At 44.4% G+C, this 144,179-nt stretch overlaps 1 protein-coding gene across 6 annotated transcripts; it reads right to left on the reverse strand.

Annotated features, from left to right (window-relative positions):
• Nucleotides 1-2,219: 2,219 nt before the first annotated feature.
• On the reverse strand, nucleotides 2,220-94,087 carry SPIN1 (spindlin 1). 6 transcript variants are annotated; one of them, XR_004316422.1, is made up of 7 exons: nucleotides 93,886-94,036; nucleotides 73,866-74,083; nucleotides 52,718-52,766; nucleotides 40,413-40,666; nucleotides 34,759-34,992; nucleotides 25,302-25,408; nucleotides 2,220-3,902 (listed from the first exon to the last, which is right to left on the reverse strand). XR_004316422.1 is itself a non-coding variant. In XM_032471021.1 (6 exons), the coding sequence occupies exons 2-6, from the start codon at nucleotides 73,915-73,917 to the stop codon at nucleotides 25,365-25,367; spliced, it is 633 nt and encodes a 210-aa protein (XP_032326912.1). In that variant the 5' UTR covers nucleotides 73,918-74,083; nucleotides 93,886-94,036; the 3' UTR covers nucleotides 24,941-25,364. The 6 variants fall into 6 exon arrangements, 4 of the variants coding, with proteins under 4 accessions (XP_032326912.1, XP_032326909.1, XP_032326910.1 ...); XR_004316421.1 differs by having other exon boundaries at nucleotides 24,966-25,408; XM_032471021.1 differs by lacking the exon at nucleotides 2,220-3,902 and having other exon boundaries at nucleotides 24,941-25,408.
• Nucleotides 94,088-144,179: the final 50,092 nt, after the last annotated feature.

Here is a 144,179-nt window from a genome sequence, read left to right on the forward strand (position 1 = left end):
TTCCCACTGTGTCCACACGTGGCAGAGAGTGAGGGCGAGATCTCCCTTCCTGTCTTCCGCCATCTTGTTTCTAACCAGTTTATGTCCTGTCCTCAGTTGCTGTGTCATTCCTCCAGTGGTTGTGCCCTGCCCCCTTCCCGCCTGTCTCAATTGTTTGAGTGACTGACGATCTGAAAATTGTATTTGAGCTATTTCACTAAGGACTGGGAGCTCTAAGGGGCCCAGGTGCACTTCCTAGGCAGGGACCTAGAGGGACCTGGGCGGGACACCTAGGGAAACGTAAGTGGCTGGGTTTGTGTTAAACTTGGCTTAAACAAGTTGATATATGGTCTGAATAAAACTTTTGCTAGTGAAATGAGAGGCTGAATTATTCAGCTCTGAAGAACGAGAGAGACCCATTACAACCATTAAGTAATACTGCTCGTCCAGGGGACTGGGGGCAGTGGGGGCGCAGGCACGAGACAGGGACTGATAACCTAGCATTTTGATGTTAGGCTGTCACGGGGAGAAACCGAGACACGTAAGAAAGCTGAACTGCTCAGCCAGACTCAGAAGCAGCACACATTCAGTCCGCCACACTGTCCTCGGACACGTGTTCAGGTCACATACCCTATCTGAATTAGGCCACCAAACTAATAACGAGAAACTGTGCCTCAAAGGCCCAGCAGCTCCCTTGCAGATGGCCACCTGTAAGAACACCAGCCGGGTTTGTGTGCTTACAAGTGCTTGACTGGGAAGTAAAGGAACTCGATTTGATGACCTCTGTTTACAGCTGACGTGGGGAAGTAAGAGGCCTCCCTCGAACGGATCTCAACCACGAGCATCCCAGCCCCATGGAATGCACCAAGGGCCTTTCTCCTATTTGTCTCAAGAACAACTGTATAACATAGCAACAATCCGTTCCCTGGAGGTTTGGTAGCATGTTCCTGACAAAACCATCTTGGCTTTCTTTTTTTTGTTGTGTTTCTGTGGACAGATCATTGGCTGTTAACTCAGTTTTTTTAATAGTTGTAGATCTATTCAGATTTCCTATTTTAGTCAATGAGTTTGAATCACTTATTTTTCTAGAAAACTGTCCAATTTGTCTAAGAGTTTGGTTGAAAGGCATCAAATTGTTCATAATATTATAACGTTAAAAATCTTTGTCCATAATTCGATCCTTTTTCAAAAAATTATTTGTTGCTTCTTTTTCCCTTATCAGCCTTGCCTGAATTTGTCTTCTGTTAACCAAGACCTGCCCTCACTCATACTTTTTAGTTCATTATTATTTGCTCATACATCTATACCCATATCTATGTCCACCTTCCTCCTTCCTTTGGGTTTATTTTCTTGGGTTGAATATTTAAGTTACTGATTTCCAACCACTTTTCTCTAATGTATAAATTTAAGGCTGTGTGCATGTCCATTGAAATACGGCCTGAAGACCATCACATAAATCTTGATGGGGAATTTTTGTTAAATTAAAAATACACCATAATTTTTATTAAGGAGTTTCCTTTTATTTGTCTTATTTAGAAAGATATTAAATCCAAGGCTGGGTTTGGATACTTCTGTTATTAATTTCTGATTTTACCACTGTATGGTCAGAGCATGGTGTCTGTATGATATCACTCAGGTAAGGTTTATTGAGATAAACTTGGAGACCTGATAACCAGGTCAGTGTTTGGAACTGTTCTGAGTATATTTGAATTAAAAAAAAAAAAAAGGATGTTCTGTCTACCCCTTTTGGTGCAGGAATCCAAGCTCATTGATTGTATTGCTCAAATCTTCTATGCCCTCACTATTTTCTGTCTGATGCATCTCCCAGTTTCTCACAGAACCATGCTCTCCGTATTTCCACTGTGATAGCTGATCTGTCGATCACGTTGTAAGCCTGCCCACTTTGTTTTCTGCATTTTGAGGGTGAGCCCCTATCTACACATTAAGATCATGATACATTCTTTATAAGGTTCTCCTTTGTATCACCGATTAACAAAGCCATTACCTTATTCACTATTTTATTCCTGTTGATGCATTTGACCTTGAGGAATATAATTATGTTCACACAGCCATGCCATCTTTTTCTGGATAGTATTAGTCTATTTTATCATTTTATTTTAAATTCCTTTGCATTTAGCATTTGTGTGTGTATGTGTGTGTGTGTGACATTATGTTTTAGCTGTTGGTTTTGCAGATTGGAAATTGGAGTTCTTTCTTTTATGTATTTTTTTGGCTCCAAATTTTTTTTCTTTCCTTTTTTTTTTTTTTTGTATTAATTGAGTAATAGTCAGTTTACAATGTTGTGGAGCTTGGATTTCTTAATCCAGCCTTAGAATCTGCCTCTTGTACATGATGAGCTTAATCTCTTCATATAAATCATCACGACTATACACTTAGGTTTATTTCTGTCATCTTACTTTGTGCAAACGCTGTTTACCACCTGTTGGTAAGCGTCTCTTAGCCGGTAACAAGAGGTTTCAACAAGGGCTCTCTGTGTGTGAGAGGAAATACTCTTACTTTCATTTTTCTGAAAATGTCTTTTCTTCCTCCTTCTTGAATAGTTCAGGTAGGTAAGTATCTGCTTTTTCTTGCTCCCCTCACCTTAAATCACTTCTGTCTTAATGCTCTGTGGTTTTGTAACAGAAAAGAACAAATCTGACTCCGTACTAGATCTGTTCCTTTGGCTCTAACCTTGTGCCCTGTTTTCTAAGCTTAGTCCTACTCACTCTGCACCTTTTGTAAAACCTTTTGTTGCCTTTAGCCTGAAATACCCAGGAGAGCCTATTCTCAAGGCTCTGACCTTTAAGGATATTAACACTTTTGCACTTACATAAAGACAACAAGTCGCAGAATAGAAAACAACATTTGTCTTGCTGGAGATTTACAGGGACACAGTGACCTGACCCACGAGGACAGCTGCAAGAACAAAGAATTCCTATAGCAAGAAGTTTGCAACAACCAACCATACCCTCATTCCCTTTTTTCAGTATAGAAGGAGCCTGTATTCTGACTGTGGTAGGATGGTTCTCCAAGACATTATTCTGCCATCCTCTCGGTCTGCTGTCTTTCCAAAAAAGCCACCATTCCTTGCCCCAGCACCTCGTCTCCCGATTTACTGGCCTGTCGTGCAGCGAGCAGAACCAGTCTGGATTCAGTAACAGTTTTACCACAGTATGTCTCGATGCTGGTTTATCTATCTGCTTACTTCATTTGGATCTAATGATTTCTCTTTTGCCAGTTCTAGAAAATTCTCAGCCATTGACTGAGGCTATTACCTCACTAACCATGCTTTACGCAGGGTTAGGATGTACTGGGCACTGCTCCAAGCACTTTATGTCAAAGTGTGTTTTAAGTGATTCAACAGGCAGGACAAGACGCCATGAAAAAAATTAGTGGGCAGATTTAAGGGGAGAAAAAATAGCACTTCTGGAAGTGAAAAATACAGTTATTGAAATAAAAAGTCAAATGCTTTCTTTTCTCTTGGGCTGGGTCATCCAGACGGTTCCCTGCTCAACGTCAGCCTCACACCGATTCCTCACACGGCGCCGCTGGTGTAAGCTCGAGCCCCTCAGTCGCTGAGGGCACAGACGGGGGCTGGGACTCACCCCCGCCTCAGGCTCGCGCTGGTGGACTGGATTATTTTAATCTATCTTTTGCTGAGAGAAAAGCCTGCCCAGCGCCCCGGCTTCGCAGAGGGCCCTTCCTTCTGACGTCGGCAGACGGGGGCCAAGGCCCCACCCCGGGCCCCGTGAACGTTTCTGAACGCGGGGCTGGCTGCTCGCCGCTCCGAAGTCAGTGCATGAGAGAGGCACTGCTGATAGGGAGGAAAGCTGCTCTTCAACAGGATGCCGGCAGTCCGGGGAGACGGCGGACCCCTGTTGCCCAGAGACCGTCTCCGAAGATGCGGCTCAGCCACGGAAGTCCTGAAGGGAAACGGGGCAGTTAATCACCGAGACGGGGGCCAGAGTCACCGCCCGCCCCTGCCTGCAGGCGGGCAGTTCCTTGTGAATCTTCCTTAGATGCTGTCTTGTTCACACAGTTTGCTCACGAGGGGACTGAAGGGGGAGGCAGGGAAGAGCTCTGCTCATCTCTTACCCTCTCACCCCCATTTCTACTTCTGTGATCTATGGAGGAGCCACCAGGTTAGGCAAGTGTAGTGCCGTCAAAAGATCTGAAAGCTGTGCTAAGGCCTGAGATGAACGGAGCGTGGGGGGCCTGGTTTAAGGTCAGTGACAAGAAAAAAGGCAGGCCATGACCAAGGGGCCTCCGGCAGGGAGCTCTTCCTGCCAAAAGCTGCCTGCACGAGTGCTGACCGGTCCCCAGGCCGCCCACCACCCCTCCCCCCAGGCCACCGCAGGTCCAGGCCACACGCGCACACCCACAGCCCCGCCGCCCTGGCCGTCAGGCGGTTGTTTCTGGCACGCAGGGAACTGGGACCTCCCCTCCTTCCTTCCACGCTCAGCAGTGCACCTTCAACTGTTCTGTTTTATCCAGTATCTTTGCACGTCCTGTAGTAAAGAGGGAAACCCCCTGTGCCATTGGGACCGACACCCCTTCATTTTGAAAGTTTGTCACTTTGTTTTTAGTAAGTTTACTGAGACTCTTGGGAAGAGCCCACCGTCATAGCTGGATTCTGTGCTGGATTCTGAGGCACTGAGCTCATCCCAGTTTATTGTAAGTGATGTACCCGGTCTGACTCTTCAGGTATCAGCGAGCGGTTTGTTGTCCACGCTGCTTCCTCCTGCTCCACCTGCCTGCCCCCGCCAGCTTCATCGCCAGCTTCATCGGGTCCTCACTCTCCTCCCCCACCCCTCACACACAAGCGCGCCGCCTGAAAACTGTCAACTTCCCACATAGAACAGAAACTGGAGACGTCGTTTATTTAAATATGCCCCTCTGCCCTAAAGTGTTCCTGTTAACACAGAGGTGTCACGTGCCCCACATTCCAAAGAGCCCCCGAGTCACCGGGGGGCAGGCCCCCCTGGGGCTGCTAAGATGCGGCTCGGTCCACCCTGCTTCTCTCACCACCACACCATCCACCGCCGACCCCAGGGAAACACAAGCAGGGGACAGGCCACAACCAAAGGGAGGCACGCTGTCCATCTTGGCCTTGCCTCCTCTCATTGCTGCTCTGGTCCCTGTCTTCAGCTGCTCCAAAGCCAGGTTCACAGCCTAAGCTCCTGCCCTACCAGAGGACAATGCCACTCCCCACCCACTCCTTTGCAAGATTTTTTAAATTACTGTTTCATTTTGAAATAATTGTAGATTCACAGTAAATTTAAAAAGAAGCACAAAGAGGTCGTGCGTACTCTTCGCCCAGGTTCCCCCAGTGGGAACATCTTAGTAACTGTAAACAGGAAATTGACATCGGTACGACTCACAAATCTTACATTCGGCCAGGTTTTACACGCACTTGGGTGTGTCCAGAGGTCTGTGCAATTTTACCAGGTGTAGATTTGTGCATCGGCTCCACCACCCAGGTACAGACCTGCTCCATCACCACAAACACCCCTCCCCTCCTCTCTCCACGCCCCCCCCGCCCAGTTCCTAACCCCTGGCAACCGCTAATCTCTTCTCCATCTCTGAACCAGCAATTGTTTCGAAGACTCTGCAGTTGTCTCCGCGAGTTTGGGGCAGAGGACAGATGCCCGTCCCCATCCTGCTGGCTCCTTACTGTGAGAGAGAACGGCCCCCTTCCCTGTCCCTGAAGTGACCCCAGCCCCGAGGGAGGGAGAAGCCCCCTGGCCACCCCCACACCAGGCCAGAGGAGGACTCGGGGCGGGAGGAGGCAGATGTCAGAATCATCATGGACTGAAGTTGTAGACAGTTGTAGACTGAGCTGGAAGACTTCACAATCGAGACGTTCCAGACGGACGTTGTTGAGGAACAGGAAAGAAGAATTCAGCATAAAAAAAAAAATTTCTGGACAACAACCTGGAATAATCTATCCAATTAAAAATTTTCATTCTCTTCGAGGCAAGAAGTCCAATTCTAATAATTTCTTCACTAGAAAAATTATGTGACAACATTTGAATTGAGATAAAGCCACCACAGAGATTTCTACCAAAAAAAAAAAAAAAAAAAAAGAGAGAGAGAGAGAAGAGAGAATTCAGCACATGCTGACACCAGTGATTGGAACAAAAATTAACGCATTTCCCCCCTGTTCCTGCCGAGTTTGCCTGGCTCATTATGAGTGGATGTGCCTCTCCAGTCCTCTCGTGACTATCTTCCCTCCCCGAGGTCAGAAGGACATGTATTCCTCTGCAGCCAGGGCGGAAAATTAGGTAACACTGCCCCCGTCACGCTGTGGTCACGCCCCTGCCCACCTGCCTGGAGACATGCTCCTGTATCACCTCTGCTGAACACCAGCACCACTCCTGGATTTTATTGAAAGCATTTACAGTATCTACTTCCACATTATTACATTTTCTCTTGAAGTTTGTTCACTTTTAAGTATCACTGTTTAACACGATTATTAGAATTTCTTGAACATTATCATCATTCTGGAAGAGTTACGAATTCATTTAGCCTGATTCTTTGTCCATGACTTTTGCCTGTTCTTTCACAATCTTGAGGTCTTGTTTTCCAACTCTGTTCTGGTCCTTCTTTGAGATGTTCTCCAGTCAGGTACGCAGTGAGTCTTTGCAGGTCTGGAAACACCCTTCCTTTGCCCTGACACCCAGGTATTCAGGTTGGAGCGGGGACTCTTGGACTCACAGGCAATGGCATTCGGAGATAAGTGAGTGCTTGGTCTATCATGTAGTGGAGGAGATGAAGAAGGCAAACTTCATGCAGCCAGACAGCTGCTCTGCAGACGCCAGGGAGGCACAGAGCCAGCCACGCAGGAGGAATGTGGTGTGCACCCCAGCCACGCGCGACCTCATGCTGGGCTGCTCCGCACCGTAGGGTGTGATGCCCCACGAGTCACCTGTGTCCTCGGTCCTTCCCATGTCCTGTGTCCTCATCCTCTTCCCCAGGGTCCTACGTCCCTCAGAGAGACGTGAGTCCTTGGGACAGGACCCAGAGTGGACATGATGCCTGGGGCTGCAACACCCAACGTGCTACAGACACAAAGTCAATTGCAGAGGAAGGCAGAGGTGGCCCTGGTGACCATCCCCTCATCTCCTTGCCTCTTCTAAGAACCTTCAGTTATGGGAGATGATCCATTCTTGTCTGAGCCGGTCTTTTCTGTCATTGTTGCGGAAAACATCCCATGTGGTACTTTAATTGTCTAAAACTCCCGTCATGTACAAGGTCTAACGGCAGACACTCTTCCTGTTGAATGTGATGGCATCGCAGGGAGACGTGTATGGAGACGATGTAGCTCAGAGTCAGGATGCGACGGGGGGTCTAGTCAGACCTGCCGTGCCCCCTCCCCATCCTGGGTTTGCTCTGGTGGGGACCCACCACTCCCTCAACGTCCCGTGACAGCCCCTTTAAGGGGCCCCTAAAGGGGTCATCAGCCCATTTGAAAGGCGGAGATCTGAAGCCTGGCCCCCCCGCCCTGAATGGCAGGTGGGTGTCTGGAGGAGCTCAGCCCACAGCAGGGCATGAAGGCAGAGATGAGTCCTCCATTAGGACGTGGGGAGCCAATCGTTCAACGATTTCTTGTTAAGAGACTAGTTTCCAGTGAGAGATCTGGGGCTCCTCGCGTACGTTACGGTAACTGTGGGCTCGGGGTGCCCTGTCCGCTCTCTCCAGAGTCTCCAGCTGCAGGGTCCTTCAAGCCTCTAAGAGCGCGCGCACACACACACACACAGAGGGGCCCGCACCGCCCTGCACCGCCACACCGATCGCCACTTGTTTGGCCAGGACAGAACAAATACTCTTATGCGATCATTTTGCTTACAGAGCATCGCAAACACAGTTTCCTTCATCCTGGGGGGAAACTTGGGCCTCAGGCAATGGTCCTGTCAGCTGGGACCACTGTTTGCAGAAGAAGCCCATGGGCAGCCAGACGGACCTCGTTTGTAACTACAAATGGAAATCCCGCGATAGCGTTGACTGAAGTAACAAAGTGCACGGAGGGCTCTCCGGCAGATGGCGGATGCAGGCACGGGCAGGTGGAGAGCCTTTATCAGCAAGAGCGGACATCACAAAAAAGTCCGCAAGAGAATCAAAACAGAAACACAAAGTGTGTGTGTGTGTGTTAGAGGAGACAGGATTCAAGCAGGTGTGGCTCTCGCTGGCCCCTCCGGCCTGGCCTGAGTACGTGGGAAGTGACCATTAATTACCCTGCCTCAGATGGTTGTTGAGACCAAACTTCAGCCTGCCCGTCTCTCCCGTCTCCCATTCTTTGCCAGCCTCACTGCCCGCCCTCCAGTATCTCTAACAAAACAAGCCATGTGCTCTCTCACCCCAGGGCCTTTGCACATGCAGTTTGCTCTGCCTCTCTTGAATTCACTGACCCTATTCCCTGTTCAGGCCTCTGCTTAATGCTCTGTCCCAGCAAGTCCACTTTCAACCCCTGGACCCCGTCAGCCCAGGTTAACTCAGGTTGGGGATTTTCCCACAGTACCAGCTGGCATAGTTACACGTGTGGCTGATCTTCGACAGTATATATTCCCATACAGAGTCGCAGGATAGTTAGTGCTACTTACTAGCTAGTTTCAGTCCATCTTCCCCTGCGGGCGTGAGCCTTGTGAGAAGGGGGCTGTGGCTCTCCTGCTCAGAGCTGGGCACCCAGAGGCTGGCATGAGCCTTCTGAAGAGGAAGAGCAAAAACCCGCCCTGCAGCCCCACACGACCAGCTGCAGAATTCACAAGAAAAGCATTTCTCACAGGACAGCCGTGCCCTGTCATGACGACCCCCCTCTGGGAGGGACTGTGGCCGTCACCCACTGAGAAGCTTGATTCTCTAAAATCCTAGACTGCCAGACACTCGCTGTTTGGCATGAAAGCTGTGAGAACGAAGTGGCCCACGGTCCCCAGGGGACTTGGGTCGTGGACTCAGGGATGCAACCCAGACGTACAGCCCAGGTGCCCAGCATCAGACCATGGGGCCCTGGACACACCTTCTCTCCTCTCTTACCTTCGCAGGGCAGACTTGCGTGGCCCTTTCCTCCTGGGCTCGAGCCTGTCAACCCATAGCTTCCTTCCAGTTTCACCTGAACTCTGCCCTGTCCAGATCCTACACAGACTCTCTTTCCTGGTAAGATGCCCAAACATCCCTCTGGTGAGCAATCAGCTCACTGCAACAGGTCAGAGCACCGGAGGCCGGGTCTGCCCCCGGAGGTCCTGGGTGAGAGGACACCACAACTGATCTGAGACAGAGCCTGTGCATTGCCCGTGTGCCCAGCAGACAGGCAGCACTCGGGCCAGCAGGCTCCACAAAGTGACCAGGGCTGCAGCCTCTGTCTGTCTTCTACAGGTTTAATTGTAGACATTTTTTAAATTGAGACATAACTCATATACTATAAAGTTCACCCTTTGTGAACTTTTAACTCAGTGAGGTTTTGTTTTAGTACATTTACAAGACTGTACAACCACCGCCACCACCTAGTTCCACACCGTGTTCATAATCCAGACAAGAACCCCCGACCCACTGGACAGCACCCCCAGTCCCACCTAGCTCCTGGCCACCTCCAGTCTGCTCTCCGTCTCTGCAGATTCCCTGTCCTGAACATGTCCCAGACATGGAAACTTAAAACCCGTGGCCTTGGGGTCTGGGCTCTGTCACTCAGCATAATGTTCCCAAGGTTCATCCAAGGTGTAGCTCGTTCCAGTGTTTCACTCCCTTTGTGGCTGCATAATCGTCCACTGAATGGATAGACAGTATTTTCTTTATCTAGACATCACCAACTAATGGACATCTGGGTTCTGTCTTCTTCTTGGCTGTCATGAATAATGCAGCTGTGAACATTCGTGTACAAACTTCCACGTGGACACACTTTCATTTCTCTTGGGTTTAAACCCCAGGAGCGGAGATCTGGGATCGTGTGGTTACTGTTTACAATGTGAGGAACCGCCAGGCTGCTTTCCAAAGCGGCTGCACCACTTGGCATTCCCACCAGAAGTAAATGATGGTTCCAGTTTTCCACACCCTCACCAACACTTGTCTTTCTGCTTAGAGCCATCTTAAGTGAGTGTGAATACATTTATTTTTTTTTTAGTAAGTTTCCCCTCTCTCATTATGACACTGAAATGCAAACATCCCTCTAAGGACACAGTCACAGGCGTGTCCAAGTGTCCTCTGTGCTGTGGCCTCAGAGCTGTGTACGGAGCAACCCCCTTCCTGTGCGACCTTGGACAAGCTGTTTATCAGCTCTCAGCCTCAGTTTCCACATCTGTAAAATGGAGATGGTAATGTCTGTTGTGAGGATTTAATGAGATAATATATGTAAAATCTCTAGAAAACTGCCTGGCAAATAGTAAGCGATTGTGTTTCTTCTTGTCACGTCAATGTAAGCTGATGCCACTGAGCTCCTGTTAGCAAGAGAAAGACTCCCATCTGTCAGAGCAAACTAGACAGGCCATAGTGATCCAGCTACTGTCACTCAATCTGACCAAGTGCCCACCACCCAGAGACAGTCCCTAACGACAGCCACCAGGGTGGGTCCTGACCTCAGGTGTCTGCGCTTGACCTCAGAGTGCGGTGTTACAGGCCCGCGGGCTGGGCAAGACAGGCCCTGATCGCTGAGGATGAAGCCCAAAGGATAAACTCAGGCCGCTGCGCTCCCAGTGGTTCCCTGTGCCTCTCGGTGACATCCTGCCTGGGGCCTCCCTGGGAACCCCTAGACTGGCCTGGAGGGCTGTGCAGGAAACACCCAGGCAAGCCCGCTGCTCCCTCTCAGCCCTCAGTCTCCCCCAGGTCCCCTCCGGGCCTGGGGACCCGTTTCTCCGACGCTGCAACTGCTCAGCCCCCTCGGGGCCAGTGCAGTGCCCGTCATGGCGACGGCAGCAGCTTTTACCCTGGAGGTGCAACCAGCCAGCCCCAGGGGTGTCACGGTGTTACAGTCCCCTCGGCCTTGGACACCTCGCGTCCTTCGCCCAGGTCGCTGGGGCCCGTGGCTTACTCACCTGGCCTGACTAGAGCACCTGGAGGCCGGGCGAGCCCTCCTGGGGCCCGGGGCAGCTCCGGGGGCCCAGCCAGGTTTCTTTCCTTCCCATCTGTGCTCTCAGAGTTAGGCGGCTGCCACCTGTGTGCCTGCACACTCACCGCACACGCATATGTAACATGCCCACAGGTTCACGTGCTCGTGCACACGCACGTTTTACATGTGGATGTAAAAGCAGACACACGCACGCACATTTAAACACATGCTCGTGCACTCGCACGTGCAGACACACACGCGCACTCACACACCGGTGAGCACCACACCAGCCCTGTTCTCAATCTCTGGGACCCGCAGAGAGGGGAAATGTGACAAATAAGAACGATTCGAACGTACGTCAAGCCTCTCCGTAAAACCGTGGGTGAGACACACGCTCCTCTCCCCAGAGCGAGAGCCGGGCCTCCCGTGGTGCGAGCCAGCAGCGGGCGGGGGCGGGGGCCGGTGACGACCGCGGTGCCAGCCCTGCGCGCCGCGCGCCACGGCGTCTCTCCACCGACTCCCCTCCGAGCTGTAGGTTGCAAGCTGCTCCTTCTAGGTCCCCCATCCCCAAATCCAAGCCACCTTTTATTCCTGAGAGACTTTTACTCAAAGACGCGCTGGTCGGTCCCACTTAGTAGCGACCATATTTCTAAGGACTTTTTAGGAGTGATTATCAGATGTGGACTTTAAAAGGTGACCTCCAGCTCCTCGCCGAGTCCCTGGGACCCGCTCTCGGAGGAGGCCTTCCAGCCCACCACGGCCGGCCCGGAGGCTGAGAGGGGTGGAGACGGTGCGATTTACTCATTAACCATCAACTCTTCAGTGCGGTGACCAGTTTCTCCGGAATGAAGAGGAAGAGCTTACTGCCTAGGACACACATTTGGCTTTATTCTCTTGCAGGTAATTCAGACAAGAGGAGCACTGATGTTCACAGGGACAAACAGGTCCTGCAGACACGAGCAAGCAAAGCACTTCTGAGACGGCCGCCACCCCGAGGCTTCTGAGGCCGGGGCGTAAAGCAAGCACCGGCCACGCACCCCGCGGTGGGCGGCGCCTGGCCGCCTCTCCCCTTTGCCTCAAACCTTACGTTCTCACGCTGTGCAGAGTAGCCAGCTCCTAAGCGTGAGCGCTCCGTCTTCGTGACAGCGCGGGCTTTTAGGGCTGGGATTTTCATGGAACATACAGAGTCTCAAATACCCAGAGCACGCTGGGCGAACAAAGCGCTCTTGGCAGAACGCGGAGCTGGCATGACCTTGAGTTGTCCCCCCGAGTGAACGTGGCCAGGGTAAGGACGGAGAGCCAGTCCCATTGGAGCCTGGAAGGTACCTCTCTTCCCTTTGTATCTGGACCCTGCTGCCTGGATCTTAAAGGAGCCAGCACGTCCACACCTCAGAGGAGACGGCGCCCTGTGGTCGCTGCCCACAGGGTCAAGGCTGGGGCTGGCGACGGCTGCCCACCCGCTCAGGCCACAGGACACCAGGACGGCCGGACCAGCTCGCAAAGGACACGCGAAATGTCCGGGGGAACGGGGTGTTCTCAGGTACGACCGTGGAGAGGGACTCCCCTGGCAGTGACGGCCTCTGGACCCCCACCAGCAGGAGCGCACGTGGAAGTCGTCAGGCAACAAAACGCAACAAAAGACGATCTCTCCAGCCAGGAACTCCAGCAGAAGACACCTGAAATCCTTACGGATTCTCATCCCCAGCGGCTTCCGTAACGTCTTGCCTCCATCCGGACCTGCTCCTTCAGCTCCCACTCCCAGCCTGGCACTCTGGGCCCCAAATGACCTTCCCCCCTGGAACGTTTTATCCGTTCTCCCCCGAAGCGCAGGCGCTCACGCAGGAGAGGTCAGACCGCCGGCTGCCCTCTTCTCCCCGTGTCTGTGTGTCCGCCTTTGCCAGGGGCGGGGCAGCGGCGAGGAACACGCCGGGCCGCACGCACGTCCCAGCGAGGAAAGAGGAAAGACACGCTGCACGCCCGCCCACCGCGCCCCGGGGACTTGGGCGCAACGTCCCCACGTGAATCTGCCCTGGGGCTGGGCTGACTTGCAGGACAGCCTCCATAGCTAATTTTTCCAAAAGACGCTTTCGCAAAACCCCACCGGACCACAAATGTACGCGTGACCGGCACTCTCCGGTCCCTCGCACCTGTGAGCTCTGGCACCTGCTCCAGCCAACACAGCGTCTCCAAGCTCGTGCACACAGGCGCGCACAAGTCTGCATCCCGCCCGAGATGGGCTCGGGAAGGGTCCTCACTGCAGGGGGCTGAGCTGTGATGGGGCCACGGTGGCGGGCTCCCCAGTGACACGGGCGGGTTCTCAGCCCAGCCTGCGTGACCTGGGAGGTCACCTATCCACTTCCTTCACTTTCGGAGGGTGCGTTCAGCCCCCTCAGCATGGCAGATGCGTTATTTCCCAGCGAAACTAAACTAACACCCAAAATTTCAGGTTAATGAGTCACTGGGAGTGAAAAAGTGTGTAAGGTTTCATTCTCAGCTGTGTTTGCTCTTTGCGTCCTTTTTTGTTTCTCGCTTTGTTTTGGTTTTGGTTTTGGCTTTTCATACTCCCTTCCGTGCTGACCTTCTCATGGGCCTGTCCCCTCTCCCAGATTGAGCCCGCTCTTGGTCTCCGGCGGGACCACACTGTCAGCATCAGAAGGGCCACCTGGGGCCAAGGTGCTTCCTTCAGCTTCTGGTCAACCTCCAGGCCTCGCCCACCAGCTCGCTCACCCACCACTGCCGCCCCCTGCAAGCCGTCCCCCAGGGCGCGTCTCAGCTGGGGCCCAAGCCGCCCAGCTCTGCAAGTACTTGTAGCTTGTTTCCCGGTTTTCTCGCCTTCCTCTCAGCCACCTGACAAAAGGGTCCACTTGTGAAGATGACCTTCTGGTTCCCATCAGTTATTTTCCTAAACAGAGAAACCTTTAGTTTTTCACGACTTTTGCTCTGACGCTATTCCCCAGCACCTGACCCAGAGGACAAAGGTGCGTGGCCCTCGGGGAGGTGACCAGTCCCTCGGCAATTCACTTCGTCCCTATGACGGCACGTCCTCAGACACCACACTTCTGGTCTAGCCCTGACTCTGGGGCTGAACACCAGAGCATCACGCAGGAGGGGGTCATAAATACAAACTCTCCGGGAGCAGCTTGAACTAAAACTGGCAAACGCTCCCGCCCACCTTTCCTTCTTGGCAGAATTCAGGTCTCATCTTGGGAGTCTTCCAAAAGCTTTACTTAAGGTATAAATTACAAATGTGTCATAAAATCACTTATTTTAAGTGAATAATTTTTTAAGTAGATTTAGGTTGTGTAACCATCACCACAATGTTCTTCAACAGTTCCCTCAACACAAAGACTCCTGTGTCCACTGGCAGGTGGTCTCCAGCCCCGGCCCCAGCAACCAGTGACCCACTTCCTATCTGTAGTTTCCCCACTTCATGAAATGTCCTCCAAGTGGAATCATACGATGTGTGGTGCTTTCCACCTGGCTGCTTCTACTTCACGCATTTTTGAGGCTCATCCATGCTGTAGCAGGTACCAGATCCCCCCTTTTCCTGTCTGAGTACTGTTCCACTGTATGGACATACCATATTGTGTTTATCCATCCACCAGCTGAAACTTGGGGTATTTCCATTTGGAGGCTATTATGAATGGTGCTGCCACAAACATTACTTTACAAGTTTTCTGTATTTTCTCGGTTCTCATGTGTATTTTCCCAGGAACCTAGGGTCTTCTGGTATATTTATATTTAACTTTTTAAGAAACTGCTAAATTGTCACCCAAAGGGGCCGTACCAGTTTTTTCACATCATAACCAGCATTTGTCATTGTCTGTCCTTCTGGTTTTTATTTGCTGCAGTTATTCTGGGTAGGAAGCAGCACCTCAGTTTCCACTTGTTTCCTTAATGACTAAAGATGTTAAGCACATTTTCTGTGTTTATTGGCAATCTGTGCATCTTCCTTGGAGAGATGTCTACTCCAATCCTTTGTAACTTTACTTGGACTGTCTTGTTAGAGTTCTTCATATACTCTGAATACAAATCTTTTATCAACATGATTTACAACTTTTCTTCCCAGTCTTTGGCTTTGTTTCTTATTTCCTTAACAGTGGCTTGTGACACATAAGTTTTTAATTTTGATGACGTCTAATGTACCAACTTTACCTTTTCTAGACTACCTTTTCTTTGACAAACCTGGGGTCATGAAGATTCTTGCCTATAATTTCTTCTAAATCTAACAGTTTTTGCTCTTACATTTAGGTGTATGGTCATTTTTAAGTTAACCTTTGTATATTACAAACGGTCTAAATTCATCTTTTTGCACATGCATATATATCCAATCCTTCCATCCTCATCTGCTCAAAGGGCAGTACTTTCTCCACTGAATTGCCTCAGTACTGCTAAGGAAAACCAGTTGGCCATAAATTTAAGAATTAATTTCAAGACTGTCAATTGTTTCACTGAGATGGCTAACTATCCAGATGTATCTCCATTCCAAAACCACACTATCTTGATTATTGTTGATTCATAGTAAGTTTTGATATCTGGAGTAGAAATTCTCCAAATTTGTTTTTACTTTTCAAAATTCTTTTGGCTATTCTGAATCCTTTTACATTTCCATAAAAATTTTAGGGTCAGCTGGTTAATTTCTGCAACATAGCCTGAGGGACTTTTGACAGGTATTTCCATATTAACAATGGATCTTCCAATCCATGAACATGGAATGTCTCTCCATTTACTTAGTTTTTTTATGTATAATCTCACACTTTTATTAAATTTATTAAGTATTTTATCCTTTTTGATGGAATTAAAGTTGGATAGTGCACTGCTATATTGTATATAGAAATGCAACTAATTTTTGTATCTAGATCTTCTATTTCACAACCTTGCTGAATTCCTTAACTCTAATGTTTTATGTGTGTATCCTCTAGGATTTTCAACACAGAATCATGCCATCTGCAAATAAAGATAATGTTATTTCTTCGTTTCCCATCTGTATGCTTTTTTTTTCCTTGCTTGATTGCAGGGCTAGAACCTACAGTATAATGTTGAATAGAAGGAATGATGGACACCTCTGACATTTCCTGACCTTAGGAGAGTTATCCTTTCACTATGAAGCATGATGTTAGCTGTTGTTTTTTAACGAATGCTCTTCATTAGGTTGAGAAAATTCCCTTCCAATCCACGTTTTTTGAGTTTTGTCATGAACGGTGTTAACATTTTGTCAAGTCCTTTCCCCCTGCATTTTGAAATGACTTGTGCCTCTTGTCCTTCCAACTAGCTAACACAGTGGAATACGTTCATTGGCTTTCTGATATTTAATCTCACTTGGTCACGTACCTAAACCTTTCTAAATGTCACTGCATTTGTTGAAGATTTTTGTGTCTACATCCGTAAGGGATATTGGACCGTAGTATTCTTGCCATGTTTTTGTCTGCTTTGGTATCAGGATAACGGGGGTCCACAGCACAGACCTGGTGAGTATTTCTTCCTCTTCTATCTTCTGAGTCTGTGGAAGACTGGCATTATTTCCTCTTTAAACGTGTGTAAGCATTCACCCGTGAAGCTATCTGGCCCTGAGTTTTATTTTGTGGGAGAAGTCTGGTTTCTAGTTTAATCTCTCCACTTGTTATAGATAGATCTAATGACTTTTTCTGTTTCCTCTTGACAGTTTCAGTAATTTGTGTTTTTCCAGGATTTGTCCATCTCACTTGAGTTGTCCATGTGTTGGCATAACGTTGTTCATAGTATCCTTACAATTCTTTAAGTTCGGTAAGATTGGTAGTAATGTGACATCCTTCATTCCTGATGTGGGTAGCTGCCGTCTTCTCTTTCTCGGTCAGTGTGACTGAAGGTTTGTCAAACTCGATCCTTTCAAAGACTCAACAACTGGTTTCACTGATTTTTTCTCGTCTATTTTTGTTTTCTACTTCACTGATTTCCATACTAATCTTTATTATGTCTTTCCTTCTGTTAGCTTTGGTTTTATTTTGCTCTTCTTTTTCTAGTTTTTTGTAAGTGGAAGCTTAGACTCTTGATTTGAGATCTTTTTAATATAAGCATTTACAGCTATACATTTCCTTCTGAGCACTGTTTAGCTGCATCCCATAAATTTTGATATTATGTTGTAATTAACATTTATTAGCAAGTGATTCCAATTTTTTTTTTACAAACACTCTTTAATGATCATTTATTATAGTTTTTGCAAAATCCAACTCCCTTCCAGGAAGATAACAAGTAATTTAATATAAAACACAGGTTGTTAGTTAACTAATTCAAGCTCTGTATCTCAGATTCTGAAAAGTGTATGGAGATCTCTCTCTCCTCTATCTACTCATACAGACCAGTAATGAGGCCAATGTGAGTTCTCTGGAAAGCAAACATGGATGCATTTTAAGCCACTGCACACACACACCCACGTCATAATTCAAATGGTTTGAAGACAGAGTTCCAGCCTCTTAAAGACAAGAATTCAGTGAGAAACACATACCTAGGTTATTCAGAGAAACTCCAAGGGTACATAGCAAATGAACTGTTATGAAATGCTATTTTTTTTTGTTCCTAAGATAGTTTCTTTTAATTAATAAGCATCTTCCAAAGTTACAAAATGACATCAATTCATTTTCCAAAGTTAAATCGATGTGTGTGAGGACCAGAGTGCATCCTGCAGGCGAAAATCATCTTGGCACAAGGTATTTTTCCCTGTCCTGCAAATTTTTTGTTTTGTTTGAAAACTATTACTGGGTATCCTTCCTTTCAGGAATAGAAGAGGCATAATCTAAAGTGACTTGAGTTTTATTTCTGATGAAGCTATAAACATCATTTGAATACCGAAGCCTGAGGGCTGTTTTCCATCAGCTAACGGCCAACAGCAGACAAGGGTCACCTGGCTGACATCTGAGGTAGGACTCACAGCCTACTTCCTGAATGGGTGAAACACAGTGCCACGTGCTGATGATCTGAGCACCCTGGAAAACACAATCACAGCCCTCCAAACAGAACTTTAATCATTTCCACAGTTCCAAAGTCTTTTAAGAATAAGATTCTTATATTGATATAAAACTTAATCTGGAGGTTTAAAAACAGGAAGATTCTGGTCAAGGTCATTAGAAACATAAAAGCATCTTCTCACCATCCCTGAGATACAGCCTTGCAGATATTAACAAAAAAGTCCATGATTTTTAACTACCCACTAAGATCTAAGATGTCAGGTCTCAAACCTGAGAGCACAAAAGCACCAAGTTGCTTAGGGGAGAGAAGGGGTGCTTCTAGGATCAGTGTTTCCGAGCACAGACGTTAGACTGTGTGAAGCCCAGGGCTCTGCATTTTTAATGACCCCACACGGATGATCCTGGAGCTGTTTCTCACACTCCACTCAAAGACACTAGCCTAAGATGGCTCACAATGGCTAATTCTTACTGAACATTCCAAAAGACCACCCATTTCTGATTAACAAAACAAGTGTGCAATAAATTCCTTTTTTTTTTTTTTTAGCTCTTTAACCCCCTTCTGCTCCATAAAAGCAATAACTTAATGGTGAGTTCCAAGTACAACGTCAGACGAGGAAAAAAGCTACAAAAACCCACCTTTTAAAAATATTAGGTAGTAACTGAATCTTCTGGAAAAGTTTGTTTGGGCTCATGTCAGACCATTAACAATGTGTGAACTGTTGATAGGGCGAGGGAAGTAAAGGCATGAAAAAGACTGGGACAAACGTAAGAGAAAATGGCCACGTCGGCCAACTGTCTCATTACAGTACCTGGTGTCTGCTTTGCCACCAACTCCGACAGGCAACCTGGGGCTGGAGCTGCTCTCTTCTCTGCAATCCTGGCCACCAGCGTAAGGAGATAAGGTCACAGGCACCACTCAAAGAATTCCCACTCTGGAAAATGAGAAGTGCTCCTAGCTGCCATGGCAAACCCCACAGTCAGACACGCTCTTCCTCGACAGTCATGCAGGACCAGCTCCCAAGGCTATGAAGCCAGCCTGGTCATTCGGGATTCAGATCTGATACTTCCCTGTGCATTTCCCTCAGAGGCCTCCTCGCCACCCGCAGTAGGAGTGTAACTGAGATAGCAGTTACACTACAGATCTTTGTGCAAAAAAAAAGCAGTTTCCCTGCTGCGCCTCTTTCCAGGAAGCAGACTGAGCGGGAAGGGGGTAGCGCTGGGTCAGGTGCCTGGGCGGCAGGGTCCTTGGGGTCAGGTGGATATCCTGACTTCTGAGGTTTGAGTGTCTTCTTAGTGTCCGGCAGACAGGATGCAATCACGTGCACCATCAGGCCTGGGCCGCTCCCTGGATGACGGATGCCTTGAGTGGTGACGAGTGACAGCATCACTACTTGGGTGGTCCGTGACACCAATCGCAATGCGATGCACATGCCGTGCAGGCAGGCAGAGAGGCTCTGGTGGAGGTCGGAACAGTGGAGATGCCTCCTGACTCCAGCGTGGGCCAGCACTCAGCTTCACAGACGGCCTGCAGGCACTCAGAAGCTGGCAGACAGCAGGACGTGGAGAGCCACTTAAAGGTGGACTCTCAGGTGAACCTGAGATGGATACGCTCAGAGCGTTTCTTCTAGTGCTTAAAGGTACCGTAGGCACTGTATGAATTTGCTTACTCCTTTTTTCAATAATGTACCTTCATGTATTTCCCTTTTCGGGGGATTTTCGGCTCAAAGTCGCTCAAACCAGAACTTTTCAAAAGGATACTCTAGAGAGTACTTCCCAGTGAACTAGGAAGGTCACCTGAAGAAATTCATGACACAAGATTCTTAAAATCTTGCCTTTAAAGATCATAAAAAGTAACTTTAAAAAGGAAATAAACCAAGCACAAAATTGTATTAACATGATCCTTAAATAAGATACTTAATAAAGGTACGACTGTTTTAATTTACAGACATTACGGTTTCCACAAAGTGAGAAGGAGTTTTGGTAATATGGTTAGTTATAAAACGAATTTCATCTTCTTGGAAAAATTAACAATCAGCCTCAGATAAAGGCCTCTCAAATCAATTCTGAAAAATTTCTAATTTACCTTCAGTTCAGGGCTGAATGAGCATATGAAGTATCAAGTCAAACCGAGGGTGCGTCCCACAGTATCAAGAAGACATTAAAATACCCTGGTGTCCAGCACCTCGTGGAGCTCACAGTGGAAGAGTACGAAGATGACCATGTGCATGTCCATGTGTGACTGAAGACCTGTGCTGTGCACCAGAAATTGGCACAACATTGTAAACTGACTACAACTCGATTAAAAAAAGATTAAAGTATACAAAGAAAAACCTTGGTATACAAAAGTCCCATTTTAACAGTTTCTTTTCTCAAAATATTTAAAATGTTCTGAAATCCACTAAATCCTACAATATCCACATCAGGAAAGTAATGCTGGCAAAGCTGGTCTTTTTTCCGAAGGAGATAATACAGGGCTACCATTAAGACAGGTGTCTAGCCAAAAATCATGCCCAGCACCTCCCCCGTTCCAGCCTGGGCTGTAACTAGCACCATTTTTAGGGCGGAGGGTACAGCTCAAGCGGTAGAGCACGTGCTTAGCAGGCATGAGGTCCTGGGTTCCATTCCCAGTACCTCCTCTAAAAATAAATTAATAAACCTAATTACCCCCCACCAAAAAAAAAACCCCAAAACAAACAAAGAACTGTTTTTAAACAGTTAAGAAAACACATGACAAACAATTTTCAAGTATTGTAAATTATGAAGATAGAAACTGAGAAAAAAGGTTTTGGATTTTTCTGATAGTAACAGGAACAACTGGAAACTTAACAGTTCATGATAAAACTTAAAGGACAAGGTGCACGCAGAGCCCGAGAAGCAGCAGGGGTAACACCCCAGCAGGCAGGCCCTGCTCACAGCCAAGCGGGTCCTGCTCCAACGTGGAGCTTGAGTTTGTGCTGCTGCCTCCTGGAAGCCCCTCTCTGGGGCAGGCCGGGACGAAGCAGCCCTGGAGGACGGCAGCGTATGGACGCTGCGTTGGCCAGCAGTCGGCGGGAGAACTGTGACCGTAAACTGAGAATATGCTGCAACTTACATTTTGCTTTGTTTTCTCCCTCAAAAAGCTACACCACCGCTCTGGTGTCACAGGGAACTAAGATGTTTACATGGCAGTGACCAGACATGAGCTCCTCCAGGGAGCACGGCACGGCAGGGGGACACCGGTTAGCGGCAAGTCCGCCCGCCAAAGCCCAGGTGTGACCGTGGGTATGAGGCGGCACCTCGCTGAACCAGGCGAGCAGCGCGAAGCCTGTGATGCAGTAACACTTGGACACGAGCTTGCGGCTACCCGAATCACCCTGCCAGTTTAAACGCAGCAGAGCCTGTCACTTATTCTGAGGCATTTTTGCAAAAACAAGTCAATCCTTCCTAAGTGCTTTAAAGAAACAGGAAATTATACTACTATTCGGAATAAACAAGTAAGAAGCTCAAAGATGTTTAAAAAAAAATAATCATGCAAAGAAAGAAGCTGAGCACAGAAGCTGAGCACAGAGAACGGAGACCAGACTGCAAAATCCCTGCCCAGTGCTAAATCTCAGGCCTTGTGAACCTACCTTGCAAATTGTAGCTGCCGCACCCCCCCCAAGTCGTAACCACCGTGCAACTTCACGTACTGGCCAATTTTAACCACATTTTAACAGTGACCAAAAGTTTCAGGAGCTATTTCAGTGAACAGCCTCTCCAAGGTGGCAGAACACCTTTATCAACTTACGTTATCTGGGAAGAAAGAGAAATCTTCCACAGAACACCTTCAAAATGTACTATTTAAGGATGGAGGATTTTCAAGGACAAAGTAACTATTTATGCCCATTTTGTTCCATAAAAGATTTTAGATAGCTTATGAAATTACTTGTATATATTCACATTTACAAAATATACTAGTGCAAATGTACATTTTTCCTACTATCTGAATAGCATTAAAGCTGAATTAGGTTAGAAATGGCTTGTTTACAAGTTACAATAAAGACTTGCAAGATATCAACATTTGATTTCCACTCTTAAAAATTTTAACTTAACCCTCAATTCCAGTTATAATTTCTAGACTGGAGGTCTAGAAGTTCCCCTAAATGTTATCCTTTTAGAGAAAGGCAGCCTGTCTTTGCTTTCTCAGAAGGACAAAAGCATGCTCTGGGTGCCCACACTGTCTACACCTCCCCAGGTGCCCCGTGGAACAACACAGGCGATGGTCTGGTCACCAGCAGCTTCCAACTACCATTCCCTGACAAAGATGATGGTTATTTCTCTTGAGCACAAGCTAAAATAAAATGAGATAATGCTGCAATTTAAATAAAGCAGCAGTCTTTACTTAAGAGCTGTGGGATCAATGTTAAATATCCATACCAGAAATTTAATGAATGATGGGATGTCAAATACTAAGGTGAATTTTATCACCTGAAAAATTTTTCCCTCCAGAAACAGAATCAACTTTTGAAACTTCTCCGAAGAGGGGCCAATCTCAGATTATATTAGAGAGAAAAAGAAACGGCAGTGATTGAAGACACGGTGTGTCAAGGCCTCACTTGGGGTGGGAACGAGGACAGTGGTCCTCCTCACTCTCCTGTTCACACAGTGGCTGCATTTCATCGGGCATAGCCGTCCCGCTTCAAAGACACAACTTCCCACTTCGGCAGTAATACGTTCTGAAAGTGGACCTGCTATTTACATGACTCTGAACCACGGTCATTGGCCGACACTGCAACTCCAGCACCATGCTTCACAAAAGCACTGAGGGGGCACTTCAGTTCCGACCCCTACGGCAAGGTGAGAACACACAGCAAGCGCAGGTGTGGGTCTTCATTCATGAAGGTCAGCTGCACAGTCTTCTCAGTCACAGTAAAATGGAACACGTGGAACATCCCACTAACCTTTCAGCAGCGCTTTTTGTAACAACTTTCACATATGCTGGGAAATCCCAGTATGCTAGTGTTCTGAAAAAACCTAAGAATGGAAATTTTCCCGACTGACATTACATGACAAACAAAACTGACACTTTGGAACTAAAAGCATGATCTTGCTACAGAAAAGGACAAATCTGATGCCACATTAGATCCGCTCCTTTGGCCGCTGTGCCCTGTTTCCTAGGCTTAGTCTTGCTCGCTCTGCACTCACGTGAAGATAACAAAGTTGCAGAACAGAGAGCAACGTTTGTTTTGCTGGAGGTTTTGCAGGAGCACCATCACCCGGCCCACGTGGACTGGCTGCAGGAACAAAGGACTCCTGCAGCAAGAAGTTTGCAACAACCAATCACACCCCATCCCGTTTTTTTTTTTTTTTGGAAAAAAAGGAGCCTGTGTTCTGACTGGAGCAGGATGGTTCGCCAACACATTAGTCTGCCATCCTCTCAGTCTGCTGGCTTTCCAAATAAAGTAGCTATTCCTTGCCCCAACACCTCGTCTCCCGATTTACTGGCCTGTTGTGTGGCGAGCAGAACAAATTTGGACTCGGTAACTATCTCAAACATCAAAAAATCAAAGCGAAACATGGCAAGGCCTTAAATGACAGCTGCTGTCTGTCTGTACAAGGCCCTGCCGCCCAAGGAAATGCCAGGAAGAAGGTGACTCGGCCCCTCCGTATCCAGCTCAGGTCTGCACCGTGCGCAGCTGCAGCACCACTGGAAACTCACAGGCACCACTGGAGGGAGCAGGGCAGGATACTCTCCCCACTTCAGACAAAGAAAGTAAGTTAGAAAGGCTGAATAATTTGTCTGAGAGCACACGCACAGGAAGTGGGCAATGCACCCAGAAAGCTGGCTTTTCCCAGAGCGCTTTTTTAAAACACTAAATTTATCCCTCCCTTTCATATAAAAATAATCAGTATTATCTTTAAAATGATTAGTCTCTGTAAAAATAATGCCCTGCCAATAAGATTTCTTTTCCATTTCAAGCCTAACCATAAAAAAGCACAGCTCAATTTTAGTATGTTGGTGTGGACTGAATTACATTCCCCCAAATCCATCTGTTGGTCCTAAGCCCCGGCACCTCAGCATGTGCGTTTTGGGAGGCAGGGTCTTTAAAGAAATGATTCAGGTAAAATGAGGTAGTTATAGAGGGGCCTAATCCCATGTGACCGGTGTTCTTACCAGAAGAGACTGGGTCAGACACAGAAAGGAAGAGAAGACGGCCGTCTGCAAGCCAAGGAGAGGCCTCAGGAGAAACCAACCCGCTGACACCTTGACTGTGGACTTCTAGCTTCTAGAATTGAGAGAGAATAAATGTCTGCTGTTTAAGCCTCCCAGTACGTGGTGTTTGTTATGCAGGCTGAGCTGACCGGTACATATAGTATGTAGAGTATTATCAGAAAACACTTCTCAGTGACCTACCACATGTGATTTGATCAAAGCATGACCTTTTTTATATTAAAAATATAATTACCAAATTTTAAAAAGGGCCAATGACGACGGCTGATCTATTTTTTTTTTTTTTAAGTGTGAATTCAACAGACATCTGGTAATGGGTGTTAGTTTCCTAGGCACTGACATGCTCTCCTCCACAAACTGCTCAGAGGCAGTAATCCTACTTGCAGGACAGTGCAGACTGTGGACTCCACCCCTTCAGACATGTTTTTCAGCCTGTAACAGACTGCTCCCCTGCAGGACTGCTCTGAAAATGATGACCAGAGTCCCAGAATCTTGTCCTTCTAGTGTGAAAAATCAGACTTGGGATAAATTAAGACAAACCCTGTGGTTAAAACTACTTGGCTACGGTAACACAGGACAACTCGAAGTAACATTTTGCTCAAAGCAGGTCCCTAGTACTTAAGAGACACACACACAGAGTAAACATAACAAAGTTGCCTCTCGGGAAGGCAGCCACAGCCACCAGGGACCGTCTCCTCTTGTTTTTCTAGTGGGAAGGCGCATAGCTCCTCACACACACATGCGCACAGTGCTCAGGGGGTCACTCCCAGGTCCCTTACAAATCCTCTGGGAGACAAATTCAAGGCAAGAGTTTTAAAGCTACCTGCACAATCCACAGTTGAAGACAATTCAGACAATTCAGCTGGATTTCAGTCTCCAGTTGTTAACTCTTCATGGTAACATCGAGGTTTTTAAATGGCCTTCCTTCTGTCCTTTTCACATCATTATCTGCTTCAGCGGTTCCAACATGAAGACACAGAGTTTAAAAGTTACATGTAATGTGCCAATTCTATAACTTCTAGGTAGTTCACATGTACTTCAAGCTCTTACGTTCCCCGCCGAGTGTGAATTTTCAAAGCATAAACTGAAAGTAATGGAGGACGAAGATAAAAGAGGGAAGCAGGACTGGTGCTTACAATGCAGACGGCAGCCTACTCACCTATCGTTAACGGCCAACGTAAAAAAGAAATGCATGGAAAGGGCCCACACTTCTGTGTCACCATCACCAGAGCTGACAGGGATCAATGTGCCACCTGGTCCAGCGCCCTCACGGGAAAATCAAGAAGAATGCAATGTCATTTTTAGGCAAAGTTACATGCCAACACAATATCCCCAGATCGTCTGCCACCGAGTTACCAAACCTAGTAAGAGTTTTAAGGCCAATATAAAGGCAGATGGAGACTGTCTGGAGAAAGTTTAGACTCACCTACTTCTCTGAAACTCAGCAGCCTAAAAACCTAAAAATACATATGACATAGGACAAGTTAATTACGGTAAAAATTAGGTAGGAGACTGCACTATGGGTATAAAAAGTCCAGGTTTTGTAAGAATTATTAACTTAATGACATGTTTAAAGTGTCTTTAGAATACAAAATAGTATCTACAGTCTTGTGAAAATCAAATTTTTCCAGTATAATTTCTCTTCAAAATAAAAGATTTTTCGAGGGGAAAAAAAGAAAACTTTGGGTTGTAATTCTCACTATAAAGAGACATTGATTCCTATATTCCAGTGACTTAATATAAAACTTTTTATTATGCAATTTGGAAATAAGAAAACACTTTTTGCCATCAACTTATGAAATAAGATTATAAAAAATTATCCATAGAAATTAGACTACAGACTATTCAAATCAAATCACTCCACTGAAGTAATTTAATTCAGAGGCGTTACCACGGCAGCTGGGAGCCGAGGCACAGCACTGAGGGCCTGAGTCCTCATGGTCTCTGTAATCCTGGAACAGGTACTCGACCCTCACCCCCTTCTTCAACTGCACAATGGGGAGAAATGTCGTGCTTTCCACACAGGATTAAGAATTAAATAAAATAATGGGTGGAAAGTGCTCGGCAAGGTACTTACTAAACCTTTTTCCCAGTGTTTCATTAGTGTCAAACGCATTTATTATCACAGAGCTATGGCTGTACCAGGAAAACAAACGGTGGCCAGCAAGCCCATCCCTGCAACTCTCCAACACTGACGACGGCTGCAGACTCAGTTCTTCAGGTTACAAACAGCAGTCTGGAACTGCCAACCTTTACACTAAACTTGCTTTGTTATTTTTTTGCGGAAAATACTACCTGAGTTGTACCTTCGATACCATGACGAGTGATTTACCTTCCGGGAGAAGACTGTAGGATCTAGCCCCGCGTGAACACCTGTGCTTCCAGGTGCGTTCATCTCCTCCCCACACCTGTCTGCCGGTTCCTCCCACCAGAGCCTGAGAAGTGGCCCTGCATGCCCACGGCCACTGCCTGGCAGAGGCCACCGCAGCTGCGATGCGGAGACAAGCCTCCCACGGCCACTCTGGCAAACAGGAACAGCGACATGTCCCACCCTAGCTTCAACCACGGTATCCTCGGGCCAAATAGGGAAACAAGAAAAAGGAACCTAGTTAAAGGCAGGCACATCCTAAACTCTTTTTCTCTCACTGAGAAAACCACCCAGGAAGATAAACCCTAGAGCACATACAGTTCACAGTGTGACCCACACTACTTTGTCCTTAATACTGAAATACGGAGATTCTTCGCTGTAGAATTTCACTAATTGGTATTTAAGTATTAATAAAAAGCAATATATAAAGTAAGAATAGATGTGAAAGTATAAAATATACATTATTTAACTCAAACAATTATTTAAAGTTTATAGTTTTATGATAAATTAAAATTTCTCATTAATGGATAAGCACAAACTTTAATATTTTGGACTACATAATATATTGGGGCTATTGACTACTGCCCCCTTTTCAGGTATTATTCACAATCATTCAAATAAAAATTGTTTCCTTCTGTTTCTATGTAAATCTGACATTTACATGTAGTGAAAAGGGGGGAAAAGTTTACTTAAAATTTTCAAGTAAAACTTTTAAAAACTCTCAGAAGTTTAACAACACATCACATTTTGCTCATAAGCACAAAATTTACAGGCAAAAGTTGCACATAAAGGGTTTATTTTAAATGTTTTAAGGATAGGATAGAGTTACATCATAATTATAAAAATTACTTACAGAATTAACAGATTTATATTGTTTATACTTCTAAATGCAGAGAACAGGGAACTGTCTACACATTGTATAAAATAAAATTAAAATTAAAAATGAATTCAAGCTTGAAAGATGAGGTCATTTACCTAATTTTAAAATGCAAACACGAAGACCTCTGAACTATACACATTCGTTCGAACTGCACTAATGATGGAGAATACAGAGAGCGCAGCATTTCCAAGGAACCACAGACATTTTGACTGTAATTATTTTCTGTTATAATAATTGTTCCTGTTTTGTCTTTGGAGAACTTTCTTTCTTTTTTTTTTTAAGACAATCAGCTGAAGAATGTTTTCAGGCACTACAATTTGTGACAATCAAAAACAGTCTTCTAATGGGTCCGCAGCGTTCAGAGAGTCGAGCCCAATGCACTTCGGGGTTTGGCACATAAAACAACAGAAATGAAATCTGGTTTAGAAGCAACTGCGATTGTTTCAAGAACGCACAGTCCCTTCAAATGCTGCATGACATATACAACTGGAAAAATCACCTTCTGTTGGCACTACATTTGCTTCACCAGTGCATTTTTATCCTACAACCACTAAAACAGCACAGTAAGCAAATATACAGAAACTGAAAACAAATAAAAAACAAAGATAGAAAACAAAAAACCTAAATATATTTAACATGCAGTTTTAGTTAGTTACACTGAACACTCTACTTAGAATAGGGCATGCAAAAAAGGATGGTCTGCTTTTAGTTTTCCTTTGAAGCTTTACATGGCAGCCGGACTTCACACACGCACACACACGACACGGTAATACTATAGCAGGTCAATGAGAAAGGCCAATATATTTTATACACAGATTCATGTCTTGTGTTGTCACAAGTCCCATGGTAATTTTGGAAATTGATGTTGTATTCCTATAACAAGGAACCAACATTCAGATACCAGGAAAACGCAAGCAACGCATGCAGATCTGCAACATGAGCCTAAACGCAGCCTGAAGTACTCGGCTAGGGAGCAGTTAGTCACGGCGTTAGGAAGTGTGGTTGAAGCCACCAAAAGAAAAAACAATGGGAAAAAAATGGAAAAACAACAAAAACCCCTTCCCCTTCCTTCAACCCTAAAGGCAATAAATGCAACAATGATCAAAATAATGATAACAGTCATCACATGTCACATTCACCTGGAGTGGCAGATCATGTGGAATTCAAAGTTGCTAAAGGTACTTGCAGAAAAACCACAATGCAAGTCATCAATGAGAGAAATGTTTCAGCTGACCCAACCCTCAGGGTACCTCCAAATGACTTTGTTTTTAGTCTGAAGTCACCGGGCCCTCCCTGTTCACGCAGTGCACACTGGGTACACTCACTCTCTGGGCCACACGTGGCCACTTGGGCTTGGGGAGCTGGGCTCGGCCTTGAGATTCATATGCAGGGACTCTTACCAGAGCCACCAGGAGAACAGGTGACAGGCAACACTTGTTTCAAGCACAGGAGAAACATCTAAGACTTGGGTACTCACTGAATGGAGAAGCTGGCCTCTGGCTGCCCTCAGTGAGGCACTGGGCACACTGCACAGAACGGGGGTGCTGGATTTACATGGTGCGCAAGGTTCCTGTCCCCCAGCACAAGGCACAGCCTTCCTGCAGGCGACAACAGGCAGCACGCGAACCACGCACTGCGTGGCCCTGAAACTGCAGAACCTCTAACAGCACGAACAGCCATGGAGGACACACAGAACTCTGCTGTTTGACAGTGAATGCACTGAGCTTTCTGCCAAAGTTCTAAGTAAGATTTTCAATCTCCACAAAACTGATCTCACACACTGCCTTTCTCCTAGCTTCCAAGATGCCAGGGCTCACTCAAAGTGACAGACGGACACTTTGCCACGAAACAAACCACGTTTTGCAGTATTTTGGTTAGAACAACCTTGCAGGAGTAAAGCAGGAAAGAACTCTATGGCTAAGGGCTGTTGTCAGTCACACCTGCAAGCCAGCGCAGGTGGCTGACCCTGATGTGGCAGGACCCACCAAATGGAATGAACCCCCATCAACAGCAGACCACGGGCAGGAACACGCAGCACCACGGAAGGTGTCATGAGATGCAAGCTGTTACTTGTCTAGACAGTCTTTGCGGGAAAAAGTCGAGGGGAAAAAGCCTTCTGATCATAATCATGTATCAACAATAATAGTAATAAAAATAAAGGTGCCCCAGAGAACTTGTTAGGAGACAGTAACACCGTTCTCAAACTTACATTTCTAATATAGAAGCACTGTGCCCTTCCAGGAACTTACCAAGTACACATAAACCACTGACGTACTGGTGCCTTTTAAATCCGTGTACTAAAACCCAGATTACTAATTTGTACAAATGATGGACCAAATGTGCTGTCCAAAATACGCCTGCATTACACTATGTGGACCAAGTTCCTGGGCTTTTCTTAAAAAAAAAAAAAAAAAAAAAAAAGTATTTATAATAAAAAAATGTAAACAAAAAATGTAAAAAACTTAGAATTAAAGGCAGCCTTTTACCCAGATTCCTAACTGTTTTCTAAAATTCTAGTATGGGTCATTAACCGTTCATAAGGACTTATGGTTCAAAGCCTCCAGATTCAAATGGTGCTCCGAACTTCTGACTTCCAAGATGAGCTGGATGTCCCTATGTGCTTCCTGTGCCCAATTTTAAATAAACAGCAGTAATATACTAAATATGAATGACCTGGGTCAAGTACTCCTGTTAAACTGGAGAAAATTATTTAATCCCCACCCAAACCACAAAGAAAGGACTGCCGATGAAGTGTGTGTGTGTGTGTGTGTGTGTGTGTGTGTGTGTGTACACAGATCTATGTGTATGTGTATATATATATTTATATTATATATGTATACACACAGATATAGATAGGTAGGTAGATATAGATACATATATTCAAAAAAGGCAATTAACAAAAATACCAAACTATGCTTGCATTGTGGCAGCAGAATAAGAGTTAAGAGTGAGGGGAGAGTGGGTGAGATCTGTTACAGGTTTAAATGACTATGACACTAGCTTAACTTTTACCAGACTTGCCTGTAACTCCCTTCCAAACAGACAGACTTCCTTGAAGAGGAAGGAGTTCCTTACACAAAATGCTTTGTGTTCACATAAATCTGTACTGTTCAGAACAAAACCAGTTCTGCTGGCAGAGATTGTGGGTTCGCAGGGACATTTAAGCTTTCATTAAACTGGAAAGCAATCAAGTCTTTATGTCTACAAATTATACATTTAATAGTTCCACAAGTTTGGCAAAGTTCATGGTGACATCTAAGACGTTTTCACCAAATCGTAGACATAAATGTGGAAGTCATCATCAAACTTGATAAAATAGACAGACGGTTTGGCCTCTACTTGGTGAATGACCATGCCAGTCCTCTTGGAGCCGTCCTCTTTGGCATATTCCACTTGCTTGCCTACCAGGCTGTCCACAACTTCTCCTGGCTCCCTTTCTGCTGGAGGTGAATCGTCTGTATTTAAAGGGTGGGGGAGAAGAATTGAGTCAATTTTTAGATTATACACTAACTTACATGACTATTTTAATTTTTAAATGTTTCTAATATCCTGAATTCACCTGGACTTTTGACACCAAGGGTCAGCAAACTTTTCCTTCTACGGCCAGACAATAAATGTTCGGCTCGAGGGCGTATGGTCTCCATATCAACTACTCAGCTCTGTTGCTGTCACATGACAGCAGCCAGAGGTGACACAAAAATACACGGGGCTGTGTGCCAATAAAACTTAATTTACAAAAAGCGTGCTGACCTCTAAGGTCTAGACGTGTAAACAATTTTGAAAACCACAACCAGAAATTACTTTTGCTCATATTTAATTACAGCGATAATTATGTGACGAGGTTAACGAAAAGGAAAGGGCCAAGAAAACACTAAACACAGTCAACCTTTGAATAACCAGAGGCTTGAACTGCGTGGGTCCACTCGTGCACGGATGTTTCTCCACAGTGAGCGCTGCCGCACGGCACGCCCTGCAGCTGGTTGAATCCACAGACGCAGAGGAGCCACAGACACGAAGGGCTGACCACGGGTTCTAACAGGCAGATTTTCAGCCGCACAGAGGGTCAGCATGCCTAACCCCCGCATTGTTCAAGTCAACTGTAATTACATTGACTTCTTAAAAATAAGTTTCCGTTACTCTGAAATATAATTTCAAAGCAGACAACACCTGCTGGGATCACTGAGCGTGTGCGACACACTTAAAACACCTAAGTATTCCGGCCTTACCCTGCGAATCCTTAAAGCTGCTTTTTCCTCGACTTCATTTCATTACACATGGTCTTTCTGAACAACCCAGTTTCCAAATAAAGAGATTTCCCATTCTATAGAAATAGGTGCTGAACAAACTCCACCCCAGATTCATTACAACCGAGCCTGAGTGGACGGCGGGCGCACCTGTACTTTTCAGAAGGCCCCCGGGGAAATCTGAGCGCTAGAAAGCATGCTCACACCCTGCGACCTGCTGCGAGTTCCGTAAGTTCCAGGAACACACATAAAATGAGAGCAAATCACCACCACCAATAAAACAGAAACACAAGTTCAAAAAGGGGGGGGAGGGTGGAGCTGGGGAGTTACAACGCTATTTAAGAAACCCCTTATAGGTCCCGAGCAACTCAAGCTCCTCCACATGGCAGCAGAGCGCCTTCAAGTGGGCCGACCAGCTGAGCCGGTTTGCCTTTGCGTGTCCAGGACAGGCCACGCTGACGCCAGTCATCCTGGCACACACGTTAACAGGGCCTCTTTTGATCTTCACACGTATCCTGGTTTGGACCACATCACGTGTCTGTGTTAACAGGAGACGGCCTCTCTGATTACAACACACCGTCTCACTGAATGACACAATCTGAAACCTGCTGTTCTGATGCCTGGTACTAGTAAATCGCAAACACAGTAACAGGACACCTGAACACTGTTACCAGTCCTTCCATAAAGGGAAGTAAAGAGGAAAGCTAAGGTCCATTCTTCTTCAAACCTTCTCCTCCCTCAAGCAGCAGCATCGCACCACCACACCTTCATGGCCCCACATTTATACAAAGGAACTCCAAATACACGATCGCCATTCGTTTTCAGGAGCCGTGAGTGATGAAGCAAGGGACTCACAGGCTGCTGCAGAGCTCTCTGTATCAGATCGCCACTACTGCTTCCAACAGCAAACAAAGATCCATACCACTTGAAGGAAGGAGTGAGAGGACACAGACGTGACTGGGAGAGGCAACAGGTAACGCGCGGATGACCTCATACTTTCTAGTATCAAGTCAACAGTACCTACTTTGAATATTTGTTAAAAAACAACATCGTACAGGCTGGAGAAATGCTTTTAAGAAATGTTCTCAAAATTAAATTCCTGCCTTTTAAAACACTTTCCATTACATATTTAATAACAAGCATATACAAACTTCAAGAAAAAAAAATCTAAAAAGGTAGAAAGTCAGGGCCAGGGGAGCCCATGAGTAAGTTCATCAACTGGCTTGTTCACTAGAACTGGGAGAAAATAGAAAAGGAATAAAGAGATGATGTCGCATTGCTAATATATACAGTGTCTGTCAGCCATATCTGTCCAAGCCCAAGGATTTATGTGCTTGAGGAAAAGCTACTGAGTAATTTAAAAAACAAACAAAAAACCCCAAAAATAGGTTTACCCAGAAATGAAATTAAGAAAATAATTCTATTCACAAGAGCATCAAAAATAATAAAATACTCAGGAATATATTTAAGTGCAAAACTTACACTCTGAAAACTACAAAACGTTGTTGACAGAAAAAATATCTCAATAAATGGAAAAACATCCCAAGCTCATAGGTCAATGGCTTAACATCATTAAGATGGCAAAGCTACCCCGTAAACTGATCTACAGATGCGCCAAAATCCCTGTCAGAATCCCAGCTGACTTCTTTGCAGAATTTGACAAGCTGATTCCAAAATTCATATGAAATTGCAAAGGACCCAGAACAGCCAAAACAATTCCGAAAAAGAAAAAAGTAGAAGGATTCACACTTCTTGATTTCAAAGCTTCCTACAAAGCAATGCAATCAAGCGTGGCACTGGCATAACCACAGATCTACGGACAAATGGAACAGAACTTCAAGTCCAGAGATACCCTCATACATCTACAGTCAACTGAGTTTTACCAAGGGTGCAAAAATCATTCAACAGGAGAAAGAATAGTCTTTCCAAAAAATGGTGATCAGACAACTGATTGCCACATGAAAAAGAGAGAAGTTGGACTCTGACACCACAACAGAAACAAAAATTAACTCAAAATGTATCAAAGATTCAAATGTAAAAGCTAAAGACCTACATGTAAGAGCTAAAACTTTAAGACTCTTAGAAGAAAACACAGGGGTAAATCTTCATAACTTGGGTTTGACAAGGGCTTATTATATACGACAACAAAAGCATGAGCAATGAAAGAAAAAACAGGTAAGTTGGACTTCACCAAAATTAAAAACTTCAGTGCTTCAAAGAATACCATCGAGAAGGTGAAAAGACCACCCACAAAATAAGAGGAAGTGTCAGCAAGTCACGTCTCTGGCAAGACTTGTCCCTAGAATGTCGACTCTTAACAACTCAGCAGAAAGACAACCCAACTGAAAAACGGGCAAAGGAGATGAGCAGACATTTCTCCAACGATGCATAAATGGCCACAAACACGAAGATACCTGGCATCTTCAGTCATCAAAAAACTGAAAGCCAAAACCACAGTGAGACAGCACTTCACCACCACTAGGACGGCTCGCATCAAAAAGTCAAGTAACAGTAAGCGCTGTGAAGACGCAGAGCTCAGAACCCTCAGACACTGCTGCTGAGAACGTATAATGGTGCAGTGACTTTGCAGCTCCGTCTGGCAGGTCCCTAGCTTCAACACAGAGCGACCGCCATGCCCCATCATCTCCACTCCCAGGCATGTACCTGAGAGAACTGGAAACAAGCGTCCACTCGGAAACGTCCACACAAATGTTTATGGCAGCATTTTTTGTAAGAACCAAAAGGTGGAGGAAAAGCGAAAGTCCATCAAAAGAGGAATGAGTAGGTACCAGTGAAACTATACAAGAAAGCGATGAACAAGCTACAATGTGGGTGGGCCCTGAAAACACCGCGCTGAACGAAAGACGCTGGTCGCAAAGGGCCTCACGTCACATACTCCATTCTTATGTCCCAAGTCCAGACCGGGCAAAGTAAATTATTCTTAGCAAAGGGGTAAAAAATCTCACAACCTATGCTTGGTGCCTGACTAAAAGAATAATCACTCACTTATCCCCAATAATTAAAAATTTTAAATGTACCTGCATAAGAGTTAATCAAATATCTTATTCTAAAATTCAAATTCCTCTTGAATTACCAAAAATTAAAGTTGTCAATCTATACTTACTAGAATCCGGCATAATGCGAAGGTCGCCTTCTTTATAATCATCTAAGAGCTGGTACATGTACAAGACAGGATCTTTCTCGTAGGTGATGTAAAACCACGTGTTCATTATAGGGGCGCGTGCTAAGACCATCCCCCGCCATTCGTCTTTAGAGCCATCCTCGGTTTCAAACATGTGCTCCACTGCTTTGCCAATCATTGTGTCGGCTAGGTGTGCATCACTGATTCGAGACGTTGCTGGGGACAAAAAAGCAAACAGTGGTTTACAAAGGGTTTTACTAAGCATGTACTGTGAAGACTCACTTGTTTACTCAAGCAAACAATTCTGAAAAGCATTAGCAGGCGTCAGAGTCACCTGGAGGGCTGTGAGAAGCACAGCCGCCGAACCCACTAATGTCAGTCCAGCCCAGACTAGACTCCATACAGCTCTCCTGTCCCAAGTCAGTTACAGAGAGCGCCTGCTTTCTTTATATTTCTCTGAACTCGTCTGCTTTTGATACTGTATCTGTTAAAACTTTCATCTATTCAAGGTATAAAGTGGGCTGTTGCCGTTTAACAGTTAATTACTCTAAATTTTGAGATAATTATAGACTAACACAAGAGTTCCAAAACAGTATTGTTCCCATATACCCTTTACCCACGTACCCTTTATAATAGTATCTTATATTAGCCATAACCACAGACCATTTTTAAAAACTAAGATACTAACCTATTTAAGGCACAGGTTTTTCCTCTTGCCCCTACAGTCTACTTTCCACAGTAATCAGAGTGATCTTTGTGGCACTTATACCAGATTGTGTGGTCATTTGCTTAAAATACTCCAGGCACCTTCCTTTCATAATCCGAGTGAAAAGCTGCTTCTCCCAACCCACAGCGTCTGAGCCGCCATGTCCTGCTGGCCCTCTGCCCCATCCTGTCACCTTCCTCCTGACCGCTACACCTCAGCAACACGGACATGTCCTCCTGGGATGCGCTCAGGCTGAGCACAGCCCCCACATCCTCAGGGGCTGGCTCCTCCTGGGCAGGAGCCCTCCCAGAGGCTCTCCAGGACCACCCCGTGAAAACGGCTCCACCAATCACAGTCACCTCACCCAGTTTTATTTCCTAATAACATCAACCATTGTCTGCAGTTATCTTGTTTTACGTGTTTGTTTTTGCTTTTAGCCTGCACAAAGTAATGAAGGCTGAGGTCTTTCCCATCTTGTGGCCAATACTGTGATCACAGGGGTTCAGTATTTGTTGTATAAATTAATTATTTCAGAGGAGAGCAGGATGTTCTAGACGGCCTGTGTGGTTAGGAGCGTAGGCTGCCCCACTGGTCTATCAATAGCCTTCTGCAGTCCTCTAGTGAGCTAGGTGAAAAATTACATGCTTCATTAAAAAAAATACTAGGAAAACTACAGAGGGTCCTACCGATTTTAAGGTTCCTCTAGTCATCATGTTTTAGACAATTATCTTAAAAAAGCTTAATGCTTCCATCTTACTTATTCATGAGTACTTTCTATTTTTGTCAAACTTAAAAGGAACAAAGATTAGAATTTCTTGATAAAGATACTGCTATCCAATTTTATCAGATGACTCTGAACACATACGGTGGTTTTCTTCGCTGAAGTACACAACAATTACCAAAAACAACACAGAATTCCCCACTGTGCACGACCCTAAAGCAAAATCCCACTAGTTTCTTCATACCAGAAGTTCTCAAACTTTTTGATCTCAGGACTCTTTTACATCCTCAAATTTTTTTCAGGATCTAAAAGGGCGCTTGTTTGTATGAATGATAAATGTCAGTATTAACTATTTTAGAAACTATAAATGACAAATCCAAAAATACATAAACATTTAAAGATATACCTACATAAACATTTTTAATGAAAACTAAGTATATTTTCCAACAAAAATTTAGTGAAAAGAGTGGCATAATTTTACATCTTTTTAAACCTTTAAATATCTAGATTTAAAAAAAGACAGCGAGATCCTCAGTTCTGTTTCAGCACTTCAATCTGCTGTAAGTACTTCTGGCTGATGTATACAATCACTAAGACCTGCTGCTGAAAAGAGGACTATTTTATTATTAGTCTTCTCAGGTAAACTTAGATTTTCTTCTCTGGTACCGTACCAAAACTCAACAGTGGAAGCTTTCCTTAAAGGTTAATTGCAATGGAGAATGTGAAATGGTTATCAATAAACTTCTATCATACTATTAAATTAAAACTCATTTGTCTCCAGAATACGTTAAGAACTCCTACAACTCTACAACAAAACGAAACAAAAACAATCACATAACCCAATCAAAAGAGTGGGCAAAGGACCTGAATAGGTATGTCTCTGCAAAGATGACACCAATGGCCAAAAAGATGTGTAACATCACTAATCAATCAGAGAAATGCAAATCAAAACAAACACAAAATAACAAATGTTGGTAAGGATGTGGAGAGGTTGGAACATTTGTGCACTACTGGTGGGACGTGAAACGTTACAAACACCACGGAAAACAATATGGGCTCCTCAGAAAACTAAACACAAAACTACCATGTGACCCAGCAATTCCACTGCTGGGTACAGACCCAAAAGAGCTGAAAGCAGGGTCTAAAGAGACATCTGTACACCCAGCGTCCACAGCGGCGCTATTCACAAGAGCCAAAAGGTGGAAGGAACCCCTGTGCCCAACCACACACAACTGGGTAAACAAGATGTGGTGCACACATGCAGTGAAGTATCAGGCAGCCTTAGAAAGGGAAGAAATCCTGTCACATGCTGCAACATGGGTGAACCTTGAGGACACTATGCTAAGGGAAAGAGACTAGTCACCAAAAGACACATACTCCATGGCTCTACTTATGAGGCACCTGAAGGAACCCAATTCCTAAACACAGAACTCTGGGTGCCAGGAGCTGAAGGCGGGAAGGGGCAGTTGTTCAATGGGGACGGAATTACAGATTTTCACGATGGAAAAAGGTATGGAAATTGATTCCATAACAATGTGAATATACTTAACACTACTGAACTGTACACTTAAAAATAATTATGGTAGCAAATTTAGTGTTTTGTGTTTTTACCACAACAAAACAAAACAATCTGTTGATCATTGAATGGATCTTTTACCAACACGTAATCTGGCAATATCATGCATTATTCATACAGAGAATATTGTGTTCATTGAGTTCTGCTGATCTTCCAAATAGTGGGAACTCCACTCTTTAACTGAGAAAGAATGAAGGTGAAAAGGGCAGATTATATCTTAACATTATTATGGAAATTAATTTTGATCTCACAAGCCTCCTGAAGGGGCTTCAGCGAACCTAAAGGGTCCGCAGACTCCACTCTGGGAATCAGCACTCTGTGCCATCACAGGCTTTTGACTTCGTTTTTCTCTCTACCTTTAGCTTAAGGAAAACAAAACTGTAACTTTAGTCTAAGGTACTGCCTGAAGCAAATTAAGAAAAGACTGTTTTCTTCCTACATGGAACATAAATGAAAGTCAAATAATTTTTCAGACCAGGTTTCTTTGGGAATACTACAGTTAACTGTTAATTAAGTTAGGCGTGTGACGTACTGCTGGTCTGCACAGAGGCGTTTGGATTTTTTTTAAATTGCTCTTTGTTTCACAAAAGCAATCCATGTCTCATGCTGGAAACTGAGATGGCCCAGGACTTGAGAGAAAAACCCTTCAATCCCGTCACCAGAGATACGTGCGTATTTTTGGATATTTTGTTTGGTCAAGTCACTTTTTTATCAAAAACAAAAAACAAAAAAACTTCTGTTCTATGATTACAAAACAGCGGACTAACACAGGTCATGCAGCAAGACGCAGAACGTTTCAAATGAGCCGGGGTCTGGCCCTTGAAGGGTGAGAACCGAAACTCTGGGTCAGAAGAGAACGCACGAAAATGACTGCGTACAAATAACTGATATAAAGGTGTGGGTAATATTTTTTAAGTCCTGAAGGTATCACCAAGGACAAACTCGTTCTGCTCGCCGCACGGCAGGCAGGCCAATAAATCGGGAGACGAGGTGCTGGGGGGCAAGGAACAGCGACTTTAACAGAGGATGGCAGACTAACGTCTTGGAGAACCATCCTCCTCAAGTCAGAATACAGGGTCCTTGTATAATGAAAAAAGGGGGGAGGGGGTGTGGTTGGTTGGTGCAAACTTCTTGGTGCAGGAATCCTTTGTTCCTGCGCCAGGTCATGGTGCTCCCGTAAAACCGCCAACCAAACAAAGGCTACCCTCTATTCTGCAACTTGGTATCTTTATGTGAGTGCAGAAGTGTTAATATCCTTAAGGGTCAGAGCCCTGAGAAAAGGCTCTCCTGTTTACCAGACAGGCTGAAGGCAGCATTCCTTTACAAAAGGTGCAGAGCCGGCAAGCATAAACCCAGAAAAAGGGCCCAGTGGTTAAAACCAAGGCAACAGATCCAGCATGGAGTCAGGTCTGCTCTCCTCTGTGACAAAGGTTAAGACTCTTCAGTGTTGGTCTCTTGTGTGGGAAACGGACTGGTATCAAGACTGAGAGGAAAGAAGATGCGACTCGTGAGGAAGGATGAGGTGTTCAGTTGCACTTAAAATAGACAGAAATGTTTAAAATGCCCAAAATTTACTATTACACAATTAGTTACCTTTGGTAAAATTAAAGATTTAATTAAAAACAAGAGTCCTGTGAAAACTGAACTACATACACACAGGACGAAGACAGACAGCATTTGCTATTTAAAGGGAAGATTAAAAAATAACTTGCTGCTCTGGCAAAGAATTACTGTGCCGGGGAAGTGTGTTCCAAGAACACAACTGCAAACGCAAAGGGGCAGAAGAGGAGGGGTAAGCTGCTTCCTTTTGGAATTTGGTCCTAAACTTCTATCTTCCAAGTCTGGATTTGCTGAGGCTGTATTTGCAAACATATAGGCTTTTAAGAACAATTCCAGAAGCATAAACCAGTATTCAAGCAACAGTAGCATTAATAATAATAATAATAATAATGATAAATAATAATAATAAAAACATTTCAAAGTAAATACTCAGAAGAAAGTAACATTAAATCTTAAAAGTAAAAAATCTTATTCTTAAAATAGAATCAGCCATTATTACTTAACTGATACCTTATGCTTTAAGGAAACTAAGTTATGCAAAACTGATTTGTATGACATTTAAAAAGCCATTCATTTCCCACAAACCTTGTATAAACAAATCCTTAAAAACGTAGTATAATAAAGCTCACGTTTTGGTTGCTTAAACTTTGGCTGAAATAATTATGTTATAATACACGATGAAAGATATACTTCATATAGAGATTCTAAAATAAATGCATGGAATTTCTCTTAGCTATTATAATGCATTGAATATCTGAGCTAATGAGAAATAGTCTTACCCATCAGAGTCCAGAAAAATAGTGAGCACAATGTGGGAAATAATCACGTTAGAAATTATCAGATTGTAAACTTCTGGGGAACGATTTTGTCCATCTTTGTACTCCTCCTAGTTCCTTGAGCTGCAGTTTTAAAACACCTGCTGATCAGTTTTTGTGGGTTTAGGTGACAGATTTAAATGTGTATCAGAAGCGCTAGTGCTCCAATAAAAATAAAAATGCCAGTAATGCAAAAGCATAATCAAAAAGCATCCATTTCAACAGTCACTGTAGAAGCATATAGCGAAGAGAACTTACCAACTCTGTCAGGGAGGACTTCAAGCGCAGAGACTCTTTCATCCTTATTAAGTTCTAGTCCATAAACACAGTCAAATCCATCGTATTTTATAAGATACAAAGAAGGGTTTACAGGCACCTGGTCCAGAACGGTTCCTTTCCACTGGGTGACAGGGCCATTCCCCTCTTTCCACCCATGCTGAATCCTGCAGCCTACGATGTTCCTCCGGGGCTGGGAAACAGGTTTGCTCGGCCCCACACTGCTCCGATGTTTTCTGTATTCACACATATACACACGTAAGGTATCATCTCAAAAGCATGCACTCCTAGACCCAATACAACTACTGCTGGCGCGCATGCTCCCGCCACAGATGACCCCGTCCTGCGCTGGCTGAGGCCGCCGCGCTCTGGGCTTAGCGCGCTCCAGGGGCCACCTCCCAGTCCCACAGCCGGGTGGTGGGGGCGCATGGGGGGCCTTCTCTAGCAATAGGGGCTTTCCTGTGCACCCTAACTGTGGATAGGTAGGAAAAAACTAGGCAGTAGCAACTTAGGCTCTAAAATTAAGCAACATTTTTTCAGCTTTCTGAGTTTCCTTTAATTTGAATCAACTCACAATTATCCAAATTAACCCCAAAAAAGACAAGGACTGGCTACATCATTACACACGCACATGGCTCTATAAAATACGGATCCATTTCTCATCAAAAGAAATGGGTAACTGTGTGAGTTGACCCATTCTAATATGCACGTAATTCTGCCCCCACTGGCTTAAATAATAAGAATAAACTAGACATTTAACTTTTTCTTAACCTGGACTCCAGGTTGGCTTATACCCACACATTCATTATACCATCATTACTTCTTTAGAAAACATATAATCTTAAACACTTAAATTTGCGATATGTATACTTAATGTAATTTTTACTGGAGCAACACCAAACTAGAATTCTTTCTCAATTACAAACAACTGAAAAACCTACACACAATGTTTACAAATAATACCCCTGGCCCTTGAAATCAGGAAAGCAAATCTTCATTTCATGCAGAAACCCAAAGACGAAGGGCAAGACTTGGCTTGAGCGCGGGCTGAAGGCCAAAGCCACACTGGCATGGGTCATGGACGCCGCTATACGCCAAGAAGGAAGAAACTTAGGAAGCAGACAAGAACCCACGCTCGCACGTCTGTGGACGGGAAGCTCTCACCTGGGGCACCCCGAGTAAAAGCGGGGCACCAACAGCACAAACACAGATAAAGTCACAAGAACAAAACAAGCCATTTACTGCAGGCTGTGATACTTACAACCACAAGTGCGTGTATTTTAAACAGACCAGCTCAGTAAACGTAGTGGATCTGCGAAACAGAGAAACAGGCTGCAAGAGGTTAAAGCTGCTCAGTGAGGCCTAGAGTCAGCTGGTAAAGCCCACTGCCTAAGCAGGACAGGGAACGTAACTTGGAGAACAGCCCAGAAGGAAAACCTCCCCAGCCAGACCGGAAGAGGGTCCATGAGGTTATACGAGGACTGCCAGACCAGAAAACTCCGGGTCTGCCCCAGCCCTTGAGGCTCTGCAAACACCCACCCAAACGGTCTTCCAGGAGGGCAAAGCCTCGCACTGAGGACACGCGCTGAGAATGACACCATGAGCAGGGCGGGGCCACAGGTTCAGGAAGGATGAGGTTCAGGTGCTTACGGGGCAGGGCCCAAAGAGAGCAGACCTCAGAACGAATCACAGAGGAGCCCACGCAGAAAAGCTGTTACTGTTAAGCGCGCCACGGGAAGACAGGACGGCTTCGAGCCTGGCCGTCCTGGAACAGGCTCACTGTCCTCACGAGCTGGAGTCTCAGGAGAGACTCGGGGTAGCACTGTGGGCAGTGGAGGCAGACCCCAAAAACATACCCAAGAGGTAGATGGAAACTATCACCTAACGCTACATACACAGCAGGGGCCGTGAGAGAGAGGCTTACACCAGAAAGAGAAGAGCCCAGACATGAGAGGACAGCAGCAGCAGCAGACAGCCGGGAGCAAGCAACTTCAAACCTCTCAGAAGTGAAGACTACACTAGAGGAACGTTTAAGAAACTGACCCTGTGGGGCATGTAAGGAAAACGGACGATGAAGCAAGGAGACAGATGGGGAAAGAGGAAATTCCAACTTCTGTGTAACAGAATAACCCAAAAATTAAAGTCAAAGGAACAGAAAGAATACTAAAATAATTCAGGAAAACCACACTGAAATAAAAGACTTAAAGGTACAATCGCACCCCTGGGAAAATGACCCAGAACTACTGACACTGAGACATTCTGGTGAAACAAACGGGCTTTAAAGAAAACAGCATCTCCTGGGCATCCAAGCGGAAGACCACACCACGCGGAAGCAGAAGAAAGTCACAGTGTGACAGTGCCACCGTGCCACCAGGCAACGGAGCGCCCACCGAGGTTCTCAGGGAAGAGGGTGTGAGCCGAGGGTCATCATCAGCCAAGAATTCTATCCTGACCTCCAAGAGAAAGGACACAGACGGAACTGCAAACATGTAAGAACTCGGGGGTACTGTTCTCACACGTGCTTTCTGAAGGTGACAGTCAGCATCCACACCCACAGGTTCCACATCTTCCGACTGAACCGACCAACAGTGGATAGAAATATTTCAGAAAGTTCCAAAAAGCAAAATCTGAATTTGCGGCAGGCAGGCAACCACTTACGTATCATTTACACTGTATTTACAACTGTACATAGTAACTAGACTGTATAAGGTATTACGACTAATCTACAGATGCTTTAAAGCGTATGGGAGGATGCACTGGGGTGATGCACAAATGCTACGCCATTTTATAGAAGGGACTTGAGCATCCTCAGATTTTGGTCTTGGGGGGGGGGGTCCTGGAACCAGCCCCCCTCAGATACCAAGGGATGACTGTACAGGATAATTTCAGATAATCAAGGAACACTTGGAGAAATTTCAGCACAGGACCGATAGTAAGAAATGAGGATTTCTTGGTGCAGAACAAACACGGGGACAAGAGAAATAGAACAGTGTGCATCTGCTATCTGCTCTGGCAACGGAGTTCTACCACCACTCTGAAAAGGGCGAGGAAAGAATACGTGAAGTACAAGAACTCACTGAACAAACAGTATTACTTGGAACCACCTTACATCAGACAGAAAGAGAAAGGGGAGAACAAGAGCTGAATTCCATCCTGTTCACAGCAAGGAACTAACTCCTAACAACAGAAAACAAGTAAATTAGAATCAATTAATTTAAAAAGACTGCAATGTAAAACTCAGTGGAGAGCAAAAAGACTGTCAACTTGAAAACTATTAATGATACTCAAATCCGAAAGGAAGTGAAGCTCACGACCGCTCCGTAACTCCTGAGAACATGCCCATTACGCTGACTGGCCTCTGTGTGGAACGACTGAGACGGTGGTTACGTTTCTCCTTCAGCATCTGGGAGTCTTCCCCAGCATTACGTTTTCCTTCAACCAGACAACTGCCCATCTTCCTTTGATCTTTACACAGAAGTCCCTGTGACTCACCCTGCGTACAGGACTAGGCGTTCTTCACAGCAAAGGCAGAGAGGTTGGTTCCCAAAACTCACTGAAGGGAGAATTCAGTCAGATGCACCACTCTGTGATTCACACAGACATTCCATCATCACTACCAAAACTATAAGCAAATACAGCATCTCACCAGCGTGGTGGTGAATTTTGATGCGCCAACCTGGCTGGGCCTCAGTGCTCGGGCAGCCAGTCAGACATCAGGTGTTTTCTGTGGTGGCATTTTCCTACGTGAAGTTAACATGTAAGTCAACGGTCTGCCCTCAGTGGTGCAGCTGGGCCTCATCCAACCAGCCGAAGGTGTCGGAGAACGCGCTCTCCTCCCAGCGAAAGGGAGCTCCACCTCCCTCTGTGCACACTCCACTGGTGCTGCTTCTCTGGAAACCACCGACTACAAACATAAGCGGTCCTAAATCTAGGTTCAGAGGCACGGCATTTTCCGCTGCCGTGATTCTCAACAAAACCAATATACACTTAGCCAAAACAGAAACAAGGGCACCTGGCAGCCTCAGGGCAGCGGTTCTGCAGTTCAGTCACATCCCTCACACTCAGCAGTGGCATTCCCCGTGACCAGCAGTCGCTTCTGAAGGAGATGCGCAATGCTCCCTTTACTCACCACCTTTGAAAACTAGCAGTTTTCATCCTGGTCACCTCCAGCGGTAGCGCCCGAGGCTCTCCTTCCTCTCCTGAACTTTACAAGGGACTCAAACCTGTCCAGCAAGCATCCATTTTCAAAGTGGCTCCTGTATCCTTTAGTTCTAAGGAAACATGATCCTTCTTTTTTGCATGAATTTTAACTCCCTATTTTCTTTAAGGGAATTTTAATCATTAACCCTTGCTGTGGTAAATGATATGCCTGGTCTGTTGTAACATTCTGCTATGTGTTTGCAGTGCTTCGTTTTCTTCACCCCTTTCTTTTACTTAAACAGCTCGGATGAGTGAGGTTTCTTTGCATCAAACAAATCTTCTAATGGAAGCTATAGGTCTTACTTCTAGTCTTAGAGCAGTTACCCCTAGCTTTCTAAATATTCTACCTAAACTTACATTTTCCTATTAAAGTCTACAATTAATCAAAACCTATACTTTCTCTTCCCCAGCCCAAGCAAGGCTAAAAATAAACAAAAGTTCTTAGTAAAAGAAGAAAAACATTTTTAAAAACAAACACCTTAGCACACTGAGTAGCCCCTGCCTCCTTCCCGGCCACTTTTCATCACACTGATGAAATTTAAATTTAGTCTTTGCTCCAAATTGTTAGTTTTCATCTTGCTACTATCCTAAAAATAATTTTTTTCAGCAGTGCTTATTTAGAAGTAAGCAAGGAAGGATTTTTGTTGTTTTCTGCAACATTTTCATTTTTATTTTCCTCACGTGTATTTGGTCTTTCCAGATGTATCCTCTGGTGAGTCAGAGAGGGTTCATAAACGCAAACTCTAAATTCTGCAAGTCTCAGATTTTTAAAATTTTGTTTTCATCCTTGAACTGCCTAGCTATACTAGGCAGGCTCAGAACCTCTTCTCTCCTCAGTACTTTTATTAGAAAAGGTATTTTCACTGTCTTCTTTCTATCTTCCAGGGAAACATACCAGACGTCAGTCTGATCCTTGCTCCTGGAGGGCACCTGTCTTCCTCTTCATGTTGCTTTTAGAATGTTCTTTGTTCTTGGACTCTGAAATGTCACCAGGACTTGTGGCACGTGTTTCTAGCACTTGGTCAATCTAAAGAACGCTGCGTAAAATTATCTTCCATATTTACTCTTGATCATCTTCACCCTCCATCCCCTTTCTGAAGCTTAGGTCAGTGCAGCACCTCCAGATCCGCCCTCCATGACTCACCTCCCCTCTCATGCTGTCCATCCATCTCCAAGAGCTCCTCTGACCAATTTCTCTTGAATTAGGTAAAACACATAGGCTTGAATTTCAACCTATATATTGAATATCTTCTATAATATTTTTAATTTCCATAAACTGATATCTTTATCTTGTCTTGAATGGTCTTTCTTTTTAACGGACATGTCTTCTGGTATCTGAAGGTAATTTCTGCTTCCTTGCCTGATTCCTTATGAACCCCATGGGCTCAGCCTTGTCTTTGCTGAGTCTGCTGCCATCTGAGTGGCAGTTTCCTTCACGCTGGCTGGTCCTGGTTGGCTCTCCTGTTCTGTGTGTGACTTTCTTTGGTACTGTCAGTGTTCCTTGGGTGCTTGATGGTTCTTGGTGTCCATGTTTTAGATGCAAGAGAGGACTAAATGGTATCTGTAGCTGAAATTTATTTCTTCAGGCCAAGTCGGGGTCCCTGGCGTCTGAGCATTAAGCACAGGTTCTGATGAAGCAGCCAGGACCCAAGGAACTGCAGGGCAGCTGAGAGTAAGCAGCAACCTCAAGGCAGGGGAGGTGAGGCGAGCGCCTACTGACCAATGGAGCTGGTTTCTCACCTGGAACGATTCAGGTGTCCGCAGCCAGCCTCTGCCGTCTCCAACCTGGACAGACTCTAGGGGTCTAGTCTGAATATTCTTTTTCGACGTCTTCCTTTTCATCTAAAAGTGGATGAGCATTCCTCAGTTCAGCTTAGTTTTTATGTAAATCTATTCCCATCTGCTGTGTATCTTTTTTTTTTAAAAGATGTCTCTACTTAAGAATTGTTCTTTTTCCATTTGCTATGTATCCTGCAGAGATGTCTCAGTGTTCTGGTTTGCTGACAGGATGATCTTTCTATATCAGTAACAAAAACTGCAAATTTAATGTAAATTATGGTGAGGTGTTATTTTCTGTCTGCTTACAGAATAAATACAATCCCCGTAGTGAATAGTTTGGCAATCCGTTGTCCCAGTGATCCCACGTCTAGGAATTTATCAGAAAAAAGCAACGGACATGCACAAAGCTACAGCTACAATGATGTTCTGAGCAGTGTTCATACCAAGGGAAACTGAAAATAAAAAAATGTTCAACAGGTCCCAATGATTCAATAATTAACAGTATATCTATATGATGAAATAACTATATAGCTATTAAAATCACAGAAAAAAGACATTTTAATAACAAATGTAGAAAATACGATGCAAAAAATTCTAAACACACAACTATCCATACAGATATGTACTAAAAGAATTTTAAAAATGTACACTGAATTATTAACAGCTGTAATCTCTGGATGATGGCACTAGAAATAATTAAGCTGTCTTCTTATGAATTTACCTGAGCTTTCAAGTTTCTATGACTTAAGTATTTTACTTTTATAGGCAGATAAAACACAATTTTTAATTACTCTTAAATTAATAAAATGGATGTCCTAATTCTATAAGAAATTACACATAAAAACAATTTATACATATTAGTGTTATCAATTACAAATTTTATTTCTGTTGTCTTTTTTTTGTTAAGGGTAATTCTACTTTTTAGAGCATCATTTCACTAGTTCTAAAATAATTAAATAAGATCTAACACAGAACCATTTCTGCTCAGTTTATTTAATAAACAACTTAATTTGACTGAAAGGTAGAGGCAACAGAGAATGAATGAACGAATGCCTCAACGAATACTGAAAACAAGAACAGTGATCAGAGCAACATACTTCTTTAAAAACCATCAGTCAGGCTTTCTAATCACTCGGTCTTGCGCGCCCAAGCTGCTGGAATGGCCTGCAGCCAGGTTTACTTTTCAAAGTATTTTTAAACATTAAAATAAATTAAAATATTAAATATTACTATTGAGAGTATGGAAATACATAAGTTGTTGATAAACTGATTTAAGTTCTTCCAGCTCACATCTACTTGGAGGTTTAGAACTTTCCTAAATAACAAGTAACACACCGAGAGCATCTTCCCTTTCAGCAGAACTCTAGTAACTGCTGCAGCTGACGGAGCCAGGATTTGTTATATACCACCCTGCTCGTGTCTACTTAAAACTTCCCACACTGGAAGAGTTGAAAATTATATATCAAACAAATTCTTACATTTTAAATTCTAAGTACTAATTCAGTAAGATTAAAAAGTCAGTAAGAAGAACGTTAATCAAAATTAAAGTTTAGTTATAGGAGTTGATATAGTATCTGTAAAAGCAAGTAACAGGAACACGTCGGATTACTGGAAGGCATACAAAAAGAACATAAACACACTTTGGCCATCTCTAGACAGTTCAATCTAAGAGCAGCACAAATACAAATGTGGGATCAGAAATTTAAAGCAATTTTCAAAAATTTAAAATGAGTTCCTTGAATGTGGTGATTCTGCTTTATGCTCTCCCTGAATACATTATTTTTAACAGCCTCAATCTCTTGTATTTTCTTGGGAAAGAGTCAAAAACATCCTTAACTATCATTTACCAGGTAGTCAGTAAACAGACAGCAACACTGTGAACAAGCACCAAGACACTTCGCCCAACTCAGGACGTACGGACTCACAGCCAAGTGCACGTGAAAGGCTGGGCCGCGTCAAGATCCACACAGTTCAAGGATACAAGTCGAGAAACCAGACTTGAACATCTACAGTCGCTTTCCCCGCTCCTTATTCTCCAGAAGCTATAAATGGCTTTCTTTGCAGCTTCAAGGGAGAGTAAATGTGACTAACTACCCGGCACCCAACTGCCCTTCCTCGTTGTACTTGGGAGTACTAACTTCCCTACAATGAGTCAGTCGTCTGATGTGCTTTAAGATACCCGCTCTGATAAGGGTTTAGACCAGCGCTTCTCCAACTGTGGCATGCACAGAAATCACCAGGCGCGCTTCTGAAAAGAGATACCCCAAGTCCTGCGCCAGACTCTGGGTGCCATTCAGCAGGTCTGGAGAGGGACCAGACTTCTTAAACAAGCTCCCAGGTGCTGCCGACCCGGGCTCCACACCGCGGGTAGCAGAGCTGAGCCAGAACCACCATTGGTTTCTACCCACCCACGTTCCCAAAAAGGCAAACTGAGAGTGCGCGAAACATCTCTGGACGTTGCTCAATACCTTAAGTAAGTTCCGAAAGTAGCATTTCAATTATTTTGTCATCAAGGAAAGAATTCCTGAGAACAAACTAGTAGTTCCCAGTAGGGAGAGAGGAGGCACAGGGGCAAGACAGGGGCAGGAGATTAAGAGGCACAAATGACTGTATAAAATAAACCACAAAGATACACTGTGCAGCACAGGGAATGTCGCTAACATTTTATAACAATTATAAGGGGAATGCAATAAAAATCTTTAAAAATTGTGAATCACTATGTTGTACATTTAAAACTTACATAATATTGTAAATCAATCTATTTCAATTTAGAACAAGAATTTGTACTGAAAGACCTTTTATTTTTTATCTAGACTGTCTTAATGACAAACTGCCACTACTCCTCATCAGTGTAGAAGCACCATATTTTGACAGCCCGTTTTTAAAGGCACCATACTTAAGTTAAACTTTCAACTATGAACAGTAAAGGCCTGTCACACACTATGCAGTCTGGTGTATGAATTAATTACTGACACCGTTTCCTTGGTCCATTTAGGACTGTGATACAACAGCAGTTCCCTTACTCGGTGCTCCAGCAGATTTCAAAAGAATTTATTAAGTCAAAATAACGGTCTTTTTCGCAAGGTGTGTATCAGCAAGCAGAGAGGAAAAAACTGCCGCTCTGGTCCCTGCTGCTTGGGAACAGTTCTGCAGCTGATGCGGTCAATCCCAGCTTAAACTGACAACGGAAAAACAGGATGGAGAAAGTCAAGTCTTCCATCCACATCACTATGGCTTCTTTCATCATTCTCTCTACACACTGCGCGCCCCGCAGAGACCAGGGGTGTCCACGGCAAACATCCAGACGCTTCAAGGCTCTTCCAGAGCGCTAGCCACTGCCACTGGTGAGAAGAGTAGAGGCACTGGCCAAGCGACTGCAAGGTCCCGAACACCTGACCAGTTTCAGGCTGTCAATACCGTGGTTCACTCAGATGCTTGCTCTAATTGTCATCTAGTCTGTGTGTTTATGACTGAAATGACACATTTTTCAGACATGAGACAACAAAACAGGCAGTTTAGGAAACATGATGTAGCAGTTAATACGGTTCTAGAATCGGACTGTCCTGTTTCTGAATCCTAGCTTAGTCACTTCTCAGACGCATGACCTCAGACAAAGTACTCAGCCTCCCTGTGCAGAGGGGTTCATGGTCCCGACTGGACAAGGATGCCAGGAATACTGACTGAGACCACACCAGGGACAAGAAAAGAAGTGAAGTGACCGTCTTGGTGAGTGACTAGTATTTGTGTTTTACAAAATGAGAAGGAAAACAGCCCTGGAAATACAATTCAGTGTTTAATCGTTCCTGATCCATTTTCTAAAAGAACGTTTAGTGGGAAATACCCAGCGAAGCCCAGTCACACCTTCCAGCGGTACCCTCAAGTGTAAATCTGTCCACGGAGGAAGAGCTGGATTTACATTTGAAAACTGAAACCAAAAATCACTACGGCTAAATTCACCTCAGATGCCCCCAAACACACTTCCCTTCAAGATGTACTCTGAGCGCACACGCATTTCCCAAACCGCCTGCTGGGAAGCCAGGAAAGGCTCGTCCACCAGCTTGTCCCAGAACGCGCCAGGGAGCCTGGCCACAGGAAGCACAGAAGTTCGCCCCTACTTTAAAAACAGGAACGAGACCCAGCCACGTTACCGGTTCTGAGTGTGCAGGCACTGCTCCAAGCGCTCCAGACCCAACTACCCGAGTCCCTGAGCACCTGTGGGGCAGGAGGGGCTGCTCTCGGGACGACGGCTCCAACAGCCCTTGTCTTCTGGGCGTTCCTGTGACTCCAGCAAGCAGAGGCTCCGCACGTGGAGTTATTCTTGCTCAGTCTCCTCGTACCAACACGGGAAGCGAGAGGAGTCCGAGCACCTCACTCCCCGGAGAGCCACGTGGACGCCGGCGAGGAAGGGGGCCTCCAGCTCCGCCTCCCTATGCCCGCCTTCTGTAACCCTTCCATTCGTAGAAAGGATCCTACACTGAAAACACTGAAACCTCACTGTTCTAGTCCAATGCTGTGACTGGAGGCGTGAGTTAAACCGAGCACCAGGGAGACGAAGAAACCTGGTGAAGCCCTACAGCCTGGGGGCTGCCCGCCCCCCTCCACAGCCAGCCTCCCCCAGACACCTCTCCGCCGAACCCCCCAGAGACGACCTCGACAGCCATCATTTGTGAAACGCAGAGACTTCTGTCTCAGTTTTCTCCATCCCACCCACCTTCAAAGATGCACTGAGTTCAGAAAAACTAGAAAAATATGATTGGTAACTTTTCATTTCAACTTCTCCCCTTTGCTCTGCTCAAGACGGCTACTGCTCTTCAAGCGAGCCAAGCACACCTCCTATTAAAGCACGGGACCCAGTTCCCGCGTCATGGGACACACAGGATGAGAAATCCCTTTACAGCGGGTGCACATAAGAACTCCAAAAACTGAACAGGTAGGTGTTTATTTCTTGTGCTTCAGGGAAAAAAGAAGAATGGTTCTGATACTACAAAGTTAGTGTGTAATTTGCTTTTATTCCCCACTGTATTTAAGTTTTTTCATTACCTTCTATTCGTGCCCAAAGATGGTTTACCAGTTATGGTAATAGTATGTTAATGAGCAGAGGCATATTACGTAAATTACCAGGTCACTGGGCATGGCAGAACTGTGAAGCTGATGGGCCAATGAATGAATCTGAGCAGCACTTTATCAAACCTCAGGGACACAAGAGCACATCTGCATTATCCTCACGTTTTTACTTTCCAAGTGATTTTTTAAAAACTGAGTATCACAAATATTTACATTTTAAGTATCCAAGTATTCACTTCAGTGGAGGCATGTTTGGTTTAGTCACCAACAATTACTGACGAGCACGCTTATGCATCCTGGCTTTCCACAACAGCCCAGAGGGCTCTCTCTCTCTGACCACTACAGGGCGGTGACAAGAGGCACAAGCCTTTCAAGATGAGTGATTTGGAGTAACTGCTACGATGAGGGCCACAGGGGGTGCCGGGGTCAAGGAAGGTCTCTTCCACGTTTAACAATCTGTGATCAAAGCTCGTCATCAGAACTGGCTTGTTCGAGAGGTTTCCATGGTGCGGTAGCTGCCACCAGCACTGGCGGGTACTTGGAAGATCTATTAAACGTAACACAGTGGGCACTGCGTTTAAGGTAGCATCTCAGTTTTCTTTTTGGACATAACGCTATACACAAAACAAGATTTCAAGGAAGAAGAAGGCTGCTCCTGTACTCTAGCACCTATAGAATTTAGGACTTATAACACTGTTACTTAAAATTATCTTTCAACATACATAAGCTTTCTCTAAATTACAAGCTCCTCATTCATTTGAAAATCTTATAAAGAAGTGAGTGTCCCTGGCAGTCTGCTAGTCAGGCCCCCAAGCAGGAGCTATGGTTTCTGTCCAAAAGGAACTCCTGGCCCAAGAGTGGATCCAAGACCTGGAGAGGAACCTGCATGCCGAGAGCAAGCAGCCCTTCCCGGGAGAGCGGCAGGAGGCGCTCACCACACACCAGCCCCCCTACCACACCTGCGCGTCCATCTGCCTACGTCCCATAAAGCTGGAGGGGAAACCAAGGGCCAGAGGCTTTTAAAAGCTGAAGGACAGACACAGGCACACTTAGCAGAGGCCAGGGAGAAGGAGACGGACAGGGATCAAGTCACACACCACTCTCAGTGCGCAGTCAGGCTGCATGGACGTGAGGCCAGCTGCCCCCTCGTGGGGCGAGAGGGCCTCCCACGGAAGGCCTCGTGTCCCACATAACCCAAGGCCACAACCTGCTGTCTGACCAAGGCCCGTTTCAGAGCTGCTTACTTGTGGGATGTCCGTTTCTTCATCATGCTTGCAGACACACCAGCATGGCCTGAAAAAGAGGGGAGTACAAGTCAATGAAAACTGGATTAAAAAGTAGTTCAAGTTCAGAAAAACGTTAACTTGTGAAAAACTGCTATATAAATCATGAAATTAAAACAAAAAAACCAAACCCACACACAGCCAACACGTAAGAAAACCACGTGTTTACTTAACTGTTAGAAAGGAGACACCAGGCGCTCTGGGAAGAGCAAGCAGCTCACCTCCCCACACCAGCCCCAGAGCAAACTCAGAGTCGCGTGGACAGAAACTACAACAATGAGCGCGACAATCCTCGCGCCAAAGCACTGAGAGGTACAGCACTTGTCTCCGGCTGCAGGCGATCAGGACACAGGACAAAAGGTATCAACAATCCGGACCCAGAAATCAGAAATCAGGACAACAGCAGCTCCGGGCTGTGGGACCCGGGAGCAGAAAGCCCCTGCAGGGGCCCTGAACCACCCGAGTGCAACCCAAGGACAACCTGTGGACGGCAGTACACGGAGAAGCCAGAAACACTGTGGTTCTGCTACACAGAGAGTCAGACTGGCGCTGGGGAGGGTGAGGTAACTGGGAGTCATGGAACTGAGTGCTGGAAAGGAAGACCTCAGAGGGGCTCCAAACACCTGGAAGGGGTGGGGTGGCAGGTCCTACGTCTCTGGCAGGATACTAAACTGCAAAGGCAAGACAGTTCAAAGTCCATCTAGCTACCTCCTTGAACATATGGGGCAATCAGTAAAGACCATAAAAAGATGACCCCCTAGCAAGGAGGCTGAAGTAGCCCTGAGTGTAAAAGCTGCTACAGACCCATCCTGGCACCTGCTTGCCAAAACAAACTCCAATATTCACTAAGACGCTCCACACCACATCCCAAATGTCCAGTGCCCCAACTAAAATGAGGAGACCTACGGAAAAGCGGCAGACCAAGTGGGTTATCCAAAGTGATGTAATTACAGGCAAAAATGTCAAAACCACCGTAACGAATACACTCAAATACTTAAAAGAAGACACAAACACTCAAAACAGGAAAATGAAAGGGAAAAAAAAGAAAGAAAGAAAACTGCTGAAGAATACATGATCCAAGATGGAAAAATAAAAAGGCGCTGGGCGTGATTAACAGCAGATCAGACCCCACAGATTGAAAGGTCAGTAAACGTGGGACATTACAAAACAACATATCCAAAATGGAACACACAGGAAAAACCTGGGGTAACGGCCAGCCTCAGCGACCTGCGGGACACCTATCAACCGGCCTAACATAAAGAAAATGGACTCCACGAAAGAGAGGACAGGGGGTGAAGAAAGAAAAAGGTCTGACAAAAATTACGGCAGGAAGTTTTCCAGATCTGACAAGTACACAGACACAGAGCCAGTAACCTCACAGGAGCCAAAGATACAAAACAAAGGAAAAGATCACGCCAAGGCATACTCCAAATTTCTGAAAACCAGTGACAAAGAAAGCATTTTTTAAGCAGGCAAAGAATAGAAGACACATCAAAGTTAGAAAACAAAGAAAACACTGGCTCTAGATTGACTGTCAGAAAGGATGTAAGCCAGGCGAGCTGGTCAAGACGGTCGAGTGGCAGGACCACAAGCTCGCCGCTCCTCGCGACGGCAACAGAACCACAAGTCACTGCTAAACGATCATCGGGAAAAAACCACTAGAACCTAGAGAAAAAGCCCTTCTTCAACTGGGAACAGAGCCTCCGCAGGACGGCAGAAGGGATGTGCTCACGATGTATTCGGGACCCAGGCCCCCGGGAGGGCGACCCTCACGCTAGAAGAACAATGAAGTGGCAGAGGACCCCCACAGGGGGGAGAGCTGTGAGCCCCACGCGAGGCTCCCCAGCCCGGGGTCCCGGCACTGGGAGGAGGAAGAGGCCCCAGAACATCTGGTCCTGAAGGCCAGTGGGGCTTAACTCCAGGAGCCCACAGACGGCGGAAACAGAGACTTCATCCTCTTGGGAAGCACAGCACACAGGGAATCCAGGTCCAAGGGCAGAGGCAGTGGCTTCAAAGGAGCCTAGGCCAGACCTGCCTGCTGGTTTCCGAGCCTGCCCCTGGGGAGGGAGGGGGCGGCTCCTTACCTCCCTGTGGCTCACCCTAGGGACATAAAAGCTGGTGGATGTTCGGGAGTGTTCATCTACATGAGCTTTCCTGGAGGCTGGCATCTTGCTTGGATCATCAGCACCAAGAGCTAGCCCCACCCAGCAGCCTGTAGGCTTAAGTGCTGGGAAACCTCAGGCCAAACAACAAACTGGGTAGGATCTCTGCCTCACCCAACAGCAAAGTTCACAGCTGCCTCTGGGCACGCCCCAGCCACCAGAGGGCCAGGACCAAGCTCCACCCAGCAGTGGGCAGGCACCAAGGCCTCCTGCCAGGAAACCTGCAAAAGCCTCTAGTCCAGCCTCATCCACCAGGGGGCAGATACCAGAAAACAACAATCCGAAAGCCTGTGGAAGGAATCAGCAAACGCAGGCCAGATTCTGCCATGGGCTAGCTGGGCCCTGGCCCTTAGGTGACAAAAGAGGAGTGCACTGCTGGGACTAACAGGACGTCTCCCACAGAAGGCTACCTCTCCAAGTTTGAGAAACATAACTAAGCCACACAAAACTACATATAAAAAACTAGACAACATGAGACTGCAAAGGAATATCTTCCAGGCCAAGGCACAAGATATAATCCCAGAAGAAGAAATAAGTGATGAGGAGATAGGCAGTTTATCTGAGAAAGAGTTTAGAGCAATGATGACGAAGATGTTCAGAGAACTCGAGGAGTACAGACGCACAGAGCAAAGTTTCTAGCAGAGAGTTGGGAAATATAAAAAACGCCCAGAGGTGAAGAATACCTTTACTGAAATGTATGACACACTAGAGAGAGCCAAGAATGGACTAAACGAGGCAGGAGAACGGATCAGTGAGCTGGAAGACAGATTAGCGGAAATCACTACAGCAGACCAGAGAAAAGAAGAAAAGAATGAAACGAAATGACGACAGTTTCAGAGCACTCTGGGACATGAACGCACTAATACACTATAGGGGTCCCAGAAAGAGAAGACAAAAAGGACCTGAGAAAAGTTCTGGAGAGACAATAACTGGAAAACTTCCCCAACTCGGGAAAGGAACAGTCACCCAAGTCCAGGAAGCACAGAGAGCTCCACCCAGGATCAGCCCAAAGAGGGACACACCGAGGCTCACAGCCATCAAACTGACAGAAACTAAGAACACGGAGAAAATACTAAAATCAGCAAGAGAAAAGCAACAAACAGCATGTAAGGGAGCTCCCATACGGCTATCAGCTGATTTTTCAGCAGAAACTCTGCAGGCCAGAAGGGAGCGGCTCGGTACACACAGTGATCAAAGGGAAGAACCTGCAGCCCAGAACCCTCCGCCCAGCAGGGCTCTCGTTCAGACCTGAGGGAGACACCAACACTTCACAGATAAACAAAAGCTACAAGACCTCAGCACCACCAAGCCAGCTTTACAACAGACGCTAAAGGAACCTCTCTAGTCACCAAACCAGAAGAAAAGAGAACAGAAAGAGGCAAAAGCAAAAAACAAAACAAACAAACAAAACAAGACCTACAAAAGAGTGCTTTGGCAGTTCGGGGTCTTTTATGGTTCCATGTAAATTTTGGAATTGTTGGTTCTAGTTCTGTGAAGAATGTTGTGAGTACCTTGGCAGGGGCTGCATTGGATCTGTAGATGCTTTGGGTAGTGCGGCCATTTTGATAATGTTGATTCTTCCAATCCAAGGGCACAAGATATCTTTCCATTTCTTTGTATCATCTTCAATTTTCTTCATCAGTTCTTTACAGTTTTCAGAGTATAGGTTAATCTCCTTGGTTAAGTTTATTTCTAGGTATTTTGCTGTTTTTGAACAATGGAAATGTTTATGCCAGTTATAAAATTCTGGTTTTTGAAGTGGGGGAAAAAAAGTGAATGAAGAGCCACAAATGGCAAAACATCCTTGTTTCTTATGGGTGAGCTGTATTCCATTACATATGTATGCTGCATCTTCTGTATCCATTCATCTATTGATATGCACTTGGGATGCTTCCATATCTGGACAATTATAAGCAATGTTGCTGTTAATAGGGGGGGTGTATGTATCTTTTTGAATTAATTCTTATTTTGTGGTTGGCTTTATTCCTTTGATAACTATGTAAATTTAAAAAGCTAAAGCTCTAAATGTTCTTAGAAACAATGAACAGTACATACACGTAAATTTAAAAAAGTATGTGCAGCATATTGTGTACATGTATTTACATACAATATATTGTATATGTGCAGTCAAACTGTAACAATTCTACCTCATAAAACTGAAAAATGAAAAAGAAAAGAGAAAAAGAAAAAGAAAATTGAAACCATACCAAGCATCTCTTCTGACCGCAATGCTATGAGGTTAGAAATCAACTACAAGAAAAAAACTGCAGAAACTGCAAACACGTGGAGGCTAAACAATAGGCTACTAAAGGACCAGTGGATCACGGAAGAAATCAAAAAATACCTTGAGACAAGTGAAAATGAACACACGACACGAAACCTCTGGGACGCAGCAAAAGCAGTTCTAAGAGGGAAGTGCATAGCAACACAAGACTATCTTGGAAACAAAAAATCTAAAATAAACCACCTAATCTTACACCTAAAGCAGCTAGAGAAAGAAGAACAAACAAAACACAAAGTTAGTAGAAGAAAAGAAATCATAAAGATCACAGCAGAAATAAATGAAAGAGGCTAAAAAAACAAAAAAATCAATGAAACGAAAAGCTGATTCTTTTGAAAAGATAAACAAAATTGATAAACCTTTAGTCAGAATCATCAAGAAACAGAGGGCCCAAATTAATAAAATCATAAATGAAAAAGAAGTCACAACCGACACCACAGAAATACAAGGGGCCGTAAGAGGCTACTATGAGCAACTATACGCCAACAAAAAGGACAAACTAGAAGAAATGGACAATTTCTTAGAAAGTTACAATCTGCCAAGACTGAATTGGGAAGAAACAATAGAAAATATGAATATACCAACTGCTAGTACTGAAATTGAATCAGTAATTTAAAAACTCCCAACAAACAGAAGTCCAGAACCAGATGGCTTCACAGGCGAGTTCTACCAAACATTTAGAGAAGAGTTAACGCCTATCCTTCCAAAACTATTCCAAAAAATTGCAGAGGAAGGAACATTTCCAAACTCATTCTATGAGGTCACCATCACCCTGATACCAAAACCAGAAAAGGATATCACAAAAAAAGAGAAAATTACAGGCCAGTATCACTTATGAATATAGATGCAAAAATCCTCAAGAAAATACTAGCAAATCAACTCCAACAATCCATTAAAAGGATCATACAAATCACCAAGTGCGATTTATCCCAAAACTGGAAGGAATTTTCAGTATCTGCAAACCAATGTAATATATACCACATTAACAAATTGAAGAATAAAAACTATATGATTATCTCAATAGATGCAGAAAAAGCTTTTGATAAAACACAACATCCATTTATGATAAAAACTCTCCAGAAAGTGGGCACAGACGGAACACACCTCAACATAATAAAGGCCATATATGACAAACCCACAGCTAACATCATACTTAATGGAGAATAGCTGAAAGCATTTCCTCTAAGATCAGGAACAAGACAAGGATGCCCTCTCTTGCCACTTTTATTCAACAGAATTTTGGAAGTCCTAGCCATAGCCATCAGAGAAGAAAAAGAAACAAAGGGAATCCAAATCAGGAACGACCGAGAAAAACTGTCACTGTTCATAGATAAAACGGATACTATCCATAGTAAACCCTAGAGAAATAACCAGAAAACCACTAGAGCTCATCAATGAATTTGGTAAAGTTGCAGGATACAAAACTAATATACAGAAATGAGTTGCATTTCTATACACTAACAATAGCAGAAAAAGAAAATAAGGAAACAATACCATTTATCATCACACCAAAAAGAATAAAATACCTAGAAATAAAAGTACCCAAGGAGGCAAAGGACCTATACTCCGAAAGTATACGACACTGATGAAAGAAATTGAAAATGACATAAACAGATGGAAAAGATATAGTGTTCTTAGATTGAAAGAATCAGTATCGTTAAAATGGCCATATTACTCGAGGCAATAAACAAATTCAATGCAATCCCTATCAAGTTACCGATGACCTTTTTCACAGAGCTGGAACAAAAAAAATGTTAAAATTTGTATGGAAACATAAAAGACTACCAATAGACTCAAAACAGTCTTGAAAAAGGAGAACAAAGCTGGGGGAATAACACTCCCTGACTTCACACTATACTATAAAACTGAAGTAATCAAAATAGTATGGTACTGACACACACACAGACATGGATCAATGGGAAAGGAAAGGAAGTCCAGAAATAAACCTGCACACTCATGGTCAATTAACCTATGACAAAGGAGGCAAGAACACACAATGGAGAAAAGACAGTGTCTTCAACAAGTGGTGCTGGGAAGAAGGGACAGCTGCCTGTAAACACTAAAATTAGACGATTATCCAACACCATATACAAAAATAAACTCAAAATGGACTAAAGACCTAAATATAAGACCACATACTATAAAACTCCTGGAGGAAAACATAGGCAGAACAGTCCTGATATAAACCACAGCAGTATTTTTTTGAGGCAGCTCCTACAGTAATGGAAATAAAAGCAAAAAATTAACAAATGGGATCTAATTAAACTTAAAAGCTTTTGCATAGCTAAGGATATCATCAACAAAATGAAGACAACCTACAGAATGGGAGAAAATATTTGCAAATAATGCTACCAACAAGGGACTAATTTCCAAAACATACAACAGCTCATACAGCTTAATATCAAAAAAACAAACAAATATCAAAAAAACAAAAAATGGACAAAAGACCTAAACAGACATTTCTTTAAAGAAGACATCCAGATGGCCAACAAGCATGTGAAAAGATGCTCAATATCACTAATTGTTAGAGAATCAAAGTACAATGAGGCACCACCTCACACCCGTCAGAATGACCATCATTAACAAGCCCACAAACGATAAACACTGGAGAGGGTGTGGACAGAAAGGATCCCTCCTACACTGCTGGTGGGAATACAAACTGATGCAGCCACTACAGAGGACAGCATGGAGATTCCTCAAAAAACTAAATACAGACTTACCGTATGATTCAGCAATCGCACTCCTGGGCATTTATCCAGAGGAAAATATAATTCAAAAAGACACATGTACCCCAGTGTTCACAGCAGCAGTATTTATAACAGCAAAGACACAGAAACAACCCAAATGTCCACTGACAGATGATTGGATAAGGAAAATGTGATATGTATACACACAATGGACTATTATTCAGCCATAAAAAAAAAGAATAAAATAATGCCATTTGTAGCAACATGGATGGACCCAGAGACTGTCATTCTGAGTCAGAGAGAGAAAGAAATATGATTATCACATATATGTGGAATCTAAAAGAAAAAAAAAAAGGATACAAATGAACTTAGCTACAAAACAAACTCATAGACATAGAGAACAAACTTATGGTTACCAGGGGATAAAGAGGGTGGGAAGGAATAAATTGGGAATTCGAAACTTGCACCTCTTGGGGAGTGGTGGATATGTTAGTTATCTTGATTATGCTGGTGGTTTCATCGGTATATACATTTATCAAAACTCATCAAGTTGTTCCTCTCAAATATATGTAGTGTATTATACAGGAATCACACAATGAAGGTGTTAAAAAAAAAAAAAAAAAGAAACAACGTAAGGCAGAAAACAGCGGAATAAATGTTTAACCTGCTGCTGAAAAGAACAAAAACCAAACAAAACCCTACCAGTGAATTTAGAACACTATACCGAGCAAAAATACCTTTAGATAATTACATTAACCCTAAATAGTTCTTGTATCTATTAAGAGACCACATAAAAATGTAAGAGGTAATTATTAACACCAGACAAATTCAGTACAAAGTTATCAAAGATCAAAAAGGACATTACAAAATGATAAAAGGTCAATTAATCAAGAAGCCGTAACAATCTAAAATGTGTATGAACCTAATTCTAGAATACTGAAATACATATGGCAAAACTGACAGAACTGACAAGAAAAATTGACACGCTCATAATAACATTGAGATATGAACTCTTCTCTCCCAGGAGTTGATATAACAAGTGGGTTGGAGTATCAGAAAGGATATAAAAGATCTGAACATCACAAACAGCCAAGTACATTTAGTTGAGACAGTGTTTATGGAACACTAATCCAACCATGACAAAATATACATCTTTTCCAAGTTCACATGGGACGTTAACCCAGAGACACCATATGCTACTCATAATACAAATTCTCAATACACTTAAAATAACTTGAAATCATACCAAGTATGTTTTCTGACTAAATCAGAATTAAACTAGAAATAACAAAATATTTGGAAACATCCCAGTATTTGAAAATTAACAGTCTTCTAAAAATCTATGGTTTAAACACAAAATCATAATGAAAATTCAACTATTTTGAATAAAATATAAATGAAAACACAATCACTCAATATCTGCGGAATGCTGAAAAATACTTACTATATGAATCAAAATTCACTCTAAGTATAGCCAGAATATAAACAAAACAAAGGACTTTTTACCATGAACTCAGAACAGTGGTGCTCCCCTGGGTGGAGGAGAACTGGGTTACCTGCAAAGTGCTCTCTCCTTGTCCTTACATTAAGATGTGCATTTTTTAAAAAACAAATTTCTGTACCTATGCTATATTTACAATTCTAAAAAGTTAAATGAAAAAGGAGATACATGGTCAATTGGTCTATGCAAGATTGTCCACTGTAGATCACAGATTAAAAACAGCAAGACATGGCCTTGACTAAGAGCCATTCTCCTCCAGTGTCACCCAGCATGTCTGCATACACTGAACTCAGTAGGCAGCTGCTCACAGATAATGATAAAGACACAGACTGGACGGAGAAAAATCTATCTGAAGCACCCCTGGAACATCCCTAGGCTTACAGTGGATGGGGATATTAAAAATGCAAAAGCAGATGTGAAAACAGAGGGTCCAATCAAGATCTACTGGAACTATACACCAAGTGTCAGGATCCCTTCCGCACTAAACAGACAAGGAAAGGGCAGCTGACTTTCGCATTTGGTGTACTCTCAGCCTAACACTCATGCCCCTGTCCCTGAATCCTAGACAAGACTTATCAGGCCCCACATATTGCCACACTCCCCACAAAGCTGACTTTCCCATTTAGATGAGTACCATGGCAGAAACAATCTTTTCTGGCCACTCAAGAACAGGTAAGCCATTCGCAATTAATCCACAGTTCTTAAGTACTTCTTAAGTATGAATGGACAATGATCAATAAATAGTCACGTAAGGAAAACAACAACCAAACCCTCAGTGGTATGAGAAAGACAGAAACAAGCAGTGTGCTATTTATGAAATGAACCAAGAGCTACAAAGATTAAATCAAAGAACTGGTATCCTCAGGGAAACGGAAGATATCAACAGTCATAAAATGGGAACAAGAGCACCTGAAAATTAAAATAAACGTAGAGAGAGAACTTCCTATTTCCAGGGAAGCATGTTAGGAGCCTGGAAGTCATCACTCTGTCCTAATAAGAGCTGAAAAAGCTGAAAAATCAACAACTCAGACTGGTGAGAGACGGCAAGTGACCAGGCAAACCACTGCCCCAAAAGTGGAGACCAGACGTGCAGATACAGTGACTCACAGCTCAGGGCAACAGAACCCTCTGTGGGAGCCAGCACACGGGCAGGAAGACCTAAAAGGTAACTGATCAATGTTAGAGGATCGGGTGTGGACAAGTGTGAGAGGGGACCCAGTCATGGGGTGGGGGTCTCCATGTTTCTGGAAGTTCTACCTATCAGGTTCTCATGTGAAAATCAGAGAACTCCCTCTTGCCTCCAACAAGGGAAATACACCAAAGCATTCTGTTCCTAACAAGGCCTGCCCTCAAGAAAAACTCCTGTATCAGGGCCTAACTGGCCTGCAGGAAGGGACAGACCCAACTCCATCCAGCTCTCTCTAGCTGTCCCCTTATGTGACAGGAATTTCAAAGCTCAGCCCCCTAACCACCCGGCACCACATAAGGGGTGAGGGACCCCGAGGAGCACGTGTGAAGGTTACAGCTAAGTGGCAGAGACTCACTAAGCCTGAGACCTAATCACAGAAGTACTCAGTGTACCAGCCCTCCCACACCACCCCACCACGCCACTGAGGGGTTATCAGCCAGAGTTCCTTCTACCCAGGATACCAAGTCTGCCTTTCAGCATACCCTGTCTGGCTTTCGTGAGGAAATGTCAAGGCATATTAAAAAGCAAACACCACAGTTTGAAGAGACTGAGCAAGTATCAGAACCGGACTCGGATACGGCAGTGATACTGAGCTGTCAGCATGCCAAGGGCCCTGCGTCGCTGAACTGCACTGACTCCAGGCTGTCAGCTCATTTAGACCCGCAGTTCTCTCTCCCTCCTCTGCTTGTCTGAGCTGTATTCTACTCACCAGGAATGCACCCAAGCCAAATAACTTTCCTATCAATTTTTACCCTTGCTTTCATCTGATATGAAGGCTGGAAGCATGTCTTTTGCTGACGCATGGTTAATGGTCATGAGATTATGGAGGGGGCAGGTGGAGAGAACATGGGGAGGGGGGGACCCTGGTCCCGTTGATGCAGACATGCTTCTCCCTTAGTAGTCAGACTCTATTTTTAGCTTTGGTCCCTTTAAGTCCCCCTGTACCCTTTTCAGCAGTATGGAGTGCCGCTGTGAATGCCTCTGGATAGTTGTCTGGCTGATCCTCCCTGGATGTAAGTCACCTACAGTCAATTTCATAATTGCACTTTATGCCCGCTTCACATTTTGGTCTCAAAGTTCCTTCTAAGTACAGAGGATATTATTCAGTATGTCCACCTTCCAACAGGCTCTAGTGAAAAAAGTAGACAACAAAGCAAGAACAAATGGGTAATAAGCAGAGAAATGGAAAACAAAATAAAAAAATCAAAAAGACATGGCAGAGATCAAAAACACCAAAACAGAAATGAAGAATGCCTTTACTTTAACAGACTCATTAGTAGACTAGGCTTGGCTGAGGAAAGAATCTCTGAGCTTGAAGATATGTCAACAGAAATTACCAAACTGAAAACTAAAGAGAAAAAGATAAAGACAGGAAAAAAATGAAACAGAGTATCTAAAAACTGTGGGACAACAACAAAAGGTGTTAACATATGCATAATGTGGGTGTCAAGAGAGATACGAAAGGAACAGAACTATTTAAAGCAGTGATGACTGACAAATTCCCCCAAATTAACATCAGACCCCAAACCACAGATACAGGAAGCTCAGAGAACACCAAGCAGGATAAATGCCAAAACAACGAACAAACAAAACCTACATAGGCCTATCATATTCAAACTGCAGAACAATCAAAGATAAAGAAAAAAATCTCAGAAGATGCCAGAGTAAAAACAAACAAACAAATCAACAAACAAAAAAACCAAAAACCTTAACTATGGAGGAGCAAAGTTACGAATTATGCCCTACTTCTCAGAAAGCATGCGAGCAAAAAGAGAATGGAGAGAAATATTTAAAGTGTCCAGAAAAAATTATAAAACAACCTAGAATTTTGTATTTTGTAAAAAGCGTCCTTCAAAAGTAAGGGAGAAATAGAGTTGCTCAAAACAAACAAAAATTGAGAAAATCTGTTGCCAGCATATCTGTGCTCCAAAAATGTTCAATAAAATTACTTAAAGAGAAGTAAAATGATAGTAAGTCAGAAAGGCAGATCTACATAAAATAAAGAACATTAGAGATGAAGTAAGTGAAGGCAGTATAAAACTGTTTTTTCTTATTTTTAACTGAACTGATAACATTTTGTTCAGAATAATATTAGCAACAATATATAAGATGATTACAGTTTATGTATAAGTGAAAGACAGCAATAATACAAAAGACTAGAGGGGAGGAATTGTAATACTTTGTTGTTATAATGTATTCTCACTACCAATGAAGCACTACCATGTTATTTGAAAGTGTTTTGGATGAGTTATAAATTTATATTGCAAACTTTAGGGCAAAAAAAAAAGTATATATATGTATGTGTATATGTGTGTGTGTGTGTGTGTGTATAATTGATATGCTAAGAAAAGGGAGAAACTGAATCATGCAAAATATTCAAAGCCATAAAAGGTAAAAAAAAAAAAAAAAACCAGAAGACAAAAACAGAAACAAAGAACAAGGGCAATGAATAGACAGAAAATAGTAACAAACATGGCAGGTATTAATCCAATAATCACCTAAGTACCCCAACAAAAAGAGACTGCCATAGTGAATCAAAACACAAGGCCATACTGTATGTTGTCCACAAGAAGTCCACTTTAAAAACAAAGTTCCATTTAGAGTAAAAATAAAGGGATGGAGAAAGACATACCGTGCTAACACTGATCAACAGAAAGCAGGAGTGGCTATATTAATTTCAGCCAGCGCTGACATGAAAGCAAGGAAGGTAATCAGGGGTAAAGAAAGGCACTGTCTAATGATGAAAGTGTCAGTTCTCCAAGAAGACATAACAACCCTTAGTGTGCATGCACCTGGAAACAGAGCATCAAACTAGCTGACATTGAAAACTGATACAAACTACAGGGAGAAACAGGTCAATCGACTATTATTGTTGGAGACATTTCAACACCTCAGTGAGAAGCGGACAGATCCAGCAGTCAGAAAATCAGTGTAAACACAGTTGAGCCCAGTACCACCGTCATTAAACTAGATACAACATACGGGTAAAGACTGCTTCACCCAACAGCAGCAGCACAATGCACCTTCTTGAGTTCCTCAGGAGCACTTCCCAAGATAGACCACATTCTCAACCATAAAACACATCTTAACAAATTTAGAAGAACAGAAGTGTTCTCAGACCACTATGAAATTAAACTAGATTCAATAATAGAAAGATAGCTAGAATATCCCCAAATACTTGGAGATTAAGCAACACACTTCTAAACATACGATTCAAAGCAGAAACTTCAAGGCAAATTAAAAAATATTTTGAACTAAATGAAAATGAAAATACAATTTACCAAAATGTGTGGGATTCAGAGAAAGCAGAACTTAAAGGGAAACTTATAGCACTGAATGCAAATACTAGAAGAGAGAAAAGATCTAAAACAAAACAAAACAAAAATCAAGGCTTCCATTTTACAAAACTAGAAAAAGAGAAAATTAAATGCACAGTAACAGAGGGGAAGATATAAAAATTAGAAGACAAATCAACAAAACTTAAATTAGGAAATTGAGAGAAAAAAACAACAAAATCAAAAACTGGTTCTTGGAAAAAATCAAAATTGATAAATCTCTAGCTGGGATAAAGAAAGAGGATGCAAATCAATAATATGAAAAACGAAAAGAAGGGACATCACCACAAAGCCCATATAAAAGGCATCTAGAGGCAAACTACAAAACTGTGATGAAAGAAATTAAAGAACCATATAAACGAACAGATATTCCATGTTCTGAGAAAGGAAGACTCAACATTGTCAAGATGTCAGTTCTTCTCAACTTGCAATTCCAATCAAAATCCCAGCAAGTTATTTTCTGGATATCAGCAAACTGATTCTAAAATTTGTACGGAGAGACAAAAGACACAGAACAGCAAACAGGATACTGAAGACAGACAAAGTTGGAAGACTGACACCACCTGACTTTAAGACTTGCTACAGAGCTACACTAACCGAGACAGTGTGGTACTGGTGACAGAATGGACAAACAGATCAATGGAACACAACAGACAGCGCACAGACCCCCATCAATACAGTAAACTGATCTCTGACAAATGAGCAAAGGCAATAAATACAATGGAGAAAAGACAGGTCTTTTCAACAAATGATGGTGGGACTGGACATCCACGTGCAAAAAAACCAGTTTAGACACAGACCTTACACCTTTCACAAAAATGAAATCAAAACTGACCACAGGCTATATGTAAAATAAAAAACTATAAAACTCCTAAAAGAAGGAGGAAATTCAGATAACCCTGATTATGTTGAGTTTTTAGATACAACATCAAAGGCACAATCTATGAAGGAAATAATTGATAATTGGACTTAATTAAAATTTAAAATTTCTGTTCTGTGAAAGACACTGTCAAGACAATGAAAAGACAAGAATATATTTGCAAAAGACATCTGATAAAGTACTGTTACCCATAATATACAAAGAACTCTTAAAACTTAGCAATAAGAAAACAATCTGATTAAAGCAACTTTCAAAAAATAAGACCAAAGACCTTAACAGACACCTCACCAAAGAAGTTACAGAGATAGCAAATGAGCATATGAAAAAATCCTCTATATCAAATATCATCATAGAAATACAAACTCAAAACAATGAGATGCCACTACGTATCTATTACAAAGGTAAAAATCCGAAGTATGCATTGACAACACCAAGTGCTGGAGAGAATGTGAGCAACTGCAATTCTCACTCATTGTTGGTGGGAATGCAAATTTGGCGGTTTCTTACAAAACTAAGCATACTCTCACCATGTGAGCCAGCAATTATGCTCCTTGGCTTTTACCCAAAGGTGAAAACTTATGTCCCACATAAAATTCTGCACATGGATGTGCATAGCAGCTTTATTCATAATTGCCAAAACTTGGAAGCAACCAACAAGACGTCCTTCAGTAGGTGAATGGATAAATAAACTGTATTATATCCACACAACAGAACATTCAGCATAGGAAAAAAAAATTTAAAAAGAGCTACCAAGCCATGAAAAGAAATGGAGCAAACTTAGATGAATGATACCAAGTGAGCAAACACAACGTGCTATTTTGTGATTCCAACTATATGATGTTCTGGGAAAGGCAAAGCCATGGAGAAAAGGTCAGTACTACCAAAGGTGAAGGGGGAAACAGGGATGAACAGCTGGAGCACAGGCGATTTTTAGGGCAGTGGAACTATTTCACATGATACTGTAATGGTGGATCTGCACAGTGATGCATTTGCTGAGACCCACAGAATATACACCAAGAGTGACCACTAAGGTAAACTAGATTTTGGATGATGATGATGTGTCCACGTAGGTACATCGACTGTAAACACACATATCATCTGGTGTGGGATGGAGCTAGTGGGGGAAGCTGGGGAGAGGCAGGGGGTATATGAGAAATCATATCCTTTGCTCATTTTTGCTGTAACTTGAAACTGCTCCTTAAAAAATAAATTCTATTTAAAAAATTCCACACCCAGCTAAATTACCAACTGGCACTTAGACACTCATATATGGACACAAAATTTATCCCTTACACAAATCTCTCAAGTTACTGGAGGATACTCTCCAGAAATTGAGAGAAAACACCATAAGCACACAGGATCCAAGAAATAATGTGCTGAAGTCCAGCACAACCCCTGTGAAGGAGGCTGAGCCCCACAGATGGAAGTAAGAGACCCGGGACTCAAGGAAGGTTTTCTCCAGGCTGACTCCACACAATAGAAAGTATAAGGTAAATTACTTCTAGCACAAACATTCACAGCTCTGACATTAAAGAGCTTCTGAAAGTAGAGAAGAAAAGTGGGAAAGATAAAAACAGAAAAGGCCAAAGAAGCCTTTACAAGGAAGACAAGATATCCAGCTTCACACGTAACATGACACTGAGATACCATTTCTCACCTGTCAGATGGACAAAAATCCACACAATTGACAACATATTACCCTGGCAAGACTGTGTGAGAAACATTTATATACTGCTTGTTAACAGGAATGAAAAATGGTACAGAGCCCTTGGAGGGGACCGTGGTGATACAGAATTATATACACGTTTTAAGATTTGACTCAACTCCACCTCTAGAAATCTGCCCCAGCGACACTGGCAGAACAAACGGACGAGCCTATCCAGTGCAATTACTATTTCTAGTAGCAGAAGCGTGCAAACAACTCAAACATCCACATCACCGGCTAAAGAACACACTAACGTGGTTCACCCACACAACGGACCACACCACTCAGTGGTAGAGTCCAGAGCAAGGTCCCTACGTACTGCTCAGGACAGGTCACCAGTACCTACTGCTGAGTGGAAAACTGAGTAACAGAAGAGGAGCCAAGCGTGTACATATTCACTGGGCACTGATGTCAGTTTGTCATCAACCGTGGGTTACATCACCCATATGTGGATCACAGATTTTCCAGTGGGAAACAGAACAAGATCCTTTACTTAGCAGCTACAGCTACATCTATTTGTTGGCTGACGCGAGAAAAGAGCCTAATTTACAAAATCAACTGTTCTATGACTCAGAAAAGTTATTTAAACTGTACCAAACCATGACAGGCAAGAAAACCTATATATACTCAAACCGTTCTAACAAGCTCGTTCAGACACATGTTCCAAAATAACCAATTTTCAGCTTAACTTTGCATGGACTCAGATGGTCCAAAGATGTCAAAGACCAACGACTGCACAAGCAGCTCACCTGGATTAGAAACACTCACCAGTCCCCCTACACACCACACTCACTGCCTCCAGCCCCATCAGCCCGCTCATCCTCCCTCTGTGAGCACCGTCCCCTCTTGGGCAATTTCCCTGGGAGGCTGTCATGGCGACACTCCCCCTGCTGATCAGCAATTTCAATCAGCCTGGCTTTGTATGACCAGCAGTGGTCTCAGGGGAAGGCCACTTCAACAGACAATAAGGGAGCAGGACTTCATAACTGTAATGGTGGAAATTAGGAAATCTGAGAGGTGATGAACACTCTCATTGTACAAGTAGAAAATATGAAAGAGTCCATCTCTAGAGAAAACATTCACAAAGAGAGACTGAAAGCAAAAGACACCAAGACACACGTAAGAGGAAGAGCTAAGTCAAGAAAGGTTTTTTAAAGATGCAATTTATAGCCTCAGACATATAAGCTACTTGCATCTAAGAAATAAATAAATATGAAAACAAAACAGAGCTCCTAGAAATTTAAAATGCTTACTGAAAAAAATTTTTTAAAGGTTGGAAAATAGTAAACTCCCTCGGCAAGAATGAGAAGATGAACATGAGTAACTGGAGAAGGTCTAAAGAAAAAAAAAATCAACCTAAGAAGCGTAACATCCAAGTGGCGTGTATTCCAGAGAAAAGATACGGAAGATGCTCAAAGGAGCAACAGAAGTCTCCAGTTAAAGGGTGAATCTACGGACCGAAATGCCTGAAACGATAAACGAAAAAGACTAAAACCAACCCACACTGGCATAAAGTTTCAGAACACACTAAGAGATGACTCTAAAAATATCTAGAGAACAGGGGAAAAAACCACAGGACACACACAAAGGTTCAGAAATGAAAATGGCACCCAGCTTCCCCAAACAGCAACACTGGGACTTGGAAGACAATGAATGGAGCAATGCCTGGAAAACTCTGAATGAAAAAGTTAACTTCTAACCGAGAATCTTCTGCCCAAGACAGAGCATGGGAGAAGAACAGAGACAATGTTGACACGAGGTCTCAAAAGAAAAAACTTCACTGTCTACGTGCATTTTTGAAAAATTGTTATTAGAGACAATTTCAAACATACACAAAAGAATATGAATAGATCACCATACATTCCACCTGCAGTTTGAATAATCAACTCATTCACTGCCTACTCCTGAAACCTCTAAAATTGTACATGCTTCACCTAAGCAAGAGTACACACTAAGAAAGAAAATGCGTAGCATCCAGGAAAAAAGAAAACTCTGACACACAAACGAGGAAAACGGAATTCCAAGGATGACAATGTTGCAGCAGGTCGAGAGGGTAATCAACAGATCAGAAAAGGACAGAAGGTGCTAGAAAGCAGTCTCCAAGAAAAACACGGGCAGATGGACTACCTATCACATTTGCTGTGCAGGAAATTATACTGAGAGGAGCTTTATAAAGCTGTTGGAGGGGTTATGAGACTTTAAGCTGCAAATAAATTTAAACAAATAGAAAAAGATAAAGCAATCATTAAATTACAGGAAAAACAATCTACAAAGAAAGCAATCATACTGCATTACTTGGCTCAAAAGTTCAGTATCTACACGGCAATCAGAAGAGAAGTAACAAATACATTTTTAGCCAAAAACCTCATTAGAAGGCTAATGGGAGAGAAAGATATTATGTGAAAAGGCCAAAATCCTCAACAGATGTCAATATAGAACATCTAAAACTGTCAGATCAGAACCCTCAAAAACTCAAAAAGCAGAACCCCCCCAAAAAACAGAACCCCCCCAAAAATAAAATAAAAAATAAAATTGTCAGATCAAGAGAAATTTATAGACTCGTGCTATTTACAAAACTGGAAGGTAAAAATCAGAATGAATGGAAGGCCTACTTTTTGGTTTATGTCAAGTGCACTACTTGACATTTCACCTATGAATTTTTATTGATTTGATCAAAATAAAATCAAAGTTTTCAAAATACTCGAATACAGCAAAAATAGCTATTAATCTGAGTAGTATTATTACCACTCCCTGTACCTATCCGTACAGTCCAAGCATGTCATACAAGGAGAAAAAGCGCAACCTTTGGGAAACTAGTGAAAGTGGAGGCTAACTCTGCAGAAAAAACACATGAGAAAAGCTGCCCTACACAGAAGGGTTTGCCGCCTAGTGTCATTAAGACGACTACTTCGGCTGCCAACTGAGCTCCAACACATTCATAAAGATAAACCCAAGTTGTTTTGAAAGTAGAAATCCCTCGTACGTTGAACTACATATATAAAAGGGATGTAAAAATTCACATTTTTATTCATCACTCGTGCTCTATAACAAACACAGTGTCAGGTACTGGGAGCCCCCTACCGCAGTGGTTTTAAAACATGGCCACCAATTCCCTGACGGTCCTCCCGTGGAGCAGAGTACATGCCTGCGCCCTTGAACCTGGGCAGGCCTCTGTGACTGCCTCAACGAACAAAACCCAGCAGAAGTGAATCTGTGTGTCTGCAAGGCTCCCAAAGGAGAGACCATGCCGCTGGGCCTGCTTCTCCTGGGGTACTCACTCTGGGATCCCTCATGCAGTAAGTCCAGCCCCCCAACGGCCCACAGAGGGAGAGAGACACCTGGGGCCCTATCTACTGAAGACCCCAGCTTTAGACTTCGAGACGGCATCAGACTAAGGGCACAGCGAAGCCACCACATCCACTCTGGAATGCCTCCCTGGGCTTCTTGCTGCGTGAGGAAAAGAAACCCCTGTTCTAGGTGGGTTTTCCGTATCTGTAAATGGGCACACTCATTACTGATACAGGCGTTTAAAAGAGACTCTGTCCATGGTAACAGGAAAATGGTTACGACAGTTTTATAAATAATACTGATCAAAGGGTCACAGTCTCTCTAGAATAGGGTGTGTTGCACGATACACGACCCAGGGTCTCATGTTAAATACCTAGCAAAGGGCCAATTAGAATTTACAGATGACCTACTTTGTCTTCAGCCGGATGCCACATGCTTGAAGAAATACTGAATGAGAAAACCTGAGATCAAAGGCCAGGATTAGCCACCTCTCCCTTAAGAACAGCAACATCTCTTGGTTTTGAAGGTCAAAACCATCTGAAGGTCAGCTCCTTCAGTCACTGACACCATATTACACCATCACTCTAACTCTCTCTCTTCTCCTAGCAAGAAGATGACTTTAAACCAAGAAAACAGGAGTGCTGAATTTGGAATGGCGTGCCTAAACAGAACTTGGGGGTGCAAATTACTATTTCAAATAGAAACATGGGGGTGGGGGTTCACTGATCAACAAAAACCTGGCAGTAATTTTGGCAACTAATGAGAGGAAATAAAAAACATTATATACAGTATAATCAACCAGAACTGTGCTTTCTGCAGAGCAGCTATAATGTGCCAGTACCTCACTAAGCACCTGACACGCACAGGTACACACCATAACAGTTCCATTGTTTAGGTAAGAAAAATCAAGGCTTAAGAAAACACAAAATGTACCGGTGTTTATACAGCTGACGGAAGGATGGGACAGAGCTGATGAGAGCTGGGATTTGAATACTGAACTCTAGGATGACTTACACTTCAGTCTGTCATCACTGTCACAAGTTAATTTTATTGACAAATATTGAACAGTTAAATCAGTATTACCTTTATAAAAGAGGAACTAAAATCAGAGAAAAGAGGCACATAAAAATCTTAATTTCTGTGGCTCTTCTACAAAGGAATTCCAAATATTTTAGTTAATAAATACAATAAATTCTAAATCACACAGCCACCATTTGCAAGATTAGTAATAATTTTGCTAGCATAATATTCAGATTCATTTATCAAAGAACCTTAGTATGTTACAACAGGTTTCTTTCAGTGTTCAAATGTGTATCCGGAATGGAGAAAAACGTTAAGTCCTAAAGAAAATATTACTTACCTATTTTATAGTGTAATCTGTAAGATTTTTATCTTTGTTTTTAGGATGGATAAAAATCATGCAAAGTCTAAACTTCTAGTTGTAGCAGCTGTGTGCCACAAAAATAAGAATGAATTTCTATTAAATGTTCATTTCATTTCCATACACTTCATTCTAGTAAAGTTTTTTCAAATAAATATACAAAACACTAAGTTCATCTTTTTTTCCCTCCAAATGGCTATGAACACCCTAAATCTCACTAAATCTAACGTTCATCTGGTCCCCACACTTTCACTTCTTTCAAAAAAGAACGACAAACCCTGTGTTTACTGTAATTCTATTAAACAAGCATTTATAATTCACCTGCTAACTTTGCTGGACATCTTTGCTGCAAGAGATCACAAGAAATTAGTATGATCTCTGCTTTTCAAAAACCTAAATCTGTTCAACATCTTACAATAACCTACAATGAAAAAGAATATGAAAATGAATATATGTACGTCTGTGTATGACTGAAACATTGTGCTGTAACCAGAAACTGACACAACACTGTAAACTGACTATACTTCAATTAAAAAAAAAACCTAACCCTGTTTTTTTCACATGTATATGTACATGAAATTATGAACATCACAAAGCTTTAAGAACAGCAAGCCACTAGGAATTCTATGCAAGTGCTCCTCAAATTTACAACTGTTGTAAACGTGCTGCACTAAAGTGTGAGTGGAACAGCGCTGCCTACCTGCATCAGCTCTGGACCGCTGGCCAGGTGTCTTCCCGAATGGGGTCTTCATTCATCTGCATTTAAGTGAGCAGCAGAGCTGCTGGACTAGGGTGAAAATTCAACTTGAACGCTCCAATTTGAAACTTTCCATAGAATTTCAATGCTGTTGTTATTAATCCATCATCCCAAGTGCCTCCTTTACAAGTTCAGCAAAAATCCGTGCAATCCTAAGTGCTCTGTAAAACAGTGAATAACAGCTCATTACTGGAGCATCACATGGGCACACCTCTCCAAGCGAGCCGTCAGACGTGACGCGCACTGCAAACACAGCGTTAGCTACAATGCACCTTGCCCAGAAGCAATCAGCTTTATCTCCTCGGACCTGGGTGCCAAGGACAGCGCAGGGCAGTGAGAGCAGAGGAGGAACTGGACCCTTTAACAAGGGAAAGTGCAGTTCCTCAGGTCGACTCAACACAGCACAGCATCCGGCCTCCCCTCCTGTATTCCAACCCATTTTGCCAGCAGACGTCAAAAAAGGGTGGATGGCGTAGATGGGCCCAGCCCATCTTCTTGACAGGACACAGTGAGAGAGGTGCGGCAGGAACGAGGTGGAACAAAGCTGGAGGGAGAGGCAGCAGAGGGATCTACTCTAGGACCGAGCACGGCTAGGCGGAAGGTCAGGAAGCCAGCAGCCTTGGGCAAGAGAAGGGATTACAGCCTCTAGTGAGTTTGCAGTTCCCTTTCTGCTCCCAAACTTCCAGAAACCAGAGGGAAAGATCCAGTAACTTTGGAGGAGCCTCAAAGAAATTTCTATACTCATGCAGAAAAGTTAAGTCATCTTATGGAAGCAGTTAATCATTTAAACCAAATTTGGCTCCAGTTTACATCCACGTAGTAAAACACAGAGACATTCTCACAGAACACAAATATCTCCCACAAGTTTCACTGAACCACATGACTACGTTCAGTTCTCCTGTATAGTCATCATGTCTACAACGTATAGCCACGTGCTCACAAGTTTAAGAACTGAAAGGACTGCTGAAGGGAGGAGGAACAGCTCAAGTGGTAGAGTGCGTGCCTAGCCTGCACAAGGTCCTAGGTTCAATCCCCAGTATCTCCTCTAAAAATAAACAGAGAGGAATGCTGAATTAATTCTCTAGACTAAAAAGTAACAAAATAGTTAAAATCATTAAAAAGCCTAAATAACAAGGGAGAGAAGAATCAGTTTAACTGGTAAGAATTCTTAACTACATAAAACTTATTATTGAAGGAAGACAGATTTAAATACAAATGGATTTTATAGTAAACTCATTCAATGAAATTCACTAAGTGTCTACTGTTTGAAGCTTAGGCAGAAGGGGAGAAACAGTACACAAGCGAGGAAGGAAAATAAATAGTATTTCAGGTGCCAGTAAGTCACACAGGCACCCCTCAGAGACACTGCAGGCTCAGGTCCAGACACCGCAACAGAGTAAACATTGCCATCAAGTGAGTCACACTCATTTTTGGGTTTCCAGTGCATTTGAGAGTTATGTCTACACCACACTGCAGTCTTTTAGCATGCAATAATAGCAGTATGCTGAAAAAACTATGCACATACCTTGATTAAAAATACTTCATTGCTAAAAATGCTAACTATCACCTGACAATTCCAGACTGCCACAATCTTCAAAAAAATGAGGTTGCCTGTGCTGAACGGGGCAGCCCCTTTCCTGAAGGTAACTCTTCCCCACGCCAGGTTCCAAGCGCTCCTCCTGGGAGCTACACCAGCCTGCCTCCCCGTGCCAGCGAGCTGAGGAGACCAAGCCTAGGCTGTCACGACAACGAGGACGGTGACCCAACCTCCCCTAAGAGTCCACCCAACAGCCATGGAAGCCTTGCACTGCTCGGCCCGTGTCAGCCCCAGAACCCTCAGCCGCCCGTTCCGGTCCTCCCACCCTGACTCACCTTTCCCTGTGGGAACCCCACGGCCCCTGCCCCCACCTGCCCAAACCTCTCCCCCGACTTCGGAAAGGCAGCCAGCCAGAAGAAAACACCCATGTGCGGACCCCGCTGCCCCACAGCTCTCTCCAAGCTGCTGTTCATGTTCCCCACTGTCTACACCACACAATCGCCCCTACCCCAGCACCCCGACGTGGAGGCACACGCCACAGCACTAGCAGGAACAGGCACCCTTCCTGTCGCAGCCATCTCTTCATCCTCCTGCACACACTTTGGAAGATTTGGGTTCCTGGTTTGCTTCTTTTCCGCCACTGTTCTTATCACATTCTTGGCAACATGTGACCCCTTGGTTTTCCCACATCCTCACTTCAAACTACCTACCCAACTCCAGCCCCCTCCATCTCCACAGTCACAACCTCAACCTTCTCATCACCAACACCACGCCTTTAGAATCTTTCGTTTCAAGCATCTCACACTCAAAACCGCCTCTGAGCGTTCTACTTTTCTTACCTTAAAACTCCCACTCCAACAATTCTTTGATGCAACCACTACCTCCAAACTATGGCTTGACCTTCATCTTCCTAGGGGACTAACTGTTCTCATGAACTCAGCTGAAATTCCACAGACGGCCAACCACTGTAACGACTCCCTTGCTTTTCTTTTCTTTTTTTTTTTTTTTTTGGCAAAACCTTAACCCAATTCCTTGTCTACATTTTAAGCTATTAAGCGTGGCTGAAAAAATTCAGATTTATAATCTTGTATATTAAATGGGCATTCGACAATATTACATCCTCCCTCGGCAGATAAGCTTGCTTTTTGCTGTAACGTTAGACGGAAGTAAACAAAACAGAACTACTCAACTTTCCACCACCAAGTTCACTGGCTGACTGGTACCCTCTGCTACTATAGTGACTAATGAACTGTGTTTAAATTCAACCCTTTCACATGTTTTATCCATCCCATCTCTATATTTTAAATCAATTTCTCTCTCACCACTAAAATACTCTCATACAATACACATAGTATTTCCTGAGTTTAAAAACATCCCGTGACTCTGCTCCTTTCCTCCACCTCTCTTTACAACGCTACTTTAAAAACTGAAGAATATTTTAATCTATGTAAGTATCAATGTTTCCTAATTTAAGAAATCAACTTGGTTCTGTAACATGAAAATTTTAGCTTACTAAACTAAAAAGTGTATGTATGCCTTTCCCACTGGCAGATTTGAGCTTATCTTGGTACAATTTTCTGTTGCTTACCACTTCATTAAAATTTTCAGGATGAACTTGTTATAACTAAAAAAGTGTAAGACACAGGCTGAAGGGTTGCAGGAGCTTCCTGAGTAATATAAAAATGCAAAATTTCAGACAAAAGTCCTTTCTCATTTTTGAGTTGCAATTACTACTCCAATGACCTGATCTTATTTTAAACCCTGAGATAGCAAAATCTCATTATTTCTAACATAGCAGGAGTTATAAGGATTCCGCCCCCCCACCAATATTACAGAAAATGTTGTCAAATAGAGCTTAATTTGAAGGCCATAAAAAAGACAGTCCTGTACTCAGGACTAAACTCAGTAGACTGACAGCATCATTGGATGAAAGGCTGCTAGAGAATAATGCTGCCTCGTACCAAAGGCTCGCCTCAGATTACCTACTGACTGTAAACGCTGCTTCACAGGCAGGGCTCAAACAATTCAGCACCACTAACAGTGAGCCAGCCACACTCGGCAGGCTTCCAGATGTGACGTGATGCAAAGTACATCCGTATCACTTATAAAACATTCCCTCCAGAAATGCTTCACCTAAATCGACAGGAGCTTCCAGACCTAATTTCCAGCTGAAAGGAAATACAGGTGATGTGGGAGCAAGTGAGAAGTCTCTACGAGAAAAATGGGTCGCACTCTTCAAAAGGGCAATGTCATAAGGAAGAAAAAAGGTAGGCATACTGCTCTAGATTAAAAGAGACTAAAAGAGGACAAACCCTGAATGAGAAGTTCAGAGGGCAAGGCTACAGATGACATTTAAAACAAGGGGAGAAATTTAACAGACACTACGTAGTGCATGACACGTTATGGAGCTATCATTAACCTTCAAAAGCACAGCAATGGCACTGTGGTTATGCACGAGAATATACTCATTCTTAGGAAATGCAGGCAGAAAGTTCCACAAGTAGGTTGTCATAATGTCTGCAAGTGGATTTCAAATAGTACAGGGAAAGAAAGCAAATAAAGTGAAAATGACAAAGTATTAATTTCCGAAGCTAAGCGAGATCATAATAACGTTATTCTTTAAACTTTTATTTCAATTTAAAATTTTTCATAATAAAAAGTTGGGGAACAGAAGATCCAGGATTTCCTTTTGCTAAGTCCATCTGTACTAAACAGCTAAGAATCCAGGCATGCAGTTTTGCTAACAATCTCTAAAATGTGTCATGAATTTAGTTTTGAAACTCCAAATTCTCATTCTGTAATGATCTCAAAGGGGATCACAAGATTCTCACAAACTATTTCACAGGAAAACAAGCATCCCGAAGCACCTGCTGTGTGTCACACACTGCTATATACGCACCAACTCAGACTCTACACAACCACCATGAGGCACGTACTACAACCGTTCCATTTTGGAAATTAAAAAACTGTGGCACAGAAATTAAAACAGCTTCACGTGGTCATACAGACTGCAAGTAGCAAGCACTGCTGGGATAAATTTCCTATTTTAAAAATAAACATAGGTTGCAGCCATAAAGGAAAAGGGCACCACAAAAATCAATGACACCGTATTCTGTCCCCAAAAAGGTAAGAAGTGAGTATTTCAACGTTTCAGATATAAAAGTAATAAACACAAAGCAGAAGTTACGTATCAAAATATTTGCTGCCAGCTGCTATCACCAAACAGTGCAATTTATAAAAAGAAAATAAATCGCTAAGGCTGCTGAAGCAAAAGTGCTAACTTCCAAAGAAGTGTCAACCCCTGGATCACTAACGGAAAAGCACACAGGAGTACGAATGGCCAGACACGCCGGGCGTGAGCTGAAGCCTCGGCTGCCAACAAGGGTCTCAGAGCTGCTGCCACGCAGGGTCCGACGTGGTGGGAGGGACGCATGCTATCACCAGTTTTCCTGTGAAAAACGACATACAGCTATAATCTGAATAGGACCCGAATATTAAACAAGACATAATTTTCTTAATTATCATATTGTAGTTGCATAGAAAAAATCCTCATTTTAAGAAGTGTCATGATGCCTGCAATTCACTGCAACTTTCCAATGGCGTGACAACAAAAAAAATGTTAGTACAGCAAAATGTTAGCAAATGAATCTCAATGGAGAACATACAGGTACAACTCAGCCAGTTTCAACCTTTCTGTGTATAGAAAATTTCCTTTAAAAGGTTTGGGGGGAAAGACAGCGGAGAGAGGAGAGCAGCAAAATGTGGAACTGGTGGCAACCACGTGGGTTCACTGTAGGTACTCAACAGTCTGCAACTTACTTCCTAATATATGATTTTTAAAAATAGATTTAGAAAATATGGCAAATATCTGCAATTTCTGAATCTGGATGGTGAGTATACAGATGTTCAACAGCTTATTTCAACTTTTCTTTATGTTTGAAAGTTTTCCCAAAAAAATGTTAAGAGAGAAAAGGGGTCGATGGTTTTAGATTTTGTAAATTTGGAAAGAAAAAAAAGGAATTGGATAACAACGAAGAACCTTCCCAAGTACCTAGAAGAATTTATTAGAAAGTCCAATTACAAATGTTCCGATGCATGGCACCTGAAGTCAGAGTTCTAAAGGCCTCCACAGTGCAGGCTGTCCCTTTGGCTAAAACCTTAAGGACTCAGTTTGAACACAGCACTGATAACTGACCAGCTTTTGGCTATATAATACATACCAGGCAAACACCTGAAGGCCTTCAAAGCCCCAAACTCCCATATCTATACAAACAAAATTATTAAACAGCCTAAATCACTAAACATCTAAACACCAACTTCTAATATAGGAGCTCTTAAGCATGGACAAAATTCACAGGCGTCATGAATCCGGATGGGGGGGGGGGGATCCTGTCTTCATTTTCCTCACCTGAAATACAGCACTTCCTTCCACCGTGAAGGCATGAAATAAACCACAGTGCTATTACCAGTACCTCTGACTCTCTCAACAACAGAAATCACAGATCTTTCCATCCGACTGCATTTGGTGCAGATCTCAAAATAGCTCTGAAGCTCATCTACCACTTCTAAATTAAGGTACTACCCCTGCCACAGAACAGACATGACAGGCGGGGATCAGCCATCAGGGCGTTAGTCATCAAACTGTGACAACAGAGTTGGTGACTGTTGTAAAACAAAGAGTTTGGCTGGTCCTTGTCTCAGTTCCTGGGAAGAACCTTCCAAATCCCTAGCATGTCCTGAGCAGAGTGGGCACAGGGCCAGCCACTGGGATTTGACTGAGCCCCAAAGAATGAGGGTCCTGCTGAGCAAAGGGAAGTGAAGGAAGTAAGCAGTAGCACTCCCCACTCCAGGAAGAGTGGCAGTCTCATGAGTCACAGTGGCCCCTACCAGACAGCTTCTGTTAACAAGACTTAGAACGGAGCCGGCCACACCAAAAAGACCAACCATGGGATCAGAGGACTGAAGCTCTGAATCCCCTCACAGCAGCTCACCTTTCAGGGAGGGAAGCTGGGACTGAGCTCAACCTCACCGCCAATGATTTGCTCAGCCATGCTTACACCATGAAACCCCAGTCAACACTCCGGATACTGAAGCTGGAGAGAGCTTCCCTGGTCAACATACCGAACTCCATGCAGTTACACATCCGTGCGCAGGAGGGTGGCCCTCCTGACTCCACCGGAGGCAACGAGACGCTTCCCATTCGGACCCTTCCAGACCGCGCCCTATGTGTCACAGCTCTGCTGTAATGAAACTGTAACCGTAAGTACAGCACTTTCCAGAGTCCTGCCAATTGTTCCAGTAAATAATCCAACCTGAGGTGGTCGTGGGAACCCCCGAATTTGCAGCCAGCAGGTCAGCCGTGGGGGCCGCCTGTGGACCCCGAGTGTACTGCTGGTGCCTGCAGGGAGGGCAGCTGCAGGGACGACCGCGCCCTGCCCTCTAGTCGGACCTCACTCCAGGCAGATGGGGTGTCAGGGTTACACTGCAGTGACACACAGATCCACAAGGCTCTCTTGTCATCCTATTATCAATTATTCATTGATCCATCTGTGGAAGGAGATAAATCAAAAGACTACCTCAATTTACTACAACAAAAGCTGTCATTTTAGTACCTTAAAATATGAAATTTTAATTATCTGTATTGCTAACAATACTGCCTTGTCACTTAACAAAAAAGTCGTATTACTAAATTAAAACCGTTTTCATATTTTATTAATTTTTAAATATAAATGATTCTTTTTGTGATCCCTTGTATTTTTTATTTATTGCATTCAGAAACACTCTGAAAAGGTATCCATAGGTTTCACCAGACTGCCAAAAGGTCCGTGGCACAGCCACCCCTGCCTAAAACCACTGGCAAAAAAGTAACTCTGAAGCCTTGATGTCTTTAAAGACCTGAAGGTATCAATGTGAAGAATGGACAAGCCTGGTGGAGATAGACTGGCTAACTTTCTGAAAGCTAGAAAAATCTAAATAAAATCTAAAACAACACCCCTAACAAAAACTATTGGGAACCAGGGCTTCTTATAGGACTGGCTAACTCCAGGTGAGGGAGAGGAAACATGTGTGGAGTCCGGAACATCCTGTCACACCAGAAGCCAGGAAGCTATCCCAAGTCAGGAAGACATCACCGGAGGGGGTGGCAAAGACACAAAGGGGGCTCTTTTACACTACCTTCTTGACTTACGTACAGCTGACCCCTTGTATCTGTGGGTTCTGCATCCACAGATTCAACCAAGCCCAAACTGAAAAATTCAAGGGGGGAAAAAATTCCAGAAAGTTCCCCAAAGCACTGGCAACTACTTACACAACACTGAAATTGTGCTTACAACTATTTACACAGTATTTATGTTGTATTAGGTATTATAAATAATTCAGAGTTGACAAAGAATACAGGAGGATGTGCAGTGGTTATATGTAAATATTATGCCATTTTATACAAGGGATTTGAGCATCCATGGATTTTAGTATTCTTGGGGGATCCTGGAAACAATCCTCCGCAGAAACTGAGGGACGACTGTAGGACTGAAAACATCTATGACAAAAACTTGAACACACACATTGACACATACACTGAACATATGCCTGAAGGAATCAAAGAACTTGAAGATCCTACTGCTTCCAGAGAGGTAAACCCCGCACGTGCAACCACTTTTACCCCTGAGAGTAACTGCCAAGCGTTAAGGGGCAGCTGAAAGGGTAACAACTTTGCGAAGAGAGGGACCGAAGAACAAAACCCAGGGAAGAGGGGGCTGGTGCAAAAACCCATGTGTCTGTGAGACGGAGTGCTGAACTGCTCTCAGGAGCTGAGGGAGTGGTAAGAACCAGCTACAACTCATCTCTGCCCTGAAACTGAGCTGAGGGCATCCCAGACTGCCTGCTCCCTCGGACGCCTGGCAGAAGCAGGCAGAAATCCCCTCTAGGAGTATCATCCTAGACCCCAAATTATTTCAAAAGATTTTCAAGATGTAATCTACTCCAGGGGCACACATGCAAGTTAGCCCACAGAGACAGGATAAGCACTAGCAGAAACGACAAACAAACAACAAAACATAAAGCAGGCCTGCAGGGCTGCCAGGTACTGGAGTTACAAAACCACACTTTAAAGTAAGCGACGGGAAGCAGGCTACAGGGATAGATAAAATTACCAAACGAAAAAACAGCTGTAACTATTACGGTCAAAGAGCTAAAACGTAAGATGGGAAATTTGGTAGAAAACTATCACAGAACCAGATTTTCCAGAAGGGAAAAATAGAATAAAATCAATGGATTGATGAACAGTAGGCTAGTCTTGTTAAAAATCAGTGAGCAAAGAATATTCAGAATGAACCGTGGGGAGAGAAGAGCCTGGGAAGACCTGACACACATTTAAATGGAGTGGAGGGTTGGGGGACAGGGCGGCAGAAACACTTAGAGGTGATACCTGCAAACTTCTCCAAAGAATAAAAGACATTAACACAACTTCAATAAGATCTACATAAACAAAATATAAAGAAATTATACCTAGGCAGATCTTAAAAACTGTTTAAAACCAAAGACAAAAAAAATCGTAAAAGCCTGACGTTAAAAAAAAGACAGAGTCCATCCATGAGAGGAAATACTAAGCTGACAGTTTACTTCTTACAGAAAGAATGAAAGCTGAAAATGTAATGCGATAACTTCTTTCAATACCTTAGAAGAAAACTGAGAAGTCAGAACTCTGTAATATCAAAAATACCCTTTGAAAAGGAAAATCAATTGGAAATATTTTTAGACTAACGTATACTCAGAGAATTCACTACTAGGGTCATACAACAAGGCAGAAACAAGGCGTGTTCTTCCAGCAGAAGGAAAATGGAACTGAAACTGGACTGGACTGGAATCAGAGCGAGAAATGGAAGAGCAATGAAAAGGGTAAATCTAAATAGCTACTGACCACACAAATTCATGATGTCTGAAGATAAAATACACACAGAATTCAAATAGCACACACTGTGCTACGTAAGTGAAAATGAGATAAATGGAGTTTTACGTGCCCGGGAAGAGGGTGAAATAACCAAATACTAGGTTTTGACAAGTCAAAAATGCATGCTTTAAGTAACTTCCAAGTTAGCAGAGAAATAAAAGTAAATAAGCATCCAAAGCAAGGCAAAAAAGGAGACAAAGTTACATAAAATAGGCACAATAAACAGAAAGCGCTGATTAAGGTAACCTATTTAACCCCAACTATGTCAGTCATTGTGTTAAATATCAGTAGAACAAATGCTCCAATTAGAAGAAATATTGTCAGACTATATTTTTTAAAATCCCAGCTCTACACTGTTGGCTGTGAAGCATCCAGAACATAGTACGCAGAAAGAATGAAAACAAAGGGTTAAAAAAAAGATATACCGCACCTACTAACCAAAGAAAAGACAATGTAGCTATATTAAGTTAAGTTTACTTCTATAATACTTTTGCCTTAAGGAAGGACATTTAACTATTTTAAAAGACTTAACTGATGAAGAAAATATACAATTCTAAACATGTAAGCACCTAGTAACATAGCTTCAAAATAGATAAAGCAAAAATTATCATAAGTAAGGAGAAACAGACAAATGCAAAATAAGAGTAACAATACATTTCTTTTGGTAATCGATAAAACCAGCAACCAAAAGGAAAAAAGGATGCAGAAAAATTTAACATGATTAAGATAAACTGACAAATATATAGAACAGTGCATCCAACAAATGCAGAAGCACATTCTTTCCAAGTACACAGAGGACATTTACAAAAACTGATCACATGTTGGGCCATAAAGCAAGCTTCAAGAAACTTCGTAAGCTTTTAATTATATAGTATTCTGACCACGATGGAATCAAGATTGAAATCAGAAACAAATAAGAATCTAAGAAGATTCTTAGAGCAGTGAAACTATTCTGTATACTATAAAGGTGGATACAAATTACATATTTGTAAAAACCCATAGAATATACAACACCAAGAGTGAACCCTCTGTGAACTATGGGCTTTGGATGATGATGATGTGTCCCTGTAGGTTCATCCATCCTGACAAATGTACAATCTGTGCAGGATACTGACAATATGTAGATAAGGGGGTACGGGGGAACTCTGCACTTCCTACTCAATTTTGCTGTAAACCCAAATCTGCTCTTAACAAAGTGTATTTTTAAAAAAAGGATGGCTGGGGGTGGTATCTGTCAGGATAGGTTAATGAGTATGCTATGGTTACAAACAATCCCAGAAATCTTAGTTGATTAAGACCAAAAAAATTCCCACTCCTCTCCCATGCCCTCCCCCTCTTTTCTCCACCCTTGCCCCCGTCCCCCAGTCTCTGCTCTCTGCTCACCGTAGACAAAGAAAAGACTTGCACTGCAAAAAGCTCCATTTGGAAACCTGAACACTAGGAGAGGGAAGGAGAAGTGACAAATCTCATCATTGCTCTTAAAGTCTGTGTAACAAGTCTGTTCTTTAAGAACTGAAATAAATTAAGAAAGACCAAATACTTGTGAGGACACAGAGCCACAAAAATGCATCCACTGCAGTTGGGACAGAAATTGGTATATCCACATTGGAAGTCTGGCATTATCTACTACTATGGGACACATGCATATTATATGACTCAGCAATTCTACCCCTAAGTCTCCCTGACAGAAAAGCATGCAAGAAACATGTACCTGAATGACTACAGCAAGTCCACTCACATGAGCCCTGTTGACAGTCACAAACATGAGCCTCTTGGATCACCTGGCTTAGGGAGCTGCTCTGTTGTGAATCCCCGTCGCCCTTCACCCAGCCCAACACTTCCCACAGGCTGCTCTAGCCAATGACTGGCCATAGGCAGGATGCTAACTGAAGCAGACCCATTCCTACAGGATAAGGGACTCCTCTGACCCCAGTTTTCACTGAAGGACTCCTCACTGGCCTTGCTTAAACGTTCTTAAAACTGCACTGCAGTCTTAAGATTTATCCTACCAGACATTCCCCTCCAATGCATCAGACCTGCAAGGGGCTGTTGGCTCTCTCACAAGTATTTCCCTCAATGCATCTAAGTCTAATCTCAACCTGCTGTCTTCTTGTTCTTCGGGGACCTGAACTAACAGTATCAAACTGGGAACAACCCAGTATTTATCAACAGAATAAACAGCCATGAATAACACATGAATAAATCATTACATGAATAAACAAACTACAACGATAGGTGACCACGTGAATGAAATTCATGATGAAATGAGTAGTAGTTCCACAGCTGGTGTGTCACCAACCATGGATTTGAAACCACTTCTGTACTTAAAAGTGTATCTCACACACACCAAAATCAGAGAAAAGGCAAGACTCTGAGAAGTCAACAGTCCTCAAACCAAAGGAGAAAGTGCTCCGATTAAGTCAGATTGAGAAGCTATTTACAGCCAGTGTTACTATCTTACACAGAGCCCTCCTCCCTCTCCTCCATCAGTCTCATCCCCCAGAGATAATCACTGTTAAAAGACTGCAGTGAACCTAATAACATACTGTTTCACAAAAACTTAAAGCATAACAGGTATCGATATACAAACGTCTTAAGACACACATGCACGCACACACAAAGTGAGAACATACAGTTCTACAACTTGCTTCTCTTACTGTTAGCTTTTCCATGCAGTACAGGAAAATTTTTTCTTATTTTTATTTTGTTTTACAGGACATTCCAGTATGTGGATACAAAGACCACTTATTTTACTCTGTTAACCCCAATATTAGGCAGTTGTTTCTAACTTTCCACTATCACAAACACCACTATAATGAAAAATCTTACACAGACAGATTTGTATACTTACGCAAATACAGCTACACAATAAATTCCTAGCAGTGGAATTGCTAGGCCAGAGTACAGGCACTTCTGTTTTAGTGAAGCCACCTTCCAAAGAGGTTCTACCAAATTATAGTCCCACAAGTGATATAAATCATTTATTAAAAGGCTATGTATTTTAGATGAACCCTACTTAATGGATTAAAAATTGTGAAGGATACCTATGAATGGAAAATATGTAAGAGTGCTTTTATTTTTTACTGAGTCAATTTAAAGAAAAACTTTATAGCGTTAAACAAAAATACCAGAGTAACCAAAAACAATTACCAGTACTTGTAACCCAGAGAGAGACTCATTCTAAATCTTAAAAGACAATTTACCAGACCTACCAACCCAGGGATCAACTGTTGCCACCGCACTCACGGATCCCAGTTCAGGGCCAGCAGTTCCCACTGTGATTTCTGACCTAAGGGAGGAGTGACCAGAGCTCTTGAGGATGCTGGGGCTCCCCGTGCAGGTGTCTTAGGGCTGTGGGGCCTGACCTATGAATCTTTCCAGGGTGGTGAGCAGGTCTTCTGTGACAGATACACTCCAAGCCTGCGGATACCTTCCTCTACAGCACACAGGCAGTCCTCGCTTCTCAACTCCACTTAGCAGAGACCATCTTTTGGTTTGTTTAAGGCAATCAACCAAGCAGAGCCCTTTCTAGCCCCTCGAGCTACAACACTGAATCCAGAATCTCTGCTTATGGGTCCACATCAATACATCTGGCCTAACCCAACTTTATGTGCCCTCCACCGTTATTCTACACCCTTAACATCCATTCCCACAAGGTTCCTCTCTCTATAATGGCAAACTAGACAATTCTATGGCGGGCAGACTCATCTTATCATGGGTCAGTTTGCACAGCACACTTTGAGCCCCATGGAGGCTCCTAGGGGAAGCCAAATGTAGGTATTCCAGGCACAGGGAGGTAAAGTTCCTCAGGCAAGGGGCGGAAAGGCTGCTTCTACTGGCAAAGGTAGCCCAGCAGAATTCAGGGGATCCAGGTCTCCGGCTGAATCAGAACCTGACCGTATGTCTCTCATCCAGTTTTCAGGATCCCATCCTTATCAATCAAGACTCACTTATAACCTGGGAACTCTATTTGTACTTTTAGGGCGGTCATAGAAACTTTCAGCTCCCTCATGTGGAACCTGAGCTGGAAATTAAAAAAAAAAAAAAAGCCCTGAGCTCATTGTTTCGTTTTGTAATGTTTTAACTTGGCTAGGCTAAACCACAGACCCCAGGATTCCCCCTCCCATTTGCTTCTGGTTTGGGCAGGCCACAAGAAAGACAGATTACCGTGCAGCAGGTAGAGGCTGCAAGCGCAGCAGCACATCTGGTAGGACGCCTGCAGCTTGCACCCGCTGATCTCCCCACCTGCCCCACTGATGTGACACTGCAGCAACTCCTCCACCTTCCTCCAGGCTCCAAGAGTCCTGGCCTCCTGGGCCGACTGTGTGCGGCTGGCTCCACAACAAAGGCCCAGTTTTGCAAGACATCGACACAGCTAAGGTCAATGGCAACAGAACTGACAGAGCCTTCGATCTGCCTTGCTCTGGCTTCCAGTCTGTTCTTCCCCATTGTACATCCATCCTCCTTTCCCAAATGCTGGTCCTATGGACTTTAAACTCCAACACCAAGCACGCAGAGAACAGCCTTATCTCCAAGCTGCTCATGTCCTGTGTTAACAGAGATACCTGAATGACACCTGTCTGACAAACCCCTGCACAGCAGAGCACACATTTACCCACAGAGCCCGAATCTCCTCTTGCACAAGTCTAGCTACCACCTAGGGTATCTGAATACTCACAACCCAAGCACTGACCTAAGGACTAGAAAAGTAATTATGGACAAAAACAGGGAGAGTCGCTGCTTCCGTGAAGCTCAGCCTTTTTGAGAAAACAAAAATTCACTAAATTATGCAAACTCAGGTAACACTGTAATTTGCGTAAGTGCCGAGGACAGCAATGTCGCTAAGAGAAGGACCTGACTTCAGGGAAACCAAGAAAAAACTTTAAAAACTTCAGAAAATTGATGGTTGTAGTGAGTGATGGCCACACAGAAGTTCCCTATTCTACCTTTATTATAAAATTTGCAAACTCATACAAAAAGAATTTCACAAAGTAATGGACAAGCTCCAAAGGTAGGCAGGAATGACCGAAACAAGGACAGAAGAGCATTCCAGGAAGAGAACAGACGCCACGCTCCCTGGCAGAGGAGATGCTGGGCACAGGTGATGCAAGGAGATGTGGTGCACATGAGGCCAAGGCCCCAAAGGATAAAAAGTCTGCGTACCCTTGAGGCCATGTCCTTAAAGCAATGGAAAGCCACAGAAAGTTTTAGGTAAAGGGTGACATACAGATCCGCCATTTTAAAATGTAACTTACCCAACAATCCCACTACCTTGAAACTACACCCTGCACAAATACAGAACGACACATCCACAAAGCTGTCCACTGCAGCACTACTTATAACAGCAATGGAACAGAAGCAAGTGTTCATAACGAGATGAACTACAAGCACAAAAGGATGGAAAAGAGCTCGTGCGAAGTGATCTCCAGAATATATTAAGTAAAGGAATAAACAACAGTGTACACAGACTTCTTTTTAAGAAAGGCAGGTAAATTAAAAAAAAAAAAGTGTGTGCTTATATTTGCAAAAGTTAAACACTGGAAGAATAAATTAGACACTAATAAAAACGGGGCAGGAAGGAATGTGCAGGGAACAGGAACAGAAGAGAGAAAGTGAACACACCTTTTGCAACGCAGCTACAACTTTGGGATTCCATAAATGTTTTACATACTGAAAAAAATACGTTAAAAAAATTACAGCAATCCTTAAGTTAAGGATTTCATTCAAATAAACCAAATTAACAATCAAATTGGTTACAAAATCAGAGGGAAAACGTTTTCAAATGACTTTGTGATTCAAAATGGCAACTGCACATCCATACGCGGATACTTTTTTAAAACAAAAAACTAACATAAACCTATACTCACTTTACTGTTACTAGCGTTTTAAACCTACTATTTATTTACATTGTAGGATAAAAACAAGTAACTGATGTTGCTAAGAATGCAAATTTTTAACAATAGAGGAAAAAGAATAAACTCAAAGCAAAAACTCTATAAACTTAAATGTGAATGGGAAATATCAACACAAAATCAAAGTTTATTATTTCCCAAGCCTGTCAACGACAGCAGAGCACCACGGCGGCAGTGAGGACACAGCCCCAGACTCTGGTGTCCGCACTCCACTGCCTGACAGAAGGCGCTGTTAGAGCTGGCCGACAGGGTTGGGGCAGGAAAAACACCAAGTGAGCCTCAAGTATCTTCTGTCACAAGCAGGAGACAGTTCAAAGTTTAACGTGGCCACATCCATGGGAAGAGAACTACGCGGAGAGGACCTACCGCCAAGCTGAGGAAAAAGCACGATGACTGCTTGTTCCTGGTTAAAACACACTGAATACACAAAATTCCATGGGTCCACAGTGATCCTCAAAAGAGAGAAAGAACAAAGAAACTCACAGCAACAAACCAATCCTGTACACAGGAAAAAGAACATCCTTATCACTTGTGTCAGGACCAAAAACACAAGCTGGAAGTATTACTTTAAATACACGATTAATTAATATACAGACAGACATACAGGCCATATAAATATACGCGCCTATAACTACACAGATCGTCTATAGATAAATATATAGTTCATCTGCAAGTGCGAAAATTAAACCTAGGTTATAAAGGTGTAACTATAAGCAAACGGAACTATACGCAAACAAATATAATCTAAGTTTATAAAAGTTGTTCCGCCTTTTTCATTACTACAATCTAAAAACATCTCAAATGGTATTAAAAATGCTTTATTAGTCTCTTCATACAGTCTCTCAACATTTGGATACAATACCCAAGATGAATTGATTCTTCCTCCTTCCACACCACCCCCCACCAGAAAAAAGTCAACACATTTAACATTCTAGGGACTTCAGACAAATACCCCCTCCTTCAAATGATTTCATCCACCTTCTTCAACAGACTACGCTGGAAACCAGAGACCCTACACTGGCAGACTCTTCTCACCCACCTTTCAGGCTGTTGAATGCCTTTCAGTGGTTCCCCCACCTTCAGGATAAACACCAACCACCATAATGTCACATGTAGAATTACTTAAAATCAGGTCCCAGATACATCCCTAGACAGACTGGCCATGCCAAACAATCCGTGGCATCAGCAGTGGTATGCTCAATACCTACAGGGAACTTAGGACATCCCGGAGCCCTAGGAACCACTCATGCGGGAGCAAGACAACACTGCGACAAACTTTTGGTTGGAATTCAAATCCAGGAAGGTCTCACTCTCTTCACGACTGCTCCTGCCGTCCCCCCATCTAAGCTTCTTTCCCCTTCTACTCTATATTCTTAACCCTGCTAGAGCATCACCTGCTCCTCCCAGTCACCCTCAGCACAGCATTTCCTCATCACGTGCAGGGGTGTCTTCCCCACAAAACTGTCAGGTCTCTAAGGGCACATCTTTATGTATTAAGCCCAAACAAGACTTACGACAATTTTAAGGCCATAAAATAAGCACCAATAAAGTCTTTATTTAAAATTTAATTGAAGACTGGGGCACAGCTAAGCAACCCAATGTTGAAAAACAATGCTAGTAACTTTTGCAAAGTTCAAAAGCAGGAAGGAAAAGGAAATCTGCAATGACTGGCACCAGCTGCTGCATTTCAGGAGCTGTACCGGGAGCTACAAACCCATGTCACTTAACTCTCACAGAAGCCTTCTGTGATGGGTTTCATCCCAGTCTTCAGCTGAGGAGTAGTTTGAAAACAGTCATGTGATGAATCAGGCATGTGGCTTTGGACCAGTAAGGAGGGGGGCTGGATTTCAACTCAGACTCTTCTGAGTTGAAGGTCATGCTAAATCCATGTCCAACTCCAGAGCTCATATCATTTCCACAATACCATGATGCCTTTTAAACTGGTTGATTCCCCTCTTCAATTTATTTTCATTCAAGGAAAAGTGGAAGAAAACACACTTAAGCAAGCATCTAATAAATATAAAAAAGTATTTACATGACATATATTAACCACTCTTTCTCAGCAAATTCAAATCCTGCTAATGGCTAATTCAAAAGAAATACCCAACGGCATTATTTTTGATCTGTAAAATAATTCAGAGTAATTCTTTAGAAACAGTAGTAGACTTTTTATGTATTTCTAACATACGAAAGGAAAAATCGCCAACAATTAAAAAGTGCATCCAGTGGAGTTGTAACTATACGATCAGGTAAGTCACTGGGAAGTGAAAACGATGTATAATTAAATTTCTTCTAGTTAAGACTTCAAATTAATAACTCCTAATTGTATCTTATCAATACAGTAAGAGCCAAATCTCAGGTACTACTTCCCATAGGATGCACAGGCACACACAAACCACATCAACCTCCCAGTCCACAATTAATGGGACTGGTACCATTATCTATACGGAGACCAATGACCAACACTTCACAATTACCTGGATTTCATGGATGTTATTACGTATCACACTGAAAACAAAACAAGGGATCGTGGACCAAACATGGAAAACATCACTGGTACCATTTCTCAGAGCCCAAGGAATGTGATAATGTGAACTGTGACCCTAGGGGACAAGGAGAGGACATACGTTGTTTCCCAAACTGAAGTGACCAAGGACCCCTTTGTTTTTTCCTGTAGCACTTTTTAGCACTAGAGTCACAAAGAATACCACGTTAACACTGCTTCAGATATTCTAAAAGTAAGTAAATAGTGTTACTGTGTTCTGAGTTGGTAAATAAAGGTACTGTAAGAAACAGTGCTATCAAAATTCCGGGGATCATCTAAAATCTTTTAAAGAAAAATTCTAATTTAATCACAGGCTGAAGGCCCCTTTTCCTTACCCATTTCACAGCATTTTAATAGTAACCTACTATCTATAACTGACACAAACATATTTAGCAACTATTACATATAATTATCAAGTCTGATAATAAAGGTTCTGTAAATTAGTAGGTACTATAATTTTTTGCTATTTTCCCGTTAATTACGGCAGTGGGAGGCGGGGCCAGAAGCCTCATTTCACTTGACCCCCATCTGAAATTTCAGTCTCTGAAAGTTCACAACCTCTAAGAATTCACAAACTCAACCAGTCCTGGTATACACCCCCAAGTGCAGTTTTGATATTCACTTCCTAACAAAAGCTATGTAGGAAGCAGTTACTGTACGCTCCATCAATCCTTTCAGACTGCAGAGTTCTTTCCAGAAAATTCCAACAGAAGTTACATAGGTATCCGCATCTTGATAGGTATGTCGTCTTCGGCACACGTCATGTTATACAGAGTAATCCTTTAAAACAGTTAAATGTATCGTGTGTTGCTTTTTGACATACAGCAAATTGGTATTTACTACTTCAACATGCATGGAAAACCCTCGCCAAAACCAGGAATCCCAATCCACAAATCATCTTTAAAAAGCAAATAAATGTAAAGCAACTGCGTAAACACATCTGGGGGTGCCTATTCCGTGGCATTTACTGCTGAGGCCCTCACTAAAACCGAACCCAGTGAAGTCGAGAACGCATCCCCAACTGGAGAGGCGAACAGAGCCAAACCCAAGGCACTGCGCAGTTTCCGCGCCCAGCAATTAATCTCAGCAAATGCTTGCGGAATGCGTTCAAGGTCACTCGCGATGAAAAAAGGAAAGCGTGTGTGTGTGTGTGTGCGCGTGTGCAGGAACCCCTGCCGTCGGCCCGTCCCGCTCAGGGCTGCCCAGAGTGCGCGGACAGGCCGCCAAGGGGGCGGGTGACGCGGTGGGGAAGGTACTGCGGGAAGCCCCCCGAATCCACTTCTCCGCCAAGCCCACGGCTGCAGGACCCCGGGCAGCTGCCGGGGAGGCCGCGCCGTCGTGGACACACGGCCCTGCTGGGAGAGCAGCGCCAGGCCTCAGGGGTCCCGTCCCAGGAGGACACCCCTCCCCTTCGTGGGGTCCCGGCCCAGCGCCCCCCTCCCCCACCTGCTTCCCACCTTCCACTCCAGCCCCTCCCCACGCCCGGAGCCGGAGGGCCCGTTTCCATCCCCCCCCAACACACACACGCACACGCACACGCACACGCACACACACACCACCCACCCCGGGAAAGTCCTGCCCCCTCCCGCCCCGGGGGAATCCTACCCTCCCCCTCAAGCCTCCAGGGTCCCGTTCCTCTCTCCCCCGCCCATCCCCGGTTATGCAACACTCACCCCGCCCCGCCCCCCGCCGGCGCCCGCAGCATCAACCACCCCCCCGCCCCAGGCCCCGTCGACCCGAGCCCCCCGCCCACTGGGGCGCCGAGGCCTCCGAAACAAAGCGCGCGAGGCCGTCCGGCCGGGCCGGGGGCGGCGGCCATGTTGGCGGGGGCGGCGAACAAAGGCGCGCAGCCCGAGCCCGAGGCCCCCACCCGCGGCCCGACCGGCAGGGGGCGCTGTGCAGGCGCCGCCCGCCTCCCGGACAATGCGCCGCGGCCCGCTGCTCCCTGGGCGCCACCGCCCCTCAGCGCGCCCCGCCCGCGGCCCCCTCGTGGCGTTCGCTCCCCCGCGGCGCACGGGCCTCACCTGCCGGCCACCTAAGCCGCCGTCCGCAGCCCGCGAGCCCTACTGTCCCACGCCGCGCTCCCGCCCGGGCCCGACCGAGCCAGACGGCGCCGCCCCGCCCCCGCTCCGTTCCGCGGCCGCCGCCGCCGCCCGCCCCCGGCCGCAAGGCGCACGCGCACTGAGCCCGCCGACTACACCGGCCGCGCCGCCCGGCCCCGGCCCGACGGGCCGCACTGCGCAGATGCCGCGAGCGGTGGGCGGGGCCTGGGGCGGTGGGCGGGGCCTGGCAGTGGGACAGGGCGGGGCCAGGCGGCTGGACTTGGCTTGATGCTGCTCACCTGGCCGCGGGGCGGGACGGAGGAAGGCAGAGCCTGGTGGTGGGGCCGGGCCTGGTGGCATGGCAGGGTGGGGCCTGACGCCACTCACCTGGCGGCGGGACAGAGCCGAGCAGGGCCTGGCTCCCGGGTCGGGCCTGGCGGAGGGGCGGAGCCAAGCATGGCTCTCACCTGGGGGCGAGGCCTGGCAGTGGGGCGGGCCCCCAGGTGCGTGCCGGGCGGGGCGGTGTTCAGGGCCCTGAGCCTCCGAAGGAGGGGGTCGGCGCGACTCGCACCGGAAGTCTGGCATTCTTGGAAGTTTCATTTTCGCGTGGTGGGAGGACTTTCACGCAATGACTGGCCCTCCTTGTCTTTGAATTTAAGCAGCAGGGCGACCTGCGTCGCGCACGCCAGCCCGGCAGCTGGAGCCGGATACAATGACAAGGCTGTCCGCTGCCTGAGTCGTGACCGCGGAGACGCAGCGCCCAGAGCCTTCCCGCTTCCCGCGCGGACCCCGCCGCCGCACTGCGCCACCGCGGCCGGGACCCAGACCTCGTCCACTCACCTGCCCTACCTGGCGGGGGGAGGGGGAGTTCTGCAGCGCCTGACCACCACCCCCTCCCTGTGTCTGCCCCCACCGCAAGCTGGAGAATTCGCCCAGCTGTCCGTGGAGGTCATGAACCAGGCTTTCCCACGTCACTCGTGAACTTGTTTGACTTCTGTTTCACCCAGGATGCCCTTTGCGTGACAGGTTGGTTGTCTGCAGGAGGAGGGGGAAATAAAGGAAGCTTCGAAAACAGTTCTGACTCCTGCGGGTTTGAGTGCAGTACCAGGAGGTTGAACCTTGAATCTGAACCCCCACCCCCTACCCGACCCCGGAGCTCTGGCCCCTTCAACCTGCAGCTTGGCTCTCTTCTCTCCCCTCTTTCCCCGACCCTCCCCCGCTCCTCTCCCCTCCTCCGCCCCCTCCCCTCCCCCACTAGCCCAGCGTTCTTCCCTCCCCCACCCCCTCCACCCCCCTCCAGCCTGGTGTCCTCTAGCGAGTCACTAGGCGGACGTGGTTCCTCGAGTGCGAAAGCGCAGCCACTTCGAAATAAACCGCCTCCCCGAATGCTGTCAGGTCAAATGACAGGACGAATTACTGGAAAGCACTCCGTGTACTCTAACCTGCAGCACAATGGTTAGTTAGCAATGCTCTTTGGGATATTAGTGGCACCTTTTCTTCCAAATAAGATTGATATGTGGCTGTTAAAACAAAATTTTCATCTCGGATGACACACTTGGCAGACGCTAGAAGTTCACTGGCCAACTAGAGGGCCAATTTAGATACAGATACACAAAAGTGTGTCACCGCCCTTACCAGTTAGGAAGTATTGGGAAGTTGTTACTTTTGTTCGTGTTGAGTGTTCATGGTGCAAACAGTAGTGAAGCATTTCAGAAACAAGGAGAGACGTGCCGAGGAGTTAGCTAGTTGAAACACTTGAGTGGTGTCCCCTGGGTTTCTACCTTGCCACCATTGACGTTTGGGACCAGATAATTCTTTTTTTAAGGGGGATATTTGGCAGCATCCCTGGCCTCTACCCTCTAAATGCCAGTAGCACATCCCCTCCCCCACATGACAACCAAAAATGTCTCCAGAAAAAGCCTAATGGGTTGTCCTACCCCCTCCCTCACCAGAGAACCCCTGTTTCAAATGTTGTCTCTAGTGATGGTCACTGGGAGCTATCAAGAATGCACAGGCTGTGGAGGTCAGCCACAGAAAGGGGCACACTCCAGAGGAGGCCTTCTACTAGAAGCATCTCAACCACCTTCTGCAGCCTTGCATGTTAGCATCATGAATGTCAAAAATGGAGTTTTACGTCACCCGTGTATATCTGCCAAAAAAAGTTGAAAATGAAACTAGTCACAGGGGAAGAAATCAGACAAATCCTGATTGAGACACATTTTGCAAAACGGCTTCACCAGACTCTTCAAAAAATCAGTATCAAGAAAAACACGGATGGAAGCGGTGAGGGTATAGCTCAAGTGACAGAGCTCATGCTTAACATGCACGAGGTCCTGGGTTCAATCCCCAGTACCTCCTCTAAAAGTAAATAAATACATAGACCTAATTACCTCCCTCCCCTGCCAAAAAAAAAAAAAAAAAAAAAAGAAAGAAAAGAAAAAAACACAGGAAAGCTAGGAGTCAGTCCAAACATAGGAGGACAAACATATCCATCGCATGACGCTTGATCCGACACCAGGTTGAAGGAAGGAAACTGAAAAAGAGATTTGGGAGATAATTGGAGAACTTTGTATGGGGAATATATATTAGAGAATTAATTGAGTTAGTTAAATGTTTCACTGTGATGATGACTATGTTTGAGAATGTCCTCGTTCTTAGGAGATGTGTGATAAATTAAGTCAAGAGTCCTGGTAGCTCAGAAACATGTATTTTGCATACAGATAAAGCAAGTGTAGCAAAATATTAAGTGGTGAATCTAGCTGACAGGTATATGTGATGGGCAATTTTTTCAACTTTTATGGAAAAGTGAAATTTTTCAAAATAACAGTTTGGAAAAGTGGAATAAAAGTGGAATACAATTATTTCATTAATTTTTAGGATGCTAAGTAAGCCACATTGCTTCAACTTCCCAGGCAGCCTCTACTCTCTTCCAATTTGCCAACCACGCATTTCCAGAAACTTACATAGTTCATTTCTTTACAGTTTTCCAACTTCTGGAATTCTGGAGGTTAGGTCAGAAGGGCCTACGTATATTTTTCCTCCTGCAAGAACTTTATTGCGGGCAAATATAAACTGGCATGTTAAAAGTTTCAACTTATACAAGGCCTATGTCTCTTTTTAATTCTGGGTCCCAGGGATTCTACTTGAGAAGAGAATTTCTGCCCAGAGATGAACCCACAGTAAACCTTGGTATATTCACCCCCACTGACATTGATGTGGATCATTGCAAAATGACCCTCAGGAGCTTTTTAAAATTAGTTGTATTTATTATAGAATTATTCAGTTATTCAACATAGCCAAACGTATTCAGTATCCAGTATATACCCAATGCACAGGGATAATTCTTTGACCTTAACCTCTAGGTGGATGAGCCTTACAGGCTAACAGTCACCTTGTAAGTAAGGTTGTAGGTAAGGTTATAAGTAATGATGCTCTCTCCCCAGGGTTAACTGGGTCAACCCCCAATTGGTCTGATAGCCTGCTGCCTTCAGGCAGTGGGGACAGAGGTCTTTGAACTGGGGGCCATCAAGGCTCTTTACAAGTGTAACAAGTTGGCCCTCATTATGACTGTGGCTCATGCTGGCTCTCCCACTCCCACCTGGCTGTAGGTTATGACTCTGCCGGTTGGGCAACCCTAATGTGTGAATCCTGAGGAGATGGCTGTCTCACTGGGACAGAGGTAGCTGGCTCTGCTGGCTGGTGAGGCCCTGGGGCCAGATCTCTGACTGACCATGTTGACCATTTGACCATGTTGGTGTACATCCTTTACTGGGAGAAGCATGAGGTCTAGGGCTGTCATCCAGGGCAGAGGTGGCCAAACCTGCCTGGGTGGCCAGAAGTGGGACCGAAAAGAGAGGAATGGGTAAGGAATGCTGGGGAAGGGCCAGGGTCAGCTCTGCCTGGCACCTCTCCAGGTTTTCACCCCCACTTGGCACTACAGGAGGCTGGGATGGGTGAGGATGGATTCACCAAGCCTCTCATCACCCTCTGTCACATCGTGTCTCCTTATGAACTCCTGAGGGGCACAGCTTTGTTTCTATTCTCTGCTATGTCTCCACTGCCTAGACTAGAGTCTGGCGAGAGAAGGGGTTCATTGAAGATGCTACAGAAGACCGGTTGTGGTTTACAGACAGCTTCCCCAAGTTTGTTTCACAACTTCAATGCGGAAGTTACTCTTCCAGGGGAAGTAACCTATTGGGGAAAAAAACCCCGGGTTTGCCAGAGGTGCTAGGGCAGGATCTAGAGGAGCCACACCCAGGCCTGGGTCCAACACCGGCCTCTGACCCCCAGCCCACCACCCACCCCCAGCTGCGCCCTCTCTAGTGTTCACCTTGTGGGGAGGGGGAAATTTCCCCCTCTACTCCTCTTGAGGCCCTGTGGCTGGACTCAATAAAATTGACACAAGACAGATTAGCAGGAGAAAACAAATTTTAATTTACACACATGGAGGTCTCAGAAATGGGACCTATGAAGGGGCTGAAGCAGGCAGATTTTATACTTTTTAGACAAACAATAAATTTGTGAGGAATTGACAAGACAAACTTAGGTTTCGGGTGCTCAATTAGTGAAGAATGTAGACGGAATTTGGACTTGGGATAATAAATTTCAAAAGTTGCAAGGGTTTATAACAGAAAAGAACAAATCTGACTCCATATTAGATCTGTTCCTTTGGCTCTAACCCTGTGCCCTGTTTTCTAGGCTTAGTTCTGCTCGCTCTGCACCTTTTGTAAAAGAATGTTGCCTTTAGCCTGGAATACAGGAGAGCCTATTCTCAAGGCTCTGACCTTTAAGGATATTAACACTTTTACACTTATATAAAGATAACAAGTTGCAGAATAGAAAAATAACGTTTGTTCTGTTGGCGGTTTTACAGGGGCACCATGACCTGACCCACGTGGACAGCTATAAGAACGAAGAATTCCTGCACTAAGAAGCTTGCAACAACCAACCGTACCCTCTCTCCTTTTTGGTATAGAAGGAGCCCGTATCCTGAGTTGAGTAAGATGGTTCTCCAAGACGTTAGTCTGCCATCTTCTCGGTCTGCCAGCTTTCTGAATAAAGTCGCTATTCCTTGCCCCCCAGCACCTCGTCTCCTGATTTATTGTCCTGTCGTGCGGTGAGCAGAACGAGTTTGGACTCGGTAACAGTTTGTTCATATAGATTTCTCAGCCTGATTTCTCTGTCTCCAGGAATAAGGATTGCTTTACCTTCCGGTACAGGAAAGGTAAATTTCATGTAGGAGATTTATTTCCTGTTTGCAGGGAGACAGAGGGGAAGTTCAGAGTGTCCCTCTTGGATTTGCCGTTTCTTGAGTAACTTTAATTCAGAATAATCAGTATGCCATTGTGGCATATTTGGGGACAGTCCACCCTGGGTCTCATCAGCCTCCACCAGAAAGTTGAGTCCCTTCCTTTCCCATTCTGAGTGGAGAGGCCTGGCCACCTTGCCTCCCGGGAAGCCTCAGACCAGGAAGACCCCACACCAGAGCTTCTTCCTAACAGGAAGGGGGGCTGGACTACTCCTGCCTTCTCTCCTTGGAAGTCTGGCAGCAGCAGGAACAGGAGAGCCAAGTAGGACTGCTTTCTTCTCAGGAATCCTTTCTCTCAGAAGACACTCTCTCTGCTCTTAATTTTTGGCCTAAACTTGCTCCTGCAACCTCAGGAAAATCATAAAATGGACCCCACTAAGCACAAGGTGCTGCATTAGTCTATGGAGGGGACACTACGTCTGCATACACAAGACTGTTTACAGTTCATGAAGGGAACGTCACATGGTGCTAGGGAAATATTTACTGAATGAATGGCACCAAGAAAAACAGCAGGAGCAGGGTTGAGCCATCTGGTCAGCTATGCAGCCTCCTCCCCTGGCTCTCTCCCGCCTCCCTCCAGGTCATTCTCAACACAGCAGGCAAATACGTGTTTTTAAATGTCACCTCCTCAGAGAAGCCTTTCCTGACCATCTGCACAAGTAGACTGCCTTCTCTGTTCTCTTTTAGTGACTTGTTCATTATTCTTTGTAGCACTGATTCTCTTTTGTAATTGACTTGTCTAGTGGTGTATTGTCTGTTCCCCACTCCATTATTAGGTCCAGAGGCCAGAGACAAGATCGGTTTTCTTTATCAATATACCTCCTAGAGGACCACAAGGCTTCAACAACTGTTTATTATAAATGAGTTTGTGAATTGTCTGGGAATCCTGGATCAGGTGAACGTATTAGAACAGAGGGCTTGTGAAGGACCTCAAATGCCAGGATACTGGGCAATTTAACGCTCCTTACCTACTCACAGGATTATGTCAACAAGCAGCATAAATTCTATACAGAAAACAGTCGAAGCTGTTCAGTCAGGTTTGTAGGATAACTTTGTTGAATCGACCCGATGCCGTCTAGAGAATGCAGAGTGGGAATAATGAAACATAGGCGGCCACGTAGAAGGGTACTGTGATAACCTGGGGACAAGATTTGAACTGGACGCTGTGCTTATGAAAAGGATAGCATAAAAATAAGTTTTAAACATCAAGCAGACTGGATACTTGATAACAGAGGAGTGCTATTTTCTTGAGGAGGGGGATGTTGGTGACATTACTGTTAGGCTGAAAAGGAGGAAGTCCTCCTCATTTAAAGAAACGTCCTGAAAATTTTTTATTAAATGGTAATGATGTTGATATGATTATGCTGATGTCTCTCAAAGATTAGTTTTCCTGTTTTTGAACTTTCTATCAATGGAATTAAACAGTGACATGTTTGCATACCACGTATTCCTTTAATGTTCTTTATGCATCCCTAGGGATACTGTATACAAACTGGGAGATAGCTGCTGTTGATATGTTCCTGGAAGTGGAGTTGGTGAATATCTGTGTTAATAGATATCACATAAAACCATATCCCATGATACTTTTTTTTTTTGAGTTTTTTTGTTTTGAGGGGAGGTAATTAGGTTTATTTATTTCTTTTAGTGGAGGTACTGGGGATTGAACCCAGGACCTTGTACATGCTAAGCATGTGCTCTACCAATGAGCTATACCCTTCCCTCCCATTTTTATTTGCATTTATCTCATTACAAGAGAGGTTGGTCTCTTTTCATATATTTAAAAGTCATTTGATCCTAAGGAATCCACTAAAAACTATTAGAAGCAAAAAGTTCAAGGTTGCAGAATATAAAATCAATACACAAAAATCAATTGCATTTCTATACAGTAGCACTAAGCAGACCAAAAGTGAAAGTAAGGAAACCGTTCCTTTAATACCAGATTTCAAAAGAATAAAATAGGAATAAATTTAAGAAAAGAAGTACAAAGCTTACACTCTGAAAGTTACCAAACTGTGTGGAAAGAAAGAAAGAAAGTTTGAAAGTGTCCCATGTTCACAAACTGTAAGAAAATATTTATAGATGGCAATGCTCTCCAAATGGACCTAAAAATTCACTGCAATCCTGGTCAAAAATCCCAGATGACTTTTTTTTTTTTTTTTTTTTTTGCAGAATTTGACAAACTCATCCTAAAATTTGTATACAAATTTAAGGGATCCAGAATAGCTAAAACAGTACTGAAAGAAGCATAAACTTTGAGGAATCACACTTCTCATTTTTAAAACTTACAAACGCTACAGTAATTAAGACAATATGGTACTTAGATAAGAGCAGATATATAGATAGATGGAACAGAATTGAGTCCAGAAATAAGCCCTCACATTTACAATCAACTGATTTTCCACATTCGAAGGTACCAAGACAATTCAATAGAGTGCCAGTCTTTTCAACAAATGGGTCTCAGACAAATGTGTATCCACATGTAAAAGAATGAAGTTGGATCTCCATCTCACAGCAGGCATAAATACTAACTCAAAAGTATCAAAGACCTAAATATAAGAAAAATAAGATGCTTAGAAGAAAATATAGGTGTAAATCTTTGTGACCTTGAATTAGCCAATGGTTTATAATTCTAACACCAGTACAAGCAACAGCACCCGAACAGGTAAACCGGCGAGCACCAGAATGAACACTCCTGAGCCTCAGAGAACACCTCTAAGAGAGAGCAAAGGCAATTTTCTCCACAGAATGGGAGAGAGCATCTGTAGATCTCACATCTGAAAAGGGGCTTGTGCAAGAGTACATGAAGAACTTACAGGACAAAAGTAAAATAACAAACAGCCCAACTGAAAATGGACCAAGGATATGACCAGTTCTCCCAGTAAGATAAACAAATGGCCAAGAAGCACATGGAAAGATGTTCAGTATCATCAACCAGCAGGAGGGCCACGTGTTGCATGACTCCATATATGTTAAATGTCCCAAACTGGCAAATCTATAGAGACAGAAAGTGGCTTAGTTGTTGCCTGGGACTGGGGGATAGGAAGATTGAGGGGTGATGGCTAAGGGGTGTGGAGCTTCCGTTGGGGGTGATACGAAAATGTTCTAAAACTGATTATGATGATATGTTCATAACTAGGGGAACATACTAAAAGCAACTGAATTTTACATTTTTAATGGGTGACTTCTCTAGTGCATGAAATATAGCTCAAAAAAAGCTGTTCAAAAACAAAACCCAAAAAGTCATTTGATACTTATTTCTTGTCAGTTGTCTATGTCTTTGGTCAATTCTTCTATTTGGATTTTTGTTTTATTTCACTTCTTTCTTTGTAGGAACTCTTTGCACATTGAATACTAGCCTTTTGTAATATGTGCAGCAAACTTTTTACCCATTTTTTATTTGGGCTTTTATTTTGTTTGTGGTATGTTTTTCCTGCAAAGGTTTTGTTAACCCCAAACAATAAAACAGCTAGGTGTTTCACCAGCAAAGCAAGTTTATGTGGGAGCCGCAAACAGTTGCAATTCAAGACATGCAACCGTGGCAAACACCATGCAAGTCCAGCAAAGCAAAGGAGAGGAAGCTCTCTGCTGAGAAGGGGAAGTTGGGAGGGGTTATTATAAATTAAAAGTTCACTGGAGGAAACTGGGAATTCGAAGTGCACTGGCTTTTCATTGGCTAAGTTGTGACATTCTCTCATTGCCTGCACTGTGGCCAGGCAAGAAAATCTGTCTTCCTCTTGCTGGTGGTAAGAGTCTCTCCAGCAGGAGATGGAAGGCACTTCTCTTCCTGCTGGGGTCTTCACTGACGTGGCGTGGTCCACGTGTGAGAGCGCGTCCTTCTGCCCCCCCACCACTCGATTTTAGTGAAGTTTCTCTTTATTGATTTTCACAGTTTAAAAATTTTATATAAATGTTTGTCACTGTTTGCTTATGTTGCTTCTTTAGTGTACTATGTTTAGAAAGGTCTTCTCTATACTGAGATAATGCATTTTTCCCTCTCATGTTCAGAAACATTCTTTTCTTCTTTAAAACCTTATTAAAATTATGGAATATAGCCTTTAAAGCATTGAAAAAGAAAAACTTAAAATTATGGAATATAGCCTTAAGCATTGGAAAAGATAAATTTGACTTTGTCTTTAAATATTTTCTCATGTTTTAATGTGGCTTACATTGTCAAATAGTCAAAGTCTTCCATTTTCTTCCTCTAACATGTTTAAATATTCTATCATCCACAGATGACTTCCCTAGAAATCAAAGACAAGCCTTCCTGAGAGTCACCAGTTCTGGGTGTGTCTCTGTGTATGTGAGTGTGTGTGTGTGTGTGTGTGTGTGTGTGTGTGTGTGTGTGTGAGTGACTGTCCTCGCTCCCAGGGTGTACACCTTGCTTAGGGGGCTATAGTGAAGAATCCAACTCCTAGTCCCCTAGCCAGACTTGCCTTAAGGGCATTAAGGCATAAAAGCTCACTTTGATCTGAAAACTAGAAATAATTAGCATGCATGAGAGTGATTAAATCTGTGAGGCCACATACTTGCGAGCAGTGGCCCTGGGTGGTGGTTATTGTCGCAACTTGCCTTCAAGACTGGGTCATCTAGGAATTTCAGTGTGGGTATGTGTGAAAAGTGCTGGGCCTCTCCACACCTCGTCTGGGTGTGAGAATGATTCAGAGGGCCAAGCAAAGCCCGGGGCACCTGCAGTGACTACTGGCGTTCTGGCAGGTAACACACATCCAGGACAACCCCCCAGGTGCAGCCTACGGCCAGGACAGAACAAGCACCAATGGAGAACTCAGCTAAGATGCTAGCTGCCCAGCATTGGCACCGTAGGGGCAGAAAGGCTCCCCCCACCAGGAATGATCTGTCCCAAGCCCTGACCCCCAGGCCTTCCACCTTTTATAGCAACACCAGTTTCCTGGGAGGAGGAGGGCAGGGCGGGGCCAGGATCATCTATTCTGTGGGTATCCCCCAAATCTGTGAGTCCCTAGGGATTTGACATTTGAGTGTCAGCTTGCACGCTGCTCAAGTTTGGTCTCAAACTAAAATCTCTGCCTGAGACCTCAGAAGCCTAGTTTGTAAATCAAAAGCCAAGAATTTTGTTTTCTTTAGTCTTTTCTGATCAGCTTGTTAGTGGATAGTGAGACCCCTAAATTAGAAGGCTTACCAAAGCGTGGGTCCTTGCCTGCCAGCTGGAAAGAATTTGCAGCTGAGGCAGAGGGACAGAGCGAAAACTGCTTTTATTTCTCAAAAGAGGAAAAGGAAGGGAAGTGCTCTAGCAGGGAAAGGAAACACTCAATCAGAGAGCCGTCAGCCAAGATGGCTGGTAGAGACAGCTCTGGCCCCGGTCGGACCACCTGGACTTTTATGGGAGGCTTCTACCATCATGTCCTCTTTCTAGGAGTGATGGAGCCGGGCAGTCCTTGTACAGGATTTTCAGCCTTTGTACAGGATTTTCCAGTTGTTGTCATGGCAGTCGTCAACTGTCGTGGCACTGGTGGGTGTGTCATTTAGCACGCTAATATGTTACAATGAGCGTATAATGAGGCTCAAGGTCCCCTGGAAGTCTGGTCCTCCACCATCTTGGTCTCTGTTGGTTCTAACCAGTTTGTTTTTTCTCATTGCAACTGCCTCCTGAGACTTAGATAAAAGTAATTCTATTCAAGGGAGGGTCAGGGGTATGATCCTGGGGGCAACAGCCTTGGTAACAAAAAGGAAAGTTGCTTTAAATCAGAATGCCTGCAATCTGGTGGACCCAGCATCCCCCCCTCCAAATCTCCAAAGATTCTGTTCAGCCATGTAAGTTTTAAAGGGGGTGAAGGAGTAATCTCAGTCAGTCACTGAGCTAGGTGGTCAGAGTCACTGCCATTCCCCAATGCCGGCAGGCTTGTCCTAATCAACGGGTTGAGTCGGCTCTTCTGTGACTCGGGGAGGCCTGGGAGCGTTCAGCTTTTCTAAAATAAGAGGCAGGGGTTGGGGGTGGGGGGCCCACAGGGCCCTGCTCAGTATCAAACTCTCCTGTGAGGAAGGAGAGTTGGAATATTCGAAACAGATAAATTCCAAACATATTTGATCTCAAAGCTGAAAACCGTTTGAGCATGCACCCCTATGTGTGAGTGTGTGTCCATTTATACTCCTACTAATCTATACGTGAAAAACTGGTGAAGCACAGCTTTTTCTCTCTGCCTGGGAAGTCAATTAAATTTAATATAAGTTCTCCCAGCTAGAGTGCTTGCAGCGACTCTGTGCTAATGATAATGTGCTAGTGGGCAGTGAAAGCCAAGAGGAAGAATTTTTAATCCAGGAGAGCTGATTTCTAGTTCTCAAGGACAAACGTCAGCTGGCCCCTGGAAGCTCTTCTTAGAGCAGTAAAAGGCAAATCATTCCATAATTACCCTCGTTCACCTCTTATGTTCCAGGCGATCAGCGGGCTCCTCAGTGCACTCCAAAACCCTCCCCCATGACTGCAGAGGAAGAGCTGGACTTCTGAGGATAAAGAAAAATGTTGCCTGCCATCCTGAAGGAGAATTAATAAAATGGCCGCTCTTAGGCTAACACACGTTTGGCTTTATGCTCACTGCTTGCTGTTAGAACGACCCGCAAACCTGACTGACCGGACACTGCTCCCAGCCCCAGGCCCATGTTAACGCTAATGTTGGTGGTACTACTGTTTGATCTGACCTTCCTCTGATAATTACAATCATGTTCGGTGTCCGAGTCATTCCCCAGGAAGGGAGCCACGGGACAATAGCCTCAGGAGAGTGACCAGACGCCCAGAGCTCCTCGGTAGCGCCGGATGGGTCTGACCAGACAAAGGAGGTCGCGGGCAGATGGCCTTCCAGCCCCCGGGAGGTCCCAGGCTCCCAGACCGACTTACCCAGGTTTAGGGGGAGGTTCATCAGCGACCCCTGTTGATCACAAGCGCCTTTTACCCTCCCACCTGTTACCATCTTTCATGCTCTAATCCATTCGTCTATATAATCACTAAGTCCCACCCCCAAGACGAGTTCACAGTTCTGAAGGCACCAGCCTGCTGTGAGTCCCCTTTGCCTGGCAAAGCAATCAAGCTGCCTCTTTTCTTCTACGCTCCAGCACCCGGTCTCTGAGTTATTTGGCTCGTCAGGGACGGGGCCGATCTCTCGGCAATGGTCACAGTTCTGCAAGGATCAAGCCATCAGCCACAGCAGTTGCCACTGGCAGAGCACTTGGGGGGCGTCCTGGGTGGGGAGGAACAGGAGGCCTGTGCTCTGGATGCCTCGGCAGGTAGGAGACACATCCAAGGGGAATTTTCAGCGACTGCAGATGCTTGACTTTTTCCATATGTAGAAAACCACTGAAAGCATTAATTTGAAATGTCTGTTCTTTCTGATTAACAGTAATCTTTGATGTTCATATATATATATATATATATATATTTTTTTTTTTTTTTTCCTAGCAAAAAACCTCATATATCCTGCCTCCTCTCTTCAGAGCAGTTTCTCAGAGCTATCTGAGAGACTGTCTCCTGGTCTGCAGTTCTCAGCAAGACCATAAGTAAACTCAATTCACAGCTCTCACATTGTGCGGCTTTTTTAAGTCGATCAGCGTTACAGGTCGCCCTTGGGAAGAAAGGAAAGATGAAGGCTTTTGTTCTGTTAAAACCCTTCCTTATTAGAAAACTGATGCATACCGGCTGTAAAGGCACAAGGAATGCCGAAATGTCTGAGATGAGCTCCACCCCTGACTTCACTGCTCAGGGACGGCTCCTACTCCCTGCAGAGTACTTCTTCTATCGGAAAAGCTCCTTCTTTTTGAAGCACATTTTTGGATATCCTTCAGAGTAGTTCTTTGTACCTACTTCAACCACTTTGTGGGGCAGACTTTGTTTTTTAAATAGATATTTGCTTCATCGAAGTTACAGACTTAAAATGAGTGAATTCTAGGGCCCTCAGGCAAAGGCCATCATCTCTTTAACCTGACACAGGCGTCAGCCAGGTGACAGGTCCGTTGGAAGGTGTTTAGGGTCTCCTGCTTGCCCTGCCTGTCCCAGGCTGTGCAAAGAGCTGCAGGTGAGGGGAACATAAAAGTAAACAAATAAATAAATAAAATTAGTGAATTCTAAACCTGTAAAAACCTAGTTCTTCTTTAAGTCAAACTTACGATTCTTATTCTATTTATATATCTAGCAAGTCTTTAAGTAAATTTTAAGGAGGGGCTTTTATACACCTTAAGTCTCCTTAAACATTGAACAATATATTTGATTTCCACCGACTATATTTCAATTTAAAACACACACTGTCTCTCTATAGACACAGACATAGATAGATAGATAGATAGATAGATAGATAGATAGATAGATAGACAGACAGGATAGATAATTGATAGATAGATAGATAGATAGATAGATAGATAGATAGATAGATAGATAGATAGATAGACAGACAGGATAGATAGATAGATAATTGATAGATAGATAGATAGATAGATAGATAGATAGATAGATAGATAGATAGATAGATAATTATATATATAAAATTTCCTTTGTAAGTACTTAATTGTTTGATTAGGGAACAAAAATTTCCCAAGTAGTTGAAACAGGGCAGGACCCAGTGGGACCCTCCCTGATACAAATCCTTTCTGTGTCCCCCATTTCTTTTGTTGGAAATAGGCTTTACTCAGCCTCTCAGACCTTCCCTGAGTTCCAAACGGCAGAGTCAAGCATTTGCTAATCAGGGAAGAGGGGAAATGCAGAAACCAGGGAGGAACAGTCAGACAACAGTGCAGCCTCGGCAGGGTCCTGGTTCCTCCTCAAGGAACACACATCATAACACCTTTGAGTTCTGCTGCAGGAACACCCCGGTGGAGGATGGCAGATTCTGGCTGAGCCCAGAATTCCTGGAACACTGCCCTGTCACCTCACCGCCAGCCAGTTAGAAGACAGTCACACACGCTGCGGCCCTCACTGCAAATTTTGCTTCTAGAAACTTCTCCCTGAAAGCCACCAGGCAGTTCAGGTCTTCTGAGCATGAGCCACCCGTTCTCCTCGCTCGGCCCTGCAGTAAACCTTTCTCTGTCCTAGACTCCGACATGTCAGCTTGCTTGGCCTCGCTGTGCACTGGCACAGGGACCTGCGTTTGGTAGCAGTTACACATTACCTAAACCTCCCATCAGACACTCTGCAGCTTCTCCCTTAAGATGCTACCTAACCTCTTGTATTTAGGATTTTTGTCTTTTTGTGGCTCTTGAGATATTTAGGTGGCATTACTTGGATCCTGTATTTTCAAAGGCTCTGTCTAAATCTACATCCATAATTCTAAGGTCCCTTGAAAGAATTCAGGAGCATCACTTCAACATATGCCTCTTTAGTATATTGGTTATTTTGATCTGAAGGCACTTGACAAAAAGCAAATTGCAGGAGAGGCTTTCCCTGAACTCTTTATCTGCCTGAAGACAAAGCTTCCAAAAAGAACTCACCTGTCACCCACCCCCTCCCAGGAGTTTCACCCAGCAGGGAAGGGTGGCTTCATCACAGGAGAGAAGACTGGAAGTTGCCACCGCACCCAGACAGACTATCCCAAATTACCATACCTTCCAATCTGTTTTGTTTTCTTTCTAAAAATAATTTAATCTCCACTAAAATGCTGCCTTTCCCCTATAAAGACAGTCTATAAGCTCTCAAATCTCACCACCATTTCGGGTGTTATTCACATTTTCCCCCTGTGATCCCCTCATTCATGTAATATTAAAAATTAGTGAATCTGTATACTGTGGTGGACACAACGCAGTGGGTGAGCCGCCATGGGCTGGGGCTCGGCGATGCAGACTGGTGAAGTAACTTAGCAGAGAGGAAGGAGAATAGTGAGGGAGTTTACTAGGGGGTCAGCGATGCACTGCTGCAGGCAACAGTGGGTCACGCAGGCAAGAGGTGTCTGTGTGCGCACTGGGGCCGGTTGTTAGGGTCTTTATAAGGTCGGGCCACGAGGCGCCTGATTGGGTTGCGCACAAGCCCCTGATTGGCTGCAGGCGAGGTAAGGTGTTCAGGGTTCCTGAGGGGTGCTGGGGCTTACGTCTCTGACGAGGTGGGCGGAAATGAGCCAGCCTGAGCTACTGTGAGATTAGGCATTACCCGGGGCTACCAGTTTGCTGGGGGACCACACCCAGTAAAGAATGTGCTTCATCTGCTGGGGGATCACAGGCAGGCATCTCAGAGCCCAGGGAGGGGGTCTCTGCACTTGAGAGGACATCATTTGGCCCCACATGTACCTTTGGTTCTGTTACTTTGCTGGTGGTCATAAATCCAGCCAGGACAGATCTTTCCTCCTCTACTCCTTCCAGACACAAACCTCTTCAAAGACCCTTGGCAGAGACAGACACGCAGAGTGAGGGGGGAGGGCCATATCCTTCCTCACCTGCCACATCCGTGAAACAGACCTTGACAATCAGGAGTTCCTCACAGGAGCTGATTTGTGAGCCGGACCAGGAGGAGAAACGAAGGCCACACAAGCATTCCAGGCAGAGGGTCCTGTGCCCACCGGCCAGTTCTCCCTGCCGTCCCCATGTCTCTGTCCTGAATGTGCCCTTTGTCTTCCAGATGCCACAGAGGTTTTCCTTGTCTCTCACTTTAAGCGACCTTCCTATGAGATGCCTCGGAGTAATTCCCCTCATGTTCCTTTTCCTTGAGGTTGTTGAGTTTTGTCTTTTGTTCTTGTTTGCTTGTTTGCTCTGTGGGCTTAGCGTTTTCCATCAAATCCCCTCCCCCCATACTTCTGGGACTCAAGGAACAAAAATGTTAGGCCGCTCCTGTGGTCTCACGGCTCACCGAGGCTCCGTTTCGTTCTGGATGGTTTCCATGACTGGGCCTTCAAGTTCACTTGTCCTTCCTTGGCTGCCGTCTGACATGCTGTCGATTCTCTCCCGTGTAATTTTTGTCTCAGATACTGTATTTTTTATTTCTTGAAGTTCTATTTGTGTCTTTTTTTCATATGTTCCACAGCTCTTTCTTAAATTGAAGTACAGTCAGATCTTTTTCACATCCCTTTCACACGTAAGCTCTTCTCTGCCTTCCTGAACATTTGGGGCACATGCGCAACAGCTACTCTAACACCCTTTGTCTGCTAACTCTATCACTGGCGTCATTTCCGGGTCTGTCTCTACGGACTGATTTTTCTACTAATCATGAGTTATGTTATATTATATCCTAGTTCTTTGCATATCTGGTAATTTTTCAATTGCATGATAAATGTGGTAAATATGTTCTTGGGGGCAGGAAATTTTTTTCAACTATAAAATTGAATTGTTTCCTTTTTTGTGTATATGTATTTATTGAGGTATAGTCAGTTTACAATGTTGTGTTGATTTCTGGTGCACAGCACAATGCTTCAGTCACACATGAACGTACATATATCTGTTTTTGTATTCTTTTTCCCTACAAGTTTCTAGAAGATATTGAATACTGTTCCCTGTGCTGTACAGTATGAACTCGCTGTTTATTTTATATATATTAGTTAGTATCTGCAAACCTCAAACTCTCAGTTTATCCCTTCCCACCCCCTTCCCCCTGGGAACCACAAGTTTGTTTTGTGCTATTAGCCTTTATTCTGGAACATACCAAAGGCACGTGGAAACAGTCTGATCCCTCAGGGACTTGATCTTTACTCTAGGGCTGATTTGCCCTTCTGCTGAGACAACGCCCTTTCAGCTGCTTTCCTCAACACCCCATTTCTTGACAATCTTTCCATGAATTATTCCTGGACTATGTGGGACTGAGGATTGGTCCCCTGATCCCTTCTGACAATCCTTCGCTGGCCTGCCTCCTCGCACACGCACCCTTGTCAGAACCCAGGTGAGTGTCTGCAGACGGACTCCTGGAGCTCTCTGGGGAGACCGCTCCTCGGGGGCACTCTGCCCGGGAAGGGCAGCCTGCCTTGGCCTCCCCCAGCTCTGAGCTGTGTCTCCTTAGCCCGGGGGCCTGCCACTGCTGGGCTTCATCGGGCACCCCCCCCCTGCTCTGTGGGCAAGCAGCGGTCCTTAGCTGCTTCCTGTGTTTGGTCTGTTTCTCCGTTGGGTGAGGCAGGAGGTAAATTCCTTCCCTTTGCTTCACTCTTACTGGAAGGAGAACCACTCCCTTTGTGATTTCTGAATGGCCCATCCTCTAAGACCGTCACACTTAATGAATGCGGGGCTCAAGGACCCTCACCTACCGGCAGCCCCTGGAAGACCCGCCCATCCTGCTGAGTCACACTCTCCCGTTTAATCATCTCTCCTGGTCCTTCATACACAAGGTATGTGCTGCCCCAGGAAACAGGCACAAGAACAATGAAATTCACATTCTAGTTTAAATAATGCACTAAAGACCAGTGGAATGTAAGTTAAATAGCAACCCCACCGCTACAAGGCGTGAAAACTGCTGTGCTGTTTAGCTTGCCCTTGGTCTGGGACAATTACTGCAAAACTATCATTACCACATCCTTGATCACATAGTTTTTTTCATTCAATTTGGCAAAAGACTTCCCTCTCTTTTAGTCTCAATTTGGTTTTAACATAATAATGTCACTACTTGTCGAGCTTTTTTTTTTAATTGTTTGATTATTTTATTTTGGTGGAGGTGGGGTGGGTAATTAGGTTTATTTACTTTTGGAGGAGGTAGTAGGGATTGAACCCAGGACCTCCTGCATGCTAAGCATGCACTCTACCACTTGAGCTATGCAGCCCCCCTCCCACCTGTTAGGGTTTTTTATCCTAGAGTGAACCCAACACTGAGCCTCAGGTGGCTCTTCATTTCCGCTCCAGCAGACAGCGTCTGCAGCCCCAGAGCCCACGTCACACTCAGGCAGGAGAACGCGTGACAAATGTGCAAGTTACTCATACGGCATCTAAACTGAGCCAAAGAGCAGTTCATTTTCGGTAGAAAAAAATTTAAATTACCTGGTTTCTCATACCTGGCTGTCAAGCAAACAAAGGCATAAGGTAGGATAGAAGATTCATTTGAACATGTCCCAACACCAGGTGTTTTTTAACGTAGGTACGTGGCTCTTATCTCTCAGAGCATGTTATTAACGTGAGTGCATAAATGCTGGAGGGCTCCATGTATCTGTTTTAATCTTTCATTTCCTAAATGTAGCAATACTTCTGATACAGTTTGACTCATCAGAAATGTGACCCCCACCCTTCAGGTGATCCGATTCTCTGGACCACGTTATACCAAAACAGTGGGGTTTTTCTGTGTTCATGAGCATTTACACTGTGTTCAACTGTGCTTTAGTCTCATAAATTTTGCACCTTGCACACAGGGGATTCAGAGTCAGAGGCACAGAACGAGTTGTCAGTGACCAAGTCCATCCACCTACAGGAGAAAACTCCCCAAAGTAGTGAGTTTCCAGGCTCAATAACCCACTAAATAACGCACCAAAAGTTTCCACGTTACAGTGAGTAACATTATTTCACAACTTTTATAACGATAACTGTAAAAGGCTCCTTCATAAAGCGTTTTACGTATTTTGCGTAACTATACATATTTGTGTATTGGTGAGCTATTCTGTGTGATTTATGTATCTGCGGTCCCTGTATCTGGAGATGGAGAACAATATTAAGCTCAACTGAAGGAAACATCGTGGTGATGGGAACAGGAGCTCTTGAATGGCGACAACACCACTCTGGCAAATCCCACTCCAAAACCATCGCAGCGTGTAGTAACAGCGAAATACCAACATGATTTAAAAAGAAGTAAAAAAAAAAAAAAAAAGAAAAGAAAGTCCACTAAAATTAAACAATAAATTTCCCTGGCGTGGACATCCTGACAAGATGCTGCCATTTTGTTTTGTAGTCCTTGTGCCAAAAGTGTAGAAATAAAAACAGCCTGCAATTTATAGTCACAGATGCCCTGCCCTCGGGCCTCAGTCATTTAACACATATTTATTGAGTGCCTACTGAGTTTCTAGGTACTGTGACGTGCCAAAGATATCATGCTTAACAAGACATGAATGATGCCTGAAAAAAATGAAACACAAATACAACAACAAAAAGGAACAACCGGTTTCCACGAATGAAAGCTGTGCAGAGGTTGGACCCTTGGTGCCAGAACGTCCGCCCAGTTGAGAAACAGGATGAGGCCACGTGGTCAGTCATCCGAGCCTCAAAGGAAGGAACATACGTTGTTCCAAGCGCGTGTTCCCAGAAATTAAGAGCATGTGTGATAAAGCATTCTTCTCATTTGTCTCATGATACTTGTTTAGGTTTAGATAAACTTGATTGGACACTTTTTGGAAAAGATGCTGTTGTGTTTTTGAGTTAGGAGGTCTGGCCTTTCGAGCACGGAATGATGAAGGAGAAATACCCAACATGACATTTAGAGACACCCTAAGAGCTCTGTACAGCATTCCTTAAAAAATATTTGAGATGTAATTCACATAACATGCAGTTTACCCAACTAAAATGTACAATTAAATGGTCTTACTGAATGCACAGAGTGCAACCTTCACTGCAGTTTAAAATATATTCATAACCCCCAAAGCCCCGTATCTTCAAGCAATCACTCTCCATTCCCTCTCCCCTGGGCAACCACTAATTTATCTCCTGTCTTTGTGAATTTACCTATTCTGGATATTGCATGTAAATGGAATTATATAATTTATGATTTTCTGTGACTGGTTTCTTTTACTTAGCATAATATTTTCACAGTTTATCCATGTTGTAGCATTTATCAGCACCTCCACCCTTTTTATTGCAGAATAATATTCATATATATATATATATATATATATATATATATATATATATATCACATGTTACTTATCCATTCATCAGCTTATGGACATTTGGGTTGTTCTGTTTTGGGGCTATTATGAAAATGCTATGAACATTTGATTACAAGTTTTTGTGTGGTCATACATTTTTTTTTTGTAGTCAAAATTTTTTATTTTGCCCATCTATCAAACTTTAATTTAAAAACAGATTTTTGTTTTCTGCATTACAATAAATATAATCAGCTAATACTTTATTTTAAAAGTTGATATTTTATTCATGCTAAAGACTTGTATTAATTTATATTTTTAAAAGCTGCACTTAGATATCATTAATCATGATGACTGAGATGTTTTTAGTGCTCCCTACGTTTTTGTGCCGGGTCGTACATTCTTATTTCTCCCGGGTAGGTGCCTGGGAGTGAAATTACTGCGTTATATAGTCACATGGCGTTTATCATTTTGAGGAACTGCCAGACTTTTCTAGGGTAAGCGGTTCCATTTTATACTCCCAACAGCACTGTATGAGAATTCCTTTTCACACTTTTATGGGATTTCACCAGCAAAGCACGAGGTTTCCTTTTTACACTTTTCATAATCTGTCTTTTTTATTATGGCCATTTTAGTGAATGTAAAGTGGTAACTTACAGTTTTGGTGTGTATTTCTGTGATGGCTAAAGATGTTGAGCAATTTTTTAGGGGTTATTGGACATTTGTAGGTCTTCTTTGGAGAAACGTCTATTCAAATTGTTTGCCCATTTAAAAATTACATTATATATCTTTTTTAAAGTTAAACTTTTTAGCTTGAGACAATTTTACATTCAAATGTAATTGTAAGAAATAATACAGGGATATCCCATTTCCCCCAAATGTAACATCTTGCAAAACTATAATGTAATATCAAAATCAAGATGTTGACACTGTGCACAGTCAGGATTCAGAATATTTCCATCCCCATGAGGATTCCTCTTTGTTACCTTTTTGGAGCCACACCCATTTCCCTCCCAAGACCTGGCAATCCCTAATCTGGTCTCCATTTCTATAATTTTGTCATTTCAGGAGTATGAAGTAAATGGAATCATGCAGAACATAGTACTTTGGTACTGAATGTCTTTTTCGCTCAGCACAACACCCCGGACTTCCATCCAGGTTGCTGAGCATATCAGTGCTTCATCCCTCCTCACTGCTGAGTGGTGTCCACGTACCAGTTCATTTAACCACGTGCCCACTGAAGGGCATCGAGGTGGGTTCCAGTTTTCATCTGTTATGAGAAAAATTGCTATAAATATTAATACACAGGTTTCTGAGTGACATGTCTTTACTTCTTCAGGATAAATGTCCAAGAGTACAAATATTGGGTTGCATAATAGTTACATGTTTAATGTTTGAGAAAACTGCTAAACTGTTTTCCAGGAGGGCCATACCATTTTACATTCCCACCAGCAGTAATCCAGTTTATTGACATTCTCAGCAGCATTAGATGCTGTCACGATTCTTTATTACAGCCATTCTGATAGGTATGGGGTGACGTCTCATTATGGCTTTAATTTGTATTTCCCTAATGGCTAATGCTATTGAGCATCTATATTAATCAGGGTTCTCCAGAGAAACAGAACCAATAGAATGTGTGTATATATAAAAAAGGTATCTGTCAGAAAGCATTGGCTCACACAGTTGTAGGGCTAGCAGGTCCAAAGTCTGCAGGGCAGGATGGAGACCCAGAAAAATGTCCACATTGCAGCTCAAGTCCCAGAGCTGTCTGGGAGCAGAATTCCCTCCTCCTCAGGGGACCTCAGTCTGTTTCTGTTAAGGCCTTCAACTGATGGAATGAGGCCCACCCAAATAATGGAGGACAATCTGAGTTACTCAGAGTCCGTTGATTTATTTTTGATTTTTTGTTTGTTTTTTCACTTTTTTATTGACGTACAGTCAGTTTACAATATTGTGTCAATTTCCGGTGTACAGCATAATAGTTCAGTCATACATACACATACATATATTTGCTTTCATGTTTCTTTTCCATCATAGGTTACTACAAGACATTGAATATAGTTGCCTGTGCTATACAGTAGAAACCTGCTGTATTTTTATTTTGGTAATTAATTCTATTTTTTGCAAAGTTCTTTACCAAGTTGAGGATGTCCCCCTCTAGTCCTAGCTTTGCTGAGATTCTTATCATGAATGAGTGTTGACTCCTATGAAATGTTTTTCTCTATTAATTGAAATGATCACGTAGTTTTCTTCATTTTCAATGCGATATAGAGAAACACATGAGTTGATTTTGGTACATTAAACCATCCTTTTATCTCTAGCATAAGCCGCAGTGGGCCATGAGAAGCCCAGTTCTTTATATATTACTTAAGTAGATTTGCTAATATTTTGCTAAGGATTTTTGTATCTGCTATTTTCTTTACTGGCAATGTCTTGGTGAAGTTTTGGTATCGAGGCCACACAGGCCGTGTAAGACAAGTTGTGAAATTTTCTGAAAGAGTCTGTGTAGTACTGATGTTATTTCTACCTTGAATGTTTGATAGAATTCGCATAAAGCTCTCTGCGTCTGGGCATTTCTACAGAGGGAAGACATTTTTTTATTATGAATTCTTTACAGATTTGGGGCTCTTTAGGTATTCCTGTGTCATATTTGCTAGATGTATTTTTCGAGGAATTTGTCTAAGCTTATGTAACTCATGACTGTGGATTATAGACCGAAAGATGAACCGGTATTTCTAGCACAGAAAACTGCACTCTCAAAGGAGTGGGGTGCGTGCGCGTGTGTGGGTACAGGCAGTTGTTGCTGGAGCGTGAAATAAAGACTAAGAAGTGGTGGAAACAGAGATCGAGACCAAACTTAAACAGGTGCCTTTTCAACTTGGGCCTGTGCTTGACCCCTGACACTGGCCTGCCAAGTCCAGCTGAAGGCAAAATCCTGCTCACCCAGTTTGAGAGAATCCCCTACCCGTGGTATTGTGAGGAGAAAAGACTTTACCGTCAAAGATTTGATGGCTGGGTCTGTGAAGTACGCTGACAGCTGTCAGATTAGCAGGAGAAAAGGTAGACTGAGTTATCAGTTTTTAATATTACATGCGCAGAGGCACCACAGGAGAAAAAGGTGAATACACAAAAAGGCATATGTACGCAGTGCTTATATACCATCGTCACAGGGGTGGGGGAAGGGAATATGGGCCTCTGAGGAGAGGGTAAATGATTCTTAGGAAAGATGATCAGACCCTTAGAGGACCAGTTGGGAGGGGTAATGACTGGGACAAAGGCTGTCTGGCCAATTGACTGTGGTGTCAGTTTCTAGTCTTCTGTCCCGGTGGATGAAACCCCTGGGGAGGGGACTTAGCACAACCGACTTTCTCTTGGAGGATCCGTCCTTGGGTGGATGAGGGGTGTTCAGAGAATGCCTCTCCCTGCTTTTGCTGTTTAATCAATATACCAAAGTGGCATATTTTGGGGTGGCATGTTACTGGGGTTCAGAACAAGCATTCCCAAAATGTGCCACTTGTACATGAGGATTGGTTTGAACTAAAGGCAGTTGAGACTCTGCCGGTTCAAGAGAAGCTATTGCTCCTCCCTTAAGTGCCCAGAAGAATTTAAATTGGGGCTTTTTTCCCAGAAAAGTTACTACTGCAGATAAATTTTATCTAAGTGGCCCCATCTACGTAGCAGGGCAAATATCTAATTACCGAACATCTGCCCTACTTCTTGCATCTCGTGAATGAGGAGGCCCCAGGCCCCTCTCGGATTCCTTAGCTCAGGATGACATTTATACCTCATTTTGCCTTTCTGTCTCTGAACTGCTCATGTATGTGGGGTCTCTGACTCATGGATGTGGGATTCCTGTACACATAAAATTAACTTTGACTTTCTCCTGTTCATCTGTCTCATGTCAATTTTCTTCTTAGATCAACCAGTAGAAACTAGAAAGGGCAGAGAAAGTTTTCTTCCTCCCTGACAGTGTCCTGAACACCTTCAATGTCTGCTCACTGGGTCTGGGTCTGGGTCTGATCAAATTCCTCATCTCTGCATGTGTCATGTCTGACCACCCCAGCCTGCCTTCAACAAAAATCCTATTAAGCTGGTTTAGCAAGAATCCTCCACCCTGGATTTCCACTTCTTAGTGACTTTCCATCCACTGACCCCTAATGCTGCTTATTGCCTGTAACCCACCCCCACCACAGTTGGCTTTGCTGATTTCTTGCCCCTATTCCAATAGTCTTGACACCTTTCACCATAGTCCTGAAACGAGTCTTCCTTGTCAAGTGTCAGAATGATTCTTTTCTTGAGCAGAACCATGGTCTTGAGAAGTTCGGATTGGATTTCCTAAGCTTTGGAGAGCTTATACAAAAATCTAACTCATGGTTAGATTTCTCAATGTTAAAGGTTAAAGTTTTAAAATTAAAAAAATTTAAATTTAAGTTTGAAGTTTATTGACATAACATTGTAAATTGCCTATAACTCAATAAAAATGTTAAAAAAAAGTTTAAAGTTTAAATTCCTTCTAATGAGTTTCAGAGCATCTTGGCACCTTGAGTGTTTTAAACTGAAGGGATGTGAGAAATGACAGGTGCTAGAAGCATTCTCTGACCCCCCCCCCACCTCCCCTAACAGGTCGCAAGATCCTCTTGCAAGAGGAGCCCTCCTTGTGCCCAGAGGAAACGAGCCTCCTCGTCTCCAAGACGGAGGGACACGGAGAAGATTCTGAGCTCGCAGGCCTTGCTGGCTCCCGTTTACTACACTGACCTTATAGCCGCGTCCTCCCGTGTCCTCCAGGACCGTCCGCTCTTCACCAAATCCAGCATAAAAACACTCAGTTTAAACCATTTCTTTGGGTCTTCATTTTCTTACGGTGGCTTCCATGTCATGAAAAACTTAAATAAATGTGTATGTTCTTCTCTGTCAATCTATCTTTCATCAGTTTAATTTTCAGACCCAGACAGGGACTCTGAGACGATCAAGGGCAACCTCTTGCCTCCCCTGCACTTCTCTGGGACAGCTGCAGTTAGGTTCCTTCATTGGGAGCCAACATAAGTGAGATGAAATTAATGGCAACCTATTGTTCCCCAAATTGAAGGAAAGGCTAAAAGCCTAGACTTAAGAAGGACAGGGAGGGGTCAGAGTGTAGCTCAGTGGTAGGATGCGTGCTTAGCGTGCATGACGTCCTGGGTTCAATCCCCAGAGCCTCCATTAAACACTAATAATAATAAATCTACCCCCGCCAAAACCCCAAACAGATCAACCACACAAGCCAAAACGGACAGAGAGACAGCAAGCCTAAGAAGCCTAGGTTAGGAAAGAGGGGGTGTCTCCTCTCAGGAACCTGGCCATTTTCAGCCCCTCTGGAGCTCTGCCCTAGGCTCCGATTCCAGCAAGAGCTGGGTTTTGTTTCGTCTCCCAGAGCTGCAAATCCAGGTGTGCCCGCACACTGGCATCTCCTAGGAAGTTAAAAAAAAAATAGTTGATTTCCTAGCCCTAGCCCAGAAAGCTGGGTTGCTGATAATTAGGCTGCGCTCCCGCAGGGCCTTGTCTTTCCCGGAGCACCCTGGTGCTTTAGGGGTGGCAGGGAGGAGCGCGCTCCCTGGGGCAGGGGCTGAGTCTGCAACCACGTGAAGGTGCCCTGGGGCAGGTGCACGGGGGCTCCTTCTCAGCCAGTGTCGGGGGAATACAACTGCAGACTCCTTTCCCACCCAGGAAAACTGCTCCACAAACGTAGGGAAAGAAAACACTGTTATTAGCAAATCACAACATTAAAGCAGAGTGTGATGCACACCACGGGCAACACACTAAAAGGGTTACAAAGAGAGAAAGAAATCCCACTCTCTGATAGAGCCACGGGCATCCAACCCGTCACGTTAGGAAGGCCTTGCCACTTGGGGTAGGGTGACAAGTGTGGCCCACCTCATCCCAGGGTACCTTAAAGTCTGCTACAGTCCTGGGTATAAATCCGGCATCCCCACGATTGTCCTTAAACCTGGGTAGTGTGTTTGGCCACCATGTAAGGCTTGGGCTTATTAAGGGCTGTAGTGGATTAGAACTTGCCACCCCAAAATACGCCTCTTTGACATAAAGATGATTTTGAGCTGAAGACAGTTGAGAAGCAGCAGATACAATACAGAGCTCGCTGCCCTCCCCCTTAAACCCCCGTTTGCGAAGATTTCTCCCTGCCCGGCACCAGGAGCAGGAGGTGGGTCCCTGCTCAGCCCCAGAAACAGCAGGAGAGGAATCTGCCTGGCAAGCCCCCGGAGACGGCCTCATCCTCCACGAGCTCTCCCCGCACACTTCCCCCCGCGTTTGCGGCCTCTGAATCTGGACGCCTTCCGCCGAATCCTGCCGCCTCCCCAGAGGTTACTGCTTCCCGTTAGGACGAGTGGCCGCCCGAGCGCTGTCCCCCCCGAGCCCCTCCCACGGAGCCCCCCGTGCCTGCGCGCGCCGCGCGCTCAGCGAGCCGTCCGGCTCTTCCCTTCCCGCTCCGGCTCGGGGCAGCGCCGCCCGTGGCGCCCCGGCGGCGGAACGCAGGACGGCAGAGGGGAGCGGCCTCTCCTCCCAGGGGTTGGACCCCCTCTGGGAGCCGGGCACCCGCTGGCCTCTCAACGCCGAAGCGCCGCAGCAAAGAGGCGGCGGCGTCGGTCGCCAAGGCCCGCCGGCCGCCCGAGGTGCCGCGCGGGGCGGGCGAAGCCTCCCCTGCGCTGCCGGGGCTGCTCTCCAGGTGGCCTGGGCGCCCGCTGGCGCGAGGCGGGCCGCAGGCGGAAGCGAGACGGCGCTCGCGTGCGAGGCTCCCCGGGGGCCCAGGGTTAGGCAGGCAACCGAGGACTTCATGCTACTTGAGAGAAGACGCGGGTGGCGGGTTGGGGCTTCAGAGGAGGGTGGCAAGTCGCCTGGAGACGGAAAAGCAAATGCTCAGTAAACAAACGTTTGCTGGGCCAGGCCCCGACGGCGGACACGGAGGACTCCGGCCTCCGGGCGCTGCCGGCCCCCGCCTGGCCCGTGCTCTTCGTAGGCGTCTCTGCTGATGGTCCTCTTCCAGAGTCCGGGCCTGTGTCTAATTCCCTGGGCAGTAAAAGCGAGGCAAGAAGAAAGACCTCCTCAGTCTTCTGTTTCTTAGGGGGGGGAAAAATCAGCCCAAGATGACCTCATGCCAAAGGGACACATTCTGGGGTGGCAGCTTTGCTCCCCACAGCCATGAAGTGGTGCCCTTCTTCTGCCTTCTGAGAGGAAAATGGGGTTTGTTCCATCACTGAAATCAGCTTTGATTTTGCGCATCTATGTGCCAGCAGCCAGCGCGCCACGAGGGAAGTGCCGGGATGAAATAAAACAGCAACACATAGGTGGAATCCGGGCCATCTCAGAGGCAAGAGAGGGGGGAGAGGAGGGAGAGAGAGAGTGGGGGAGGGAGGGAGGGGGAGGGGGAGAAAGGGAGCGGGGGGGGGGGGAGTGAGAAAGACACCATGAGGCGGTTGTTGGTTTTTATGCGCTTGGTAATTTCTATGCTACTGAGTAAGAGGCTTATTCCAACTACGCTGGGGAGGAGGTGGGAATTTCCAGGAACTGGGCCTCACCCACTTTTTGACTTTCATGGTCAGCCTAGGAACTGTCATGGCGCCTATGGGTCCACCATGGCTCAAGGTCTCCTGAAAGTCGAACCTTCCCTTTCTTCCCTGTTCTAACAGCTTGTCCTGCCCTCGGTTGCTGGGTCCCTCGTTCCTCTAGGGGCTGTGCCCCCCCCCCACCTCACTGGGAGTGTTGGCGTCTTCACCTCCCCTTCCAGACCACAGGCTCCTCAGAAGTGGGGACCAGGCCCTCGGCGCCCCTCAGGGCCCTGCTCAGGAAGGCTGAAGGCAGAGTCCTAACCCTTAGGGCGCAGGACGCAGCCTGCCCAGAGGCAGTGGGGATGAAGCCAGCCAGGCGGCGCCCTGCAGGACTAGCACAACAGTGCTGTGGGCCTAGCCTCCTGCCTCCTGTCTCATTTCTTTTAAATTTCCTTGGGTGGCGTGTCCCTGGGAGCAGATTATAGTTGTACTTCCAAAAAACTGATGGAGAAGACTTTGTTGATTCAGATCTCTGCATAGAGGTGGGGGAACCAAGCTCCAAGCAGCCTGGAGTAGGTAACTGGGCCTAGGGGGTGACTGGTCTCATAAAACACACTGGTTTCTACCTTTTCCATTCCAATAATTACACACATGTACATGCACACACACACGCGCACACACACACACAAGCTGCCCCCATTTTTTTTTCCAGTTTTCACATTTTTAATGGGGGCCAAAGGGGAGGGGCCTCTCCCTGCTAATGCAGGTGCTCACAGTTTCTTCAGCCACTCCAAGCCTGGGCTCTGGGGCCTTGGGGGTGGCTGGACACGTTAGGTGTGCTCTCACTGCCTAGGAGGAGCACGGGGCAGTTGTAGGGTGTGGTCTGGTCGATCACGATGGCATACCAGTGTAGGGGCTGATTATGGGTATGTAAATGAAAAATACTGCAAACCACTTCAGTAAACAAAGAATGCTGAAGCCATCAAGTCATCAGCGGCTGCTGCCCCCCCAGTGAAGACCAGCTTGCAGCCCGGCCTCTGCAGCCACTCACAGTGGTGCCCTCTGAGGGGACTCAGAATAAGAAAGGACAGGACACTGGCCCTGGATCTCTAGGTGCTTGTCAAAGGAATGGATTCAGTGAGCCCAGAGGTTTGCTCCCTCCCATACATAGAAAAGTGCTACATTCTTTAACTTGAGATTCCTGGTTTTCTTTAGTTAACAAGTCATCTTTCACTGTTCCGACTACCTGGTCTTTGTTGTAAAGCTCCTGTACATCCTGGCTCCTCCCCTACCTCTCCGGAGCCGTCCCTCAGAGCATCTGAGGGGCTGCCATCCCGGCTCGAGTCCTCCCGCCAAATAAAACACAACTCTCAACTTTTAGGCTGTGCATTTATTTCAGTCGACAGGATAGAATTACAGCGAGGCTCCTGATGGTGAGGGACACCATGAGCACCAGCTCCTTGGCCCCGGCAGCCTTAAGGAAGGCAATGAACCCTACAGTCACCTTGGTCTCCCTGGCTGCCCCAGTTGAAGGCAGCTCTCTCACAAAGACTCTGCTCTGTCAAACTTGAGACAGGCTCCTCCTCATTCTTGACCTGCTGGAGACAATCTTAGCAAAAAATCCTGCTGAATCAGTTTAGCCAGATTCATCACGTGATATCTGATCAAACTCCTTATCCCCATCTCATCCTCACCGCCTTTAGCAGGAAATCCTGCCAGGCTGGTTTAGCCAGAATCCCCCACCCTGGATGTCTCTTCTTAGTGAGTTTCCGTCCACCAGCCCCTCGGTCTGCACACTGGCTATAAATCCCATCATTTTTGCTGCATTCAGAGTTGGACCTGATCTCTTACCTCTATGCCAATAGCCACTCACAATGGTGCCCCCGGAGGGGACTCAGAACAAGAAAGGACAGGACACTGGCCCTAGACAGCTAGGTGCTTGTCAAAGGAATGAATTCAATGAGCCCAAATGCTTGCTTCCTCCCATACACAGAAAAGTGCTAAATTTAACTTGAGACGCCTGGCTTTCTTTAGATAACAAGCAATCTTTTATTGTTCCAACTACCTGGTCTTTGTTGTAAAGCTCCTAAATATCCTAGTCCTCCCCTCCCCCTTCAGAGCCGTCCCTCAGAGCATCTGAGGCGCTGTCATCCCGGCTCCAGTCCTCCTGCCAAATAAAACATAAGTCTCAACTTTTAGGCTGCGCATTTATTTCAGTCGACAATAGCACAGGGAAATACATTCAATATCTTGTAGTAGCTTACAGTGAAAAGGAACATGAAAACGAATATATGTATATTCATGTATGACTGAAGCATTGGGCTGTGCACCAGAAATTGACACAACGTTGTAAACTGACTACACCTCAATTAAAAAAAAATGTTGCTGGCAATGGAAATAAGTAGATCAAGCAAAACAGGCAGCATTACTGCTACTGATGCAAACACCGACACTGTCTCCACCCTCTGCAAAGCGCAGACAAAACAGGGCAGTGAAGGAAAGCTGACCCCCTGTATAAACCCACGAAAACGTGAAAGGACCCACCTCTGCCAGGGTTTTAGCCCCTTTGTTTAGTGTGTTGAACTTCTACGTTTTGAAGGCTGTTTAGTCACTGTTAAAAAGAGCAAGGACCTGTGTTACGTGTTGTTGAAAGCAGGCTGCGGCTTTCAGGGCTTCCGAGGAGCAGATACGTGATCTCCACAACAGGAGACGTCTCGGTTCTAGGGAAGGAAAGCTCCTGGATAACAAATAAGATTGACAGAAAAAAGTAAGTCAGTGTTAACATAATCCAACACAGTTTACATTACGGGTTTTTTTAAGTTCTGTGTAAAACCCAAATAAATAACGTACAAAATTTTAAATGAGCATTTTAGATCATTTTTCTGGGTGATGATTTCTTCTTGACCCGGAGACTGGAGACGAGGGCCCAACTGTCAAGGAAAATCAAGCAGAGAAAGGGAGGTGCTCGTGTGCGGGGGAGGGACAGTGGCTTTGAAACCCGCAGTCTTCACTAGGGGAACGGTCGTAACTATAAATACCCAAGCAGTTACCAACTCAAGGAAGCAAAACACAGTCAACCACTTAGATTTGGGGGGGGGGGGGTGATAGTGAATGTGTAGTTATTTGGAAACATCATATTATCCATTTTTCTTCTAGATTAGCAGAACATGCCATTCCAAGACATGCCTCTTTGGCGAAAGGATTATTTGACAAAGGGCTGGGGCAGCAGAAGCTCTGAAAACAGGGTAGAAGGTTACCTTTTCGAAAGGGACATTTACATTGATAAAGGAAATCTCCATTTGTAAGAGTGTCTCCTGTTAGGTCCCAGGAAGTGGAGGGTGGCTCTAAATTACAAAGAAAATCTGGTAAGTGCGGAGAAGGCACCCACCTAAATCTGCATAACCACCTTACCTTTATTTACCCGCTTTTCCTTCGACGCCACTCCCACCCCACGACTGGACTCCCTCCCCAGCACCTGCCTTTTGTCTTTGGCTGCTGACAGCACTCACGGTGGTGGCCTGGGTGACCTGAGGATTTGCTGTTTCCCTGGCTGTCTTTCATGAAGTATGCATGTCAGTAACCCTCTTTGTTTTTCTCTTGCCAATCTGCCTTCTATTAGAGAGCGGTTTCAGCCAAGAACTCAGAGGGTAAAGGGAAAATTATTTTTCTTTCCCCTACACTGCCAAGCATGAATTTAAGTTCCCAAATTAGTTGCTAAGTTTGTGATAAATATTAGCTTTTCCAGGCCTAATTTTCTGCCCTCAAAAATGAGAGAGGCGGACTAGCGTTTGAATATTTGTCCTCTGCCTCTGTGACCCATGTGATTTACAGTTTAACACTTTTTCTAACGAGGATGAGTAAGAATTCTTTTGTCCCCTGTGTCCAGGGAATAAGTGATCCCTGCTGACTGCCAAGAATAAAGGGAAAACATTTCTCCTTGGGTCTTCCCGATGGCCCACATGGGAATGGATGGTGAGGGCTTAACGCCTCCCTCCCCGACAGCTGAGGCATTCTGGCTTCAGCTGTAACAAGCAGGGTGTGATTTGTCACCTGCTCCCTGGCGCTAATGCCCACAAGTTGATTGGCCTCAGACAGCTGACGTCCCAAGGGGCTGAAACACATAAGTTCACAATGAGGGCTGTGTCTTACTACCTCGTCTGCTGGGGGATCGTCCATATACCCGCAGAGGAGACCGGTGGAAGGTGCCTTGGTGGTGCAGGGCCGTTAGTCCTCACCTCTTCCCTGGGGAAGGCGTCTGTTTTCCCTTGTGAGGTCTTCGGGGTAGTGATGGCTTTGGCGATGCTGGGTTTGATATCTTGTTGCAGTGGGAGTCTGTTCCTATCATTCCACAAGCATCGGTGAGGAGGCAGCCCTGCTCCCTGCCATGTGCTGCCTGGGCACAGTTGTGTGTCACTTTGCGTAGGAGGCACGCATCAGTCAGATGTAACCCCATTGGCTGCATGTAACCCCAAATAAGGGCGATTGGAACTCAAACAGGAAGGAAGAGGTCAGGGCACAGCCATTCAAGGAATAACACAGCAGTTAACACGAGGATGGCAGAAGATTCAACCCCTAGTAGACCTTGAGGCTCAAGATGGCAGGAGATTTGACTTCTAGAAGACCTTGAGCTTCATTATACACCCGTTGTAATATATTAACATGGTGAATAACATGCCCACAGGCGCCATGGCAGTCCCAAGTTGGCCACAAAAGATCGAAGAGTGGGAAATGGCCAACTTCCTGGGAGCCTCAGCCTCTTCCCGAGGGTAGTTAGACTGGTCCTTCCACTCACTAGCATATGAAGCTACCGAGCCCATAAAAACTGGCAATATGGCACCTTGCGGCCAACTTTTCACTCCCTTCTCTTTGGACACAGCCTGCAATCTGTCTATGGAGTGTGTACCTACTTTTACTCTAATCTGAGCATCCAACTCCCACACCTCGTGGCCTTTCTCTTGCCTTTTAAAACATCCTACACTCTATGCAATATGTATCTCTCTAAATAAATGTGCCTTTACTCAACTGTGTCTCACTCTTGAATTCTTCCCTGCGTGAAGCCAAGGACCCACACTTGGTGGGGCGCGTCCCAGTGACTCAGTGGAGACCTGAGACACGGCCCTCCTCACGCCCCACACCCGTTTCTCCTGCCTCAGAATCACAAGGGCTTATGAGACAGCAGAGTGGGGGCAGGCGGTGGTTGTTGGCAAGCCGCAGCTGTACACCATGGTTGAGGTGTTTGTGCCTCCCGTCTGCCTTACCTCTGGTGTCAAGACAGCTGTCGGTCTGCAGCAGACACATCCCAGGTATGTGCCCCTCTCCAGGTGCTTTCTCAGACGTCAAACCCAGTAACTTCAGTTCACATCTCCTTTGGTACCACAGCTGCCACATAACTGGTCGTCTGTCTCTGGTTATTCATTCCTCATTATATACTGGTTTTATTTTTTTTAAAACTATAGTTCAACACAGATAACATAAAACCTACCCTCTTAACCACTTTTTAAGTGTGCAGCTCAGTGGCATTAAGTTTGTTCACGCTGTTGTGTGACCACCACCACCATTCAACCCTGGAACTCTTTCCATCTTCTTGAACTTCAACTCTGTACCCAGTAAACACCAACTCTGCCCTTACCTGGGTTTTATGTTCTGATGAAAATCTTAAATTTCTCCAAGTGTGTTAGAGGCGTTCTAGCTTGTATCTTATTTACAAATTATTGTTTCTTCCCCCGTCCAGCCATTTGTTTATATAAGTATTTCTCTTGCAAACCATTGGTTGTTTCTTTCTGCATGGTGATGGGTGAATGCTTGTTACAGGGGAGCTCAGTGGCCAATGGAAAGTTGTGCTGTTCTTTGGGATGGAGGTCGTGTCCCCACAAGGAGCTCTCTGGTGAGCTTTGACTAGGAGCTCAGGGGACCACTCGCCGACAGCAGACTGCGCTCAGGGCGTGCCTTCGGGGAGCGCTGGGGTGGAGAAGGCAATGCTGTAGTCGGGAGGTCTCAGACAGCTGAAAGGTGGTGAGGTAGTTCTTTCCTGTTTGCCCATTTCTGATTCCCCCCACCCCTAAAAGAACCTGATTGTACGAATGGCATCACTAGGCAACTTAACCTAACTCCTGGCTTGTGCCCTCCTGAACGCACACCGTGTCTTGCCTAACCTGTTGATTCTTTTCCTAGATTAAAAGAAGTAAGAATGAAGAATTAAGTAGTTAAAAAATGACTAGCTCTCTACCCCCAACAGTCCCGTTAGCAATCCTGCAGGCAGATCTCACGGGCAATATAGTGTCTGAAGAAAGAGTCAGCCTGTCTGCACACAATGGAGGATGATGCAGAATCCAACCTCCTGCCTTCATGATTCACTGAGATTCTTTCCCCCTTTCCCTTTAAAAACTGTCATGGCTGAGCAGAATCCTTGGAGCTGACATGAGTCCAACTTCTCCCCAGATTGCTGGCTTTTTTGATTACAGCATCTTTCTACTGACACTAGCTTCTCGATTATTGGCTTTTGAGCGGTGAGCAACTGAATGTGAGTCTAGGTAGCATTAGCATGTGTCATTTGTCTGCTGTCCTGACCTGGGCCTTCTAATACTCGTTTTAACCACTACATAGTTTTCTATAGTAGGATGGTGCCACAGTTTAATTAAATTTCCCTTGGGTTGGACATTTGAAGTGTTTCATTTTCTATTATGATGAACGATACTTCTATAAACATCCACTTAATGTGCATGAGTATTTATTTTTTCCAGTTTTTAAAAAAACTGAAGTACAGCTGACTTGCAATGTTTCAGGTGATCAGTTATTCCTATATATTCTTTTTTAGATTCTTTTCCATTATAAATTATGATAAGATACTGAATTCAGTTCTCTGTGCTGTACAGTAGGTCCTTGTTGTTTATCTATTTTACGTATAGATGTCAGCCTCCAGGAGAGCCCGTGCGATGACTCGATACGTCCATCACTAGTGTCTTTGTCCCCAGGGTGATGAGCAGCCACTCGCTGCCTCCCCAGGAGACTCTCCAAGGCCAGCAGGTGGATCTGGCCCAGGCTCCTATCTAATTCTGTATTTTGCCCTTGGTCCCGGTGCGCATGAGCTTTTGTGTGCACTCTTTAAGAGTGAAGTGTCTATTTTTTCCCAATCCAGCGGAGCGCCTGCAATCACACTGCACTAGGTTTCAAAGCCAAATGCTCTGTGGGCTCCTCTTCCTGGCACTGGGCCCGGCTGGGGGTGGGAGGGAAGGGACTGACTTGGGGCTTAGAGCCGTCACTCCTGCGGGAAGAACTTCTGTAATGTAAGTATTCTCAGTTTGTGGGTCGCCCGCCCGGGGGTGTGGGACTTGATCTTATCGTGAGTCCGCCCTCCTGCCCATCTCATTGTGGTTCCTTCTTTATGCCCTTAGTTGTGGAAGATCCATTCTGGTGGGTTCCAGTCTTTTCCGTCAGTGACTGTTCCGCAGGTAGCTATGACTTTGGTGTGCTCGTGAGAGGGGGCGGCCTTGGGACCCTTCTGCTCTGCCATCTTGATCACTGTCTCTGAGAATGGCTTTTGCTCTCAGAAGCTCCCATTCCTTGAAGGTCTTCTGTTCTCTAGCTTGCAGATACCAGACATAGCTCAGAAGCAACGCATTTCACCTCAGCCTATCAGGAGAGCAAGAAAAGGGGCCAGGGCATTGAGCAGCTCCTCAGGTCCAGAGCATTGACGAAGGAGCTGGATCTCTAAAACACATCTTTGGTCCAGTCCTTTGATACCTCAGGAAAAGCCAGTTCTCACTTTTCTAAACTGAATCAGAACTTGAAAACAGCGTGGCAGGAGGCGGCATCAATCCTTGTCCAGCTCAAGCATAAACAGGCAACTGAGGAACAGCTGAAGGCTCAGGCAGACAGCTGGGAGCTCGCGTGGAACACTCCCGGAAGACTGTCCCCTCCAGACCTGATGAGGCTGGTGGTCTGTAGAAGTAGCTGGTGCCTCTCACCCTGGAGCCGCATATGCACTTGCAGCAGGACTTCGAGATGTTGAAGGAGGAGATCTGGTTGGAGCTGGAGGAGCCACCATCCCAGCTGCAGCCCCGTTTCTAAAAAGTTGAAAATGCGGCATCACGGGAGCTCTTGATAAAACTGCAGTTTTTAAGATGCGTGCACTGGTCTTGGTGAGACGTATCAGGTAGGGCTCAGACACCCAAAAGATGGGCTTCAGAGCAAACCCAAGCCCAGCAAAAGTGCTGCAGCGACTAGCAGGTTCCACCTGAACCACTGGCCTTCCAAGTGTCCTTCAGAAAACCCAAAGAACACAAGGGCTAAAGGAAGCCACAGAGGGTTGGGGAAAAGGAAAAAAACAAGGATAGGGCTTTGCTGGGAGCCCGAGGGCTCACAAAGTCTGGGGCAGGGTGGAGGGAACTCGCGTAGCGTCTGGCAGGCACTGAGGTCTGAGAACAGGCTTGGAAGCAGCCAGGGAGAGGTTTCATCGTGAGAGCTGGTGGTCCACCAGGCCCACGCTGCGGACCTCCACAGGTAGATTTGCTCCTCTGGCTTGAACGGGGACATAGAAAGGGACAGTAGGGCAGAGGAATCATATGCCACATCTCCTTTACCCATTCATCTGTCAGTGGTGCATGAGTGCTTCTATAGGAAATGTAATTTCTATCCTAGAATGTATGTACACTTTAAATTTTGATGGATGCTTTCAAATAGTTCTTCTTAAAGTCCTACACCAATTTCCCACCAAAAATGTGTAAGAATAGGTCTTTCCCATTCCAGATACGTAGAAATTCATTTGCTTACACCAGATATTGTTAATCTTTAATATTTATGCTCCTTTAGCTTAAGTGATGTGTCAGTGTTTTATTTCTCTGATAACTATTAAGAGAGAGTGTGTCTGCTAACCATTTTTATTTTTCATTATCTAAATTGCCTCCTTACATCATTTGTGCATTTTCCCCCTTGCTGGGTTGTTGCAATTTCCTTTTTACGTTAAAAAAATTTTGTGCATTATTTGCTTAATTTTTTATGGCACCTTGCCATATAGAAGTCGAAATTTTAATACAGCCGATCCATCTGTTTCTTTACAGTGTTTGCGTTTCACATCCTCTTAGTAAGCACTTTGTCTCAGTTCGCCTGGGCTGCTGTAACAAAATCCCAGAGACTGGGTGGCTTGTAAACAACAGAAATGTATTTCTCACGCTTCTGTGGGCTGAAAGTCTAGGATCAAGTCACCAGCTGATTCAGTGTCTGGAGAGGGCCCACTTCCTGGTTCCTAGAGAGCTGCCTCCTTACTGCGTCCCCACGTGGCAGGAGCAGTGAGGAAGCTCTCCGATGCTCTTTTGTAAGGCCACAAGCCCCACTATGGGGCTTCCACCCTCATGACTTAGTTACCTCTCAAAAGGCCAGCCTCCAAACACCGTTGCATTGTGGGGTAGGATGACAGCATATGAAGTTGGGGGAGACGCAAACATTCAGTCCATAACAGTACTTTGCTATCCAACAATCAAAAACATCCTCCCTTCGTTTCTTCCAGTACTTTTATAATTTTACCTTTTAACATTTATGTCCTTAATCAATGCAAAAAAGTTGAAGGCTGCGTGATTCTTAAACTGATGTTGGGGAGAAGAAATATTCCTCTACCCTTCAAGGTTTTTCTGGCTGATCCAAGAATTAAATGGACATGAGACAGATGAACGGGAGAAAATCAAACAAAAATTTAATAGTGAATACAAGGGAGAGACCAAGGAAGACCAAGTAACTCGCCAAAGTTTACTGAAAGCCTCACCTTAAATACCGTCTTCAAAATGACAAAGGAGGATATTGGGGGTGGTAGTTTGGAACCTCAAAGGAGAGGAAGGTAGTTTAAAGGAAGATGAAAAAGCAAATGTTTGGTAAATAAATGTCTGCTGGGCTATGCAGAGATGATGGAATTCTGGTCTCCAGGCACTGCCGAGTTTATCTCACCACACCTAGCCCGTATTTTTTGTAGATCTCTCTGGTGATAACTCTGTTCCATAAACAAGTCCTATATTGATTTAGGTAGCTAAGGGGGTGATGGAAAGAAAGACTTCCTGAGTCTCCTGTTTCCTAAAAATAATCAGCCTGAATGAATCCTCATGCCAAGGAGACACATTTTGGGGTGGCAAATTTTGCTCCCATACACTGGAAAGACATCTCTGTTTTTCTGTATGTGTTACCAAGTCCAAACTCATTCTGCTCACTAAACGACAGGCCAATAAATCGGGAGATGAAGTGTTGGGGCAAGGAATAGCGGCTTTATCCAGAAAGCCGGCAGATCAAGAAGATGGCAGGTTAATGTCTTGGAGAACCATCTTCCACAAATCAGAATCCATGCTCCTTTTATACTAAAAACGGAAGGGGGTGTGGTTGGTTGGTACAAACTTCTTGGTGTAAGAATCCTTTGTTCTTGTAGCTGTCCACGTGGGTCGGGTCATGGTGCCCCTGTAAAACCTCTAACAAAACAAATGTTATTTTTTGATTCTGTAAATTGTTATCTTTATATAAGTGCAAAAGTGTTAATATCCTTAAAGGTCAGAGCCTTGAGAATAGGCTCTCCTGTATATTCCAGGCTAAAGGCAACATTCTTCTACAAAAGGTGCAGAGCGAGCAGGACTAAGCCTGAAAAACAGGGCACAGGGTTAAAGCCAAAAACAAACAAACAGACAAACAAACAAAAAACCCAGACCTAATATGGAGTCAGATTTGTTCTTTTCTGTTACATATGGACAGACAGTTGTCTTGATACCGTTTAAAAAAATAATCCATTCATCTTCTACTTTTTTGAACTTTGACTTTGCCATGTGCTAAATTCCCACTGGTCAGGTTGTCTCCAGCAGTGCAAAGCCACACTGTTTTCACTTCACAGCCACTGTTGTTTCCCACGTGGTAGGGCAGCTTGCTTTTCATTATTCCTCTTCTTCAAAAAACCTTGGCAGATATTATTTCTTTTATCTTTAAAATAATTTTAGGATTCACTTTTCAAGTTCCATTAGGCTTAGGATTGGTTGAATTTACTCATTAAGTTTGGTAAATTTTTTGTAATTTTTATTGAGATTATTTTGCATTATATTTTCTAGCTGGGTGTTCCTTGTGCATAGAAAAGCTATTACCAAACCAAGCTTGCATTTGCTCACCTGACATTCAGCAAAGCCAATATATTGACACTAGGTTGTGGTGAAGGAAAAGTACAGTGTTTATTTGCAGGGTAGGAAGCAAGGAGAATGGGTAGTCAATGCTCAAAAGATCCAAACTCTGGTGGCTTTCAGGGAAGTGTTTTTTGTTAGCGCAGAAAGATATGAGCAGAGAAAGGGGGACACAGACCAAATGGCAGGAATTGGGCAGAAAGGAGGGGCACAAGCCAAATGCAGGAAACCACACATCATGTGAGCACCAGGGGTCCCTGCACAGAGAAATAAAAGCAGGAACCTTTGGGCTGATGAGAGGCCACAACTTTCGACCTGAGACCAACAAAGAAATGTCAGAAAAGGCAGGAATTTCCAGTGTCCAAATGTAACCTTTTGCTCGTTATGCCCTCATTTCAATAAAATTAGCCTTGCAGATCAGAAGTACCCATCATGCACCAACACCATGACACTTCGGATCCAGACTAAATAAGGACAAAAACCCCTCCTCCCTTTGGGAAGGTAGAGCTGGGATGATAATCAGGGAACATGACCCCAGACCCTCCCCTCTCCAATGAATATTCCACTCATTCATTTTTACACCCTATGTAACTAACTTGCCAAAGAAGCTCAGGGCAGCCGCTCACCTGAGCCTGCTGCTCTCCCCTTGAGGGTACTACCCGTCCTTTAATAAATCCTCACTTTACTTTGTTAACCACTTTGTCTTGTCTTTGAATTCGTTCTGGGACGGGACAAGAACCTGGGACACCGGTTGGATCCACTGGCAACATCTTTAAAGGCAACATTAGGGGTGAGGGTCACAGGGTGTGTTATCAGCTCATGGACATTTTTCTGACTGGTTGGTGGCACGGTAACAAGGTGATATTTTAAGAATCTCAATCATCAACCCTCTGGTTCCAACCAGTCTGGGGTCCCTGTGCTTGTGGGTAGCAGTTTCTATCCAGGGGGTCCTGGCTTCTGCAGAACAACTCAAGGATATGTGTCTGTTGTTATCTCTATCCCTTCAAGAGGAGCTGAGGGTCCAGTGACTATTGTTCAAGCTATTAATACTTTTTCTGTTTGGCTGCTTTTCTTTTGTTTCTGCACCTTCTCATTTCTCTAATCATTAATGGCTTGAGCCTGCTCTTTGGAACTTGAGGAAAACCCAGGAGACTAAAGTTATAAACAAGAAGCTTGGACACAGAGGGGCTTGTACTCAGGAGGGCCCCACAGAGTCCTGCTTGGTTTCATGGCTAGTGGTTATTGTTTGCTGGAAACCTACCTGCCCACCTGATGGAATTTTCCTACTATTTCTACTAGTTTTTACATTGATCATTTTGAATTTTGTCAGACAATTATTATTCCATTATTCGACTTCCTAGTTTTTTTCTCCTTATTACATCCGCTGGGACATCAAACACTGTATATCTTTATTTTCTTTGAAAATTCTGCATTATAAATTAAATTAGGCAACTTTATTTTTTATAAAATCTTCAAAACAAGACTTGCGATTTGAATTCTGAAATAGTTACTGCAAACAGCAAAAAAGAAAGAAAAAGAAAAAAGAGAAAAAGTATGCATCACTAATGAAATTACACATTCAAATACAGACCATCATGAAATTTCTACTTGGCATTTAAAGGCTTCTAACTGCACCCCTACCCCCACCATGTTTAAAACTCTAAGTTCTGAAAAAAGAATCCAAAGCATCCCAGAGGCAAAAATATTTTTATAAGATACAAAAATCAGTCATTTGGGATATAGGACATTTATCTTGTATGAAGCTACATAGCTGTACAAAAGCTACTGAATATTGCATTTTTTTGCAGTTGCAAAACGAATTTTAGATGGAACATAGTAGAATATGTTTCTACTTCAGAATAATAGAACTGTGGAATCTACCAGATTACTTACTGTGAAGATGAAACTCAATCAATATCTTATTCCCAGGACCCTATAAACAAATCCCTTCAATGCATAGAAATAGCATTGGTGATTCTTGAGTGACAGTGTCAGTGTTTGTAATCACAGATTTCTCATTTCAGTCAATAACTTCTCAACTGGCTCCATGCTTGAGCCCCCTTCACCTGGAACGTCCTTTTGGTCTTCTTTACCTTGTCAGCTCCTTCGGTCCTGCAGCTGAGTCTCGGCTTACCCATCACTTTATCACGGCAGGTCTTCCTGACACCTAGGCTGGTCACATCTCCCCTGGGGCACCCACAGCTCTCTCTGCTTTACCTACCAGTTGCTGGTGTAAAAGAAAAATAAAAAAGGAATCAGAATTGCTAAGAGAACTCTCTAAAGTGGAGCCAGGAGGCCAATGAAGAAGTGAGACTTATTCATGTCTCAGCCTGGATGGAATCCAAACTTTTTGTTACCAAACACAAGTATGTGTGCCTGATACACAGCGAGGCCAAGCAAACCGACAGGTCAGAGTTTGGAGCAGAGAAAGGTTTGTTGCAGCACCAAACAAGGAGAATGGGTGGCTGGTGCTGAAAACCGCTGGACTCCCCAATGCTTTTTGGGGAGGTTTTTATAGGCAAAATTTCAGGTGAGGGCTGCAGATGTGTGTCTGTCTTGATTGGTTGGTGGTGAGGCAACAGGAATCTCAGGAATGCGGTGCTCAGGAATCTCAGCCTGAAGTTACTAGCCTCCACCTGGGTGGGGCCTTAGATACTGCAGGACTCAAAGGTATACTGTTATGTGCATCCCTTGAGGAGGAACCAGGACCCTGCCCCACCCCTGCACTGTTGTTTCTCCACTGCCCCTCCTTTGTTTCTGCATCCCCCCACTTCCTTAATTAGAAACTGTTTGAACCCGCCCTTTGGAACTCAGGGAAGGTTGAGCTGAAGCCTAGGATTTGCACCTCGGAGGGCCCCACAGGCTCTGGCTCTGTTGCATTTTCACCGCTTGTCTTCATGCAGGCGTCCAGAACACCTGCACAGTGTTCCAGAAACTCAAGATACTTAGGGGCCCTGTACCCGAAATAACTCATGCCAGCCTATCTCTTACGAACAAGTATTTCCTTTTTGCATCATAGTTAGTAATTCTGTCAAGACAACTTTAACAAACTTGTGGCTTTTGCCTATATAAGCCCCTGCCTGTTTCTTTTCCCCAGAGCACTCTTGGTTTTACATGGATCTGTGTCTCCTGAGTTGTAATTCCTAAGACTTCAGGTAAAGCTCTCTGTTCTTTTCAGCCTCAGTACTGCTTATTATTTGACACTAGTCATAACTCTACCTGGCCCCTCTACTGGAATAGAAGCTCTGTGGTGTTGGGCCAACTCACATTTTTCAAAGTCCGATGACCCCCCTCCCTGGGCTCTCAGATGTCGCCTGTGGTCCCTCAGCAGATGAAGTACGTTCTTTGCTGGACGTGTTTGCCCTAACAGACTAGTAGCCCCAGGTAATGCCTAATCTCACAGTAGCTCAGGCTGGCTTGTTTCTGCCCACCTTATCAGAGTCATAAACCCCACTGCCCTTCACAGATCCTGAACCTCTTACCTCACCTACAACCAACCAGAGACGTGTGCACAAGCCGATCGGGCATCTCGTGACCCGACCTTATAAAGACCCCGACAACCGGCCCTCGGCGCTCTCACAGGCGCCTCTCATCCGTGTGGCCCGCTGTTGCCTGTGGCAGTGTGACCTAATACACTCCTTTCTAGTCTCCTCCTTCATCTCTGCTAAATTCTTTTGCCAATGTGTGTCACTGGTTCACCAGCTCATTGATCAACCCTTGTGCCCCACAACATGTGGGGCGTGGGCCACGTGTGCTCCCAGCTCCTCAGTCCCCGTTCGCCCAGATTTCTGGAGTGAATGAATGGATAGTTCCATTGTTGAGTTTCCTAAGAACTTTTGGTTTGATAGCATCGTGTTCTACTTGTTTATTTATATGTAATTTGCCAATTACCTCATTTACTTTCAGGAGGATACATTTTCTTTCCTTTATCTAAGATGCCTATAATTTTGGCAATACATTTTGGCCTTGAAGACATAAAATAACAAAGACTCACATCCCTTGGTGGTGGAGTAGGGCACCACCAAACATCACAGCAAAGACACCATCTCAAGTCATTTTTTTTAATTAAAAAAATAACTGTTTTTTGGGGGGCATAACTAGGTGTATTTATTTATTTAATGGAGGCACTGGAAATTGAATCTAGGACGCTGTGCATGGTAAGCATGCACCCAGCCACTGAGCTGTAACCTCCCTCCACCTCAAGTCTTATTGGTAATTAAAAAAATAATAAACTACAGTCCAGAAAACTTTTTAAAAAGTTCTCTTCAAATTTAATAATCATATTTTGTGTGTATAAAATTACAGTGGTGTTTTTATTAGATCTTAAAAAGTTTAATCAAAAGGAAGAAAATACGAAAATATTTTGTGTTAATTAAGAATATTAAAATATGAATAACCTAATCAGATATTAAAGTTACATAAGTCACAATAATTGAAACTGTGATACTGATTCAGTCATAGAGGCCAATGTTTTTGCTGCTTTCTGGCCTTGTGACCCATCATATTCTTCCCTTGTTTTATTCTGCTTCTTTTTTATTTCTCTGCTTTGTAACTATTTCTGCTCCCCGTTTATGTTTATTCTATCATTGCATATTTTATCTCATATTTTATAGTCATTTTTTTTTCTTGAAGGGACATATCAAATGCTGTTTGCTTGTGAATCGTAAATCTTTAAAGGTGTTTTTTCTTTCAGCTGAGTGCAATGTTCGAACTTTTTGATATCACGGATTCTTTTCATAGATTCCATTTTCACAAAACTTACTTTTATGCATACAGCCCACTGCTTTAAAAAATTTTTACACAAATGGTACTACAGACATCATATAAATGATTTTCAACTTGTTTTTTCATTTGACATTTGTTTTCAGACTTCACCCATGATGGTATGTGTAGCCCAGAGCATGTTTTTATTTTGTGTAATGTTCACTGTATGATCGACACATTACTTTCCAATCCATTTTCCCATTAGTAGATATTTAGGTGATTCCCATTTGTTTTGCTCCCACCGACATTGCCATGTAAGCAGCTTGTGTGTCCTGTGCTGAGACAAATGCTCCCAGCCTCCCCACATGTTGTGCACCACACACGGCACTACCGATGTGGCTGACTGGAGTCAGTGCCGGATGGCGCTGCTCTCATGGGAGGTGCTGATCCTGGCAGTCCTGGCTGCCCCCGGCCTGCTCAGCCACCAGGGGATACCTGAGGACAGAAATACAAGCTCCACACCAACTTGAGGCACTTCAGGGGCTGGAGTCTAGAGGCTCTGCCCCACAGGACAGATCCGAAAGGGAAATGGAAATTACCTGATGTGTGGACAGTCAGCTCCTGAAATTACTGTCAAGTCACTCTTCAAAGTGGTGTATCAACTGAAACTCTCAACATCTCTTTCAATCTCAAGATTGTGTCTTTCTATATTTATCTGATAATTTTCTACTCTTCACTTTATGTTCTCCTTCTTTCCTTCCCTCCTCCTCCTTTTCCTCCTTCTCCTTCATCATCTCTCCCTTTTCTGTCTCTCTTCTCTCTGTCTGTCTGTCTGTCTGTCTGTCTGTCTTTCTCTGGATTTCCTACTAGTTAGGCATTGTATCTGGATCAGTCCTGGTTTAATCATCTGTATCTCTTATTGTTTCTATCATGTTTTCTATTTCCTCTCTCTGTAGTCTCTGAAATGTCCTAAACATTATTGTCCATCGATATTTGTTAATTTGTATTTTGTGATTTATAATTGTCATCTCCAAAGGCTTTTTTGGTGGATATTTTCACATGGTCCATTTTTCATAGTGCCGTGCTCTTATTCTCTGGATGCGATATTTTATAAAATCTCTCTGAGGATACCAATCAAAGAGGTTTTATTCTTTTATGTTCTTTGTTTTATACTTGCTTGCTCCCTGGATTGCCTCTGTTTCCTCCAAGATAATTTCTATCTCTGTGTTTCTTTCTTTCTTTAGAATCGTGGTTGCTTTATTTTGTGCTGAAAGTTTTCTCTAATCTCTAATGAGCACCTAAAGGTCGATGGAAACTCTGGGATGGGAGTAGGGACTGCTGACTTGGACTGTCCTCAGCAGGAGCGGGCAAAGAAGCCCCTGAAACTACGTTAGGTCTTTGTCATCTCCTTGCAACAGCTGCATTCCAGCAGGAGGTGGCCTTCACTCTGGGTCTACACACCAGCTGCCCAAGTCTTCCTTGACTGGGCACATTCCTCTGTGCCCAGGGAAGTACCTGGTCGATGGTCCCAGCAGCTCTGTGCACAGGCTGGGGTGGGATGGGCGGGGATGTTAACCACCCTCTACACAGATCTTTTGACAGGGCTTGGTTCTTAGGCCTTTTCTCCTCTCCCGCCCCTAACTGCCACACCCTGGGACCGTTCCAAATCCTATGGGCACAGCAGTCTCCTCCACGCTCCCTCCTACCCCCACCCCAGCTCCTAGTCTAGCTGTGGTTTCCTCTGGGCTGTGGTTTCTTTTGCTATTTCCTCCACCCCTGCTCTACTGTCTTCAGTCAGTGCTCCAGAAACGGGCTGTGCCCGCTCCTCTGCACGTGCGCACCCATCAGCACGGCTCTTTCTGTCAGTGTTTGCTGTTGGGGGTTTATTTACACCTTTCTTTTCACTTTCACTTCTATACTCTGTGCCTGGAAGCAACTCCCAGCCCACATCAGAGCAGACACAGAGATCCAAGGACACCCGAGAGCCCAGGGGGAAGCCCGGAGGCTCTGACGCAAGTGCTAGCTCCAAATGCACACATTTAACACATCAAATCGTCTGGGGCTTCTGAATGTTGATGGGTGGGTGTAAGTTTAAGGCAAGGAGAGAAAGGGTTTGGTCTGAACACCTGGTGTGTGATGTGGTCATTTACAGAGATGCAGGAAGGACTGTCATATTTGAGAAGCTTCTAATCGTTGGAAGGGTTTGGAATATATCAACCCAAGATACACCACTTTGGAATACTGATCATTTTTAGTTGAAGGTATGTGAGAAACAGCTGGTGCAAGGACACACTGAACTTCCTTTGCCCCCTGAAAGTGGGAGATGCATCTCCCCTGTGAAAGGTACGTTCCCCGCACCAGGAGGTAGCAGGTACCCGCATCACCAGAGAGAAGGCGTTGATGCCTAAGAAGGCTGTATAAACAAACCTGCTACTTCCACACTCTATTACTACCTCAAACCCAACCTTCTTTGTCTTGTCCGTCCTTCACATACTTATTGTTTCTTTGTCTAAAAGGTATAAAGTCTGCCTGCTTTGGTCACTTCTTGAGTCCCGTATTTTTAGGGACTCCCGCACACACACAATTAAATTTGTTTTTCTTCTGTTACTCTGTCTTATGTCAATTTAAATATTAGACCAGCCTAAGAACTTAGGGGAAAGAAGGGAAAAGTTTTCCTTACCTACAGTACAAACAATTGTTTGGCACCCCCTTTAAGCTCCTTCTTGGTTTATCACGGCTCAGAGCACTTTTTAGCTGAGAACCAGAACTCTTTGAACAAGGCCAAGTTTTACACTTCATGCAAGCGGTGTTTATCCACCAGCAAACTTTTAAAATCACTTGTAATACTTGTAAACCTTGATTTCATTGATCATGGAATGAAGAGAATGTTTGTTCAGAGATAAATAGGTTAAAGGTTATGATTTTCCTCAGAATAGGGAATACAGGATAAGATATTATCTGTTTAACGAGCTTCTTTGGGCAAGTTTGTTTTTTAAATCCATTTAATAACCATCTGAGGTTTTTTTTGTCTAATCTAATCATTCTCTGAAGTGCAAGGGAAGACAGAAATTCCTCATGGTAGGCATCCAATGTTTTATGTTTGGTCAAAGTCGGTGATTAACTCAGCATGGTATGAATAATGAGTAATGACAAGCTAAGGCAAGCTTCAGAATAAGCACTTTGTTTGGCAAAAGAAGTTTAACAGACTTTAAAGACTGGAACCCAAGCTAGAATGAGTCACATATGAAGAGCTGAGTTAATATCACCAGCCTCTCCGTTTTTTGAGGATGTGTTGCGCCAGGGGTTCCAGGAGAACTGGTGCCTGGCCTTGGATGGCTGGGGTGCCAGGCAGGGGCACGTGGCTGCCCTAGTCCAGAGAGGTGCCGCGGGCCCTGAATGCGTCAGCATCCTGGTCAGGCCTGTGCCACGTTGTCCGTGGGACCTCAGGCGACCCCGGCTTGCATTCCCACGCTGGCAGGTGGGGCTCTGGGGTTGAAGGCGTTTGAGTTACTTGTCATGACTGTATGTCAGGGAATTTTTAATAGAAGCGAGGACTTCTTGCATCTAAAAGGGGAGGCCTCACCATGTAACTGCACGTATGACTCCCCGGTCGGTGTGACTCTGGGTCAGTGCAGAAGTAAGTGCCATTTAAGGTGTAGATCTCCATAACCCTTTCAAGGTGCAGAACTTGGCTGCAATCAAATGAGTATCGCCAACTTTGCAGGTGAAAAGTAGATGCTTGCAGCAGACTGCTGCTAGCTAAATGCTTACCTGGGAACAAAGGTGACCTAAGGATGTCCTTGGGAGGAATTTGAAACCTTGATATTCAGGAGTGGCTTAGATTACTTAAAGTTTCTAGGAGTGATAAAATTACTGTCCTGGACACCCGGTAAATGTGCATATTAAAGGGCGGGGCCATAAATAAAGAAACGTAATGTGCTTCTTGGAAAAAAAGAGTTAATACCTATAAGATCAAAGATGAAAACCATTGTCCTCCTGAGGTGTTTTACTTAAAAATCATGTTTTTGTTTTTTAAATTAGTTACCAACCCTTAAAATTTGGGCAACTTCTTTTAAACATCCAAATTTAAAAGACCAGGCAACATTGGGTACGTGCAGGCCCCGGAGTGGCTATGCATTAGGTAAGTGGTGCTCCGCATTGTCATGGGGCCTGTCACCTCACCTGAAACACATACTCTCTTACTCATTTTATCCTGGTTTAGACTGCAAAGAGAAGGGGATTGACGGTTAAGGCTTCTAAGGGAAGAGAGAGAAAACAAGCAGGTTGTAGGCTTGAAGTGAACCAATGAGAGAAGTTCACTCAGCAAAAGAGACTGAATATTAACATCAAGAAAATGCAATAAAAGCAGACACTGTGACCTCAAACCCTGACTATTAGATGGAATGCAAGATCTTCCATGTATTTCCCTAAGTAACAAGAGGAGGAGTTCCGTTCAGAAATCCTGTATAGACTCGACTCAGTAAATATTTTTTTAGCCTCTTTTTTATGCCTAACACCAGGCTAGGCCCCGAGGATGCCAAAGTTGGGAATGCAGTCTCTGCCCCAAGGAAGTCACAAAGTTAGGGGGAGGCTAGCATGTATAAATGCAGAAAAATAAATGGACTTACCACTCTGTAACCGAAGGAAAAATAACCCAATTAAACATAGGCAAAGGGCTCTTTGCCTATTTTTATACCACATAGAAACTTATACCCATAGAAAATTAACTCAAAGTGGATTGAAGATCTAAACATAAGAGCTAAAACTATAAAACTCTTAGAAGAAAACAGCAGAAATGTTTCATGATTTTGGTTTCTTTCATGTGACACCACGAGTACAGCCTATAAAAGAAAAAAATAAATAAACTGACACCATCAAAATTTAAAACTTTTGTGCATCAAAGAACACTATCAACAGAGTGCAAAGACAACCCACAACATGTGGGAAAATATTTGCAAATCATGTATCTGATTAGGAATTAACATCTAGAATGTATAAAGAACTCGTACAAGTCAACAACAACAAAAAGCCCCAATTAAGAAATGGAGAGAGCATTTGAATAGACATTTCTCCAAAGACGTTATATAGATGGCCAATCACACATAACAAGATGTTCAGTGTCACTGGCTATCAGGGAAATGTAATCAAAACCACAATGAGATACCACTTTATATCTATTAAGATAGCGATAGTAAAAAGGCAGATAATAGGTATTGACAAGGATGTGGAGAAATTGGAACCCTCATAAACTGCTGGTGGAGTTGTAAAATGATAACAGCTGCTGTGAAAAACAGTCTTGAAGCCCCTCCAAGAGAGTGACTAAACCAGCGCTCCACTCCCAGGTATACACCCAGAGAGACGAAAGTGTATGTTTTGTACACAAATGTTCCTAGTGGCAGTCAGAAAGTGAAAGTGACCCAAATGCCCATCGACTGATGAATGAATAAACAAATGTGGGATATTCTTACAACAGAACTCTATTATTCATCCATAGAGAGGAATGAAGTTCTTATACATGATACAACATGGATGAACCTTGAAGACATTATACTAGGAGAAATAATCCTGTCTCAAAAGACCACACGTTATATGATTTCATTTATACACAGTGTCCTGAAGAGGCAAATCTATAGACACACAGAGATTGGAGATTGCCTAGGGCTGAGGGGAACGGGGAGATTGAGGAGTGATGGGTAAGAGATGTGGAGTTCGCCTTGAGATAATGAAAGGGTTCTAAAGTTGACTGTGGTGATGGACATACAATTCTGTGAATAAATAAAAGACAACCCATTTCTACACTTTAAATAGGTGAATTGTACAGTATGGGAATACTCTTGATAAAGCTGTTATAAAACAAGTGAATCAACACGTTTGGTTGTGGCAGGTGCCCTGACAGAGGCTGGTTCCAAGTACAGTGGGACAAGGGAAGGAGTGGTTTCATAGACGTGATCACCAGACACACCCAGAAGCAAGGGAAAACTTTTTTGGCTTCTGTCTTTTCTAAGCAAACACAAAGGCCTGGAAACATGGCAAAGCCCAGAACATTCACAAGCATTTAGCAGGGATGAAGGATATGGGACAAGAGGGACACAGTAAGGGATAAAAGTCCAGGTTATGGGGGGATTGGCTGGGAGGGGTTAGGGAGCTTAGCCTTTATCCTGTAGGAGACAGGATCTAGAAAGATCCTCTGGCACTGGGAAGGAGGATGAATTTGAGAGGCTTGGGCATTCACTGCTTCCTGCCTTGTCCCACTGCACTTGGCAGGAGCCATCATAAAATGCATTTATTTTTGTAAGTCCTTATATGCCAAGTCCTTCCATCAGTTTGTGTCGTCCTCAGGGAAAAAGAGTGTCTTACCGATGTTGGTATTTCCAGGGTCCAGCCAGGTGCAAGGCATAAAGTCGGTGCTGAGAGAATACTTCCTGAATTGCGTTTACGTGAGTATTCTAGAAAGCGCTGCTCAGACTCTTACTTTAAAAACTACATAAGAGATTTTGTATGCCTCTTATATTTTATTCATATAATAATATTAGGTGTCTAAAACACCCTCAGATACCAGTTAAGAGATTTCTCAATAGGTGAGGGAACGGAGGTCTGAATTAGACCAATGGCTGCAGGACTGAAGAAAATTGACTGACTTGAGAGAGTTGCGAAGTAGGACTGAGAACACCCAGGGAGCACATAGCAAGAGCATGAGAAAGCGGCTTGTTGGCTCCCTCCCAGAAGCTTGCTGGGAGCAGGTTAGATGGCACAGGCAGGATGTGTCGGGGAAAGAAAGCACACAGGGAGGAGTCGGTGTGGGGAGGGGGGCTTCGCAGGGGGCGGGGGTAGAAAAGTCAGACTTGGACACGTGGAGCTCTAGGTGTCCGAGGAGCAAACTGATTTCGAGCGCATGAGA

Source organism: Camelus ferus, chromosome 31 (genome assembly GCF_009834535.1).
Source record: "Camelus ferus isolate YT-003-E chromosome 31, BCGSAC_Cfer_1.0, whole genome shotgun sequence".
In the NCBI taxonomy this organism is placed as follows: Eukaryota; Metazoa; Chordata; class Mammalia; order Artiodactyla; family Camelidae; genus Camelus; species Camelus ferus.

What these genes read in the sequence shown, in the direction of transcription:
- SPIN1 (XM_032471018.1), bottom strand. Translation starts at nt 73,917, where the DNA reads ATGAAGACCCCATTCGGGAAGACACCTGGCCAGCGGTCCAGAGCTGAT. An exon ending in GCGGTCCAGAGCTGATGCAG is followed by an intron (nt 52,767 to 73,865) that starts GTAGGCAGCGCT and finishes CCTCTTTTTCAG; the next exon opens with GCCATGCTGGTGTGTCTGCA. An exon ending in TCGCATTATGCCGGATTCTA is followed by an intron (nt 30,846 to 34,758) that starts GTAAGTATAGAT and finishes CTTTAAATACAG; the next exon opens with ACGATTCACCTCCAGCAGAA.